Source organism: Denticeps clupeoides, chromosome 7 (assembly GCF_900700375.1).
Source record: "Denticeps clupeoides chromosome 7, fDenClu1.1, whole genome shotgun sequence".
NCBI classification, from domain to species: domain Eukaryota; kingdom Metazoa; phylum Chordata; class Actinopteri; order Clupeiformes; family Denticipitidae; genus Denticeps; species Denticeps clupeoides.
In genome coordinates, this window is record NC_041713.1 from 14415055 (window position 1) to 14554714 (window position 139660).

At 42.4% G+C, this 139660-nt stretch overlaps 12 protein-coding genes across 19 annotated transcripts in view; 5 read left to right on the forward strand and 7 right to left on the reverse strand.

The window, feature by feature from the left end:
* Window positions 1-1598: 1598 nt before the first annotated feature.
* Window positions 1599-9605, reverse strand: LOC114794928 (E3 ubiquitin-protein ligase RBBP6-like). Its single transcript, XM_028987802.1, has 13 exons — window positions 9293-9605; window positions 8013-8101; window positions 7834-7930; window positions 7616-7755; window positions 7351-7523; window positions 7156-7259; window positions 6732-7069; window positions 6552-6630; window positions 6329-6459; window positions 5863-6237; window positions 5671-5766; window positions 3770-5581; window positions 1599-3676 (listed from the first exon to the last, which is right to left on the reverse strand). Exons 1-13 carry the CDS (start codon window positions 9362-9364, stop codon window positions 2116-2118), a joined length of 5067 nt encoding a protein of 1688 aa, XP_028843635.1. The 5' UTR covers window positions 9365-9605; the 3' UTR covers window positions 1599-2115.
* Window positions 9606-10444: 839 nt separating this feature from the next.
* LOC114794929 (E3 ubiquitin-protein ligase RBBP6-like) lies at window positions 10445-12420 on the reverse strand. The gene is made up of 3 exons (XM_028987803.1): window positions 11568-12420; window positions 10941-11040; window positions 10445-10846 (listed from the first exon to the last, which is right to left on the reverse strand). Exons 1-3 carry the CDS (start codon window positions 11731-11733, stop codon window positions 10750-10752), a joined length of 363 nt encoding a protein of 120 aa, XP_028843636.1. The 5' UTR covers window positions 11734-12420; the 3' UTR covers window positions 10445-10749.
* A 2459-nt stretch (window positions 12421-14879) lies between these two features.
* Window positions 14880-24831, reverse strand: flii (FLII actin remodeling protein). Its single transcript, XM_028986949.1, has 30 exons — window positions 24769-24831; window positions 23988-24098; window positions 23837-23908; window positions 23633-23713; window positions 22089-22174; window positions 21837-21998; window positions 21638-21741; window positions 21386-21561; window positions 21066-21223; window positions 20903-20987; window positions 20531-20678; window positions 20295-20428; window positions 20005-20217; window positions 19733-19912; window positions 19342-19424; window positions 19185-19259; window positions 19017-19100; window positions 18764-18935; window positions 18580-18684; window positions 18303-18494; window positions 18000-18185; window positions 17778-17917; window positions 17460-17667; window positions 17218-17372; window positions 17052-17112; window positions 16828-16956; window positions 16641-16747; window positions 16459-16564; window positions 16170-16235; window positions 14880-15985 (listed from the first exon to the last, which is right to left on the reverse strand). The coding sequence occupies exons 1-30, from the start codon at window positions 24829-24831 to the stop codon at window positions 15851-15853; spliced, it is 3777 nt and encodes a 1258-aa protein (XP_028842782.1). The 3' UTR covers window positions 14880-15850.
* A 382-nt stretch (window positions 24832-25213) lies between these two features.
* Window positions 25214-31795, reverse strand: top3a (DNA topoisomerase III alpha). The gene is made up of 19 exons (XM_028986950.1): window positions 31304-31795; window positions 31141-31200; window positions 30984-31057; window positions 30822-30897; window positions 30626-30734; window positions 30367-30510; window positions 29919-30089; window positions 29705-29808; window positions 29556-29630; window positions 29394-29476; window positions 29111-29318; window positions 28830-29015; window positions 28594-28723; window positions 28388-28501; window positions 27517-27682; window positions 26923-27069; window positions 26711-26833; window positions 25922-26613; window positions 25214-25454 (listed from the first exon to the last, which is right to left on the reverse strand). The coding sequence occupies exons 1-19, from the start codon at window positions 31493-31495 to the stop codon at window positions 25303-25305; spliced, it is 3006 nt and encodes a 1001-aa protein (XP_028842783.1). The 5' UTR covers window positions 31496-31795; the 3' UTR covers window positions 25214-25302.
* A 775-nt stretch (window positions 31796-32570) lies between these two features.
* On the forward strand, window positions 32571-37572 carry smcr8a (Smith-Magenis syndrome chromosome region, candidate 8a). Its single transcript, XM_028986539.1, has 2 exons — window positions 32571-35305; window positions 35391-37572. Exons 1-2 carry the CDS (start codon window positions 33099-33101, stop codon window positions 35839-35841), a joined length of 2658 nt encoding a protein of 885 aa, XP_028842372.1. The 5' UTR covers window positions 32571-33098; the 3' UTR covers window positions 35842-37572.
* A 134-nt stretch (window positions 37573-37706) lies between these two features.
* On the reverse strand, window positions 37707-41448 carry shmt1 (serine hydroxymethyltransferase 1 (soluble)). 2 transcript variants are annotated; one of them, XM_028986761.1, is made up of 12 exons: window positions 41359-41448; window positions 40760-40865; window positions 40530-40675; window positions 40288-40403; window positions 40030-40190; window positions 39840-39921; window positions 39467-39679; window positions 39262-39378; window positions 39035-39157; window positions 38462-38578; window positions 38269-38379; window positions 37707-38154 (listed from the first exon to the last, which is right to left on the reverse strand). In XM_028986761.1, the coding sequence occupies exons 2-12, from the start codon at window positions 40850-40852 to the stop codon at window positions 37982-37984; spliced, it is 1452 nt and encodes a 483-aa protein (XP_028842594.1). In that variant the 5' UTR covers window positions 40853-40865; window positions 41359-41448; the 3' UTR covers window positions 37707-37981. The 2 variants fall into 2 exon arrangements, with proteins under 2 accessions (XP_028842594.1, XP_028842593.1); XM_028986760.1 differs by lacking the exon at window positions 41359-41448 and adding an exon at window positions 41035-41186.
* Window positions 41449-43573: 2125 nt separating this feature from the next.
* On the reverse strand, window positions 43574-45977 carry pdap1b (pdgfa associated protein 1b). The gene is made up of 6 exons (XM_028986512.1): window positions 45415-45977; window positions 45082-45173; window positions 44864-44977; window positions 44646-44764; window positions 44417-44568; window positions 43574-44053 (listed from the first exon to the last, which is right to left on the reverse strand). The coding sequence occupies exons 1-6, from the start codon at window positions 45425-45427 to the stop codon at window positions 43989-43991; spliced, it is 555 nt and encodes a 184-aa protein (XP_028842345.1). The 5' UTR covers window positions 45428-45977; the 3' UTR covers window positions 43574-43988.
* On the forward strand, window positions 45975-48247 carry bud31 (BUD31 homolog). The gene is made up of 4 exons (XM_028986513.1): window positions 45975-46173; window positions 46314-46436; window positions 46611-46774; window positions 47979-48247. The coding sequence occupies exons 1-4, from the start codon at window positions 46080-46082 to the stop codon at window positions 48027-48029; spliced, it is 432 nt and encodes a 143-aa protein (XP_028842346.1). The 5' UTR covers window positions 45975-46079; the 3' UTR covers window positions 48030-48247.
* Window positions 48248-49820: 1573 nt separating this feature from the next.
* cpsf4 (cleavage and polyadenylation specific factor 4) lies at window positions 49821-52647 on the forward strand. The gene is made up of 8 exons (XM_028987156.1): window positions 49821-50122; window positions 50600-50650; window positions 50753-50905; window positions 50997-51092; window positions 51388-51481; window positions 51574-51646; window positions 51999-52166; window positions 52260-52647. The coding sequence occupies exons 1-8, from the start codon at window positions 50020-50022 to the stop codon at window positions 52326-52328; spliced, it is 807 nt and encodes a 268-aa protein (XP_028842989.1). The 5' UTR covers window positions 49821-50019; the 3' UTR covers window positions 52329-52647.
* A 319-nt stretch (window positions 52648-52966) lies between these two features.
* atp5mf (ATP synthase membrane subunit f) lies at window positions 52967-54127 on the reverse strand. Its single transcript, XM_028987599.1, has 4 exons — window positions 54066-54127; window positions 53415-53522; window positions 53205-53321; window positions 52967-53123 (listed from the first exon to the last, which is right to left on the reverse strand). The coding sequence occupies exons 1-4, from the start codon at window positions 54079-54081 to the stop codon at window positions 53095-53097; spliced, it is 270 nt and encodes an 89-aa protein (XP_028843432.1). The 5' UTR covers window positions 54082-54127; the 3' UTR covers window positions 52967-53094.
* An 11440-nt stretch (window positions 54128-65567) lies between these two features.
* On the forward strand, window positions 65568-76643 carry slc29a4a (solute carrier family 29 member 4a). Of its 2 annotated transcripts, none has more exons than XM_028987597.1 (11): window positions 65568-65736; window positions 67230-67451; window positions 68561-68692; window positions 68843-68956; window positions 69669-69797; window positions 69892-69966; window positions 70120-70385; window positions 73002-73128; window positions 74193-74380; window positions 75047-75287; window positions 75405-76643. In XM_028987597.1, the coding sequence occupies exons 2-11, from the start codon at window positions 67289-67291 to the stop codon at window positions 75536-75538; spliced, it is 1569 nt and encodes a 522-aa protein (XP_028843430.1). In that variant the 5' UTR covers window positions 65568-65736; window positions 67230-67288; the 3' UTR covers window positions 75539-76643. The 2 variants fall into 2 exon arrangements, with proteins under 2 accessions (XP_028843430.1, XP_028843431.1); XM_028987598.1 differs by having other exon boundaries at window positions 70120-70376.
* A 25732-nt stretch (window positions 76644-102375) lies between these two features.
* tnrc18 (trinucleotide repeat containing 18) overlaps window positions 102376-139660 on the forward strand; it is a 53483-nt gene continuing 16198 nt past the window's right edge. For 2 of the 6 annotated variants that reach the window (XM_028986178.1, XM_028986180.1), the window contains exons 1-17: window positions 102376-102553; window positions 103825-104156; window positions 116516-116674; window positions 123561-123665; window positions 124037-125797; window positions 127760-127856; window positions 129563-129768; window positions 130356-130502; window positions 130649-130830; window positions 130999-131419; window positions 132412-133383; window positions 133918-134063; window positions 134527-134660; window positions 134763-134909; window positions 135009-135180; window positions 135316-135682; window positions 136544-136807. In XM_028986178.1, coding sequence (XP_028842011.1) covers window positions 103964-104156; window positions 116516-116674; window positions 123561-123665; window positions 124037-125797; window positions 127760-127856; window positions 129563-129768; window positions 130356-130502; window positions 130649-130830; window positions 130999-131419; window positions 132412-133383; window positions 133918-134063; window positions 134527-134660; window positions 134763-134909; window positions 135009-135180; window positions 135316-135682; window positions 136544-136807 — 5473 coding nt within the window. In that variant the 5' untranslated portion in view covers window positions 102376-102553; window positions 103825-103963. Of the gene's footprint in view, window positions 102554-102715; window positions 102928-103824; window positions 104157-116515; window positions 116675-123560; window positions 123666-124036; window positions 125798-127759; window positions 127857-129562; window positions 129769-130355; window positions 130503-130648; window positions 130831-130998; window positions 131420-132411; window positions 133384-133917; window positions 134064-134526; window positions 134661-134762; window positions 134910-135008; window positions 135181-135315; window positions 135683-136543; window positions 136808-139660 lie in introns of those variants that run through there. The other 4 variants (XM_028986181.1, XM_028986177.1, XM_028986183.1 and 1 more) reach the window with 4 other exon arrangements.

Genomic DNA, 139660 nt, shown 5'->3' on the forward strand with positions numbered 1-139660 from the left:
AGGGCAGCAGGCTCTTCATATGTTTGTGAAATGTACAATACAGACCAAAAGTTTGGACACACCTTATCATTCAATGTGTTTTCTTTATTTTCATGACCATTTACGTTGGTAGATTCTCACTGAAGGCATTAACACTATGAATGAACACATGTGGAGTTATGTACTTCCTCCACGGTCACCGGACCTGAACCCAACCGAGATGGTTTGGGGTGAGCTGGACCACAGAGTGAAGGCAAAGGGGCCAACAAGTGCTAAACACCTCTGGGAACTCCTTCAAGGAAGCTCATCGAGAGAATGCCAAGAGTGTGCAAAGCAGTAATCAGAGTAAAGGGTGATATAAAATATGAAATGGCCTGTCAAATGAAAGGACAGCAAAATAATTTAAAAATGTTTAAAATTATACAAAAATGTGTACTTTTCAATCATTTTTCACGTCTATATGGTTTTGGTGCGATATTAAAATGGCTAATGACTTTTAATAGACACATTTCAAATATATGTTTAATATGTATCATCTAAACCCTTCTCTATTGGACATGGTTAATATCGAGATTGCTGAAGATATAACTCATCTTTTGTTGTTACAAGTTCCTTCCTCGTGTTTATTCACTAATTTCATTATTTTGTATTAGGAGATACAGAACGTAATTGTAATTGCACATTTGTATCAACATCGTTTCCTCCACGAGATGAAAGTATTTTTCCTGGCCATCCCTGGATGTCGGTATTAACCATACCAGGATGGGCTCCCCTGGTACATTTTTGCTGAAATTAATTGACCGACTGATTGATATGCTCAATAAAAAGGAAAAGGAAAAAACGCAGAATGGTAAAAAAAGGCTGGGATTCCCTTCCCTTCAACCTGAAATTGTGCTTGTTTACTTACGTGCTTGTTGCTGAAATTGTGCTGAAGTAGATTTTGTTTTGGACGTTCAGTCGAGATACAAGTTCAGCGGGTATTTAAAGGTTAGAATGCAGCAGCTCGACGCTGCTGGTCGAAGTCTAGACTTACTTTGGTGCGCTTAGAGGAAAAGTTGGACGTCCTGTTCCGTCCGCGCACTGGCGTTTAATCGCGACGCGTTTTCTCAGGTAACCGCAGTTCTGGCTTCGGAAGATCTAGAAAGCAAGACGTCGCCCCCCAGTGGCTGAAGGTAGTTTCACACGGTCCATACAACCGGTGTCCCAGGTTTTATCAAGCACCCGTGATATAATGAAGAAATGCAGTACATTTAAAGGTTATCAGTAGTGCACTTTAATAAGCAGGTTGGATTACTGTACATAGAAATTTAATTATGAAAAATATGAAATAGAAGGTTGCATATTGCTATGTGGCCTGAGATGGGGTGAGGGGTGATGCTCTTTTTGAATTTACCAGACCATTCCTCTTCCCGGACAATATCCCTATATGACAATTTATGACGATTACTGAAAATACATTTTCCTAAATCTGTTAATCACATGTGAAAACTGTTAAAACACAATACCTGTGATTAAGGAAGGAAAAGAAAAAAAAAAAAAAAAAAAAAAAAATCAATCCCTCATTTCTGATATTGCCTCTGGATGGATTAAAGGTAAATTGCATTCAGGACACAGCAGGAGAGAATTGTTCATATATTTTATAGTGTTATGGTGTACATTTCCTCTTGATTGAAAATGTGTTTAAGATGTGCATGTTAACGTCCACAAAACTTTCACAGTAAAGGACAAACAAAAACACTCAAGATATCGGATATCATATTTTACTAAAAAAAAAGTTTTATTAAATTATTTCCGATGCTAAATGATATGAGGTATAGTAGGGCAATTCTCTGCACCATGTGGTCACATCCATCTTTAAAGTGCTTCCCCTATACTCATTGCCTCCAATTAACTGGACTAGATTATGCCGATTCTTGATTTAGAAAATCAAATTTATTTTAAACAAAAGGAGCGCAAAGCACCCCGGAGAAGAAAAAAACAAGTAGCTGTTCTCACAAACATAAATCAGCGTCAATCAACAGAGGTACCGGTCAGCAACAACTCAACTTAATCAGATCACTAGTAGTCATTTAATGAAGTGCAAAGTCATTTATTATTTACATAACTTAAAGGTCAAAGGTTGAAAGCAATAATGCTCTATTGATCTTCCCGCTCCTTCTCCTCTTTCTCCTTCTCCTCCTTGGTTTTTTTAGACTTCTTCTTCTTATGCTTGTGTTTATGTTCCTTCTGCTCAGAGTCAGACTCATTACTGGTATGCTTCTTGTGTTTCTTGTGCTTCTTATGTTTCTTGTGCTTCTTTTTCTCCTTCTTCTCCTTCTTGTCCCTCTTCTTCTTGTCCAGGCTGCCGGTGGAGCTGGCGCTGCTGCTGCGAGCATGGCTGCCTGATGGGCTCTGGCTGCGACTGCTGTCATTTTCCCGCTCCTTGACCCTCAGCTCGGACTTGTCTCCACTTTCTGAGGCCTCACTGTCACTCTCACTGTAGTCGGGGATGAACGCCGCCTCGTCCGTCTCCCTGGCCAAGTCAGAAGACAGGCGCACGGAGCGAACCGAAGGAGGCCTGATCTTAGGATGGTCCCGCTCACCTCGGGGGACACCACTCCGGTCACCGTCGGCCCGAGTCTCAGGTGAGGCTGGCCTGTGACCACTGTGTTCTCGGTCTCTGGCAGGACGGCTGTCTAGATGCCTGGAGGCCTGGCTCTCCTTGTGAGCAGAGCGCTCAGCTCTGTGCTCATCAGGCGCTGCTCTCCTTGGCTCTGGCGCGCTTTGCGAGTGACGTTTGTCGGCTTGATCGGTCCTGTGTGATTCAGAAGTCATTTTTCTCGTCGAGTCAACATGGGCCTCTCGATCTCGTCCCCGTGAGGCTGGGGGAGGGGAGTCCCTCCGTCTCAAAGGCTCTCTGGGTTTGCCATCTTTGTATTTGGAATCAACGTAATCCCTGCCGCTGGTCCTACTCTCCGGCTTGCGTTCGGTGGAGCCAGCGCTTTGGTCGCGGCTGCTGGGTTTACGGGAGGTGGAGTCGGTCCTTTCGGAGGTTCGGTCTCTAGTAGACGACTGAGAGGAGGAGCTTTTCTCGCTGCCATGGTCACTGCTGCGCTCCTGGGGCCGATCGCGGTCCATATTCACGGTCAAATGTTTTCTCTTGTCTGATGAATCACGGTCCAAACCACTTCGCTCTCTGTCCTTGCCCCTCTCTCTATCCCAGTCTTTTTCTCGTTCTTTTTCTCTGTCCCGTTCTCGCTCATTCTCCTGTTCCCGGTCACGTTCCTTTTCACGCTCTCGGTCTTTGTCCTTCTCCTTCTCTTGGTCACAATCTCTTTTATCCTCCCTTTCTTTGTCGCTGGGTGTTGAGTCTTGGACTGGCTTGGCCTCTACGTGCGACTCTTTAGTTACAACGGCATTTTTGTCGGTACGGACAGAATCTCTTTCTTCTGACTTGACCACATCAGTCTCTGATGGAACAGGAACAGGGGACGCATGGTTGTTGCTTGCAAAAACTGCGGCCGCCTTGGTCTCATCGTCCTCTGATTCATAGTCTTCCTTTTCCCACTTTGAGCGTGGTACTTGGATCATAACAATCTCGTCCTCTGCAGGAGTGGAGCTGTCGTTGGTGTACTCTTCCAGGGTCTTTACCACAGTCTTCTTGAGGTCTATCTTCTCCTCCAGTCTTTTGATTGGACTTCCACCAGTGGAGCTAGTACTGGGGGGGAAGAAAAGAGAAAACAAGCAAGTTATTACACCAAGAATTCTAGACAGATTTAGAGTTTTAAGAGTTTAGTGGTTTTGAAATTACCTTGTGTAGTCAACCAGTAAGGAGCCAGAAGCATCTGTGGTCTGCACCTTCCGGCGGATCTTGCCCCTTGTCTTGTCCAGCCTGCTCTTCCTTGAATCCACAGTGGAATCATTGGAAAGCCTCTTTCCAATCTCACGGTTTATTTTAATCTTCTTCAGAGGCATTGCACAAGCATCTTCTTTCTCTACCTGACTTTCAGGATCTGGCTTGGTCTTGGATGAACCCTTCGCCATTTCAGAAACATCACCTCTCGGAGACGTAACTGAAGAGACATCAGGGTCCACAACTGTCCTTTCATCCTCAGTCTTCCTTTTCTCTGGCTTAGAGTCAGGTGCCTTGCTTGAGGGCTTAAGCTCAGTTTTAATAGGCTTGTCCACTTCTCTCTTGGGCTTGACTTCTTTACTAACTGTCTTCTCTTGTTTAATTGTCTCTTTTGGCAGCTCTTTCCTCCCCTTCAATTCGTCTTTCGTCGTTTTGGTCTCCTGGTGGTGCTTGGCTGGTTTCTGTACCACCTTGCGGATCAGTTGGGATTTGTCATCTTTTTGTGGTGTCTGGAGCTTGCTTGACTCTCCTTTGAAAGCTAGGTCTTCCTTGGCTCGCTTTATAGATGGTTCTCCTAAAGCAGCCTTTTCAGAATCAGACTCTTTTTCTTTAGGCAATTTTGATGATTTACCAGCCGCTTCCTTCTTCTGAGTGCTGTTGTCAAGTTTGCGTTTTACTTTTTCAACTTTGCCCTTGGCCTTATCCTTCTTCTCTTTGTCCGAGGAACTCTTGTAGGGTGGTGCAGTGTTGTCCATGGGCTCATCCCTAACCGGAGTGGCATCACGGCTGGAGGCCATCATCATACCCCTTCCATCATCTCCCTTGCGCTCATCCTTCCTTGTATCTTCCATAGAATCAGAATGGCTAAACATATCGGTTTCATCCCCTTTTCGTTTCTTTCTATGTTTTTTATGCTTCAAGCCTTTGGGGTCTACAGCAGCAATGCTGCTTGGCTCTCTCTCCTTGGTGGTTTTCAAGGGTTCCTTGTTGCCTCCTCGGACTGCCTCTGCATTGACACTGAGATGACCAAATTTCTCAGCATACTTCTCCTGATAAGTTAAGGTAGCATTGCGACCTCTAGGAAGTGGTCCATGACCTTGAATTGGCGGTGGATATTCTTCTCGTCTCCCCCTTCCATAGGGAGAGTTCTCTCTGGGACGTGGTGGAGGGTATCCTTCTGGGGAGTATGGATCTCTGCCCAGAAGAGGAGGACGACCTCGTATTTGGTTGCCAGGAGGGTTATTGTAACTCTTGAAGTATTTCTCATACCATTCTCTGTACTCTCGTTCCCATTCCTTATATCTCTCCCTCTCGTAAGGATCACCCATATCAACATTTCGACCATAATAGGCCTTTGCATCATAGGGAACAGGTTCCCTCATTCGTCCAAAGTACTTCCGCTCTCCTTCTATCTGTGGGCCAGGTGCTGGTTTCTTACCAGGGCTACGGTTCCTGTAAACAGGTGAACGGGTGCGGGAACGGTAAGGTGCCACACCTGCATCTCGACCTCTGTAAGATGGGGAACGAGTCCGAGAGCGATGGTAGCCGTGAGAACGGGATCTGGAGCGATAACTGCGGCTCCGTCCACGAGCACGACGAGAACATGGAGAACGGGAATAAGAACGAGAACGTGACCTTGAGCGTGAACGAGACCTTGAGCGTGAACGAGACCTTGAGTGAGAGTAAGAACGGGATCTTGAGCGTGAGCGAGACTTGGAGTAGCTGTAAGATGATGCACTATAAGATGAACCTCTGTATGGGGACCTTGACCTACAAAAGGCAACCAAATTTAAAATCAAAAGTTAATAGTACTTTTAAATACTACCTTAAATAGTTTGTTGATAGACAGCAGTACACACCTGCTATAAGACCGTCTTCTCTCCTTCTGTATTTTTCTGTACTCCAACAGTTCCTTGGCAAAATCATTAGTGAACTCCTCCAGCTTGGACTTCTCCCTGATAATTAATCCATATGTTGCAATAAAAAGCTAAGCATTGATTTCTTAAACAATCAATACGTGTGTATGTAAATGGAAATAAAAATCCACTCACTCTTCTTTAAGTCTTTTTTGCTGCCTGTAGAACTCTTCCTTTGACAGAAAAGGTTGTGTTGGCAGTGGTGGGATTGGGTTGGGAATTGGAGGCTGTGTTCCAGGTGGTACCCATGAACCAGGAACATTTGCTGGAGCTGGTGGATATCCTGGAGGTGGTATGTTAAAGCTAGGAGCAGGCTGCTGTCCTGTTGGGTACTGCATTGGAAACTGGAGAGGTACCACACCCGGTGGCTGAGGAATGGGGTGCTGTGGGGGACCAAAAATGCTGGGCGGAACATACAAAGGGGGGGCAACTGGAGGAGGTGGCTGCTGAACTGGTGGTGCCTGTGATCTGGGTGGTCGATCACTATGGGGTCTTCCTCTTCCAGAGGATCTGCAGGAATAGGTACATATTTATTGAATGAAATTGTGATTTGATGGAAATGTTATAAGGTACCAAAAAGAAAGAGAATTGAATGACTTACGGATCCCACCCAGGTCGCCCTACACTTGGTCTGGGTGCTGAACCTCTGACTGGCTGACTTGCTCTGTGCATAGAATGGCCAGCAGAGTGAGGTTGGGAGTGAGGTTGTCTGAGTACTGGAAGATGGTAGCCCTGTGAATGTGGACACATTAAAATTAATTAAGCACTTTGTGAGATCTCAAAGAACATGATGGCAAACAATACATTAAGGTAAAATAACAGACCTTCGAAACAACCGGAGATGATGAAGGTAGATCTGCAGAAGGAGCTGCAGATGAGGCTGGTGCAATGTTCTCGGGCTCTCTGCAAGCCACCCAAAAACATTAAATACACAATTTCCAACTACAATATTAAAATAGCTAATTGAAGTAGACCTCGGTGCAGACTAAAGAACCAAAACTCACTTAGATATGACTGTCTCCTCTTGCTTTACAGCTGGCTGTGCCGAGGACACAGATGCACTGCTGCTTTCTGTAGGTGATGAGGGGCTGGAAGCTTTTTGGGGGGGTGCAGGAGGCAAAGAGGTGGACTGCGTGGTCTGCGGTGGAGTGTTAGCTGCCGTGGGTTGGGGAGCATTAGCCAACAAAGGGTCCCGCTGGCGGGATCCAGGAAGCTTAATCGGTAGGACTGGTCGCTGCAAACGTGGTTGAGGTTGCTGAGCTGCAGCCTGGGCCTGATTTGCGGCAGCAGCCTTTCTGATGTGTTTAGTGTAGCCAGTCTCATTTCTAAAATTATTAACAGCCTGAGGAAAAAAAACAACCAAATATCTTTAAGAACTTTCCTAATCAAAAAAGTTACAATGATAAGCGGTATAAATATCTGCCTTACTTGGCGAAGAAATTTGTTGGCAATTAGAGCATCTGGAGACACATCAGTCTGGTTGCAAGTGGGGCACATATGCTCCTCAGACTCTAACAATGATGTACGAATACCTAAAAAAAAAAAAAGAAATCAATTTAACCATTAAGGACAGTGTGAACAATTTAGAGAAATAGTAACTAAAAATTTATTTTTAAAGCTCACACTCATCACAGTAGCTGTTTCCACAGCAGGGAATAACCACTGCATCATTCATGAGGTCCTTGCAGATAAGACACAGTAGCTCATCAGGAACCGGATCCTCTTCTTCGGAGGAAGACGACTGCTGCTGGGGGAGGAAAGGAGGTTTCTCCTTCTTCCCAATAGCATAGGCCTCCCTATAGGGGGGAAAAAAAAACAACATTGGATTAAAGAATCCATCTTTAACTCACTTCAATTACATATTAAACAAAATACAATTTTCCCTTACGCATCTATGGTGGGGATGGCATAACGTCCGGTGTTTGTCAGCATGGCTCCTTTCATGCTTGGATCGTCAACTTCCATCATGAAGCTGCGTGGTATCCCAGTGCTCTTTTTAATCCTCTGAGGAGCCTCAAAGCTTTTGTCCTGCGAGACATAAGTAAGATTAGTTCTGAAACCAGACTAGCATAACGTATGAAGGAAGGAAAAATACAGCCCACACACTCCATTTGTAGGACAGTTGCGTATGTAGTGGCCAGTTTTCCCACAACGAAAGCAAGTGTAGTTTGGTGGAGGTGGTCCAACAAGCTTCTTCATGTAGCTGTTAAAATAGGAAATAAATTATGTTAAACCTAGTAATCCTATGAAAGCAGGATACCAAGCTACCAAGAGGGAACACTTACTGAGCTGGATCATAGTCATGATTAGACTGAGACATCATAGCTTTAATTTTGTCTTCTTCAGATGCGTTTGCTTCTGCGAGATTGGCAGTCTGTATGGCAAGAATGTTTTCATACACAGTTGTCAAGAAAACAGAAAACAAATAAACTCCGATCCTGTAAAGAGCAGCTGGATGCCTTCGATATACTGGGTTTATCCAGGTGAAGGACTGGAGACATTGAGTGGGAGTACCCCCTTTTCAAGAGAATTCAATACTAGCTCATTTTAACCCTGGGTAAACAGACAAGTATATTTACTGATCTACAACTCTTACTGAAAACTAAGCCCTCTATGAATGCCTATGCAAAAGACTGACATTTCCTAACATTTTAACAAACATTTCCTATTACATATATCTGTGCATTAACAGCAGTGTTGTTGAGGATGTTCTTTTTGTGTGTGTGTGTGTGGGTTTAAAGCCTAGCAAGATCAGCATTCCATTACAGCTATTAACCCCCGAAATGTTTAAATGTTTATTTACTATGCCCACTGAAAAATGGATATTGTTCTGGGGAACAATATACAAAGCAGTAACACCTACACTATTACACTGGTTAGAAGTTAGAAAGGTGTCTCCAGGGCATTCAGAAGCAAAAATACCAGCAAGCACAGAAACTAGATAATTATAAAATAAAATATATTTAAATAAATATAAGGAAAGCATGCCAATTGGTGTGGAGTCCACTGAATGGGAAATGTTTCTTCACTAAATAAATTCCAGAAAAGGAAAGGAAAAAAAAATACAAAATAAAAAAAACGTTTCAAGAAACTCAAATTACATAAAAAAAAATAAATCATACAAGGCTTTGAGGATACTCCCATCCAATGACAAGTGAGGCATATAGCTTACTTTTTACAGGACCAGGCATAGTTTTAAAATAATAATAATAATAATCTGTTCAGAAGATACCGATACACATAAAATAGACATTAATATCTGGACAGTTGAAACAGATTCAGATATAAATTAATCTGATGAGCTATGAAATTACTCTGTGGGGCACTCACAAGAAATTTGATGCATATACTATGTATTTTACATGTTTCCATGGAGAAATGGAGTCAGATAACCTCTAAGTTCACAAGGAAACACTTCTGGTAAAACAATTACATTAATTAAGCAATACAATCAGAGAGAAACTGAAGATTAATCAGAAATGAATAAACCTGAGTCATAAAAAAAATGTACATTAAAAATAAATAAATAAAAAGAATTTGGTGACATGGCACAACATTATAATACCTTAGACAGCTGGGCCAGTGTTATGGTAGCAGGTGAATCATCCATCTGTTCATAAAACAAAAAGTCAGACATTTAATACCGCAAAAGGCCACAAGGCCATGACATCGCCCCATTTTTTATACACAATGCTCTGCCAAGGCATCACCTGAAACAATCATTTGAACATGCTCCACTCATCCATCTCTGTTATATGAATTTAACTGCTGTTGTAAAAATGTTAAACTAATAAAAAAATAAAAACAAACTAACTAGAATTGCATGCTGCTACATTTGTTGGTGAAATCTGCCTATGGACACTGATCCTTGCTATTTGAAATAAATCTTAAAATTTAATAACCATTTGCAGTGGGGCCGCTTCAAAAATAGAAAATGAGTGCTTGATTCAGAGCTTCAGAATGTAATTTCTCACCAGTCTCTCGCAAGTGAACACACAGGGCCTTGCAAGAGGTGTCCAATAATCTTTACATAGGTATTTTATTGACAAAGGTTGTGTTCATCATTGTACACAGCACCAAAACTGGTCAGCTTGTGTGAACTGTACACTTGTCAAATACCCAATGAAGAAAAAAACAAAATTATCCACAGGAACGTAACTGACTGAGATGTATTAGTTGTGGACTGGTCATATGTAGAAAAAGCACATAAAATAGTAATAAAAATGGTTCTACTGTGAAAAGCATACCACACAGCAGTCACAACAACACTGCTACAGTAGCACATGTACCACTAGGATATAGTGAATAGGAAAACAAATTTTATAATTGGTCACAAAACAAGGCAAATTCGAGTAAACTACCAGAAAAAAAAAAAAAAAAAACATCCCCCATAAAAACAAGTTCGTTTTAACATTTTCCATATGTTTCATATGGTTCTCAGACATACAACATTCAGGAAATTAACAAAAGATATTGCAAACTGACAGATCATCCCCTTCTGTTAACGTGTGAAGGTGAAACTATTGAAATTTTACTGAAACCACTGAACATTATTAAAACAGTCTTAGCAATTATGCCAAGGGGTCAAGATGTGTGGTCCTTCCTCATCCATTTAGCACAAACAACTGAGTACAGAAACAAACATTTGACTCAGGACTGTGGCACCTCATTATAGCTTCTAAAACATGGACAGACATCGAAGCTGTATGATACAAGGTGAAATCAAAAGGTATAACACATTTTTATTAAAATAGATAGATATATAAAAAAGAAATTACAGATGCAGCACTCTGAAGACAGACAAGTTGAACATGCCATCATGTTCAGCAACCGTCAAAGAGTCACAGTAATCACACATTATGTACAGCAAGATTAAATGTGGGACTAGTGTTCCAATATGAAATACAGTGCAGTTACATGCACATTTTAACCACTTTACACTATGTGCAAAATGTTAGTTTCTTTAACACATTTAAAACAATGTTACATCAAAGACTACCATCATGGTTGAGAAAAATACAATCAGAAACATGTGTATGGTGACGTTTTGGAATTAAGGAAAAATGGTTTGTTTTTACATACTGCTTTTGACGATCCACTTGAAGGTTCAGAACGATCACTAGAAAACAAAAACAAGAGGTTTGATTTGCATGCCATAATGCAACTACTAGAATAAGGGTTTGTATTTACAAAAAGGGGAAAATGATACTTACATGACAAATGTTTTGTTTGTAGACTTGACTCCTCCAATAGGAATACGTCTAATGATGACTGAGGAGTTTTTGGGTATGAGGGCGCCATCATCTGTGTATTCTAAAAGAGAAAAGCAGAAAAAAACAAAAATCCAAGGATTACAATAACTGAAACAAGAAGCACCATATAATCTATTAATCTGAAATTGTAATACAGGCTAATGACAGAATTAAACATTCATTATGACCGCTACAATGGTCTACTGTACATTTCCATTCCAGGAAAAAAAATAAACAAAAACCAATCCTTTGCTCATATTCCTATTCGAACCTTCCCACATGTTAACCTCTCATATATAGGATTTCGTGAAATTACCAAAAAAAAAAAAAAAAAACGTGGCGAGATTTGTGCCTTTAAATCCACTCGCAATAGGATAAGCGCAGATAAACATGTTTATGGAGGGGTATGAAAATTAACTACGTTGCTCACCGCAGCAAGCATGCAGCTCAACAGGCTAAAGCCACATTTCATGCTAGCCAATGCTAACACGATGGGGGTCCGTATTGGTGAAAGTTGCTGGCAGGATTTAATACATTATAATAAAATACAACCACTGTGCACTTCGTATGAAAGACTGTATAACGAACCTTCTTTGGTCTGGGCGTTGGTGATCTGTAAATCGCAGTCGGCCGCCTTTAGCTTTTCCCGGCTCATGATCTGTCGCTTCAGATCACTCAACGTGATATGCAGGCCATCAAACGTGACCGTATCATAGTTGAGTTTGGAGGAGAACTTATAGTGAACACAGGACATGTTTCAAACGGTGCTGCTTTCCAGCAACCCCACCACTACCCTTCCCAAAAAAAAAATATATAAAAAAAAAAAAAAAAAAAAAAAAAACACGTTTAAGACCGATAGCCGACTACAGTGCAAATCTGGGAACAAACCAAGCGATTAGCAGAAGTGAGAGAAAAAAAAAGAAAAAAAACACAACAGCAAGCGGGCGGCTCTCCCCCACACACAACCTGGGCCTCAGGCCCAACCAAACGGCGGGTTCCGAATTCTTAAAGTCCAGTGAGATCCTCTGTTGTGGCGCTCCGTACAGTCCGTAAACTCGAAGCGTCCTTTACAGTTCAGGGGTGTTAATGCGCAACAAAGACGCGGCTCAGGTCCTTGTTAGCGTCCGACTGAGAGCAGGATAATGGGAGCATTAATCCAGTCCGGCGACTCGACACATTACGGGGAAGGGGGTCCTCTTGGCCTTGTCTTTATGTCGTGTGATTGCAAACGACTTCAAAAACCACGCAAAAGCCTTCGTCGACTTGCCGCGGCCTAAAATGGCCTCCTCGGACTCTTCACGTAAACGCAGCAAGAAATCCAACGGTAAGCGTCTGATGCAGCTGGCTATCAAGACAAAGTTCAATTAAACAGAAGATTACAGAGAAACACACACATCACTACCTGAGATTATTAGAAAAGGGAAGAAAAAAAAAACATATACAAATTTACACAAAGCACGTATGTTCTTAGTTAATCTGTCTCACAGCTGCTCTCCTCGCTTCCACGATACGAAAATAACCAGGATGGCGCCGGGGTTTCCGCTCTACTCGCAGGGGCTAATGCAAGCCGTGTTGCCAGATCTGGAGAAAATATACGTCTCTGCAGAACGGGCGTTTGCAGCCTCCCTTTAACATCGTTGAACTGGCTACAAATATTATTTTTATGGTTGAAATTAATATAATTTCTTGTCTCAGCACGCACGACGATCTCAACTAGACTTTACGCATATAGAGCACTTTTCATCCTGAAAGAAAGGTGCATAACAATGTGGAAACTGAAAACAAGTAAAATTGAATAGATCTAAGACTAAATCCTATGTGTAGTGTTATGTCAATCAGGAAACTACAAATTTATTAGGTGTTTTCTTTTACTATTTTTAAGATTGTACATTACACATGAGTGAAAGTGAAGTGATTGTCATTGTGAAACACTGCAACACAGCACACGGTGACACAACGAAATGTGTCCTCTGCTTGGTGAGCAGCGGGCAGCCATGACAGACACCCGGGGAGCAGTGTGTGGGGACGGTACCTTGCTCAGTGGCACCCACCGAACCGGCAACCTTCTGATTACGGGTCCGCTCCCTTACCCACTAGGCCACATTGATAAATTTACAGAATTTTTTAGATGCCTTTATCCACAGTGACTAGTAGTGGTAGTAAATGTGGTTAGAGCCTGAGACTTCATGGTCTTCTTATTGTTCATTTTCGGGTACTTTACCCACTAGGCTACTACCATCTCGCCCTCATAACATTTCTGATGCTACCACTCCCATTAACTTGGGCTTGGGACCAGTGCAGTGGAATTCCTTCCTAGAGTAATAAAGGCAAATGTATTTATGGTTTGTTAGTAGAAGTAAAAAAACAAAAGCAAATCATCCAAAATCCTGAGAGTGCCCTGAACTCCACATACACAAATACATAGACATTGTTTAATCTGAGTTCTGCCTAGACCACACTGTCCTGTCTGTTGTCCTTCTGCTGAGGCGACCCTGCATGACCTTTCTGCATGGAACATTCAAGCGTTTTACACAAGCATTTCACACTACACAAACGTTAAACATTATCAATTTTCCCTTTACACCAGCACAAAGAAATACACTGGCATGTGAATCCCTAGAAGCGGGGTTATATGCTATATCTATACTATTTCTTAACACCAAATTAAAGGCTTTACCTATACCAAAAACATGACATCAGCAGCAAGGTTGCTATGGTCTTTCCATCCTGGGTACCAGGTCACTGAATGTGTTATGTGTGAATCTGTTTTAGATGTTTACACATTGTTGTGGACTGAGATATTTAAAAGTAAGGTTTAACTCAAATCATCTTGACCTCAAACTCACCCATAACAATTAATCTATGGAGATCATGAAAGTGGGCAACCATAAAAGGCACCTGGGGAGCAGTGGGTGGTGATGGTGCTTTGCTCAAAAGCACCTCAGATCAGGATTCGAACATGCAACCTTCTGATTATGGGGCCGCTTCCTTAACCGCTAGGCCACCACTGCATTAATAGAGAGACAGTTCAGAAAGCTGTTTCTTTCTCAGTTCTTTGAGCGGAAAAAGGTTTGATAACACTTACTCTGCTATACAGGTTCTGCCAAGAATTAAGATTTAAAAAGTTCAGTTCACTTTTCTCTTACTCTGTTTTTATTTCATTTCTGATCTGTCAAGGCATGTAATCCAACAGATTGTGCTGTAGCATATAAATCAATTATCATTCTTTTTTCTCTGAGGGCAGAAGCATGCATCTGACATTTATTTCATGTAAATAAATCCTGTAAGATGATATCATATCACTATGTTAATATCACAGTACATTTACATATAAATGCACTGTTTTAACCACTCTCTGATCACACCCTCTACAACTTTCTAATATGGTCTTACTCCTAACATATGTCTAAAATGACCTCATGTAGTCATTTCTTTTCCTTAAAGTTTGGCAAGCGCTATTTGTACACTTTTTATACTGTATGTTTTCCAACCTACTCACACAATGAGAATGATTTTACTTTTGTAAACCAGCAATGTCGGCTACATCAACAATGTTTGGAACATGGGTGTTCTGTTCTGCATAGAATACCCTCTCACTTCTGGGATCCACTATCTGAAACTGAACTTCTGATTTGATTAGAATGCTCCATTATTTGTAAAAGGCTAATGGTAAAGCACTAATAGTTTTAAATTGTCAGCATTTGATTTAATGTGGGAAAATATGTTTGATCACATAGACCAAAAAATTCTTCAGAGCAGTGATTGTCATTGTTAGTCCTAAGCATGGTATGAAAACAGTGAACCTGGCAACACAAAAGTTTGCTTGTATTACAAAAGAAGGCAGGTTGTGCAACATTCAGCAGAATTTGTTTCAAGCACTTTTCAGTGAAAAAAAAAAAATCACTTGGTGTGTAAACTTTATTTTCATACAAAATACATAAATAGAGAATCTACAAGTGTTGCAAGTATTTGTACACATTCGCAGTGAACGTTTAGATAAATTATGTATTTTCTCCCCATAGAAACCATATGACTGTCTTAACATTTACCACTTATTCCTGGTTTAGAATTCTCCATCGATTCGTATCCCTGTACACCAGTACACTTCCAAGTTTTTCTTGTGTATTTAATAATAATGTATTTGTTATAGACTCTGAGAGATGTGCAAATAAAATGGAGTTATATATTTTACAAAAGGGGACATTTTTTTTGTTAACAATTACAACATACAAAACAGCCTACACAGCTACGTTGGCACAGTTCTTTTTCCCCAGCAGTTGAGCAGCAGAAACAGCTAGAACAAAACACCCTCCCAATTCCCCCTCCCCTACCACTGTGTCTGTTACAAATGGCACCAACTGAAGAATGCAATACCACAAACAATAGAATAACAAGAGATAATTTGTGCTTTAAAATGTAAAATATTCTGCCCAAGCATAGCATAATTGATATGTCCTTGCAGTATATAGATAAAATAAAATCTAAACTCAAATAACACAGAATACCTTAATACAAAAAGGCTGTAGCAGTATCAAGTAGACATTTAACAACAGACACATAAACAAACAAACATTCTTAATCTTCCCAAAAAGTCATTATGAAATGAGTTTTGTAAAACCATATATATATTGCTGAGGGGCAAAATAATAAAATAATGAGATGGACTTTTATGGACTGCTTTTGAATACAATGATTATGCATTTTTTTCTTTCCGATACATATTTCACATAAATATTGCCATGTTAATTGTCACCTACTGTGTGGTACATTGGCATATTTAATGAGCAGTGATAAAGCAGTGGGCTTCATACGGGGAAGAGTGCCTTGGGCTAGGGAATAAACGCTGAAAATTGGTTCACCAACCCCGTTGTTTATGCAGGAGCAGTCTTGAAAGTGCTCCAAGCATGGAAGACGCGAGTGAAGCAGTGAGGTTCATTGCCTTTGCGTACCAGGCGAAGTTTTCTTGGGTGCTCTGTATCCTTTGACCTCATGTGTTGAATGTAGACCTGGGAGAGGGTAAATTTGTTTTTATATTTTATCCATGGGTTTTTAACCTATGACAATGATAACTAAAACCACAGTGGATGGGTTTGGATGAGTTATGGATGCAATCACCCTCAAAAACATTTCTCATGCCATGCTGTTCAGTTCACAAATATCATTTTGACACGACCATTGTGCACTGCTCACCTGACAAGCCTTCAAACTCAGTTTGATCTCCACCTGACTGGTCTGAGTGCCCACCCACATGTACACCTGTAATTCATACATACAAGGTTAATAGTAGCACTCATAACTGCTGTACTAGCCCAAATCTAATATATAATATGTATAAAGTGCACATTCATTTATCTATTTAAATGGGAAACATTTTTAAATTGTAATACTATTGAAATAAATGAAACTGATTAATTGATGTTAAAATCAACTCTACTTTATCATCTTCATTTTTAAAATAAGATTTTGAAAAGCACTTGACCTCTTTTCCATTGTCCAGAAGCATTATGTCGTCATCAGCCAAGTCGTCCTGACAAAAATCTGAGCATTTCTCAGAAACAGAAAAGTATCCCTTCTCATTGGAGCATCTAAAGGTTATAAATAAAAATAAATAGATAGAAATAAAAACTGTCACCAAAATAAAAGATCAGAAAAAATGCTAACCTGAAAAGTCTGGCATATTTCATATAATCAGCATCTTCATCATAGGGCTTTTGAGAGCCAATGCCCACCCAGAAGAAGTTCTCGGGCTCCTCCCCTTCATTTATGACCTAAAGGAAAAGTTTGCAAAGTTCTAAGTTCTTGAAAGTCACAAACGAATCTTCAGCTAACTTATCTGATCCTCATTAACCTGTTTGCTGTAAGTGTCATCAAACATGGAATTCATGATGTCCTCCGCAAGTTTGGCTTCATCTGGATCCGCAGCTCGGCCAACCCATGTGTACACGATTCCTTGATTGTCAGTGCTCTCAAATGGCACCTGAAGAATGCAAGTTGTTGTCATATCCAACAAAGTTCACACATGTATTAGACTTAAAGCATGCAAGCTATGAGCGCAATTACAAACTTGATCACCTTCAAAATGAAGCAGAACTCAGAGTTGAGGTTAGCCGAATCTGTGGGAATCTGGATTGTCCTGAAATGAAAACAAATATATACTGATCACACTGATCCTCTATGTTGTATACCTGGCCAATTGTAATTTAGAGCCAGATTAATTATATAACAATAACAATTTTACCTTGTACACAGAGCACTACCATTGGTCCTAATGTGGTACAGGCTTGGCTGAGCATTATCCACCTTTAACTTCCTTTTCCCTTTGTGGATGATGAATTTCCTCTTGAAGTGTGAGAGAAATTTCAGGTTCTCCTGTTGCTGGGTCATCCTGACAACCTAGACAATGGGTTGTTTTATTAAATAATAATATGTAATTCAATAGATCAGTGAATCACAGGGGGGTTGGGGCAAAGAGAGACATACCTCTAATTTGCCTGGGAATAAGCTTTCAAACTTTTTCTGCAGACTAAAGGTGAAGGTGAGCCAGCCCATGTTGGAGGCCTCCCTGCCCTGCCAAAAATACACCACACACTGGAAGTCTTCTTCTGGCTGCTTGTCATCATCTGCATCTTCTTGACCTTTCTCTTTGTCCTTTTCTTTATCGTCCTCATATTCAACTGGTATCCAGTACCTTCAACCACATACAAAATTGTTATTAGGTTTGCTTGCAATATGCAAGCTTTTATGATTTGTATAAAATCAAAACAGTACAACAGCAAAGCATCTTATGCTCTCGCCAACCTGCATAAGAACACATAACAATCCTGAGTGTGGAAGTGTCCAAACTCCTCCTCGGGCAAACGGGCAAATTTTTTTCCTTCCAGTACAAATCCCTCCATCCCATCCAAATCCTCGTTCCATTCCTCCATCATCTGTTCTGCCTGTGCAGGAGACAGGTACTATATTTAAACACAAAGTATATGAAAAGCAGACTAGCTGACATGAAGAAGGTGGGGCTGTTACCTCCGTGAGGGGCATTGGTGGCTGTCTGGGAAGAAACAGGGCCGTCAGGTCAGCCTTCATTTGATCTTTCTGTTCAGCATCTTTCTTCACCTTTCCTGACAAGCCAGTCTGCTGCACACTTTCAGCATTCCTGGTGTAGTCCACCTTCAGCACATCATCCCAGTTCTTAAACTTTGATTTAAAGACCTTTTAGAAAAAAAAAAACAAAAGGAGTAAAAAAAAAAGAAAAAAGTATCAAACTCCCCTGGTATTTCTCTATTTGTCAATTAAATATAGTTTTACAAACAGTGCAGCAGGGCCCACCTGGCACTCTGTTCCCTCTAGGTTACGGATGACGATGGCATGTTTGGGCCGATGAAGCATGCTGCACAACTCTTGGCCCAGTTTCAAAGCAGCAGCTCTGACCAACCGTGGTGACTTGCGTCCAATCCAAATGAAGACATCAGACCAACAGTCCAAAATGTAGACTCCTTTAGTGTCCAAAAGACTCTGAAGCTTAAGTGGGCAGCCAAGGGAAATCAGGATCATTTTCTAAAATAAAAACAAATCTACAAAATGATCCATATTAAGAGTTATTTACCAGTCTGAGTTCAGGAAGCACGTCCAGCTTCATCTTATCCTTGTGTTCCACTGAAAGCTTGTAGTTAATTTGAGGTAGCTCCAAGTAACCCAAGCCCAATCCAACCTTGAAAATAGACAATAACAGACAAAAGCCATATTTAACTAGTAATGAGCTTGTTACAACCTATATTTTATCACCCTACCTTGTAAAGCTTGGGCCTAACTGGAGAGAAATCATCAGGAACATGCTTTTTGATTTCTTCAGGTCGTCCTCCAAGAGTATCCCAAAACTCGGGAGGTTCAGCATTCTGGACCAGTGACGTGATCTCAGACTTGCCTTTTCGCTCATTTTTGTTGATCTTCTCAGCAAACAACCTGTATCATGAAGACACTTATGTCACACAAGCGTGTCAACACAATCATTCCATGTTGCTATAAACTCTTCTCATTACACACCTGGCTTTTGTGGTTCCACTAAGCGTAGCATTTGCTCCTCTCCATATGTAGATTTCCAAACCAGAGTCAAGCAAAAAAACATAACTGGAAAACAAACAGGTAGAATTATGGTGAATAAAGAATGTGTAAATGACACATGAGCCTTTTGCATGATATATATCAACGCACCGTGGGTCAAGTGAAGGTGCTTTAATAGGCACAGATTCCAGCTTGATGTTTTTCTTCCCATATACACGGTAAAGCCTGTTACAAGTAAAGAAGAAATGGATGATGCTCTAGCAAGAATGCGTTTCTAACTGAAGGTTTCCACATCTCCACTCATTACCTTGTGGGATATTGCGTGTCCTCTACAGTGTAGAACCCGCTTGCGGTCCCTCCTTCAATATAGGAGATCTCATTGTCAAACACCTGCAGAGCAAATGTCTAGGTCAAATTTTACTCACACTAGAAACAATAAAAGTTAAAGATTTAGGCCTAGTGAAAAGCACATAACCTATTAATCTCAATACAATATTTAGTTTTTTTACAAGACATCAACAGACCAAAGCTACACAGGAAAGTTATCCAATTGGCAAAAATAAAAAGCAGATGAAAATAGACAAAGTTATTCTAATTTGCAGTGGTGTACCCTCAAAAGTATATAAGCAGCAAATATTTGAATATGCATAACGTATTGTGCATATCATCCTGATCAGTGTTAAGGCAGAGGTACTCACTGCAGTGAACTCCTCGCTCTCATCTCCCATCTCTTCCCTGATGGTTCTACACTCAGCACCTAGGCAATTCCGCAAGTTTACAGCATGAATAGCAGATCCCGCCTTCTTATCCAATGTGGCTTCCTGCCCAATCCAATAGAAGATTTGCCAATTCAACGCCCCGTTGTCATCCAGGGATGTCTGGGTGGGGGAAGAATGGCATTCTTATATTCATTGATCAACCCATGGAATGAACAACCAGGTCATGGACATAAGGTAACTGTTTTACAAACCTTTAGGACAATGTAGCAGTCAGCCTCATAGAACTTTCCATGAAAGGTCTCGTCCACCTGCACAGGTACAAAGTTTTCTATCTGCCACACAGTAACACCCGGGATCTGTCCAGCATCATCCATGAAGAACTCAGAGTAGTCCAGTTGCGGTTTCTCTAAGTTCTTGTCCCAGCGTTTCGACTTGAGGTCTGAGTATTTCATATCACCATTCTCCTAAAGGAAGAACACATTATTGGATCCAAGCCATTAAGACATAAATGCTGAGTGTCATTTGGTAAACCTTTCCATACCTCAATAGATTTATTCTTTTCCTGGGCAACGTCACTCATACCCTTCAGCACTTGTTTTGCTTGATCATCCTGAGCAGAGTCCTTGCGTCGCCTCAATCTCATTTTTCTAGCTAGGGTATCTTTATGACTGGTTCCTGTGAGGAGTGCACAACAATTAAATCACTATCACCTCGAGCATTGCGACAGATACTTCTATAAGGCATCTTAAACTAAAACAATTACTATACTAAGATTACCTCCACTAGCAGCAGCCACTGCAGCAGGTGAAGCACCAGCCAGACGTAGCTGATTTTGCAGAGAGAAGTCAATGTTGTACCATTCAGCTGTCCTATCTACTGGCTTCGGAGGCATGACAAGATTAGGGTTTTCCCTAACGTCAAGGACCTGAAAATGTAGTTAGAGGTTAGGTCAAGGACAAAGCAATTTTGAAATAGGTAGGCTAATTTTAATGCAATATATGACTAAGCAAGGGCCAGAAGGTCACTGATGTTTACATAGACAGTAACCATTTCCAGGATAAAAAGAGTTTAAAGGTAATAAATACAGATTAATCTCATTAATCTGGTGACAGTAAGTGCATCTTAAATGGCCATCTGTACAAGACTTACCTCCAGTTCAGTGAGGAAGTGAATGGCCTCCGGCAGTGTCACAAGACGATTCTTGTTCAACACAAGCTTCTTCAGTTTACCACATCTTTAACAAAATTGAATGTAAATGATCAATGTTGCAATGTTTATAAAGATCTTTGGATATCACCTGATGGGTTCTGACCTGCACAATCCTTCAGGTATAAGTTCCAAATTATTATTGGCTGCCATGAACTCCACTAGGCTGGACAATTTCCCAACTCCAGCAGGAACACCATCAAAATCCAGCTTGTTTGAGTTCAGATACAGCTTCTTCAGTTTGGATAATTTACAGATAGCAGACTGAAAGCCACAGAATCGGTGTTAATTTACGTATAGTGTAAAAAACCTTTTCTGCTATAATTAAAAAAAAATAATAATAATAATAATTTATGGGTATAATACTGAATTTAGTGATACTTAAGTTGTAATGGTTAATGTGTTAACAGTAGACTAGTATCTTACAGGCAAGGATGTGAGCTGGTTCCGTGAAAGGTTCAGTGTCTCTAGATGAGTCCACTGATCAATGCACAAGGAGAGTTCAGATATCTGATTGCTGCTCAGATTAAGGCGCTTCAGATTAGGCAATGAATAAAGGCATTCAGGAACTCTGGTAAGATCATTACAGGACAGATCCACATCTAAGGAGAGACAGACATCACTGATCAGTCAACAGTATGAACAGTTTAGGTACTTTGCCAACAGGAGGACCTGTACCTGCTAAATTAGTGAGACCTTCTAGAGTGGTCGGCATATTGCTCTGGGTGCGCTGTGTATTTCTCAAGTGGAGAGTTTGCAGAGCAACCATGGCGGGCAATTGTCTATGAGAATAAACAAAAAGTATAAAAGCATGTTATTACGATAATTGTTAACCCAGTGGGATACAGAATATCCCAATTGTTTTTTTTCTTCTTACCTTAACTGAGCATGCATGAGAGGATTATTGTTGAGTATTAATGTGTGCAGGTGAACCAGGCGTCTCATCTGAGGGGGAAGGCTATCCAATTTATTGTCGCTTAGGTCCAAGTAGAGCAGATCAGTCAGGTTAATGAACAATTGATTGGGTATGTTATCAATGCTGCAGGAAAGGAGAAACAAATTTCAAACTGAAACCACCTTAAGGTCAAACAAAAATCTAGAACAAAAGCCATGTGGAGACAGGACAAACCTATTGTGACTAAGGTTAAGAACAAGCATGTTCCTTGAATTCTCCAGGTCCCTTGGAATCTCTGTCAGTTGGTTGTAGCTCAGGTCCTAAAGAGAACATGGAGCAGTTATACTATATTGCCAAGAGGCAGTGGACTCATGCCTTTAAACACACATGAACTTTAATGGCTCATTCATCTATGTTGAAATAGGAAGAGGCAGCCACTACAAAGTTTGTGAAACTGTCCAAAATATCATTGCTGAATGCATGCTGAAGTGTTCAGAGTAACTCTGGAACCAAAGAGTCCAAGCCAAGCCCCTAAAAGAAAGAAAGAAAGAAAAAAGGAACAACCCAATCTTGAAATCTCCCCTCTGCAAAACTTTACATTGGGCACAATGCAGTCAGGCAGGTAATGTTCTCCTGGCATCCGTCAAACCTAAACTGCCCCGTCGTATTGCAGAAGTGATTTGCAGTGTGCTTCACACCACAGCATATGACTCATTGGGTGGTTGTAGCCTAGTGGATAACACTCTCACCTATGAACCAGACCCAGATTCAAACCCCACCTACTACCATTGTGTCCCTGAACAAGACACTTAAGCCCGAGTGTCTCCAGGGGGACTGTCCCAGTAACTACTGATTGTAAGTCGCTCTGGATAAGAGTGTCTGACAAATGGCATAAATGCATTGTATTTGCTGATGTAAGGCTTGGCCATAAAAACCCATTCCATGAAGCTCTTTACACACTGTTCTTGAGCTCATCTGAAGCTTCCAACAGCTTCTGCTTCATTAAAATACCACAACAATGTCACAGTGGAATATAAACTATCAAGTAGGGCTCGCTGATTATACAATCTCGATCAATGATCATGATAAAATTCAGTTCGATCTTGGTGATCAGCTTTGGGCATTCTTCTTGATCAAAATGAGCCTCTTTTGCGTGTGTAATTGTAAATGGAGACACATGGCCGATGGCACACGGGAATATAGGAGCAATGTACACAGAACCACAGCAAAACCACAGCAAAAAGCAAAATGGCTGACCATTTATCCAAAAAGCAAAATGTTAAATAATTTATAATCTTCAGTCTGGCAATATTAAAAAAAAAGAATTGTGATAAAATAAATTGAAAAATCTAATTGTTTGATAAGGGAAAGTATATGATGATTATTTTTTTTACCATATCGCCCAGATGTGGTGGTGGATATTATGCAACTCCATCTTGTTGAATTTGACCTACACAGCATACACCAAATACCTTTTAAAACTGGAATCATTGCCATGGTGGAATTCACTGAGATTCTGAGGGCAACCCATTTTTTCCACAAGTGTTTGTAGATGCAGTCTGCATGGTACTTTATACAATATCTAGATCAATGAGTTGGCAGGGTGTCACAATACTTTTGGCAATACAGTGAATTTATAGCTCATGCAGTAAACTTTTAATGTTTCAGTACTCAGGGAACCACTGAAATATGAGACATTACCCACTTTAAATCGTATTGTACCAGTTGTGTAAGCCAAAGGCTCAACGCACTAAGCGTCAGGATGAATGTTTACATACCAACACAGAGAGGTCATCCAGTTGAAAAATGTCATCTGGAACTCCTGAGTTCTTTAGGTTGTTCGCTCTGGCCACAACTGCCTTTAAGAGCATAAAACACAAATCATAGTTTTCGTTTTGGCAACAGGGGGGAAAACTACGCATAGAAACTGCATTACGATTAAGATTTCCCCCCCCCACACACACACAAAGAACTTAAATTACCCTTAAATTGGGAAGACTGGACAGCTCTCCGTGTAAGGTAGTGAGGCTGTTGTGACTCACTGATAAATGCTCCTGTAAATGGCAGAAAGCTGTAAGACCACAACAATCTAGGTCATAAATGTAAATGGGTGTTTTCAGACAAAACAGTCACCAATTTTTGCAGGGAGGCCAGCTCCTCTGGAAGATAACAGAGCCCGGTTCTGTTGAGCTTCAGCCATCGGAGGCTTGTCATAGACTTGACATGATCGGGAAAGTAACCACCCTGCAAATGAGAAGTCATGGTCACACATGAAACAACTGAGATAAAATAAATGAGACGACGCCGGGAAATAACATTTTACTGACCTGCATAATCTAACATGATGTATAACGCAAATTGCACTGAAACACTCTTTTAACTTATGTGTATGGAAATGCAGGCATACAGCCAGGGGGTTAAGCTGACCAGACCTAAACTGGCAGGTCGCACAGGGGGGAGGGCTGCCCTGTATTTTTCACGTCGCGCCATCACCTGATGAAAAATGGGCTGCCAGACACGCTTCCCTTTAGTTAAACGAATGACACGTACAGTGACGTGAATTTGTTCGTCACTCTAAGGGCTACGGCGAGTTCATGTCTGCCCAAAGACCAACTATGAACCAGTCGGGCCACTCGTAAATAAGAATTAATTACATTCGGTTTATGCTCTCAGTGTTAAACAGTGGAAAACAGAAAGTTCCGCTAAAAGCGGCGTCACCTCTGAACCACACCGCGATTCATGACAACTCGCTAACGCCCAGTTTCGTTGCAGGCTAACTGTTAGCTACTAGTGACCAGCCAACTACAGTATTTCCCTTGCTGTTAGCCTAGCATGCTAGCACGGCCAAGCAGAAAACAAGAGCACATTTACATTCAGAATGTATTACTATTCGCGGTCTGCGCGTTCTACTTACTTTAAAGTCATTCCCACTCAGGTCCACTCCCCTGATAAAAGGGAGAACTCCGGTGGCAGCCATTATAGAGCCAGGATGTCAAGAGTCTATTTCTGGCTGGGCTGAAGAATTTGGCCAGACTAACAGCGCAGATGCCGGAAATCACCCCCCTTTCTCCATGCGGAATGGTACGTCCCGCTGAATCTAATCTTAATTCCGAGGCACGATATTTACTAGTGAATATGGGACAAGCTGTTCAGTATTTCAACAATGCGATACCAAACTACAGACGTATTTACACATTCTACATTAGTAAGATCCTGGCTGAACAGAACAGGGCAGTTTCATTATTTTCTATCATACATGCCTTTTGAGATTTAAGAGACACATCTTTAAGAGAAACTCTTGTACAACCTTTGGGTAAAATCTTGTATGCATCTGAATCTGTGTTGAAGATCACAGACAGTTTAAACAAATTATAAAATTATTTTATTGAATTACATTGTGACTTTTTATAGAGAGGAATCAAATTATAAATGTTACAAAAAATCCAGATTATTGAGCCTGTGGACAGGTGGTACGGGTATGTCCGGGCTGATGACATATCCCACAACTCCTTGGTTTCTTGGCTGCGGGCGCCTTGTTTGAAGTAGGTCCAGGTTTTTTTCCTCTCTTTCCCCCCTCTCCGTTGCTCAAACCGGCGAGAACTGTAAGACAACAAGGAAAATAAACGGACTGTCTAATGGCATTACTTAAAATCATATTCTCTGCTACACCATCATCTAGAGAAGAGAAGTGTAGGTCAATGCTTGGACTGCCATTAAAAACATCAACATGATTCAGTTGTGCCTCAGAATTACAGCCATTATTTCATTAGTTAGTTATATATTATGTCATTTATATAACTAAGTCATTAGTTATATAAATGAAAAATGAAATGCAATTGAATCCAAAACTGTTCTCTATTAGTAAGAAGTAATGTTGTTACTACTAACAATGCAACATTGTGATAACAGTGTTAGTAGCTAAAATAAAGTTATCTGTAATGATAGTAGTTAAAATTAAAGTAGCTAAAATTAATGCATATTATACACTATATGAACAAGAAGTTCATTATTATTGAGGCGTGAATAATTACAGAAAGCAAATATCAGTGTGGACAAAGCAGATTCACCTGGGGGCACATTTTCATCTACCCACTGGAAGAATCCACACTGCTGCTCTCGTGGTTTCCCACATGTGTAAAACATTCGCCCTTTGTTAGGTCCATCTTTATTAACAGTCCTCGATATTGCAGGCTCATTGCAGTTACACTGCACGTCCCCGCCATCTCCACCAGACCCCCTGTTGGTGCCTTGATTGTTTGAGTTTCCAGAACCGAATGAGGGCCTGGGAAGTTGAGTTGGTTGGGGGGCATGACTCCTTCCTGTCTGCCCTCCTAGGTCATTTTGTTGGTCAGCCCAGAGGAAGAATTTACAGTTGCCAGTGTTGCACTTGTAAAACTGTCTCCCCTGATTGGGACCTTCTTTCCGCACTGTGAGGAGTATGGCTTCTTGGCCACAGTTGCACACTGTGGTGTCATTGTGGATAGCAGCATGAGGTTGGTTTGTCCAGGCAGGTGGTGGGCACTGGGCTGGCATTCTGCCATGGTCAGCTGGTGGCCTGGGCCCTGGGTTGACTCTAGGTTGGGTATTTTGATGGGAAGCCCCACTGTTGTTGCTCTCACCACCAGATTCCCCTCCTGCTGCTCTCAAATATTTCAAATTCAGGACCTCTCTCAATGTCTCATCACATCCGCCAATGCATCCTACAAATTCAAGGGGCATCATAGGAGGAAGACTTCCCCTTTTGAATTTGAACTTCAACCTGCATAAGAACAGGCGATACTGGGTTTAATTTGACTAAACTGATGCAAATTCAGTCACCTAATGTGGCAAGTAGAAAGCAATCATATAATACATACATGTGAACAGGCTCTGGCTGACAGGTTGGACAAATGCTCTCATCCCTGCAAACGTCCAGCACTGTGTCGGGGAACCACACAGCAACTTTACAGGCAGGATAGCCCATACATGACAGAAATTTGCTGTAGAAAGAGAAAAGACACAGTGAGAGGACGATAGGCACAGAAAAGATCAAAATGCTGATTAAATCATTGTTCTGGGTGGTTCTTACCCTGAGCCATCTTTTTTCGTTTTAAGGACCATGTCCCTTTTACACTGTGGACATTTGCGGACAGGCATGGGCATCTCCAGTTCCTGCTCTACCTGCTCAGTATACTCTTGAGCCTGGCCAAGGTAATTTGATAAAGCCTCATCTAGCCTGAAAAAACACACACACACACACACACACACACACACACACACACACACACACACACACAAAATAATGAACACTCACTCAGTCTCTATCCATCCATAACCACTGAATCCAGAACTGGGTTGTGGCTTCCGCAGCCCATCCTGGGATACTGAGAGCAGGGCGGGGCACATTCACCATTCACTCTGCTATCCAGCTGGTATGTATGCTTTAGGGAGGTGGGCGCAAACCATAGAACCCAGTGCACGGAAGTTGCACGGAAACTCACATAAAGGAGCTGTTATTTGACCCATGACCTTGGAGGTGTGAGGCTACAATGCTAATGTTTCATTCACTTTTTTACAACAGCAAAATAATGCTGACACATTAGACACAATAATGTCTAAAAAACAGCATCCCAAGGAGGGTTCACTAATGCCGGTAGTGTGGTTGGCAGTTTGCTTTACTCACTTCTTTGCCTTTCTCACAGACTCTATAAAAACAGCCTTGTATTTGGCCACATGATGTCTGAGTACTAAGGACTTGTCCTTCTTCCCCTCAGAGACAAGTTTAAGGTCTGCCTCCAGCTCTGCTCTCAGGTTAGGCTTGGACATTTCATAACCCATTGAATTATAACCTGCAAAATTAGAAAATAGTAACTTACAAATTCTACCACAACATATGAACAACATTAAATTACTGGAAAAAATTAAGAACAGAATGTGATCAGCTATTAAAGGTAATAGATATATAGAATATACAGTACAGGCCAAAAGTTTGGACACACCTTCTCATTCAATGTGTTTTCTTTATTTTCATGACCATTTACATTGTTAGATTCTCATCAAAACTATGAATGAACACATGTGGAGTTATGTACTTAACAAAAAGTGGAGACATGGCCTCCACAGTCACCGGACCTGAACCCAATCGAGATGTTTTGGGGTGAGCTGGACCACAGAGTGAAGGCAAAGGGGCCAACAAGTGCTAAACACCTCTGGGAACTCCTTCAAGAAACCATTTCAGGTGACGACCTCTTGAAGCTCATTGAGAGAATGCCAAGAGTGTGCAAAGCAGTAATTAGAGCAAAGGGCGACTATTTTGAAAAATAAAAATAGAATATAAAACATGTTTTCAGTTATTTCACCTACATGACTGAGAAGGTGTGTCCAAACTTTTGGCCTGTATTGTATTTACACAGCATGCCATATACTTCAGTACATTCTGTACATACTGTAGATTCCACTTAAACTAAAGCTATTATAAGATCTCTTTAATGCAATTTCCTCACATTGAATAAAGCTAATCATTGTACTAAACATCGTAGGTTGAAAGTTCATACCTTCCACTAGACCCATGCCAAGCTCTCCTGGAAGGAACCTCTGGTCAGCAGTCAACCCAACATACATTCGGCTCTTGATTGTCTCAATATGTTCAGCATGGGTTGCATCAGTGCCTGTTAGGCCATGTCAGTCAGACAGAGTAAATGCTTACTGTGCAGTCTGTAATGTCTATATTGAACAATTTCCCCTGACAGAATGGTCATACCAATGCCATGTTTCTCCATGAGGGAGATGAGGTCAGCCTCCGTAAGCAGCTGTGGTGGGCTTGTCTGACCATCCACCATCTCTATTGCTGTTGGTTGGAACTGTGAGCCTTGCTCATACACTGGAATTAACTGTTAAGCATAAAAAGACACATGTACATACACACATCCCTATACAAACCAAGTCTTAAAACAAGCTCATGCTCAGTGGTACAGCTGGGGTATAAATCCATTTTACCTTTGTGTACCACTTATCATAGGGGTAAACATCCAGATAGTTCCTTTCAAGGATCATGAGACCACTTGCAGAGAACCTTTCTTGAGCAATGTCAATATCAACAGTGGTTTCTTGCCCCTTAGCATCCTGCGAACAACAGGCCAGGAAGTGGCGGACTATGAACTCGTATACTCGCTTTTCATTTCCCTGTTGAGAAATTATAACAAATATAAGCTTAACACTACATGCATCAAGATCAAATGAAATGTTTTTTTGTAATGATGTCAAGTGCTGATAGTCACCTGAAGGTTATTTGTGTATTTAGTTGGGTGAATGGGGGGATGGGCCTGATCCGATTTGTTTCCATTTCGCGGTGTAGGCCCACCCCTGTCCAATATACCCTGAGCAAACGAGCCCCAATCATTATCCTGGGTTTGCTGCTCCACAAGAATGGTCAGGTTCAGATCTTTTGGGAACATGTTGGTCTCAGTACGGGGATAGCTGATAAACCTGGAGGAAAATGAATAGATTAAGTCGAGGACAGATCGGTATTTACTCAGTACTATTACAATTCAGTGCCCTTACCCTTGCGTATACAGTTTTTCTGCAATTTTCATTGTTTCCTTCGCACTGATTTTCAGTTTTCTTGAGGCCAACTTTTCAAGTTCCTGAACATTGTTAGATTAAAACATTAGTCAAGCAATAATTAATTATGCTGGTTTTGTTGAGTAATGTAAGTTAACTTACAATGGTATCTAGAGGTAATGGCCGCCATTTGTTTTTAGGTTTGCATGTAACTGCAACCACTGTGGCTGTGGTGTTCTGTCGTAAAAAAACAAAAAATATTAAAGTTTTGCTTTTTCTTGTTGAATGCAAAATATTTAAAACCAACCAACCTCCATGCAAATCTGGTACAGCACGAGGCATGCTGTGTGGCTGAAGAGACGATGTCTTTGCCAACCGAACTCCACAGAGTCTTCATCATTTGGTTCGTGTACCACTAAAGACAAAATTTTGTTCACAAAACAAATGAGAACCAAAGTGTAAAGCTGCAGCTTATTTATGAACCTATATCTGCAATGGTAATGCTCCCTTTAGTAAATAACCTACCTTTAATTTTAAAGAAGGTTTCAGGTATGAAGGCTTGAATTGCCTTGAAACGCTCCACCACAAACCCCAGAGTGGGAAACTGGCAACTTCCATAGCTAATCAGCTGATTGGCCAGAGAATCTGGGAAAATTTTCTGCAAACGTAGGGTCTGAAACCTGGTAAAAGATGCACCTTTAAAAAAAGAGAGAGTCTGTTAATATTTTCTATACCTGCAAGATTAGTCATGTTCTGGATGTTCTACTGGGTCCGTGGTGGCCTAGCGGTTAAGAAAGCAGCCCCGTGATCAGAAGGTTCGAATCCCGATCTGCCAAGGTGTCGTCCCAAGACACTGTTTCCTGGGTGCTCACCAAGGGTGATGGTTGAAATCAGAGGACACATTTCGTTGAGTGCACAGTGTGCTGTGATGACAATCACTTCACTTTAAGAAAACAGTAAATTCATTACTTACCAATACGCAAATCCAACTCCTGTCTGACATCCACTGCATCACTGACATGGATATCTGGCTCAGTCAGGGTTTCACATGCTCTCCTGATAGAGTTTGGTGTGATCTCAGAGAAGCGAGCTCGGAACACTTGGACATTTGGCTTTACTAAAAAATGTAAATATACTATTTTGTAAAAAGCATACTATTCATTCTACAATGACAGATGTTCAGTAAAATAATGATGAAATCCTACTGGCCATAAAATCTGAAATGCACTCACCTGCTTTACAAACATCAATGATCTCAAACCCAATATTTTCTCCCTCCCTGTCACAATCTGTCCAAATGACAAGAGCCTGGCACTGCCTGACCTCTCTTTCCAGGGTCCTCTGTGGACATAAACCAAGGAAATCATATCACATATTATTGTGCTTTTTGAAATATATAAAGACATACGTAACAAAAACCGAAAGGACCTTAATCTGTATGAAGTTCTCAGGACAGTACTTTTCAACCTCTGCATCAAACAGCAAGACTGGATTACAGCTGTGCCTGCAAGATCAACATTCCACATAGAAACCATGAGCAAGATCAAAACCATTACCAACGTTCTACTAATTCAGTGCGAGATTCTGTACCATTTTTGAAAAGGAGCTTTAAATTCCACACCCAAGAGGTGTCCAGAAACCGACGTCATTACCACTGTTACATTCTGCAATGAGGCACATTTAAAAACATGTTAAAGTGTTGTATTGGCATTTGCTTATTTGTGTGTGTTATTAAAATGGCCCTTACCTGTCCAAACAGGTTATATTCAAACTCATATAATTTATTGTAGACAGAATGGCCTTCTCTCTGTAGAGAGAAAAACAAAATAAAATACATGATGTTTTACTTACACCAAGTACTGTTCATCGACTTAAACAGCTCACAATGAGTACTGCACGAACACTCTCACCCGTCTCGATCTTCCGCTGGACATGATCTCGGCTATTCCCTTGGCAGCATCGTTTTTCTCCGCAACACAAAGGACTTTCTTGATCTGAGTTCTTCTCATCATTTTCTCGGATTCTCGGCTGCAAGCTCGACTCTGTCCTGACAACGTTCGTGTCACCGAAAAGAGCGATCTCTGAACAAGGCGGAGTGTCATGCTCAACTCACTCGCAGAGCAAGCAGTGGCATTTTAAAATCCGATCGGTCAAATTTCGTTGCTGAACTTCAAAACTACGCCTCTCAACTTGAACTTCTAAGCCGTGGTACTCCAGTACTTCAGCTAGCTATCCTCCCAGTGAAGGAAGCAATCAAAAGATGTTTTATGATCCCCTTTCACAGGACAGGCTGAAGTTATAACCGTAAAGTCGAAGCTTTATTTTGTTCTAACACAAGAAAAAAAACAATACAAATGGCTAGCTGGTGAGCTAACGGGACTTACAAATTCGGCGCCTGTCAAGAGCAGTCGTAAACAACTGTCGTAAATATCTACCGTAAAACGATTCCCGTGTCGTAAAGTGTGTTATAAGCTAAAGGTGCGTATGTTCGAAAATATTAAATAATAAGAACACTTCTGTTTGAATAAAAGTTAGTCTCTGTCTTTTCTTCATATTTTTCATAATATTTGTATTTATATATAATCTATCTCTTAGATTACATATAATCTAATCTCATAATCTATCTCTTATTATTAAAAATTATACAAATTATTAAATTCTAACAATGAACTGATGTAATTTATATGGATGGATGATTTTTTTGTTAGCCGTATTTATTAGTTTAATACTGAATCAGCCAATGCTCGTGTGTTATGTGCATCTCTCCTGGATGAATACTTTTTTATACATTAGATAGATTTCACATCAGATCACCTTGACGTTTGATCTGAAAATCTATCTGGAATTGCTCATAGACTTAAAAAGAAGATAACAGTATAATAGAAAATGCAACTTCATAACAATTAAGGGTGACTTGTTGTCTTTTATGGTTGTAAGAAAATAGATGAAGAAAGATATGGGGTGGGGGGGTGGCTTACAAATGCAATTGTTTAGCTCGATTCTACCGTGCAATTGTCATTTCTATAATTTCTGTCATTGCTTCAATACTAAAATCGTTTCAGACTGTAGAATTATGTGGAATTATTATCATCGATGTGGAGTCACGCACCGCGAATGTCACGTATATACGTAGGGAAACTGTTAAATAACCGACTCCCAAACAGTCGTAGCGTACACGGTAACAAGCGTAGGCCTATAATTTCTTGGAATGACCAATTGTAGGCAAATGTCTGTTTCTCAAGCTGCCAGTTTTCCGATTCCGTGGCCAAACCTGGCAACACGGCTTCCGCCGACATGGTCACGTGGGACACGCCCGCTCGCTGCCTTTAAACATGGCTACTGAGTCTATGTGTGCGGACCTTTCGTGGTTTTAATTGCGGCGTTGGCTGAGAAGGTACTTTTCTTTCTGCCGTTTCGCAGCGACAATGGCTTGATTTACACAGGACGAGCAGAGGTGCTGGCATTTCCCCAGCACGCTGAGTGTAGTGTCTTGAGCTGGGTTGTTGCTCTGCTGACAGATGGCTTGTTATCTGGACATGCCGTGAATTACGATCGCGTTCCGTCATTGGCGTCCGCCAGAGTCGCTCCATTCAACAAACTATGTTTTCTGGTCAGACGCATATACGTCGTGACAGTGCACGTAGAGAGGAAGTGGCTGCAGTGGTGCTGGATTTCTCCTGATGTCCTGTCACATTCTGAGATAATATGATTGGCTCACCAGACGTGGTGGCTTTAACCAAAGAAGATGATTTTGGAGAGGTGTACCCGGATCCGTCTGTGCTCCCTGAGGACTTTTCTGTGCCTTTGTTCGCTCATGCCGCAAACGCAAATCCCTGGACGAAGACGTCCTATGCAAAATTTTCAAAAGACTTCATTCTCATATCCGAGTTTTCGGAACAAGTTGGCCCACAGCCATTACTTACTATTCCAGAGGATCCAAAGGTATGTGGAACATTCGATCTCAACTATTTCTCACTGCGCATCATGTCTGTGGATTACCAAGCCTCATTTGTCGGCCATCCTCCGGGTTCCAGCTACCCGAAGCTCAATTTTGTAGAAGACTCCAAAGTTGTTCTTGGTGACTCAAAGGAAGGTGCTTTTGCTTATGTCCATCATCTGACCTTATATGATCTAGAAGCACGTGGCTTTGTCAGGCCCTTTTGCATGGCATACATTTCAGCTGATGAGAGAAAGATCATGCAGCAGTTTCAGGAACTTTCCTCCAAGTTTTCCAGAGCCTCTGAATGTTTGAAGAGCGGGAATCGAAAAGCTTTCGCGAATGAGCTGCAGAAGAAGCTGAAGGACCTGGAGTACACCAGGTCAGTGGTGCACAAAGAGACAGAGCTGCAGAAGATGAACAATGGGTGTTACTCCACGCAGGCGATTGAGAAAGCTAATGAGTTGGCAAATGTTGAAAAGTCCATATACGAACACAAAGACCTGCTGAGGCAGATTACGTCCTACCCCAACAGGAAAAGGCAAGACGTTGAATGTCTCCAGCCCGAGTCAGAGGCGCCTGCCAAGGCAACTGGCTCAGATGTTGCATTTCCCTTCAACCATTCGGATGCCGAGCATAACCCTGCTGATGGAGATGTTAGCGATCCGCGTCCTTCTTACACACCCCAGCTTATAAAGGCCAAGTCTGCCAAATGCTTTGATAAGCGGCTAAAGACTCTTGAGGAACTCTGCGAACTGGCCTCCTTCCACCAAACCATGGACCAGCTGAAATCCATTGAGAAGTCCTTCAGGGGAGACCTTTGCTACATCTACACCAGCCAGATTGACCAGATTCTCTTGGGCAAACAGAAAATAACAAATTTCCTCTTTGAGAGCGACTGGGGCAATGGGGAGCCTGCAAAGCATTTCGAAGTAGCCGGTCTCATCCCGCATTTGGATCTGCCCCAGGCCCCTGATGGCTCTGGTGAACCCACGTCTCTGGAGACGTGCACCTCTTTTGGAGACTCGGTTCACATTAAATTGGAACTGGAATCTGTTGATGGACCAGCAGAGTCCAGCCCGTCCGATCTTACTCAGGAAACCTCGGAAGATGCTGCTGACATAGAAACGAAAGGGAGTTTCAGCAGCGACAAGAGCATCGAGACACTTGGAGCTGTAAGCCCGTCAAATCTACACTCTCACCTTGACGTGATGGGAAGGCGTGGAACAAGTGACGAATGTTCTGGCACAGAAAACGGCATATTTTTTGACCGGAGTACAGTCAGTTCTGCGAATGCTCCATATGAGAAGTCATCCGCCCAGCCAGGAGCTTTTTCTTTGTTAGATAATGACTCCACTGTTGATGTGTACCACACCGAGACCCTTGTTAAAGTTGATACAGCCTGCTGTATGGGACAGGAGGGCTTCATCTTTGAAGAACCTGAGCCAGTGCACCAACGTTGCGGTGAAACCGTGGTGAAACAGGAGCCTCTGTCTTTACTTTATGGGGATCTTGCGCTGCAGGTCGACTTTGCTGGGGGTGAGGCAGCCCATGAGCACAGCCCCTCAGCAGTGTTATCTTTTCCCAACACTCTTTCAGAGGACGTGGCTCGAATGAACGTGGAAGAGTCCTCAGACACCACCAGTTACATGAGCATCTCCACCAGCTCCGATCGGGCCCCTTCGCCTCTCGGCCATGGCAACCCTGTCACGGTGAAGCAGAAGAAGAAGGCTGGCCAGAGTGCGCTTAAGTTCATTAGGCAATACCCTTTTGCTCAGCAAGCCATCTTCTGCCTCCTGAGTGGAAGAACGCTCGTGGTGCTCGGGGTCGACGAAGGCACCGTAAGAAAGCTGGTGAATGCCCTATCCATATTTGTACCAAATCTTGGGAGGTACGCAGAACAAGTTCAGCCATGGCTCTGTTGCCCATTCCAGCTGACTGACCTGCAGAGATGGAAGCTCATTGGCCTTCAGAGGTGAGCATTTCTGTATTCAGGTAGTATTTACTGTAATAATGGGTGTAGGTCTAATGTGTAAGTCACCCTTTTTGTGGATTTTTAGGATTGCTTCACCTACTGGATCCAGCATGCTTTATTCATTGAGCCGCTACAGTCGATACATAGGTATTCTGGATGCTGACAACAAGACTCTACGCTGCCCAACATATAAAGGGACTCTGATTGGCCACATTGCCGACCACAGGACTCAGATCAAGCGTGGCAGCACGTACTACCATCACGTGCAGAACATGCTGACCCAGCTGACGGCAAAGGCGTTCCTCTACACCTTCTGCCACCATCTGCACCTCCCCCTCGGCCTGGAAGATGAAGACGCGGTGGTGCAGCGCAGGACTACATTTTTGTACCACCTGGGCTTCAGCGAAGAGGAGAGTAAAATAGTGCACTACTTAAGTGGCCTCATCAAGCAACGTTACGTTCAGGGGCCGTGCCAGAGAGGAATCCAGCCAGTCTTCGCTTTTAACTACACCACCAGCTGCTTATATAAAATCTGAGTTCTGAATGTGTCCTTTACCGGATTTCGGTGCCCTCAGTGCTGTTACATCATGCCCAACCCCCCTTGTGAAATCAGGAGACCAAAAAAAAAAAAAAAAGTGAATGTAATGTGACAGTTTTTGACGTTTTATTTTACAACAGTGTTCCTTAAGCATTCCAGTAAGAGATGGTAGTATTTAATGATATGGTCGTAAGTGTCTGATTTTTTCCAGTATGTCATGAGTAAGCATTTTCTTAAAAGTTCCATGGTGTTTTAGGTCAATTAATGTAGTTGGAAATGTATGTTCCTGGAAGCACAAGAGCTTATTGAATGTCTTTTACTTTTCACGTCTAAATGATGAACTTTGTGCCAGTGGAACAAAACAACCTTGTTGGACACATGGTCTTGGCCTGCAGCGTCCTACGGTTTATGTTTTAGGATTCCAGCCATTTTATAAAGGCTTTCCCGTCTGCTGTATGGATGTGTTGTGATGATTTTTTTTTTTATTGCCTTTTTCAGTGACCATTAAGTGAATTTATGCAGATTAATGCTTTATGAATTAGTGTCAATAGAATAGGGGGTAAAACTGTTCTATTGCAGTTGGCCTTAAGTATATTTTTCCATTCAGATGTATTATTGAATTGTCATCGGGATGGAATGTACATGATCTGTACATGTACACCATCTCAGATTTAAGGAATGGTTTTGCTGCTTAAATACCTCAGATTTTGATCATTCTGGGTCATAGTCATTTAAAGCCTTGTTTCAATGTCAGCTCTGTAAGGACCGCTACATTGATTTGGCTTAATTGCATTATTTTGGGAAGTATGCTGTTTGTCTGAAAACGCTGGATCTTAATTACTGGATTTCAACATTGTTTGCATTCACTTGACTAATGGCCCCGGAGTAAAATTGAATTATTGATTAACTGCAGAGGCACACATCGCCTTTTGGCCCGTGTCTTTCCTCTTAACAGAATTAGACGTCCGTGGAAGTCACGGGGAGTTCAGAGAAATCGGTTTTCATTCTAACACAGTTATAAACACAGGGGGAAATGTACTGCATGAACAAATGTTACAGTGTGACTTGTGTGGAGTTGAGTCACACAATTTGCATGTTTCAGAATTAGCCTCATGTGTGTAAAATGCCAGGATCTGTTCACACCGGTCTGTCATACCCCACTGCTGTGGATGTTTGTGGAAGTCTAGCACTTGTTTCGATTCGATATACTCTTGTCTAAGCGTTGTCTGCAAGTCATGGCAGCATGAGTTCTGACTGAGTGACACACTGGATGCTGGATGTGTTGTGCTGATACTTGTTTGTCAGGTAAACTATGGCCATAAACGTCTATGTATTTACATGCCTTGATATTTAGTTTTCTGCTGCAGAGTGACTGTCCCACCAGTTCATGAAGGACCACAGTCAGTTGGATCTAAAACTGTATCATGCCTTTTTCTTTCACAATATTCCTGGAAACCTTGTAAATTATTGCCTGGTTAATTTAACTGAAGTCAGTCAGTGAAGCTTAAGCCATAGAACAGCATGAAGCCCCCAATCCCCTCCTCCTGTTTCCCAATAACATTTCAAGTCACATTGCAGCTTCTTATACATACATATTTAATATTACATTTAGTATGAGTCTTGTATTTGTCCAGTGACAGTAATCAAGTTTGTCAGAGTTTAATGATGTGTACTCCACTGTGATGATAATCTGTACAACATGCCATTAAACACAAACCCTTCTATACAATTCCCACGACTGGAGTACTTTTTGAACTATATGTGTGTATATACTGCGTATCAGGATAATATCACTTTAATTACCTGGACCCACTTCAGTAAATTTGCCCCATGCCCCCCCCCAAATAACTCACAGACGATGGCTGATGTTTATGAGATTTGCTTTTATTAATGTACTTGTATTTCCTCAAAGATGCAGTGGATTTACGTGCAAATTGGAAGCTTGTTAGCAAGTTGTCCATAAACATGAAGTAATTTGCAGAAGGATATGAATTGTTTCACATTTAAAAGGACCAGGCAGCAACAGAATTGTGTTTCTTGAAATTTCTTGACACTATTTTGACATCAAGTGTTTTTGTAACTCATATTAGTCATATTTGTTCCACAAAATATGCAACCGTGAAATAATAATTTTGGTATTACAGTTCAGGAAGCCCAGGCATTGGAAACTTCCCAGCAAAAGCTTCCACCTCCCCTCGGATCTCCTTGATTTTCATTTGGTATTTCTCACTTTGCTCCAGTGTCTCCTTAAACTCTTTCAGGGTGGCCTTAGGGTTCATGCTTGCCTGGATTTCCAGTGTCATCTCAATGCCTGAAACAGAAGCTTAATAAAATCAATATGTCGACCTGGCTTTCCACATAAAGCCACAGGGGTTCTGTCGGCTCTGCTGCTGTTAATATTTTATGTACTCTGTAATTAACCTACCTCTGTGGATGAACTCAGCAACCTGGCGGAAATCCTCCTCCGCTAATCCTCGGGACGTCAACGCAGGGGAGCCAAACCGAAGGCCGCTGGGCCGGAGAGCACTTTTGTCTCCTTCATTTAAAAAAATATATTATTTTCTAGCAGATCTGCTGTAGTATCTCATGATTACGAGAGTATCTACGCATCTTCTCACCTGGGCAGGTGTTCTTGTTGCAGGCAATGGCACAGGCCTCTAGCACCTTTTCAGCTCTTCCTCCGTCTGTGCCATTTGGTCGCAGATCCAGCAATATAAGATGATTGTCGGAGCCACCTAAGCAATATAAGGCATTCCCTCCTTTTACTGTTTCCAATAACGCAACTCATAAGAAAAAACAACTTTTTTGGGGTTCTGAAGATCCTCTTTGGTAGGCTTAATTTGAGTCATGAATAAAATAGTGGCATTCATGGAGTGAGAATCCCTGTTTGAGATGCGGCACATAAACACAGTCACACCCCCCATCATGTGGAGAGTGTGGACGTGCTAATACTGAGTGTGCGGGGGTTTTAAATTTAAAAAATATCAACCTGATGTTTTTAGAAGACATTCTTACAGTGCAGAAAAAATATAGACTATAATAATATGCCACTGTGCATCTATATAAACAGATACCATAATATACTAATTATAATAATATGTGTACTGGTTTAAGAATAATCAAATATTTCTACATACGAAATTAAACAAAGAATTGGTTGTTTTGTGTGGTTTTGGGGAAGAACACCTCACCAGTCACAATTTTGTAGCCCTTATCAATCAGGGTGGACGCCAGAGCTCTGCAGTTTGCCAGCACTTGTTTCTGGTAGACCTTGAACTCAGGAGTAAGAGCCTGCTTCAGAGCTACAGCAACTCCTGAAATTTCCATGTACAACACATCAAACATGAGTTCATTGTGCTTGTCTGTAACTGGTTGCAATGACATCACAAAGCAGAAGAAGAGGATCTACATCACAAACCTGCGATTGCATGGTTATGAGGGCCACCTTGTAGTCCTGGGAACACTGCCTGGTTGATCAGGCTCTCAAGGTTGTACATGGTCTCCTTGCCAGATTTTTGGTCCACACTGCGCACCCCTGAACAGCATATTTTATACAGATCTATGCATCTATTGTATAACCACTACAGGTTTGTGTGGGACTGACTAATCTGAGGGACACTAACCCCTTCTGAAAAAGATGAGACCTGCCCGACAGCCTCTCAGGGTCTTGTGGGTGGTGGTGGAAACGACATCACAGTGCTCAAAAGGAGAGGGAACCACTGAAGCTGCGACTAGGCCACTGATGTGAGCCATGTCTGCCAGGAGGTACGCTCCATTCTCATCTGCAATCTTTCGCAGCCGACCATAATCCAGGTTGCGTGAATAGCAGCTTGTGCCTAGGAGGTAGAACAGTGTTCAGTACAAAACTTGAAATACTCAAGTTTTGCAGGTGCATAATGGCTGACCTGTTGAGTCATCGTTTTTTAGGCTATAGATTGATCAAGTATAGTGCAAGGTCTACAAAATGTGCTTTATTTGTCTTGTAGCATTATGTACCAGCAATGATCATTTTTGGGTGAAAGAGGCGAGCATTCTCTTCCAGACGATCGTAGTCAATGTAGCCAGTCTCTGGACTGACCTGTAAATATGAAACAGATAGGAAAACATAGGAAAAAAGATAAGAACTAACATACCTTGATCCTGGGCTTTTATTGTTAATCAATTGCTTGTGTGGAAAAGTATTCACCTTGTATGGCATAGACTCAAAGAAGATTGATGTTGCAGAGATTTTCTTTTTATCGGTCATAAAACCATGTGTCAAATGACCCCCATCAGGAAGGTCAAGGCCCATAATCCTCCCGTGAGGCTCCACTATGGCTGTGTACACAGCAAAGTTGGCAGGTGACCCTAAAAAAACCAAAACAAAACAAAAAAAACGGGACAATTATGTCACAGTTCTCCCTTCATCGACCAGCACTAGACCGAAACCAGCAGACAGACGTACCAGAGTATGGCTGCACATTTACACCCCATTTAACGGGATCAAGTCCATAGACCTCCAAAGCCCTTTTCTGGCACAACCTCTCCAGCTCATCCACAAACTCTGTTCCTCCATAATATCTACAAAGTTATATACATGTATATATTTATATAGCTATATATATATATATTCACACACACATACACTTTTATTTAATGGCAATCATAATATTTTGCAGTACATGTCCACACTGGTTGTATTGTTACCTCTGACCAGGGTATCCTTCAGAGTATTTGTTATTCATGCAGGAGCCCAGAGCCTCCAAAACAGCACGACTGGCAAAGTTCTCAGAGGCTATGAGCTCCAGGCCATAGATCTGCCGGTTCTTCTCCTTCTTGATAATTTCAAAAACCTTTATGAAAACAAACACAAAAGGCAGTATTATCGCTTTTTTTAATGTCCAAGTTCTGATCACTTATTTTTTTAAAAGTCTCACCTCTGTGTCATTGGTGCCGAGTGGTTCAAGCATCATTTTATTATGGGAGCCCCAAATATCATTGTCATCCTTCGGACCACAGTTATGAGCCATGACTGCTCTGTTCCTGTAATACAAATAAATATGTGGCGATGCATTCACATGTACCCAACTTTCTTTCAATTTACATTTCAAACTTTCGCTTTGGATAAAAGCGTCTGACGTGATTTCAGCACGTAAAAAATAAGGCGACACACAAAAACGTTAGTTTTACAAATAACCCAAAACACGCAAACCTGCCACCAGCCTGTCCCTGGAGTGGAGGAGCCGCGTTAAACATTGACGAGGCAGGAGTTCTATCTGATAATTCACGAAAAGACAAACACGCGCGTTGGCTCTGAGTGGGGAGCAGACTTTCACCCGTGACGCGGTCACGCCGTGCGCGTTAACGCCACGTTCGGAGCCTGGAGGGAGCGCGCACATGGCTGACATGGGACGTGGTGAAATATGGCGCCACACCAGGCCGCCCGGCAGGACTTATGAATAATAATGTATGGATATGACGTGTCTTTTGCCCGCGAACAAGGACAAAACGGAGCAACGAGCAGCGTGTGGCTTACCCTCAAAAACGTGGAGCTCCTGCAGAGGAAAATCGTCGGAAGTTTTAACCAGCGAACGAGGCTCCTCGGAGAAATTCCGCCAAATGCAACCGACCAATCAGGCGAGAAGGTCCCCACACCTCTCCAGAAACCCGCCCGGTCAGGCGCAGCTCCACCCCGAAGCCGCAGAGCAAAGAGAAATAAAGTCGTTTCGACTGGACGTTCCCGACTCGAATTGGTCTTGGTATGTGATAGTGTTTTAATTCCATGGTCTTTGCCATTTTTTTTGGCAAACTATAATAAGTGAAAGTGAAGTGATCGTCATTGTGGAACGCTGCAGCACAGCACACGGTGACGTAACGAAATGTGTCCTCTGCTTTTAACCCATCTTCTTTGGTGAACATTGGGCAACCATGACAGGCGCGGGGACGGTGCTTTTGCTCAGTGGCACCTTGGCGGGTCGAGATTTGAACCGGCAACCTTCTGATTACAGGGCCGCTTCCTTCACCGCTATTTGTTTTTTTTTTTTTTGCCATAACGAGGATTACTGTTACCGATCCTACACGTGAAATGTAAATTGTACACGTATGTCGGATAATTGTCGTAATTGAAAATGTGCGGTCCGGCAAACGCCTTCGGGTACGACGACCAATGAGCAATCACAGCGAAGGACCGCCTCCTCCGGCGAGTCAGCCAATAGCGGTCCAGGATATGCGAAATACGGAAGTAAACGGGTCGCGAAACCGACCAGGAGCGTTTCCCCCCCGGTGTCTCATTTTATGTTCCCGGTTGTGTGAAATGCTAATAATAAATATGATTTGTATTCAGTGTTGGTCAAACTCTCACAGTGGAGACCCTCCGCCAACACAGTCCTTTATATTAAAAAGCCAACCTCACCACAAAACATCAGGTCCCAATTAATAAAAAAAAGTTAGTCAAGGTGATTTACTTAAATAAAACAACGTTCCAGTAATTAGAAATGGAGAATAGACTAAATAGATTAGATAGAATGGCAATGTGGGGGCACATATTATAGTAATCCAGTAATCTAAAATACAGTGCAGTTTAATGTATATTTCCCTGCTTCTTGGGTGCTAGTAGCCTAGTGGGTAACACACTCGCCTATGAACCAGAAGATCCAGGTTCAAATCCCACTTACTACCATCCCTGACTTTTTTTTATTTTTTTTTGCTGCCGTTTCTTCCATCCCCAGAAAAATCAGGCCCGATTTACACTTTCACCAGGTTGGCCACATTTAACGACCCACTTAATGGGGGTAGGAGGAGCTGCTAGGGCGGGGCTGTCACATCTATCCAACCCCTCCACCTGCCTTTGTTCCACTTAACGAACCTATTCAAGGCAGGATTGAGGTGAACCCAACCAGGAGGATAAATTTGTGGGCACAAGCCACCTTACCTCCAATTGACAAAGTTCTGTGGATGCAGAATGAAACGTCTCTACCTTAAAGAAAGAAAGTCCAGTTGCCATGACTCAACTTTCAGACAAATTCACTGAGAATCTTCTCAGACATTGTGTCCCTGAGCAAGACACTTAACCCTGAGTGTCTCCAGGGGGGACTGTCCCTGTAACTACTGATTGTAAGTCGCTCTGGATAAGGGCGTCTGATAAATGTTGTACATGTGAAATTGAAAGCTTACATACGCTGTTAACCTGCTTATAACCTGTTGATATGATTTTTAGGGATAAAATATACCTGAGAGAAAATGAAAAATTAAGTAGGTACAGTCTGTCCAAAGTAAACCGTACTTCAAGCGAATATCCTTTTCCTTTTAGGAAACATGACCACAGGGTTGCTTCCACTGTGGTTATTTACCAGCTTTTTTCTTCACAGTGCTATTAATCAATTTCCACTGATAAATACATTTAAATAAATACCACACATATTTTTCTCTTTGCTACCAAACTGTAGAAACTACTTAATAATTGTTCTTTGGCCCCAGCACTGGGAAAGCAACCCCCCTCCCCCCTCTGGCCAAGACAGACCAATTTATTTCAACTTTTTTCTATTACACATTTGGCTTTATTCTGGCAACAGTGCCACTTTGTTTCTCACATTACAAAAATAAATACCTTTCCTTTCCCCTCAATAATCATTAAAAAAAACACCACAATTTGTCTTGCAAGGTTTAAAAAATGTGAGTTCTTAAAATATTAGCTGCTGTTCAATAAGCAATATACAAAAGGAAACTTATAAATAAAAAAATAAGTATAAAGATCTAGCTCAGTATGTTTATTTCACAGCATTGGATAACACTTTGAAGTGAAGTATTCATATATTTTATACCATTATGGGTAACATTAATCCAATTAAATAATATTAAATAAATAATTACATTACTATAAGACAGGAGTGAAAATGCACTTAGTTTATTGCAACAGTTTAAATTACGGGTGTCTATGACCTAAAAACTGGGCTTGATAGCAGCATTAACTGAGTAGGAAGTGCCATAACTAAATGGCTTCCGGGTTTCTGTTACCATTAGAGAAACCTTCATATATTTATCTTACATAGAATTTTTATATATTACAATGGATGTAACTTCATCCTTGTAGCTCGTCTTTAAAAACTTGCATCCGAACTTGTCAGCACCAGTCCATAATGCATGAAAATACTTGAGATTCATCTGTCATCATTTGAGTGATAAGGTATGGAGTCCTTTAGCTGCTGCTGCCGCTGCTGCCACTGCATCTTTTGCTACACAGAGAGAGCAAGAAAAGCAGAAAACATTATGCAGCTGCAGGAAAAACAGAGGACTGTTGTGTTTGAAGGGGTAACATTTGTGATGTGCCTTAATTTAAGCATAAAAACCAACACATGGTAAGACTAATGAGAAAAACATGGGCAAAACACAATGTTGGGCACAATCTTACACAACATGATCTGCCCTGTAAAGTTTTACATTTTGAAGAAAAGTTACAAGTTGAATAAAATTGGATATTTAAATTTTTCAATCATATTTAAAAAAAAATGTTTTCACCATGGTGCCCAAGCCAACTCTCCATGTGTATTTTTTCAGTGGCTAAGGTGTTATAATATAACATCAGATCATTAACTCACATTTCCTCTCTTCATCCTTTTTTCGTGCAGCTTCCTCTCTCTGTTTACGAACAATAGCAAGCCGGGCAAGGTCTGCTTTAGCTTGATCAGTCTTCCCAGCTAAATGCATTTTCATGTACCTTTCCTTTGCTTTTTGTTTCTCTATTTCTTCTCTGGAGAGGAACAGGAAAGAGCCCAAATGAAAGAGGCAGCAATCAGACGTACTGTGAGACATTGGACCGTGCCTTACCGTTCTCTTCTAGAAAGCTGCCGAGGTTCCTCCAGCTCTATGTCAGCAACTTTCTTGGTTTTCTGTGCTGCTCGGTTTGGATTTTCGATATCTATCAAACCCTCCACTCCTTTTCTCTTCTGAGAAAAAAGAAAATCTGATTCTGGATCACCTTATCAAGCTGCACCACATATTTCCTGAAAGAGGGGGCATTGTATTATTAATATTGATAAGCCCACCTGACTTGAATCTTCATCGCTGTCTTCAGATGCTGAGCCTTGGAGTTTATCTTCGGTCACCTGAGCATTTGTAGATGTTCCATCCTCACCTACACCACCTTGTTCTTCTTCAATCTGTAGTACAAAGACAATGTCACCAGGTGTTTAAAAAATGCATCATAACCATTTACACACAAAAATAGTTACTGTGTTAAACACAAAATAATCTCATAACTTACTTTCTTACGTTCTTTTTCAGCTTTCATCTGAGCATCTATTTCCTCAGGACTTGTGTATGTTCTCATTCGACCCTTATGACCGCCTTTCCTGCCTGAATTAATACATGTTTAGACACACTGAAGCGGTAATGCCAATTAAAATGATTTTACAGAAATGTTCTAACTTTTCCCCAGACAAAAGCTGTTTTAATGCTCTTAATCTGACAGCTAACAGAACACTCTATACGGTCTTGCCTGATAAGGCTGCACTGCTACTCAGACAGACCCATATGTGGGACTGAATAAATCAAACGATTTTTAAACGACTCTCTAACTTCAATTAAACCTCCTTACCTCCCTTTGGCATTTTGCTCGAGTTAAAGTTCAATAAAGACACGTGACGTTGCCCGCATATGTGTATATATAATGCTTGTCAAAAGGACCGGATCCCACAGAAAGGCAACGCGCTCCTTGTTAATCAGAGCTCTTCGGTGAACATGACAAATGCTCGGGGCTGCCCACCGATTTCCCTGTGCGTAAAATAATTTTCTATGCGCAGATGCCAGTCCACGCAACATTATATGCAGGGTGCAATCATTTCACATATTTTGACTATTAAAAGTGTCGACAGAAAACGACGCGTCGAACGTGCTCCGAATGCTTTAATATTATTCATGTTCAGGCAATAACGAGGCTATCTAACCTGATGCAATCGAACGAGGCCGAGAGCAACGCAGCGATTTCAAATAAAATCGAAAAGCATAATCACAAAGGCGACAGTAGCAAAGTTGGTCAAATAATTATATGTCTAACGCGTCTTAATTTTTCCGCGGTTCATGTTGTTATAGTGAATGCATGCGTTCCGTAGTATTGCGTAAATTCCACGAGGCGCTGCACGAGAGTAGAAGGTCCCCACGGCATATGACGCAGAGTCCAAGCGACGCGCTGTGTAGGCGGTAGGAAAATACGCGAGTCGCTTTCTTGTTGTTCGACGTTGGATCTGCGAAGCAGCAACAATAATGCCCAAAGTGAAGAGGAGTAGGAAACCGCCTCCAGATGGATGGGAGCTCATCGAGCCAACGTTGGACGAGCTGGATCAGAAAATGAGGGAAGGTGCGGTGTTCGTGCGTTTGGATGATAGCGGGCGGCGAGGCTAACAAGTTAGCATGTTGTCATGCCATTAACAAATTGCCATGGACATCGGTTATACTGTAGTGCTCGGGATATGTTCTAATATATGATATTGTTCGCAGCCGAAACTGAGCCACACGAGGGAAAACGGAAGGTGGAATCGCTGTGGCCAATATTTAGACTACACCACCAGCGGAGCCGTTACATTTTCGACTTGTTCTACAAAAGAAAGGCCATCAGTAGAGGTGTGTACCGTCATCGCGTTTCTTTTTCTGGTCCGGAATATTTAAACACGAACCCTTGAATCATTCTAGTGTTTGAACGTCCTTCGTGGCGACGTAATGTGAGCTGATTTAGTCTTTCGGTTTTCGGGGCGTTCTTCTAACGTTGTTGGTTTGTTTTAATAACGTTTTTTTCAGAGCTGTATGACTACTGCATCAAGGAGGGCTATGCCGACAAGAATCTCATCGCGAAATGGAAGAAACAGGGCTACGAAAATCTGTGCTGCCTTCGCTGCATTCAGACCCGTGACACTAACTTCGGGACCAACTGCATATGCCGAGTGCCAAAAGGCAAACTTGAGGTGCTAAGTTTTAATATATATGATTAGCTAGATGTTAACTAGTGCTGCACGATTAATCTAATCGCAATCGTAATCGCGATGTCAGTCTGTGCGATTACATGATCGCAAAAAGCTGCGATTTAAATGATTAGTACATGGATTGAATTGGCAACATGTCACTCATTCTCTCAAAGTTTGCGAGCTGACTGAAGTCTCACTTCAGTCGAATGTGACGTGTTTGGTCACATGATTTTTGATTCAGAGACATATGGGTAGACGCCGCATGACGAGCTGCATCGTACATCAACGTCGCCGCCATATTGCGATAGGCTCTGCTGTGGCGTGAAGCATATACATGTCTATGGAGAGAAGTGCATAAAAATGCCTCACTCTTGTGCTGCTTGGGGCTGTACAAACCGCTGTACGCTACAAACCAGATCCCGGGGGATTACATTTCATAGGTAAGGCTGGACAATTGTTTTGAATATATTTGGCCATTATAAAATCCCGCTAAGTCTTAACCTTAGCTAAGATAGGCTAAGCTAGCGAAGCTATTCATTCCTGTGTTCAAGTGAGCCTCCAAACAACGTTTTGGTTAAACATAGGCATTAAATATTTAGACTGTTTTTAGCTGTTTAATGAACTTTTCTCAAACTTTGAAGGTTTCCTAAAGAAACTCACCTCAGTTTACAAATCTTAACCTTAGCTAAGCTAGCAAAGCTATGCATCCCTGTGTTCAAGTCAGCCTCCAAACAACGTTTTGGTTAAACGTAAGACCTATAATACGGGATTTTATAATGGCCAAATATAATCAAAACAGTTGTTTAGCCTTACCAGGGTTTGTCGTTTGGGCATTTCAAGTTGTTATAAATAGTTTGTACATTTCACTTTGAAATTAAACATTTCACTATTAGTAATTTGTCTGCGACTTTTCATTGATATACAAGCAAGTTCTCTTTATCATATCGCAATCGCAATATTGATCTCAATAATTGCAATATGTCTCTTTTTTTTTTTTTTTTCCCCAAATCGTGCAGCCCTAATGTTAACCTTAGTTTTTTTTTTTTTTTTTTTAACTATTTCACCCTCAATTTCACTGTTTAATTATGTGGGGGTTGAATGTTAAATTGGCAGCCTGTTAGTTATTTTAGAATAGATTAATTCCTGATACAGTGTAAAGCGGGAAGGGCTTTTTGTTTCTAACGTGGGGTTTCGTTTTTAACAGGGGCGAATCATCGAGTGCACTCATTGTGGATGTAGAGGCTGCTCTGGATGAATTTCTGACCGCCGTTAATGGGACGTCAAGCCTTACGTATATTGAAAAACTGTTTTACTGGGTCATGCTGTTCATCATTCCTGACCGATTGTCTGCAGTGCACATTGTGAATGGCCACTGCTGTTTTGTTTTTTGTTTTTTTTCTCTCCTCCTTTTGTTGAATTTTTTTTCTTCCATTGCTCAACTGTCTAATTTTAAATAAAACTGTATGTGAAATATTTTGTTTTTACTTTTTTTTTTTTTTTTGTGGTGCATGTTTTTACTTTCACACACAATTAGGTACATACAAGTAGGCCATAGATTTTTGTCTCATAGATTTAGCCTCAAAATGTGTCTGGCTGTCTGGCCGTTTTACATATTTTGATATTTAAATTTAAAACCGTATAATTTTCCAACAGGGTATTTTGGTACTGTGAATTTTTTATTTATTTACAGCTTGACACATAAATTTTTTTTGTTTTTGTAATTTCAAGAAAAAGACAAACCCTGAAAGCATGCATTTAAATGCTGTGGTGGCCTAGTGGGAAAGAAAATGGCCTTGTAATTGAAAGGTTATGGGTTCACATCCCAAAGTGCCACTGAGGTGCCACTGAGCAAGGTACAGTCCCCACACACTGCTCCCCGGGTGCCTGCCGTGGCTACACTGCTCATCAAGGGTGATGGTTAAAAGCAGAGGACACATTTCGTTGTGTGCTCTGTTTCACAATGACAATCACTTCAGTTTTACTTTCAATAGCAACACACAATAAATAACATGAATGAGAATCTGCTTTAATATCAAAAAAACCATCAAAAGGCATAGATATATACACTAGACGACGTGTCGCTTTGAATACAGGCGTCAACAGAGCCGCCATCTTGGGAAGGGCTGGAATACAGAATTAAACAAACAACAACGGAAAAAAGCGGTTCGTTCCAAATGTCAGACATACATTTACGACCGAGCAGCAAAAACATTGATAGAAAAGCGTAGCATAATTTAATGTTCAAAATGTAATCTGCACATAGGTATTTTTTTCATTCAAAATAAACTTACTACACTCCTACTACAAGCAGAACAATGCAAATACAAACGCCACAAAAATGGCCAGCAATGTTAGCCGAAATATTTTTATATTTCCATACAAAGACATCTTGTATAGATTTGTCAAGAACTACAATATATAGGGGCGACAGAGCCGAAGTCGTCTCTTTCCTATCGGGTGGGAAGAAAGGTGCTCTGGTCTGTTACATAAATAATGTTATTTGTCAACACACAAAATTTCGTAATATACAAGATGATAAAATAAAATCTTACTTATGAAATGTTATGCCCCGATCCAGCCGTACGGGGCGCAAACGTCCCGCATCTTCGCTCTTACCGCCAGCCGCCTTGGAAATCCGAAAAAAAGTGCGGTGCTTGATAGAATTACAGAAAATGAACAAGGTGGTTCTGCAACATAAAGACTGTTTATTATGAACCCATAACGTGGAAATGCCCCCCTATTAATTTATGTTCATTTGGAACTGGAAGTACATAACGAATACATTTTGTGAAACCCTCCACGAGGCCTTTTGATTCGAATCCTCAGCGTCAGCACCAGGCTTATAAATAGATTTATCGATGACGGACAGACGTAACACTTATGTACCTCGGATTCGAGAAATCGATAGTTACACACACATTTTACGTCCTGAATTATCTCTTGTTTTGAACCAGCCGTTGTGCCTTTTCTAAGCCCGACCGCTCATTTGAACGATCCGGGATCGATTACACGTGCCTGAACTTCAGAGTTCAGAGTTCAGATTTCTATCGCAAGAAGGGGGAAGTCGTTATAAGCGTTACGGTTTGCTGGCCTACGTACGAAATAAAAGAACGGGAACAAGGAGCAAGTTAGCCGAAAGCTGTGTCGTTTTATTCCCGGACATAGGCAGTTAATCCGTGGGCGCGTTGAGTATCATACCCGTATTGTTCTGCGCTGCGAGCTAACCAGCTAACGTAGCAGACAAGATGCAGGACTTGATAGCAAGTGTTGATCACGTCAAATTTGACCTGGAAATTGCTGTGGAGCAGCAGCTGGGGGCTCAGCCCCTGCCGTTTCCCGGGATGGACAGTAAGTGTCTAGATACGTGATAATGCACAAGATTTTCGTCCTTGTGCAACTTCCAACTAAACGCATTATCACTGATCTCATATTATTATTACGCGTTATAATCATGTGGGAAACTCCGCTTACGCGTTTTACTGATCTCATATCAGAAACTCCGCTTAGTCCCGAGCAAAGCTGACAGCTGTGGAACTCAGGAAAGGTGGATCTGTTTGTCTGGATCCTCCAACATACCTGAACGAGCTGTCAGGATGAGCATCTTTCAGTCGGATTCAGCATCTTCCTGTCTGTCAGTAATCTGGATCGTTTATAAATTTTCTTAGGAAGAAATTAGCAGACAAATCTGGAAAAACCGTATTGCCTTATGTTTACAGTTTATTTTTGTTCGGTTTGGTCGTTTTGTAATGTTTCTGATGATTTTACTGATCACATTTTGTGCTTGTTTAAAATCTTCTTATCTGTAAATTCTTACATCCTCTTCAGAATCAGGTGCAGCAGTCTGTGAGTTTTTCATGAAAGCAGCATGCTTGAAAGGTGAGTTAGTTACTTTAACGATTTCATTGTATTGTATAAATGGTGCACTCTCTTTTAAATAAATAAAAAAAACATATATGTGTAATATATATTAATTTACAGGAGGTATGTGTCCTTTCCGACACATAAGTGGAGAGAAAACTGTGGTCTGTAAACACTGGCTTCGAGGCTTGTGCAAGAAAGGGGATCAGTGCGAGTTCTTGCACGAATATGACATGACCAAGATGCCAGAGTGCTACTTCTACTCTAAATTTGGTCAGTAATTTTGAACCTGTAACACTCCAGTTCACATTTCTGTTTCCTTTTGATGTGCTAAACCGGTTCCCATCTGTTCCTTTATTAACAGGAGAATGCAGTAACAAAGAATGTCCATTCCTGCACATTGATCCAGAATCTAAGATCAAAGACTGTCCTTGGTATGATAGAGGATTCTGCAAACATGGTAAGATAACTTTCATGCACACAAATCTAATTAAAGTTCAGGTTAAAGTGTACCCATCACATAGTCAGATTAGAGACTAAATGTATTCATGGTCATTATGTCAAACCTAAGGACATCATTATAGCCTTTCTTCTGCAGTAAATGGAAAAGTGTGTAGTTTTTTTTATATACAATTTGTGACTGTGACTGCTCCACTTAAGGCATTTTACAGTCCATTGGGTTCAGAAAGACAGTTTCCCAAATGCTTTTAGTATTGTAGTATTTTCAGTACGTTTATTGTGATTGTTTAATGCAGGCCCAGACTGCAGGCATAGACATACACGAAGGGTCATCTGTGTCAACTACCTTGTTGGTTTTTGCCCTGAGGGTCGATCTTGCAAATTCATGCAGTGAGTTCAAATTTGTTTATTTTTATTGATTTATGGATGAAAGTAATAGCTTGGTTGTTAACAAACAAACAAACAATTGTTTTAATTCTCAGCCCACGATTTGAGTTGCCAATGGGTGCAACTGAGCAGCCCCCTCTGCCCCAGCAAGCCCAGTTACAGCAAAAGGTAAGGCAGCAGTAAATACAGGACACCTATACTTTCAGGTTTGCAATTGCACTGTAGTCCAATGAAGGAATGAACATATACACTTGAATGCAGAAGTGTATATAAAAAATGAATATCCTGAAGTGGTCTTATTTTAATCATTTTATTTAAAAAATGACAATTTCTCTAAGCTGTATTAAATACAATTAAATTTAAATGTGTGTCTAATTGTTAACATTCTACCCAATTGAAAGACTAAAAATAAAGTGCATAAATTATTGATTATTGTAGCGATCAGTGCTCTGGACTCTTCAGTGCAGGGAATTCTATTGTGTACTTGATGTCTGTTTTTTTTTTTTTTTTTTTTTGTAAGCAAAACACACCATCATCTAATAGGTCATCGCTGTCACTGATCCAGCTGACGAACACAAATTCCAATCCAAATCAGCGAACACCTAATCTTAGTGGGCCACCACAAATGCAGAATAACATGGGTGGTAATAGAGGACCCCGCCCTCTGGACCAAGTAACTTGCTACAAGGTATTATTATCCCCTTTACATTTTTATATCTGTATTTATTTATGGGTTTATATTATTGTTTTTAATGCTTATGTATTTTGTTTCCCTTTAAAGTGTGGAGAGAAGGGCCACTATGCCAACAAGTGCACAAAAGGACACCTGGCCTTCCTGAGTGGACAGTAGCCTTATTAAACTTTTTTTGGCCAAATGATGGAACCTGCAATCTCAGGGCACGAAATGAGCCAGCAATGGTGCACTTCACCTTTTTAAAACAAAGGTTTCCGTGGACATTTCTACCTGCCCCAAGGAAAATGGACAGTTGTGCCTGTCCCATTTGCTACGGTGTAAATCACAATCCAGTCACAAGTACAACTGGAGGAACCGGTGTATTGCCTCTGGTATACATTTTTTTTATCCATTACTTTCTCCAGGCCTAATGCTATCCATTAACACAAACTGCAGCTACACGGGATTCAAATAAACACTTACCTATCTGCCTTAAGATTTTTAGTTATTACAAACCAGCATAAACTCATTCAGCATTACTGGTGCTGGAAAGTGTTTCATTTAAAACTTCCTCTTTAGAATGTAATGGTAAAAGTGGTGGAAACCATAACCGTTCTCCAGTAGTAAATTCTGTAACAGACATGGATGCTGCAGATTTTTAGTACTACTATGCTCTGTGTATGGTGGAAAAGAAAGCCTACATTTTACTGGAATAAAAATCTGCATTAAAAAGAACTGCACTTTATCTTAGTGACTTATAATAGCACAGTACACAATCCATTATCTGAATTCTGTGGAGAAAAAGACCACAAGTATTAAATAAGTTTAGTTTTATTCTTTTCACTTTAAACAGAGAACAGAAACAGATGAGGATTATGGTGCTGTGACACTGCGGCAGGTTCTTCCATGTCATAACCTGGCGGTCCTGGAAGCAGCAGCACCTTCAGTGGTACTTCCTCCAGCGGTCATGTTCTAAAAATTAAAAAGTGCTCAGGGGGAGACAATACCATAGCAGGAAACACACAGTGACATCCAGATTTCAAACCCACTTACTGATATGATCATACTCCCAGGTGTAGCTCAGCACCACATAGCCCACCAGGAGCATCGCGACGCCTCCGATGCCCCCCTTCTTCACGTTGATGTACTTGTTGTAGTACCTGTCGTGACCTGCAACGAGAAAAAAAAAAAAGTGCGAATGGAACCACGGCTGCGGCACAGAGCGACGCCGAAAGCCGCCCAGGAGCGAGTCACGCCGCTCACCTCTGCGGACAGCCGACAGGAGGCCGTTGGGGGTGAAGTCCCGCGTCCCGAGCCACGATGGCAGCTGGCCCAGCTTCACATCCATGAGCCTCTTCTCGGCCAAAGCAACTACAACATGCGCGTTCGCATCTCGTTAGTTTTTTTTCCCCATTTAGTGAATGTAAAAACATATATATTAAAAATAAAGTATCATGTCCTGGTGTCAGTCAATTAAATTATTTTTTTGTTTCGCAAATTACATTTCAAAGACGGTCCTGCAACCTAAAAACTAGTATTACTACGTTAGCTTGTGACTGACGTTCATGACAAATATACGCAAGCAAACCACGTTCAGAATTCAGAAGTTTATGGCGCCGCAACACGTTATAACCCGAATAAACGTCGTTTGTTTGAAAGCTTGAAAAGCTGAGTTGAAAGCGGAGTCCAATAAAGTAGCGCTGGCAGACGTGCCGCTGAGCCGAATGACAGAAGGACCTTGACGCCAAAATGTCCCGCTGAGGGCCGGCGACAGTGGCCGGAGCAGGGAGGCCACTTCCTTGGTTTTAGAAACGCTTCAAACACCAAACGCTGAGGACGAACGAGGGCCACAAATCGGACAAAACCCCTTCAAGCACCGAAAAACGCATTTTAGAAGGTGACAAGGGAACCGACCTGGTCTGTCCGCCATCTTGTTCCGAGTGCAACCAGCTTCGAGCGCGGTGCATGTTGGGAAGCAAATGGAGTGAAGCATCATGGGACTGCGAGCGCAGAGGAGGAGCTAAGCTAAAGTGTTCAACATTAACGAAATACATACGAGAATTATATACAATAGCGACATAAAATTGTGTAATTAAAGTAATTTAGTAAAGTAATTAAAGCATGTTTGATATACAGCTAATTATTGTGATATATATTACACTATATAACTGCTATATAAATGTACTTATTTTTGTGAAATATTATTTCATTATTTTCACCCAACAACGCAGATTATTTCAGAAGTCTTTTATTTCCTTTCAGCAGTTTTTATTCTAAAAAGTTCTTTAATTACTTTATTTACTTATTACTGAGATGGTGTTTTGCCCAATGGACCATTTATTTCATAATGCAGCTTTTGTCTGTCAGTCAAAAAAAAAGGTCTGTCAGTCAAGAGAGACGGGGTTGTGTGATTGGCTGCTCCTTTGATCAGACATTGCCTCCTTAATAGCAGGTTGGCAGCACCCAGTAGGTGCTGCAACATGAATGTGGGTGTCAGTGAGACTTACCTTATGTTTTAGTTACCAGTTCCTGTCAGTCGACACACACCTGCGGGGTACTTTTTGTTTGTTCCGTTCTGTTTCTGTCTTTTGTTTGCCCTTGTGCAACATCCCTTCTGCACTTCCTTCCCCCGTCAGCCCTCAGTCATGGCATATGCAGAGAGAACTCTTAGGACAGAACACATGCATAACACTTGCTATAATATTTCTTTTAGAATATTCCACAAAGAATTGCACTTGTGTGAATGGATAGTTGTGAGTTTGAATCACAAAGTTTCCATGTGAATGGTGTGTATGTGCCTTGTGTGCAGGGTGAGTCCCTGCCGTGCCCCCAGTGTCACGGGATGGACTCCAGCAGCCGCAACCCCGAGTAACAGGACAAAGCAATTACAGATAGTGAGTGAGTGAGTGAGTGAGCGAGAGGCATGCAGTGAATATGTACCTGTACTGCACATACTGTGCAGAACTAGGTAGGTAAGATGACATTTTGTGCGAGTGTAACAATGTTTTCAGGCTGTAAAAAGGGTTTATACATGACTGGAAAACACAATTTGAGGACTTTTACAATAACTGGACATATGGTTCAGTCTAAACAGGGGTTTGAGTTGTGCTCATAGAGCGTTGTTAGATTTCAGTGCTTAATTTAAAATGAGATTAGGTGAGATAAGATTGCTTTGTCATTTTATCATGCACTTTCATATAATCAAGCAGCAGCATGCATTTTAAATGGTCATCAAGAATAATGTAGAAGCTTATACGGTTAATAAATTAGGTTTTTATCTGAACAGAATGTTCAGTTGCAAATGAATTGCAACCTTCACAGTGTTTCCAAGTATTCATCTGGACCTAAACTAAATCCAGCCAGCTGACGTAAAGAAGACAGGCAGTGGTAAATATATTAAACTCATACCTTGCAGGGGTTACAGACTTATTTTGGCCATGATATTGACCCCTACATTTCCACTTCTCACCAGATGGTGGGGCTGTTTAAATCAAACAATCTTGTGCTGAAAACAGGTAGGCAGGTAACACTGGGTGAACCTGAGTTAATGAGAATGCATGGCAAATGCATGCCAAAAAAACAGACGTCATCATGGAGGGGGTGTCACTAATGTTTTTATTTGGTTTGATCATTTCCTTGTTAATATGAAGCTTTGTTTTTGCTAATGCTATTTGCATTTTCTTACGCATCCTCCTCCTCAGGATTTGGTGGAATCTGATCCACTTGGAGAAAAATAGACTGCAGTTTTTCCATGTAGTATTCTGCTCCATCCCATCAAGAGATCAATATAACATATGCCGTCTGAGCAATTGCCAAGGCCGAGCAATTTGGTCATCAGCCAAGTGAAGGCTTTTGAAATTTATGGTGCATTTCTCTACCTTAATGAACGCTTGGTAAATGCATTGTGTAGAAAGAGCTCATTTCTTTACCCAAAGAACTGTTCCCTGAATTTGAACATAAATGTGTTTAATCTTGTGTGCACAAAAAATGTCTTTGGTTTAAAAATGACATTTGAAGCATCCATTGAGATTTTCTGACATTTTAGCCTTTGATGATGAATCAGCTACCTTGAGGTCCACATCCTTTTGATACTTCGGCAACCTTAGTCTTTCTCTCACGCTTTTCAAGGTCATTGACATGCCAAGATAACAAGAGCGACTGAAGTGTTTGCCTAGGTTCTTGTCTTAATTGAGGAAGGCAGAAACTAATCCAATCAAACCGTTTCGCTCAGATGCACACAAACATTTTCACATTTTCTGAAGCAGCCCCTCTTCATGCAGAACCTCTGAAAAAAGACTAAAAATATCAGATTCAAGCATGTGCCTCTGCACATTTTGTCGGAGAGATTTGCAAGAAAGTTGTTGATTAAGATTAAAATGATAAATATAATACAAAGCAAGAAAATATACTACACCAAGAGAGACTTTTGAGAGACTGTCTTAACAGTTTTATGAAATCTCCATTTGGGTTCATATTACATGTGCAAATCGTACATGCATTTTCTTCCACTGCTATACTATAACACTACTAGTGCTGGCCAAACTAAAAGGGAGCAGAGGTTCCACATGTGAATATATGTCTCTCATTAGAATGTATGAGGGACAGAAAGGTGAAGTATTCGCAGCATGGGGACGTAAGACAAATATTTAAGTACTGTTCATTACTTTGCAGTTAGCGCCATAGAAGGGATTACAAAATGAAGACTTTTTATTAAGATGCAGATGAGACTTCATGAAAGATGGATTTCTGCATTTCTCACATTCATATTTGTTGCTTCAGTGGAATGGATGTACATTTAAAACTTATTTATGATTCATTTATTCCTGTTTGGTGGTATTATAAACAGAATATTCTGAGACTGACATGCTGTGACATTATATTTTATGACTCTGACATGCCTGGGGACAAACACAGCTCAGTGTTAATATATGGTTTTATTAGAATTTTGAAATACATAAAAGAAGAAATGTCTTCATAAATCCTCATAGGACATGCAAGGGACACCGTCAGATATTCTTTATATTTAGAGTATATTCAGACCGGTATTCAGAGTGCCTGAAATGTTTGCTGCAAGAAACCGGGTTCTAGGGTGAAGGCTTTGGATTGAATACAGTACTCAAAGAGCAGCTGTCCATAGTAACATGGTACTTTGAAGCAGATGAAGATGGCACAACAGAGGAGTACATGAGAGCCAGTCGAGAGCGGATATGAGAGATGAAAGAGCAGATTCTTTGTTCTGCTGTCAAACGTTGGCTGTTTCCCTGGTGAATTAAGCTCACATCATATGTATGACCTTTCGGTTTCAGAATGTCCTCTGTGCTCACGTGTCTTTGATATAGTTTCTGCCCTCTGAATTTACTGGTTTGGATGGTGAAACACATTATATGCTGTGCAGCTCTGAGGTTCAGGCGCTCTAAAGATGTTTCACATTAAGTCATTTTTTTTCTGCAGCATATTTTGTTTCAGAAAAATTAATCTTACATTTACTAATTGACTATACATTCATGGTATATATTCATGGCCAACATAATATTAAAGTAGAAAAATTATTCACTTTAAATTACCGGTACTCCTTATGCTCTCAGACCTTCTAACTCCTGCATCATAATAAAAGCAGCGTTGCCAGGCGACTGAAATTGAAAGGTGAAAAAAATGGGAAAGAAAAGAAATGATTAGAATGATAACCATGGGGGTGGAACGAGTAAAATAACATTATATATGGCTTTAGATGCCCTGGAATCATAGGAAATTAAGTTTTCCCACTGATGCCTGGGCACGATGCTGGTGTGCCGTGCCAGAGATGGAGATTGAGGCGGTAGACACAATTAGTGCTGAGGACAGCTCTCGTGTCCTGGCTCATTATTCTACAGTGGGTCTGCTTTTCACCCCCAGTGTGGTCCAGCCCAGCTCGTCCATTCCCTGCAGAAAGAGACTGTAATGCTTCTTTCCCTGGTGCTTCAGCTGAATGGCTGAATAGGGAGGCAATGTGCTGTGGTGCCATAACCAATCTGCACTGCACTGAGGATTAACCTGGGGTGTGCTGAAGCGCTGTCTGTCTCTGTTGTCTTCTCACACACTAGCTTTGCGAAACATTTTTTAAAATCATGTTTAACATTTCATAAATCAATACTTGTGAGCAAGAAAAGCTTGGCTTGCTGGTTAGCAGGCACAGAAGGAGGAATTACAAGCATATCCACCTGTTTTTTGATTTCCACTAACACAGAAGTGTTGTTTGTTTTTTATATTACTATTTTGTTTTTACTGTATACTAAAATGTTATATAATTAATTGTTATATATAACATGTATTACATATATATTATTAATATCAACTATATCAACTGTCTTATTGTATTAATCATTTTTCCCATTGTCATATATATCCAATATATATACAATCATACAACTGTCACAATGTTAAATTTTATGAAATTATATTCTGTTCCACTTTCTTCACTATTCCAACATTAAATGCAATATATTTATGGCACCTACACACAATATGTGTGTATCGTTAAATGTTTGTTAGACATATTGTGTATCTTAGTTTCACAATTCCACATTAATTTGTGCTGCAAATGTGAATCGATAATGTAACTAATAAAGTTGATCTTATCTACATACCCTCATACAGTAGTGAAGTATACTGTAGCGTATGGCGTATGTGATGCTGTGGTTCCAATCCCCATTTGATTAGGACACTGGAACACTGTAAATATGCATCTCGGCCTCTGCATATTTCAGATTCAATATGCTAAAAGGTTTATGGGTTGCGCTTCACCTCACATAAACATAAAAAAGACACCCCCATTGCCTTCCTGCTTTAAAATGATCCTTTAGGCCACTCTAAAACATGCCTCTGTTTTAAGCTGTAGGCACCACTGGTTAGCCATTGCTGTTGCATGCAGAACAGTAAACCTAGAAGGGCTATTGTGTCTGTCATCTTTACAAGCTAACAAGGCTCTGTGCAGTAGAAATTAAATGAGGAGCTTGCCTCTTTGATGGAGCAGTGCGGTGAGTGTGACATAGACGGCACCTTGTGCACTCAAAAACAGAGCAACCCTCGAGAGAGAATAAGTAATGAAAAGGCCCTCTGCACGTTCAGGTGCGCTGGCAGTCTTAGGAGAGAGTGTTTTGGAAAGCAGATTAGATTTGTCTTTGGTAAAAAGTCCAATGCAACTAAGAATAGAATAGTGGATAATGTTTTTTTTTTTTTTAACTCACCGGTGGTTCCATTGAACAAGCCACAAACTGTGAAACACAGGGAAACTTTTAAATTCAAATTCAAATTCAAATTTTATTTGTCACATACAGTCATACACGGTATGATGTGCAGTGAAATGCTTTCTGCAACTGCTACAGACCACAGTATTGCAAATGTTGCAAGTAAACAATGAACCAATATGCAAATATTGCAAACATAACCAAGTATTACACTTTTACGTCTTTAACATAAAATATGTGTAACTGGTAGGGTGAAGGTGTGCAAATGAGCTACAGTTTTTTTTACAATGTTTAAAGAAAGAGAGAAAGCGCCATAAAAGGAAGAGCAGTAAGGACCTAAAAAGCGCAGAGTCATTTTGTGCAAAGCGATTTTGTGCAAAGTGGTTTTGTGCAAAGTGATTTTGTGCAAAGTGAGAAGTGGTTTTGTGCAAAAGAGTCCGGAGTGATTGGAGGTGAAAGTGCATGAGTTCTATGTACTGTTGTTGAGAGCTTGGACAGCCTGCGGGAAGAAGCTCCTCCTCATTCTCTCTGTGTTGGACTTCAGGGAGCGAAAGCGCTTCCCTGATCGCAGCAGAGAGAAGAGTCCATTGTTGGGGTGGGTGAGGTCCTTCACTATCTTCCTGGTCCTGGTGCAGCACCGTTTGCTGTAGATAGATTGAAGGTCAGGGAGCTTGGTACAGATGATTCGTTCGGCTGATCGAACCACCCTCTGTATGGTGCTGTTCCCGAACCAGGTTGAGATATTTCCTGTCAGGATGCTCTCTATGGTGCAGGAGTAGAAGTTCCTGAGCACCTTGGAGGGCAGTCTGAAGTCTCTCAGGCGTCTGAGGTGGTAGAGACGCTGCCGGGCCTTTTTCACCACGGTGTTGATGTGACAGGACCATGACAGGTCCTGCGTGATGTTAACACCGAGGTAACGGAAGCTGTCCACTCTCTCCACTGAGCTCCTGTTGATGACAGGGGTCTGGTAGGTCCTCTCCTGCTTTGTACTGAAGTCCACTATTAACTCCTTTGTCTTGCTGACGTTCAGGTGGAGATTGTTCCTCTGGCACCAGTTCGCCAGATTTCCAACCTCCTCCAGGTAGGCCGTCTCGTCGTTGTCAGAGATCAGGCCCACCACAACAGTGTCTTTAGCAAACTTGATGATGGTGGTGGAGTTAGTAGTGGCGCTACAGTCATGGGTGTACAGGGAGTACAGCAGGGGGCTCAAAACACAGCCCTGGGGGGCTCCAGTGCTGAGGGTGATGGAGGTTGAGACATGTCCACCCATCCTTACTGCCTGTGGTCTCCCGGTTAGGAAGTTGGAGATCCACTGACAGAGAGATGAGCTGAGTCCCAGGTGCTCCAGCTTGGTGGTGAGTGTGGAAGGGATTATTGTGTTAAATGCTGAACTGTAGTCAATGAAGAGCATTTTAACATAATTTCCCTTCCGAGTGTCCAGGTGGGTGCAGTATGGAGGAGATGTGATATGGCATCATCTGTGGACCGGTTGGGACGATACGCAAACTGTAGTGGGTCGAGTGTATCTGGTAGTGAAGAAATGATGAAGTCTCTGACCAGCCGTTCAAAGATCTTCATCACTACTGAGGTGAGGGCTACAGGGCGGTAGTTGTTGAGGGAGGCAGGATGGGTTTTCTTTACTGATTCAGAAGCTTTTTTGAGATATTGTTGAAGCGCATGTTGTTGATGTATGTGTTGCAGTCAGTAAGGTAGAAACCTTTGATAAAGTAGTTGTAAACAAAAAATAGCCTATTAATACAGACAAATATGAATCATGAATAATTAATTGTTTTATTGGAGGACAAAGCCACACTCACACCACAGTACATTTACATTTAAGGCATTTGGCAGACGCCCTTATCCAGAGCGACTTACAATGTGCTTTCAAGTTACAGTATGTTTAAGAACTGAGACAGACCACAATTCATACTAGATGAGCATTTGTCTCTCTACTGATAAACGATCTTCGTTGATGGATTGCTCAGTTTACCCTGCAGCGCTGAAGTAAACCCTGGTACCAATCATGCAATGTCACAGTCTGACGCCACTCGTCCTGTGTCAAAGTCCTCTGGATAAATATAGACCACAGCGCGCCTCTGCAATTTCGAGGCTTGCTGAACAGAAGGGTGCATTCCACTCCTGTGGTGAACTATATGAGCCAGATGTCTGAATGTCTCCAGCCAGACACATGAGAAAAGACGTCTGGGGTCTGAAGGTGTCTGTGAGTTTACTATGAAAAGACACATTTATTGAAGGCTGGTTAGTAACCTAGTGGGTAACACACTCACCTATGAACCAGAAGACCATAAAGCCTCAGGTTCACACTTACTACCATTGTGTCCCTGAGCAAGACACTTAACCCAGAGGGGACTCTCCAGGGGGACTGTCCCTGTAACTACTGATTGTAAGTCACTCTGTATAAATGCTCAGCTAAATGCTGAATTCACATAAAGCCCTAGTTCAAGAGTGAAGGATGTGGATGCAGAAGCAGAAGATTGTCGATTCGAATCCCGAGCCGCCAAGGTGCCACTGAGCAAAGTACCGTCCCCACACACTGCCTACTGCTCACTAAGGACACATTTTGTTGTGTCATCGTGTGCTGTGCTGCAGTGTTTTGCATAGGAAAGGTTAACATGCACCACAATAACAATAATAATGAAATATTCTATTTTTTATGTCAAATTCCATTCACTAATCACATCGACACTATTGTTCACACAAGATTTTAAATGGATTTTTTTCTATTCCAATTCGCATTAGTATGACCATATGTTTACATTTTACATTTATGGCAGAGGGACTTACAATCAGTATTTACAGGGACAGTCCCCCTGGAGCAACTCAGGGTTAAGTGTCTTGCTTAGGGACACAATGGTAGTAAGTGGGATTTGAACCTGGGTCTTCTGGTTCATAGGCGAATGTGTTACCCACTAGGCTACTACCACCCCGGGTATTGTATTGTCTAGATGATGGAGACAATATGGAGATTATATCCAATATTAAGATTAGTCAATGTAAAAAAAAAACTATTGTCTGAAACACTTACCAAAGCTACAGTTATACCGTTTTTTTTTGCAATATAATGTTAGCAATTCTAAATATTTTATCTTTGAAAATGTGCTAGGATCTCATAATATTACTTTCTATTTCTCTTATTTTAGATATTGGTATGAATTTTATTTGTAAAGAACCTGATCTTCTGTTGTTAACCCTAAAACATATGTCTTTGGGACCTTAGAAGAGCAAGGTTGAATGACTGGTAAATTGAAATGCTTCAATTGATTTGCACAAGATTCCAAAGACACATTTATAAGATGAGATTCAATTGGTGAAGATGACTCCACTGACCAATGTGACAATTCCAGTGGTGCTTTTTTAGATATACAGAAACGTGGCAGAATACCGGGGTATTTCATGGCACACTTTGAAGTGGATTTCTCACCAAGGATGAACCCTTGTCTGGCGTTACAGTAGAAGAATAAGAGCTCACTCTATTCCGCAGCTCTTTTAAAAAATGTGTCCTTGCCTGTATTAATTTTTTTCATTATATATTTAAAAAAAAGTGAAGTGTGTGTGTGACACACACGTTATATATATATACGTTCACACACGCACACATATACACACACACACAGATATATACACAAACACACACACACACACACACATATATATATATATATCAATATTCCAAAGTAAATCATATATATACATTTTTTTTTTAATTACTTTGAAATCTTCATTTTTTTGTACACTTTTTAGGTTCTATTCCGAAGCTGCCACATTGGCAGGCTCTGTATATTCCCATGTGGATTCTTATGTTAATGCTTGCACACCAGATTGTATGTCTGGTGCCCAAATCTCTGTGGCAGCTCAGGCTGTGCAGGCACACAAACCATCCCAGCTCCAGTTATTCAACTCTCCATTGGTCTCGGAATCCAGAGAAGCAGAGAAGCGGAGAAAAATACTGCATGTGACTATAAATGACATCTCTCTGATCTCTCTTTCCCACCACGTACTTGAAATGAAGTCAAATCACATATTGGCCAAAGTGATTGTATTTGAGTGAGAAAGGGTAAGCGATAAGGTGCTATGACCTTTTTACACATTCATATACTGGAAAGGCATAGCGAGTAAATATATACGGTTCATGTGCTACTGGACTGGCAAACACACACTGCTGTGAAATGCAGGTAACCCCAACCGAATGCTGCATACAGACCTGCTGAATGGCAAAAACAGCAAAAAAAAAAAAACCTAACAAACATGCTGACAGGTATTAAGGAGCCACTGAATACATTATGCCATATGCTGTGAGGTCAGGCAGGTGATTCCATTCATTTATTGTAGGCTTTCGTTGGTGTGCAATAATGAAAAAGCTGTTTGTTTTTAGATTGTTTCTTGGAAGTAATGTTTGATTTCCCATATCTGGTTGCGCAGCACGCTGCAATAGCCTTATGCACAGCAAATATTTGTAAAGCCATGCATATTTCTTTTTTTCTTAAGGTGTCAGTCAAAATTTTGGACTTTTTAAAGATCTGACTTCTGTTTGTGGATGTTATATTTTTCCAGCCTCATAAAATAAACCAGTGCCACAAGTTATAGGAAATACAGTCGAGAGCATCTCCCTACAACACTGCACAGACTAAAGCTGTCAAGGCCAGTTCACACTCTTCTGCCAGTGGAGGAAAAGTAATTGTGCTCCTTGTCTGAGGTGCTGGAGCTGACAGGCGCACACAGGGAATACACTCCTGACGAGTTTTTGCACATATTCATGTCATTTCCACTCGTTTATGGCTCCACAATCTTCTTCTGAACGGATGGCCAGCCAAGCTTGGAATAATGAGCATAGATCACAGGCACCGACTGGGGAAATTGTTCCCATTCACACCTTGCTCAGGTGATGTCACTCATTTGCAAGTAAACCACCATTATCAAAAATGGGCACAACCGGCAATCGTTTGTCATATAAGATCAAAATTTTTTTTTACATTTACGTCCCATCCCCAAAAGATCCCCATCTTTACTGAGTCTAAAATTCTCCATGAAAATGCATCAAAACTTCACATCAAAGAGAAACTGGGAGTCAGTGAGCTATAACCGGCAGAGACTCATTTTTCTCTGATGCGTGCGAAACCATTTGCTCCACGAGCTTGGCATGCAGGATAAGAGAACTCTGAAGTTTGAATACAAATTGCTACTTTGTGGCGGTATCTAAGGAATTCTATTGCCTCAAGTCCTAGGATAACCTGTGAATAGCTAATGAACTACCATTGTCACCTCTCTGCTCAGTGTCATCCTCTCCTGACGCGCCAGCCCAATGAAGTGAAACTGAAGGTTCCCACTGGAGTCCCTCTTTCTCTGCTTATTTACTGAAATCTCATTATTATTTAAAGAAAGGTGAGAAAAAAATGACAGCAAATTAAAAAAAATAAAGAGACTCCTAGACCAAGCAGTGCACTGCTTGATACATTAACACCATGTTCTGTTGTAGAAATAAAGATGCTGAGAAAGATGGCAGGGGGAAAACAAATGAAAGCACGGTCATGATTCGTGCAAGATTATCAGGTTGGCTGGAATTCAACAACTAAAGTGACAAGAGTGATAACATGACTAACATCATCATAATAACGGAATATTGGAAATAATGGAGTCCATCGGTCTGGTTACATGACAACGATGGGAGAAAACTCTAAAATGGAGCCCTGAATCTGTTCCACAAGGTTATGCTGCCATAAAGCTGCTTTTCTCTTTCATTCCAATCTGGAATCTCAGTGAGTGAAGTATTTGAACAAAAAAGCGCAACATAATCTAAATGCTTACCACATTGTCATGGGATTGCTTTGGACATCCATATAGTTTTAATACAAAAATCATAATACATAACTACAGTACAATATGCACGCGATGCGTTCCATTACGCAGCATGCATGCACATGTAGGATGTATGAATCCCATAAATAATTTACAGCCATTCTGCATACGACAACGCAACGCGTGCATAATATAAAGTGGCCCCAAAACAGCCCCATTCAAACAGGAGATGCTCGCTCAGGGTGAATACAGACCGAGGCTCCCCTTTAAATCGCTGATGGGATACAAAACAGCAGGCAGGGTCTACTGGCAGCGGCGGCCGGGAGCAGCGATGGTTGGTAGGAGGGAGGGAGGGAGGAGGAGGAGGAGGAAGAGGAGGAGGAGGAGGACGATGCTCCGGCACTGGTTGTGCACCTCGTGTGAAAAAAAGGGACAAAGCTGGTCCTGGTAAATGGATTCAGCCCCGGAGCCGCACAACAGATGGTTCCAAATCCGTCGGATTCTCCCGCGCGGGTTTTAATAAAGGATTTGCTAGTTCGCGTCGAGCGGTAAGCAGATATAACCTGTTGTGTTTGCTTCCTGTGTGGGCTGAACGGCTTTTGAGTGAACCCAGTTTGAGTGGATAAATTATGCATGCACGACAAGGCTCGCCTGTCCTTATCTTACACTTTGATGAATGCATTCCGCGTCAAAAATGTATATTACTGCAAATTCACGGCAACACACCACATGCAAAAATATTATAACGACACACTGTATCCATATTTTGCATTTTGTAAAATAGCGTAGTGTGTCTGTAGGCTACGTAAACAATGGCTTTTACATGGAAGTGAAAAAAAAATCATATCGACCCAATATTAAAATTGATTCAACTGGTTTTGCGCTCATATATTTTACAAACGAAATGACACTTTTAATTCACGGGCTGCTGTAATTATGTAGAAGAGCGTTTATAAGAGACCACTTGACAAAAACACACACAAAAAAACAGCAGAAAACCAGACTGGCTAGGTTCAGCGTTAGTGACAAAGAAGTAGACATTACAGAATTAGGTACATGTATAGATGTAGATTAAAAAAAGGACCTCTGCCCTACCATTGTCAGTGTGTGCTGCCGATGTCCATGTTAAATAGATTAAATAGATTGTGGGGCTTCACAATGAAGATACGCTGACATTTGCCCAGCCGTGTTCCACGTCAGTCCGCTGTAAATTCTAGCCAACTGTAAAAGGTTAGACAAATGACATGAGACAACTCGATGACTGAACACCATAGTTTGGATGAACTGTAGTGACTCGCTTTATCACTAGTATGTAACCAGCATACTAGCTAGTTCAGCTCTGTTTAGCTATGCATGTGCATATGTAGTAACAACGCTTCAAGGGGAAGAGAATGAGACTTGAGTGCATATGATAAAGGTTGACAGCGGAATTTGTACAGGAGAGCTGGTGAGCAAGCAAACGAAAAGGAGACAAGTGCAACATCAAGCAACATTTCCAGTTAAGCAGAAATTTGCTTGAGGCAACACTTCACATACTTCGTGGGGTAGACTTCAGACAGAGCGGCACGGCATGACGTAACACGCATGTGAGGCCTATTCCATTTCCAGGCTGTGACAGGCCTGCTGATGGGCTGTAGGTAGTCAAACTGAAACACGGAAAGCATTTTAACAGATTTCCCTGGGCCACAGTTCAGTTAGCAAATTTATAATCCTGCCCGGGAGACTGTCACATATATTCATAATCCCTGTGGTAACAGGCTGCAGGTTCTTAACGCTAAAAAATAAATTCATGTTGGATGAAAGCCACACAAAATTATATTTAGAGTTTGTATTAAATGGATGATAATACTCAACACCAGGTGGTTGTCCAGGCATTGTACCTGGTTTGTACATGGACCTCTAGGCCCATGACCCTGACCTTGTAGAGTGGGCACACACAGGATGAGTCCGAAGCCAGATGTTGTCAGCATGAACACGATGTACAATTAAAAAACATTTAAACGCCTGTCAGAATATTGATAATAAAACTATATATCAACAGATTGAACCGGGCATTTGGAGTTTCAAACACCTCTCTAGTGTGTGGACCTTGGTCCAAATATGGGCACAAGAGAAGGAGAGAGGCGCAAGTACGCCACCCCAGCGCAGACCCCCGAAGGCAACGTGGTCATGAGCTTCAGCTTTGAGAGTTACCAGCTAGAGGAGGAAGACCTTCAGACCAAAGACATCTCTGACCAAGGTGTCCTGGCACTTTCAGAGCCTGGTGAGAGTCTTCATTTTACCAATCTTTACCAGTGTTTATGGTGTTAAAATTTTAATTCAGCCACTCAAGGCTGCATAAATACACAAATCTCCAAAACCCTACACAGAATATGCATGTGTGGTGATGGATGGCAGGACAATGATATTAGTTGTTGCACTGTGCAGAATAGGATGGGAGTCCGGAGTGTTATTATTTCATGCAAGGCCATCTGTGCATGTAATAATTTTAGCATCAAAGACCCTCTACCAACCACTGAGTCTGACTATTTAAACATCTGTGTGTGTATATTAGCATTTCTTTTGATGAAACATATTTAAATGTAGATCATATGGAATGAACATCATTAAACTTACTTTGAATATAAAAAAGACATTTAGCCTTTTATGTAAACGCTCACTGGTTGCTATGTACAGTTTTCCCTGTGCCAACGCAACACAAACATCCCACTACCATGACAGTGTTGTTGCATTGACAGTGATGTCACAACTAGGCAACATCTCTTCAGCAGGAATTTCCTTCGTCAGACTGAAGAGTGATGTAGTGGGTGGCTGTCCGACTGTCCTCAACATGAGTCCTCAACAGTCTGTGTCTTGTACTGTGTGTCAGAATAATGGCCAAAGAGTGTCGGCGCAGGTCCTGTGTGGATATTTTTATTCGGTGAATTACAAGTGAACTTCCAGCTCCAGCATTTGCGGTCGTTCTGACCCAAAGGCCACGTTTATTGACATGTTACACCGACAGCTCACACCACAGGCTAATCATATCAGCGCAGACGGGACAGCGTCTTTCTGCGCGTTGCCTGGACACGCTAATCACATCAGCAGCCAGTGACTGTTACACCACAGCACCGGCCTTCCATTCACACGCCGTAATAACTTACCATAATACACCGTTTCTACGTGGTACCCGTGTGGCGTAGTAGTGCCGCTAAGCATGATTGTGTGTGAGCTTACAAAACTGATGTCACTGCAAGTGGGTTCCCGTAACGATGACTCAATCGCCGTTCGTGAAAAGACTGCCAGTGCTCAAATGCTGAAAACATTCGGGGTTTTTTTTATGTGAAACCTGAGAGAGGAGACGCTCATTTCGTGATATTTCACTGTGAAAAGCCTTTGAACAGCCGCTGCCGGACGACCGTTACCATGGAATATACTTTGCTATGCTGCTGGCTGGCGTCGGGTTCCTGCTGCCGTACAACAGCTTCATCACAGAGGTGGACTACCTTCATCAGAAGTTTAAAGGTGCAGCAATGCTACTCTTGCAGATTCGTCTAAGAATACGTGAAATAATGCTTTGTTACTGTATGTAGTGTAGTATTATTCTGAGACGTTCATTTCTACGAATGATTGAGAATGCGTTTTTATATTCGGCTACTGATTTTTTTATTTTAGGAACTTCCATTGTTTTTGACATGAATCTGACATACATCCTTGTGGCCTTGGTGGCCGTGATACTCAACAACGTCCTGGTGGAGCGACTGAGTCTGCACACTAGGATCACTGTGGGTGAGCTTGTTTACATACACACAGGGACAAACACACACACACACACAGATACAGATACACACTCCAACAGTAATGGACAGAACAAACACGCAGACGGCAGTGGAGGGTGGGGGCGGCTGATTGACCCGAGAGCGCCGCAGCCTCGGGGGAAGGGGGGCGGGAGCGGCACACTGTGTACCGCGCCGGCAGACCACATCGCTCATCTCTTCCTCCCTGACTGACGCCCGCCCGGCGGAGCTTGCTCCATAATTAATGAACGCTGGGGGAAAATTGATGAAAGGCGTAGTTAGCATATAAAAGAAGCGATTTGCTGGGGCCACCGCACGGATGCATTTCCATGCAGTTTCCGGGGAACAAAACGAACAGAGCTGAATGTCACAAATGCCCAGTCCCCCTTTTCCACATGTGCTCTTTGTAAGGAAGCCTCATTTGGGTGATGGCCTGTCCTGTTCTGATAAAACAAGCCCAGTCTTATTCTTATTCTTACACGGTTCGTGTGCTAGCTCATCCAAATCATTCTGGCAGGATGGGAATTTCAACCCCATAAATAAGTTTGACACCTCTGCCTTAAAACAAAATGAAGGTAACGGGTAAAAAAAAGACGACATTGCAGGCAGTGAAAAATACAGACGTAGTCACCCTTTAATAGCGATGGGGTGACTGTTCTTTTCTCTCTCTGTCTGACTGAGAAAATTCAATCTCTTCCTCCCAGGTTACATCTTTGCTCTGGGGCCGCTGCTGTTTGTCAGCGTTTTTGATGTTTGGCTGGAGCAGTTCACCACTAGGCAGGCCTACGTCATCAACCTGGTGTCTGTGGGCATCGTGGCATTTGGATGCACAGGTATTCTGTTTTCTCTGCTACGTTTGAATAAAATAACAAGTGTTTCCGTTCCCCTTTGTGATGCTGACTCTGCGTCATTTCCCCCTTTCATCAGTGCAGCAATCCAGTTTCTACGGTTACATGGGAATGCTTCCGAAAAGATATACGCAAGGGGTGATGACCGGCGAGAGTAAGATGATTCTAGTTAATCCAGTCTCGTGTAATTAACTGTCAAGAACGATTGTGCAGAGTATTGCGAATTATGTCTTTATATACAAAATGATGTTCTCTGGTTATACTCTATACTGCCAAATGTCAGGAGGGTCTTTCTCTCCCGGCGCAGGTACAGCAGGGGTGATCATTTCCCTCAGTCGCATCTTCACCAAGCTGCTGATCAAGAACGAGAAGAAGAACACCATTATCTTCTTCCTCATCTCCATAAGCATAGAGCTCATGTGCTTCATCCTTCACATGCTGGTGCGCCGCACGCGCTTTGTCAAGTACTACACCAGCCTGTCCCGACAGGGCATAGCCGCGAGCAAAGGCCACCCCAACTCCAGCTCAGAATACCAGGTCCACCATGATGTCATTACAGAGGAAGTAAGATTTGTAAGTTTTTCCTGTAACTGACAAAGACAGAGAGAGTGGGCGGTGGTTTCACCAGTCAGAATTCATATAGGACTGATAATCTATCTGCATATATGGGTTGGTAGCAGCCGTGGTCTTGAGGTGACTGTAACAGAGACTTATGGCGATGTGAAGAAGTTGTATTACGAACAAAGAAACCTTAGAGACGCAGAGGACAAAGGGAGGAGACTAGACCCTGTGCTAAAGCTGTGGGGTTTACATCGTCCAGAATGGTGAAGTGAGAGGTATCAGTCATCGCTGCAGAACTACACTTCAACTAAAAGGCTGGGCGGGTTGTTAGTTCCTATCCAGTAAGCAGTTGTAACTAGTAAGCAGTTCTTTCATTTTTGTATCTGTTTATTTCTGTAAATCCCAAAGACATGGTGCCACTGAGGTTCCCTTGAGCAAGGTGCTGTCCCCACACATTGCTCCCATGGCTGCCCACTGCTCACTAAGGGGTTAAATGCAGAAGACATATTTTGAAGTATGCTTACACTCTTAAACTTAATGAAAATAACATTATATTTATTTTTTATTTTGCAATTAACAGTTCGGTTAAATCAATTTTTAATCAGGGGGGATTGAAAACCTTTTGCTTTCAGTGGTACTGGTGCCTTTGTACAGTACTGCCTGTGTGCCTTGTCTGTAGGAATAACATTTATAACATTCGTAAGGCTCAGCGTTATTTCCAAACTAGCTATTTTTCCCAGTGGGAAAACAGTGTGGACAGCTAGATTTGCATGCAGCCAGATATGAGTGGGCAGCACATCAGCAGACAGCCAGGATTTTTACATCTTGTGGTTTTTATAGTAGCAAACTCAACAGGCAAGGCAGACAAGGCTAAAAGGGCAATCCAAGCAACAACACAAGGTCAAATATACACAGGGCAGGTTATGCAGAGCAGAACTGATAGTAGCATAAAGGGATGAGCTTTATGAACGAGGCGTGAAGCAGCTTTAACACTGGTATTTAAAGTTCCGATTTCCTGCTAGGATGGCCACGTGCACCTCCTGCTGGCACCACAAAATCATTCATATTCTAGTTTGGGCCATTTTCAGTGCCTGATGGTTGCCAGCTGTCATGCACACTACCTTCATCATTCTGGGTGATTTAAACCTATGGCTGTCAATTGTCAAACTGACGCCTTTGACTTTACACTAGCAAATAAGCCCCACGCTTAATGTAAGTTCAAAAATAGTGTACATAAGAGTAGTACAGTTCTGCAGTGATGGATACTGATGGGTAGTGATAAGCTGCACTCGGTGGGTTGATCAGGGAATGGTTTGAACTTAAATAGATGCATATAAGTTCAAAATTACACTTGAAGAGTGTGATTGAAGTAATAAATCAGAGCTGGTCCACTCAGCTGGTATTGAGAACAAGTTTCAGTTGAGATTATAGCAGGCTCAGATACGCTTGTTACATCAGTGGAATCATACATGCTTATTATCTCCACTGATTCACAGCATTTTTGCCAAACATCCAAAGTGATGCAACCCATCCTCAACCACAGTTATGAAACTATATTGACTGACGGGCCACATAGCCCTTTCATCCTGAATACATGGGGAAATTATTTCAGCATTATTTAAATTTCAAACTATCCTGATCTTTACGTATGCCAGCCTTTGCAGTGTGTTTTTTGAGAGCAAGCCGGTCACTTCGGAGTGCAACAGAATTTATCTGGCACTATCTGTCTGTGGCTTTGAAACTGGTGAGTTTATATGTGACACATTTGATGGACCACTTTAATAATGCTTACAAATGTGTCCAATTTGCTTGGCAGAGGGACCTGAATCGTGGACTAGGTGAAGATTTATCAAGCATGTCTGAGTGAGGGAAAGGTCCTTCTCAGTGTGAAGCACTGAACACAATGGGCCATTTCCACAAATGAAAATGAGTTCCTGGTAGTAATAATGGTGGCCTTGACAACATTTGAAACACTGTAAACTATTCATCGAGTTCAGTGGGTGAAAAAGTGAATCGACCTGTGACAGGAAGAGGTTCATATCTTCCATCATGCAGCAGATATATTTATGTTTTGAGGGTTCTGTATTTGTTGCTGTGAGATCACCTTACATATACTAGAAATGCATCACCTTCTCCATTTTATTACTCTGTACACTCAGAAGGCTGTGTGTGTGTGTGTGTTTAGTCTTTTTGGTTGCTGTAGGACACTGCTTTTTTTATCCTCAGCCAATTAAAGAGAGTGGCTCTACTGGCTCGGGCAGCCACCTAATCAAGTAATGGCTCGCTTCATGCTGCCCCCCTTCCCTCATAGTGTATGCGCGCACACACACACACACACACACACACACACACACACACACAGTGAAAGTGCTGACTCATCAGGCATCGTAGTTGAATGCTTGACATGCTGTAACAAGGTTAGAGTGACCTGCTCTTTTTTGTCATTGGTTTTGACATGTTTCTCTCTGGCATTGTCACTCTAGGACCATTGGGCCTTATCGGGGTAAAACATGTTAATCATGTGTGGCGCACTAACGGAATTTTAATAGCCCCCACACCACACCCCCCATGTGGCCCTCATAACTACATTCTGCAGGGTGTAACACACTTTTTCTGTATCCTTTCAAGGGCAATGGTGCAGTGGGTGCATGCCCCATAGAGGATGGTGCTGAAGCTGAATATGCTGGAGGCAACACGTATGTAAGGTTTGATATCCCCAAAGTGAAGATGCAGAGAAACTGGCCTGGCAAGAGGGGTGAGTATGTTAACATACACAATGCATATATTTACTGCACTGTACAAAAATCTTAAGCACCAATAATTACCATTCAAAACAAAACTACTGTTTATGTAAAATGCAAGAAATTTAGTGACAAAAAAATAATGTCAACCACTGATCAAATATTGATTTACCTAAACCAGTTATTGCAGAATGTGCAATGAAAGAGACAACACAGCTCTGTTATTCTAATAATTAGGGCCTAGCAGGTAAGGAAGCGGATCCGTAATATGAAGGTCGCCAGTTTGAATCACGAACTGCCGAGGTGCTCACTGCTCACTAAAGGTGATGAGTTAAAAGCAGAGGACACATTTTGTTGTGTGCACTGTGTGCTGTGCTTGCTGTGTACCACAATGACAATCAGTTCACTTTATTTTCTTTATAATGTTCCAGCCCCAAGTTCTTGAAGAAGTCCTGTCCTAAACAGTTGTCAATCATGTCAAATATTTGCCAATGCAAATTCATTCTTCAAACTAATGTTACTAAAATGTTTTATAGTAAGAGTGATGGGGAGTAACAGTAACTAAAATGGAAATTTAAAAAAGTTTTTTTACATTTCTGCCTTCAGATGATGCACCATGCCTCCAATTGCAAAGAATGTTAATGCAAACACAAAAATATGTGCAATCGAATTGGCCCTAAAATCATCTTATAGAGATCGTCTCTGTAAACAAAGTAAACAAAATGCAGTAACAATATGTTAATTCATCAATAAACAGCATTTTGGCAGCCATAATAATGATACCATAAAAACAATACAATATAAAATGAAGACATTTTGTACAGAAAATATACACTATATACTATAAACTAGACAACATAATATACATAAAGTGCATCCCACATTAATGTGTGTAGAGTATGAAATGAATGAGAGCAGTAATAATGCAGTAGTAAGTGGTCTGTCATGACTAAAAGACCCAAATAATGAGTAGAACTGTAGTAATGCTGATGTGGAGAAGGTCAGCTGTTAATACATGAGTGTAGAAAACGTTCCTGTTTTAATGCTAATTTACCATTTCTCCCTCCCCTTTCCCTAGATATGATCCTCCACAGATATGTGGTCGCCCGTGTCATCTGGACCTACATGTTGTCCATTGCGGTCACCTACTTCATCACCTTATGCCTGTTCCCAGGCCTGACCTCTGAGATTCGCAATTTCACGCTGGGAGAGTGGCTGCCTATCCTCATCATGGCCATTTTTAACATGTCTGACTTTGTTGGCAAAGTGAGTAGCAAGGGGCAGACTGAGCTTGTTGCAGAATGTTCCATTTGCAGCATCAGAGACAAGCTCCATCCATTTAGCAGATAAACAACAGTCTGGGGGACAAGGTGATGGCTATCAAGTTGCAATTCACTAATTGCTGGCAATTATTGATATCTGATGAATCTGCTCATCATATGCAATTATGGTCTAATGAGAATGAATTAAAGCTCAGTCGACAGTTACGCCTCTGCTACTGTTTTTGTTGAATGAGAGTGAAATGTGATCAGAGAACCTGATATCAGGGGTACCATGCACATACCATGGTACAAAGAACATGACTGCAAGCAGAACCTATCGCAGATCCACCATACATGGCTGCTCGCTTGTGCTCTCATCATCACTTGTCTGGATTTGATATCTGTTTAGGGAATTGTGATCCGCTGCATGCGCTGGATTACTTGGTTTCCACAGAAACAGTCACTTTGCATGATTGTACTCCTAAATAAATAATTAATATGACATTACCTAGGAATATAATTATATTAATTAGTACTTAAACAATACTTATATGCTGTATTCAATAATATATTTCATATGCCATAGTTATCTTAATTGGATTAATTTAGCTAAAATGTAATTTTTTTTTTAATTTCAATGCTTTAAATTTAATCCTCTTTTTGTCTTAAGATTCTCGCAGCCCTCCCATATGACTGGAACGGGAGCCGCCTCCTGTTCTTCTCCTGTATTCGGGTGGTCTTCATTCCCCTCTTCATCATGTGTGTGTATCCCAGCCAGAAGCCAATCCTGAGCCACCCGGCATGGCCCTGCATCTTCTCCCTGCTCTTAGGGATCAGTAATGGCTACTTTGGCAGCGTGCCCATGATCCAGGCCGCAGGGAAGGTGGCTCCTGAGCAAAGGGAGCTGGCAGGTAAAGGTTTTCATGGACGTGTGGTCCTAAAAATAGACATTGCGCATACATGAGAGAGTGCAAAGCGCTACCAGTGTTGCAACTAATCCGTCCCCTTCCTCATTCCCCCTACCACAGGTAACACAATGACAGTGTCTTACATGACTGGATTGATGCTGGGATCCGTAGTCGCCTACGCTGCCTACAGTTTCACCGCTCTGCGCACGGGCACGCACACAGAGTTGGGTTATAACTACACCCAGGGGTACTAAACCCCATTAGCACTACTGGACCTTGCAACCAAACAAATCAATGTCTGTTCATGGCAGAATTTCACTTGATGGCAGTATTCATGCTTTGATGTAGCAACCACAGATCATATCTGCCTTTTGGGGCCTAACTGCCACAGTGTTTCTCTGAATGTAGTCAAGCCAAACAAAATCTAAACCATGTTAAAAAATAACTAAATGAATGCTCTACTGTGTCACCCCTTTCTGTGTATATTTGATCTGGTTAAACGTGTACATGGTGTACGTGTGCTGCTTGGTAAGGAGGCAGGTGGCCAGTTTTTGTTTGCTGTTCTGTATCTGTTGACCTCTGGAAATCTGAGATCACTGTTGAGAAACTGTGTTTTTTTTTTTTCTCAGAGGAAAACGGTGTTAATTGTACTGCAGCACTGTTCTGTGTTAACTGTAGCATTTCGGTTCTGTTTCTGATTTTGGGGAAACATTTTAAGGCTATACTTTATTTGGAGCAGGTCAAAACCAAGATCTGACAAAGCCTCGTGAATGCACTTTTTTCTTTGTTTAAATTGCTGAATGTTAATGTGAATAAAAGTTGTTTTTTTTCTACATTTCTGTGCATCAGCTATTGTTCTTTAGTGAGTACAAACAGTATTTGGTTTCATGATTGTGAACATTTAAAAATTGACACAGCAAAGTGTATTGCCATAAACCCAATTGTAGGCAGTAAACCCTGCAGTCGGCACCTTCCTCTTTTTTTCTGAACAGTATTAGCAAACAATACTACTGCTCAGACTCACTCAAAGAGTTGGATAAAAGTGTGAAATGAAGTTTTGTATTTGTATGGCAGAACTGGCCTCAGACAGGTAACTTGACATTGTACATAAACCCTCCGTTTCCTGGGCTCACACAGCAAGTGTGGATGCACTTCATTAAGGACAATTAAACACGAATGATCAGGACCCCTTAAAAGAGGGCATGCAGCACCCAAAAGGTGCTGCCACATTCACGCTACCCCTTTAGGATTTATGTTCCTGACTTTTTTTGTCACATGCCTTTGGGTCCATTTAAATTTATCTTGTGTTATCTCGATGCTTGATTATGTTCAGTTTTCAATAAAGGATCCTTTTCATCATGTTCTGCCTCTGCGCCTCCTTCCTCTTCCAACCCCGAACCGTGTCACTATTAAAAAGGTGGTGGAGTGGGAATTAGTTCATTATAAAAATAACATGGAAATTCACAATCCTTGCTTTTTAAGCGAAGCAAAAATAATTGGGACTAAAGCCAGTGAAATTCATTTAAAATAATGATGAAAACATTTTGGAACATCAGATACAACAGATAGTGTATTGACACTATACGTTGCTCTCAGACATCTTGTTTTTTATAGATGTCCCTATATACTGGTGCACAGACCTCACTTACCTAATTCACGCATTCATCAAGGTGATTTGAGGTTAAAACGGTTGACACGAACACCTACAGGCAATTGATTAACCCTTTTGTATTGATGATTGTACATAAATCCAGGTTAAGGGTCCAGTAAAGGTAAGAATTATGCTTCGGTTAGGCTGTTAATTAAGAAAGTGGTTTATTCCTGACCATGTTTTAGGAAACCAATGTCTAATGTTCATGTTATTTGAAGTTAAAAAGAGCCATATCTATTGTGTCATTACAGCCATATCTATTGTATCTGTTCAAACTTGCATCGCATCCCTACTATCATAACAGTAGATGGAGCCATTACACAGTGGAAATAAAGACCAGGCATACTGAGCACCAAGGAACCAAACCACAGTATTCAGCTGCCAGAAGCTTTTAAAAACAAGCCAGCCATTTCTTGCAAATCTGAACTAGTCTTAGATTTTAAGTTACATAATACAATTAACTTAATGCATGCAAGTCAGTGTCTTAACTGTATGATTAAAACATATTTAATATAATTTGAACACAAACTAATGTCATTCAATACCATTTTAATGCAATCAACATGATTAGGCATAACATATTTAATATAATACATTGGTCACAATTATGGAGTTATTAGTGCGATAGTCTACAGCCACCAATCGTTCAGGCAAAATGTCACCACTTGACTGAAAATGTCACACTACACAGTTGAGACGGTTGTGAAAATATCTTCATTGACTGGAAGCCTTCACTGCATGCAACCACAGATCCACTGTAATGTGCTGTTTTGATAATGGCAGCTTCAGTAATCACCATTATTTTATTTTACAGGAGCCTGTGCATCCCTGATGAGAAATTAGGACATTGTAGAGTATAAATGTAATGTCAGTGTTTCTTCTCTCCAGTGTTGTTGGAGAAAATAAGCAGTAAGGAAATTCTCTTTATGGGTTCTAATTATGATGCCACAGCTGCTTGCTATGATTTATGCAAAGTTTATTGACATTTTAGATATTGAATTTGGTCTAATGTCCATTTGAATATCAACATTTATGAAGAAAACCAAATTTGTTGAATGGGAGCCTGCAATGTGTAGCCTGAATCTTATACATTTCACAGAGAGATATGACTGCTGGTAAAATGCCATCCCTGCCAAAAAAAAAGAAAAGCAGGCCACCAGGGTACGAAACACAACAGATTACACTGCTCACCTGCAAATCCAGTAATGCTTGGGTATGAATGTCTAGTTTTTTCAGGATCATCTTTTTGATGTCATTCTATCTTCAGGGTTCAGGGTTGAAAAGGCCCAAAAGACTACATCTATAAAAATTCACATTCAGAAGAATCACATATACCTCGGTGGACATCATTAAGTGTCTGAACGCATCATGCACACACATAAATCTCACTTGAAGGAAGAACCTAAGAACACCTAAGAGCAGAGTGTTGGTCCTGCCTGGTTCGAGTTAGCAAAAGGAACAAATCACAGCCCTCGGAGGGCTGTCGACAACAGATGCCGGTGACAGCCAGCAGCCCTGACACAGCCTTCTGCCGGTTCCCCAGGGATGCGCACAACTGCATAAACGTGCTGTTGACACAAAGTTGCATTTCAGCCAGGCTCTCGCTTTTGAAAGTCCATAGATTAGTAGTTTAGAAGACGTTAATGGGCGTCCTTTCATGAAACTACATGAAGAAATGGCAGATTGTCTCATTACAGCTAAGTCAATTTTGCCGTAACCCGAAACTTAAGAATCAATCTTGAGGTCTTTGGAGGCTTGGGGAAAATTTGTTCATAATTTACCCAATTTATTCTCAGATAATATATTCATACAAAATCTGGCCATGGCGGCACTGCTGTTTAGTTATTCTGTGGTTACCGAGATCAATTAATTCGGAGCAACTGTTGGGCCAAAGCAACTTTTTAGTGTTATGAAGGGTTGTATACTTAATATCACATCATAGCTTATTTGTGCTGTGCTATAGTTTGTAAAGTATAGCGATCAATCTATCTATCTGCATACATGTATGTGTGTGCATGTAACATACCTACTTAGCTACGGGGCAGTGGTGGCCTAGCGGTTAAGGAAGTGATGGTTAAAAGCAGGACACATTTCATTGCGTCACTGTGTGCTGTGCTGTGTATCACAGTGACAAATCACTTCACTTTTACTTGCATATAGGTTTCACTAGCAATCACCAGTAATTTGATGCCATAAACATGGACCACCTAATTTATGTTATTTATACAGCCAACTGCCAATGTGAAATTTTGTAATTTGGTTCGTAAACCATTTAATATACAAATTAATCGAATCATTCACATCACACAATGTGTTCAGAGAGCGTTTGGAGAATATGCGGCTGTCCACAGGCAATTTTGCTCCAGCTGAGACTTAATTAAGCAGCTTGATTGATAGCTTTCATATGGCACAATTACTCATGCATGCAGCACCGAGCCAGACACACCTGAAACGGGCCAGATCCGTGGCCTGTTTTGTCATTAGGAAGCGCATTATAGATTGCGGCGTGCTGACAGACGTGGATTCCCCGGCTCCCTTTTCATCTTTCGGAGGGACTCATATGGAAATGCTGTGCACAAAACTGTTCAAGAGATACGGCGGTGACCTAATTAATAATGCAGAGGGCTACACTGGAGTTTTTTTTTTTATTATTTAACGCACGCTTGGTGGAGGCAATCCTGCTAATTTCAGCCTCTGCCGCGGGAGGGTCTCTTGTGTCTAATGGGTTCCGCAGCCGATCATTTTTCACTGTGTTCCAGTTCCGAAGCAGATGAGCTGCAGAGCTCCGCAGTGCCTTGGAAGAGACAGATCAGCCTAGTGAGAGTGAAGCAGGCCGGCAAGTGTCAGCGAGCTCCTAATTCATCACCCGAGTCCACATTGCATCCACAAGCTGTAATCCCACAATGCCGTCTTCCCTCTTAACCCAGCACCACTTCAACGCCTGTCAACGGCCTCTCATAGCGTCGCAGCGCGTGACCTTGATTCAGAAGAGCTGGCAGAGAACTAGTTTTCCAGTACTTTCAAAAGTAGGACATTTTGCTTTGCATTTGTATTTTGTTCCGGCAACCCGAGAGTCAGTGTGGGGAGTGTGTGTTTTTTTTTAACACATGTGACTTTCAGCCCTCATCTTTGTTTACCTGTTTACCGCCGACACACCCCTGGGGGTGAAGGCGAGGCTGTGAGAGCTGGTGAGTGCGCTGGCGCTGAAGGCGGTCCCCTGGGAGGAATGCTTCCATGCAGTTGCTAGCCGTGGCGAGAACTGTCGCCCATGGGCCCGAGAGTAGCAGCTCTCACATCCGTATGAAAACTCCAGAGTCTCTGAGTTACTGTGCCGTAGACAGCGCCGTAGACAGGAGATGAGGCTATTATTCACAAGTAGTGTAGTGTTCCCACACTACTCGCCCTCATTAATGCCGGAAGCCCCGAGACCTTCACCTGTTCACTGCAATAATCTGCAGGGAGCCATACCTACCGCACGAGCTTCGCGTGTGAAGATGTCGTGTGAAGCGCGGGCCCGGATCTGAGGAAAGGTGACTCTCCAGAAGAGCTGGAGTGAGTTGTATAATCGCTACGTAAATATTTCTGTTTTGCACGGCCTTCTCGATGCCCCTCGCTCCAGGAGCGTGGAACTAATTCAACCCGAAAGTGCCATAAGTAGGCCTGACTTGTTTTTATACCACACCAACTGTGAAAAGGCTTATTCAGACTCTCGGCAGAAGAGAGCCATTTAAGAGGCGGTTAGAATGAAAAGTTAAACAAACACTTTCTGAGTTCCTCCCTCCTGATGAATGGGTCGTCTGAGTCTACTTTTTCATATTTGTATATGTTTTTATATAAGACCTCCGAAACAGATTTTTTTAGTCATCCTAATCAGTCATCTTAATTAGTTAAAATCCATAAAACCCATTCAAATATTTATACTCACTGGCCACTTTATTAGGTACAGCAGTAAATTGCTTGTGAACACAAATAGCCAATTATTCAATCACATGGCAGCAACTCAGTGCATTTATGCATCTAGACATGGTGAAACAAACTTGCTGAAATTTTAATCGAGCACCAGAAGGAGGAAGAAGGAGATTTAAGAACCTTTGAACGTTGCCTGATTGTTGGTTGTAATTCAGAAATAGCTGATCCACTGGGATTTTTACAAAACCATCTGTGGGGTTTAGAGAGAATGGTCTGAAAAAGAGAAAATATTCAGTGAATGACAGTTGTGTAGTTGTAAATGCCAAGCTGATGTTAAGGTCAGAAAAGAATAGGTGGACTGTTTAGAGATGGCAACAGTAGTTAAAAAAGAACTCTTGTTATAACCAAGGTATGCAGAATTCCGTTACCAAAACCAGACAACAGAAGACTGGAAAAATGTTGCCTGATCTATAGAGTCTTGATTTAAGATGCAACATTGAGAAGAAAGGGTCAGAATTTGGCATGAAGAATATGAAATCACGGATTAATTCCTGCTTTTTATCAAAATAGTGGTGTAATCTTGGCTCACCTTGGGGCCATTATCACCAATTGAGCATTGTTTAAACCAAATTAAGATTAATGCTATATTTTTTGTCTTTATGGACCTGGTCATGGAATTTTCTCACCTGAGGGAATATTTTCACAGCGCCAAATGAGACAGCAGTTGAGCTTTGTTGTAAATTACATTTACGTTTACAGCATTTATCAGACGCCCTTATCCAGAGCGACTTACAATCAGCAGTTACAGTGACGGTCCCCCCCTGGAGCAACTTAGGGTTAAGTGTCTTGCTCAGGGACACAATGGTAGTAAGTGGAATTTGAACCGGGGCCTTCTGGTTCATAGGCGAGTGTGTTACCCACTAGGGTACTACCACCCTACATTAAATTACATCAGTACAGCTATATACATATTAGAAAGTACATAGTGAAACAAAATAACGTTTCTCCGGAACCTGGTGCTGTGTGTAAAATTTGAGCAATTTAATAAAGGTATATACTGACATAAAGTGCAATCAGGGGACACAGGCAGTGCAGAATAACGATTAACAAAAGACATGTAGACAACAATGAGACAGACAGCGCTAAACAGGTGAAATGAATAATAAATGCATAGTGCAAATATTACTGTGCACAATGGAACGGTGCATAAATAGATGGTATTACAGATAGAAAATTACAACATAACAAAGGTAGTGTGTGTGTCACTCCAGAGTGTGAGTCCCTTAGTGTTCAGGTGTCTGATGGCTTGTGGGATGAAGTATATAAGAATTATATAAGAATTATGATGAGCTAAGAAAATGGAGAGCAGCCCCATACGCAACAAAGTATGATGTACTATGTGTTCTGGCACTCAACTTTTCAGCTACAATAACTTTTGGGCTACAATAACTCTTCTAATCGAGCAGACAACACAAGCCAGTTTGATCTCAGTGAGTCTAGGACACCCATGATCCTGTCGCTGGTTCAGTGGTTTTCCTCCCATGGGTCACTTTTGGTAGATCCTGACCACTGCAGGCCAGGAACATCCCACAAGGGCTGCAGTTTTGGAGCTATGACCCAGCTGTTATTTGCTAGAAAGATAAAACACTTTTTGTATCACATGGGCTGCATGACCTTTATGGTCCAGACACAAGATACATCAATGCAATCTATGCACTGTTGTCTTATTATTACTATATATTTTTACAATCTTAATTTCTGTTCATTAACAAGTGTGGCTATATTCATGGCAACCCACCAAGGTAGTCTATAATAATGTCAAAGAGAAGGCCGATAGTATTAGCATCGGACTCATTATTTAATTCCAGACATCTAATCCAGACAGTGTTAAAAGTTTAATGAGGCACGTGGCACAGGGGCACCAATATTATGACTTATGACTTTTCAACCATTAAGTGTCCAGCCATTTTAACCACTTTGATACGTCATTCATGGACCAACAGTGACAGCCAATCCTCTGCTATAAAAGTTAAACTATGAACTGCAATAAAACTAAAACTATATTCCAATATATGAAATCTAGTACAATGAAGTTATGATGCAGTAAAAATATGTAATTTATTTATAATATTAAATTACTAGACATCTTAATTTTCATTTAGGTTTTGATCCTACAGGGACTATTACACAAAGGGACATGCAAAAGCAGAACTATGGAGGGCAAGATGATGACAAAAGAACATTTTCTAATTAGAATCTAGTGCTGTCAAACAGCTGTATTTTCAAATGCAGCCAGCAGATGGGGTCTGTAAGCTGATTGAAAAGTCAAATGACCCTTCAGTTTTTTAACCTTCATAAAACATTGATTGACCTTCAGTGTAGGCACTTAATTTGAACTAATGAGTTTTGGAATATGGACACGGATCTGAGGTGCCTGTTTTTAGGCATTATGAAAACATTGAGACATTAGGAACTGCCTAAGGTTTGGGCTTTTGTTCCCTTGGTGTCAAAGGGAGTCTCATTTCAAAAATCAGACTGACAAGCAGGTGCTCACAGATGGCTCAGTCAGCATTAAGTGGAGGTAATGAGTGCAAGAGTGTCAAACAGGCCTAAAGGACCCTGAAAGACCAGAGGGATGGAGGATCTAGAGCCCCCTCGGGCATTTGGTTCTGGGTCTCTAACAAATTCAACCCAGTATCAAAAATTCAAACATATGAAATAAATAATAAATATGATTTATAAAAGAGTCCAATCTGTGTTAAGAATATATGCACTATTTGCACTACATATATAAATAAAAGCTGAAATATATACCTCCAATGCAGTACGGTAAGTGGATGGACTGTTTTCAGTTAACATGATCCTCATTTAATAGGAAGAATTTGATGTACCAAGGAGTATTTGTTTCTCATTCCTCTGCTGACATATGTAAATTTATACAACATTATACCGCCAACAAGCATTTTAAGTTGCTGCAACAGAAAATGTGACAGCCTGCAACAGCCTGTCAAATCCTGTTTTTTATTTTTCATTGTAATTCATGAATGTGTGCGAGGAGAAAAGTTCCACTTCTATCTGAGAACATAATAAGGATTATGTTTTAGCTGTTTGGATATGAATACAAATTAAACCCATGGATGATAATTTTGTAGCTGAGCATTTTCTGCCCTTTTATGGAAAATGTGGCTCTACATTGTCTTTGGATATAGTTTTCCAGAAAAGCCTCAATTTTTCACCCGCAGCATTAACTGTAGTTTATAGGCTATGGTGAAGAATTAATCTTAAAAAAACCCAGGTTGTGGACTGGATTATCATTTGATGGAAGGATACAGGGCTACAGTTTAATATGACCTCAATTTTACCTAAACATGCTCTCAATTTGGGATCGAATTTCTGTTCTGCAGTCAGAAAAAAGTGAACCTTGGCTTCTTGTCTGTAAACTGGGCCAAAGGGAAGTAAGGAGCAGTTGAATTTACGTGCAGGTGACCAGACCTCCTTACACATCCCTCCAGTTCCTTCTATTGTTTTAAAACAGAGGTTTCCCAAAAGTACTTGTCAGACTATGTTGCTGCGTGAGGATCAACCGTCCAGTGGTTTTATGTTCCCATCGTGTCACTTGTTTGCCATGTGCACCATTGTTAGCTAATAAGTATAAGTGAAGGGATTGTCATTGTGAAACACTGCAGCGCAGCACACGGTGCACACATTGAAATGTGTCATCTGCTTTTAACCCATCACCCTTGGTGAGCAGTGGGCAGCCATGACAGGCGCCTGGGGAGCTGCATGTGGGGACGGTGCTTTGCTCAGTGGCACCTCAGTGGCACCTTGGCGGATCGGGATTTGAACCGGCAACCTTCTGATTACGGTGCCACTTTCTCAACGCTAGGCCACCACTGCCCCTTAGCTAGTACAGCTCCTGCTTTTGAGTTGGTGGCCTGGCAGATAAGGAAACAGACTTGTAATCTGAAGGTTGCCCGTTCGAATTTGAGTGTGTGAACAATCCATTAACTCCTCTCAATAAAAACAAAGTTCATTTGTACTTCATTCATTCATTTGACCATAATAAATCCTGCTGCTAATCTTCCTAAACAAAGTTTGTGGTTTTATTCGGGAAGCCTTGTCATTCTTGTCATTATTGAGTAAAATTGCTGGTTATTATTTTCAAAATGCTTTGTGGTGTTGCGAAATATTGTTCCAGAATTATGTAATTCTGTATAGGCTAAAAAAACAGCTCTGGGTTAAGACAACATGTGTATATTTACAGTGCGTTATCATGTCAATTAGCCCAATGGAGATAAACGCCTCAAGATGTCTCTTTACTTTGATCACTTGAATTGTCCTCCCACACATAGGGATAAGGAGTCATGTGGTTCCTGTTAAAGGCTGTAACCTAGATATACCGTGGAACAATAACCATGTCTCTGGGGTGGCTTGTTAAGATGATAAAGCAAGTGCTGCAGCTATGTGGATAGTTTTGCAACTTGTGACCTTCCCATACCAAAGCCTCCCAGCAAAACTCGAACCCGTTTCTCATCAGCCTACGGTTCTCCAAAGTGCTTTTTTAAAGAAAAAAAAGCAAACAGTCAAATACTAAGCATGCCGCTGCTGAAATGGCTGCTAGGAAGACAAGGGCATTGTGCAGAGAAGGGAGAGCCAGGTTTTATTGAAACCATAAACCTCTTGACGTCACTTTTGGTAAGTCAGCCTTCAGTGGAAGCCTTTTTATGAATCAAAGAGGGGCTGTAACTCTCCCTGGGTCAGGCTTCACAGTTGAGCTAATGTGTGTTTTATTATTCCATAAACCTGTTTTGTCCTCCCCATTACCTGTAGTTCCCCTGTCAATAGCATCCCTGAGGCATGTACGCTTTCGTATTTTTCACACTAGTAACGTCTTTAAACGGACACCTCGTCAGAATACAAACCACATGTACATACTGGAGACATGAGGCTATTGTGTATAGGCGGGATTGCTCAAGGTGTTTATGGAAGAGACTAAGTGTCCTCTAAACATTTTTTCCTGTTTTTTTTCCTGGAAATGTCTTTCTCATAACATCCAAAGAGAGAGCGATTCCACTCCAACCACTTTGTCTGGCATTTAAAAACTAGAAACAGAAATTCATATGGACACCGGAGGAGCCCTTTTTTTTCATGGGACGGACAGGTCCTTTCCTCATATGCCATCAAAACCAAACATACAGATATATTATCGACACTTATATAATAGAATTCTGAACCTAACATTCCCAGAGCCAACCAAATAACACCTCCAAAACAGCCCCCTAAAAGAATCAAACTAGCCCGGTTGTACACCATTCCTCCTGCTTCTCCGTGCCTCTTTTACAGGAATCATTCACTGAGTGTGGAACTGTTTCAAGCAGCAATTCGGGGAGAATGCAATTCAGGAAGGCTCAGGCTTGCATTTACTGTCACCATAAAATAGCCTCGATGATGTCTGGGTTTCCCATAAAAATAACACACGGCGATGCACCAAACAACCACAAATCTGGAAAATGGCTTGACAAACAAGGACACTAGTGCCGGTTTTCACGCTAGAAACAAGAGCAGATTTAATCTGGAGGAAGAATGTCTGTCAGCCAGATGGATCCTGCCTGCCATTCTCTTTCTCTGTCTATCCATCCATCTCCCATTTGCCTTTTTTTTGTGTAGCCTAGTTAAAGGCAGAACAGGCCAAGGCAATGTGACCCAGATTTCAGGCAGCTGTGTCGCTGCTCAGGATAAAGAACACACCCAGCGGAGGAAAACCAGGGGAAAGGTGGACTCCAGAGAATAGAGAACAAAAGGGGAAGCCTATAATAAGTTTCAAATGACAAAAACATTGTCAGGCACTAACAAAACATTGTTTTTTTGTGGCTTATTAACCAGGCATCTGGTAAGGAAAGTCGCGAACCTGAGGATGAACCAGGCGCCTGGTGAGGAAAGTCGCAAACCTCAGGATGAAGCCAACCTTTTTCTTCTCTCTCTCTCTCTCTCTCTAAGCAGAACTGTCATCTGTGACTGTGATTTTCATCCTCCATACGGCACTCACAAATAGGCCAGAGAGGCGGGGTCACAAGGTCACACCCAGGGCGGCATAACAGAAAGGAAAAGAGTCATGTTTCAGTAGCAGTAATGAAGGCGTTATGACGCCTTTTTTTTTTTTATTTGGGAGACTTGGAAAAATGTTCGCGGCTTCCAGCCCCTGCAGATGCATGAGCCACAATTAGGTAATGTGTTGCTTTCATTAACAGATACGTTAAAAGAGAGGGAACTTCTTTCTTCCTTTTTTTTGGCTTGATGCTAATTATCACCCTCACATTCTGACCAGGGACTGGAATAAGAAAAGGGGTGGAGTGCTGAGATCAGTACGGGCCTTGAACGTGTGCAAGAGGGCACTGGAAAAAGGGACTAATGAGGTTGCAGAAGAGCGACCGTGGTGGTAATTACGTGGACGGATGGCACTTTGGGCTCTTTTAAAAAACACCCCCCCCCCCCCCCCCCCCCCCTCCCCCAGTGTCCAGAAATATGCTACAAATCAGTGGAGCTTGTCAAGGTGACTGCACCATATGGAGTTTTATGAGACAGATGAGTAAACAGTTATCTTTCCACAAATGTTCCTCCTTGTGATGCCTGGACATTTTTGTGGCAGGGAGAGCAAATGTTTCCTCATTCGTCTCGGCGCACTTGTTTGCTTTTTTTTTTTTTTTTTTTTTTTGCAGACTGACAATGGCAGCTGAAGCCCAGCGCCTCTGTGAGGGAAAGCTGATACCCGTGACGTAAGGACTCAAAGAATGCCGAGAAGAAGGCTATTGTTTGCCCCCGGTTGGTTCAAACTCCCATGGTGTGCTGCGGTTTTCCTGCCCGCAATCGCATGAGTGTGTCACGGATGAAAGGGGCCGACGCAGACGCCCTCGTGAGGCCTGGAGGTCTTGGACTGAGGGTACAGCAAAAACCACACACATAAAGGCATGTGGTGTGCGAGTGCTGTGAGAATAGCTCAGATCAGCGTCCGCCCTGTCATCGTTCCCTTTGTCTTGCCTTAAGAACTCCTGCGGTTTTCGGTTTTGTGACATTGTTGGAGTTGGAGTGTATTAATCATGCAAGTCCTTGCCGGCGCATAATTCGATATGACAGTAATACGATTCCGACCATTATTAATTCAGAGAGCAAAACAAAGGGCAAATCACAAATGAGCAGGGATGAAATTCCACTGCATATCCCCAGTCACCTCCTTTTAAATTGGATTTTAAAGACATTCAATTTAACTACATTTCCATTTCAATCACATTATGAATCTACACCGCATGTAGGTGGCTGCACATATTATGTATACATCAATGTCAGGAGTGATGCTCAAAATGAATGTACAAATAGCAGCGTATATCTTATTATGTTATGTTGAAAATGATTCATGGATGCTTTGAGATGCATATGCATTAGGATATTGACAGTTTGACAAGAGGATGAGTAATGCCAGTTGTTAGTTATCAGATCTGCGTGGAGAAAAGCGCTCTGAGATGTAAGCAGAAATGCAATATTGCAACTAAATTATGATTTATTTTATGCATGCTGAAATTTCTCAAACCCATAAGTGTTTGTGGGATTCCAGGCGCCCCTTTTCTTCGTCCCAGCTATGTACAGATCAATATCGCAAAATGACACTTTTTATATTCAGGCTTAAACCTAAAGCTTTCCATTTTCTGTTTGATTTATTTCTGCAGTATGAGCTGTCATCTTCCATCAGCACTGTTTTTATCACTAAATATAAAGGTGCCCAGTAAAACCTGCTGCATCGTGGCCCACTGTTTCAGTACAGGGATGCATTTTTTCCCCTGCCCATGCGATGCTACTCTTTATCTGTCCCATTTATTCCAAGCCTCGGCCCATTATTTAACACACGTGGGGTCAGATGACCTTTGCTGATCAGGTGTCTGGGAGTTAATGGCAAACAGTTGAGACACATCATCTTTCGGCAAATTCAATGGCAGCTCTTCACTGTAGAAAAAAAAACAGAACGATTCTATTTCCATTCAGAAATGTGCTCCATTCCCGAACGCTCTGTCGCTCCATCTACAGCGGGAATTTCCATTGAAGCGCTTCCACATAAGGATTCATGAAGAAAATACAAACACCTGGCCCTGGATGGGGAGGTTGTGGGGATGTAAAACGCAGGAATTGATTGTTTTTTTGAAAAGGCTGCCAGAGAGTCATCTTGCTATTTCATTTGCAATAATGCCAACCATTCCAACTGGCCAGTGCTTAAGGAAATGGCTTACTCCTTGCCACTGTTGATCACAAACAGCTTTGAATGTGTTAGTGTCTGTGGAGCCAGAAAGACATGCTGAGGGTTCAGATGTTCCTCATTTCACATGGTTTCTGTGTGGGTTTTTTTTTAAGACAGCCACACAATGGCAATTTATTTCACTAGAGGAAGATCAAAGTGACAACAAAGCAGTCTGGTGTGTGAAAGTGATGAGTTCAGCTATCTGGGATCTGGTGGCCGGTGGTCCACAAATTTTAGTCATGTGACAAATACGGGGTGCTATTAAATGACAGATTGAATTGCACTGAGAAACACACATGCAGTCATAAATGCTGATGAAGCCGGAATGCCCACGCTCTGCAGCAACCAGCTGAAGTTGCACATCGAGAACCAGGGGCTCAAATGGAAATTTCTCAAATACCCTTGATTCACACCACCAAAAACATCTGCAGTCCTATAGGAACATTGAGAAGGTACTGTTAAATTCCTTCATCTGCTGAATCAAGATGTGCGAAATTCACCATGAATAAAAGGATTTTGGACGAAAATAGTTTAAGGAACTCTTATTATAAGCATGTAATGATCATGGTTATTTCATAGATTTCTGATTAATATAGTGTTATATATGTTACAATGATCTAAAGGTAAATATAAAAAATTGTGATGGTACATGCTAGTGTACAACATGGTACCAAGAAGTGAAAAATAGATCAAACTGCAAAAATAGAGATGTTATGTGCATTTTAGAACTCTTGTATAGTCAGCGAGCACAGGAGCACACATTGAATACTGGGTTAAGGTTGGTAGGTGATCAACTCATTGCACCAAAATGCATCATATTTCATGGAAGTAAGGTCATAGTTCACTAATGTCCGTGGATGTCATGCTTTCACGACAGGTATGATTTATTTTATGAACATGCATTAGAAAAAAAACATATTTTCGTTCATACCATAAGAATATGTGCCATGGCCAGTCTGCAGTGAATCTTGATTTATGGCTGGAACCGCACAGGGCACAGAGGAAACCAAATTCTGCTGGGCACTTCAAATTCGGCAGTGCACAATTGGCTCATTGTTTGCAACCTCTGAGAAACTAGAAAATATTTGACAGCAGGGAGATGAACAGAAAACCAGCCAGTCTGGCATAATTACATGGACACCAGAGAGCACAGAAACCTTTCAATTAATCACTGACTAATCCCAACGAAGCGTGCGGCATGTGCTCCCTTCCTCAGTTAAGGGGAAGCCGGCGACTTTATTCTGAAGACTGCATGGAGCCGTGGTATCAGCACACCAAATGTCAGCACACCGAAGAGCAATATATCCAGTTACCTGGGTGAGGAGGGTTGTTTGATAGGTGTCAGCAGTGCCCCCTCACTTGTGATTACTGCTCAGCAGTTGTCAGTGAAGTGATGTGCTGGATAAATGACAAAAGATCAGAAGGTCACCGCGGCATCAGATTTGTTGTTATTCCTCAGCGGTACCTGCTCAGGCCCACAGCGTGTGCTGCACCTTTATTGGCATGACACACAAGCACATACATTACACATGTTGTCTTATGTTTCGATGTTAAATAAAACATTAATCATCATCAGATATATAGGAGCAGACTCTCAGATAATACATGAAACATGTTAATACCTAAAGCACACAAGAAACCATACAATAAAGATAGGTTTTTCTTGTTATAAAAAGAATAAAAGGTCAGTAACAATAAGTGACTTTTAAAATAGATAAAAAAAGAATAAACTAGAAATAAAAGCACTATATTGTCTTTGGTTGGCCTGATGCTGCATTGTTTAAATGAATGAAAATGAATGAAAGGAACACGTGAACATCAGATTTCCCATGGCATGGTTTATCTGTGTTATTTTAAGGTTGAAAAAAATCCCTTGCAATTCGTGTGACCTCATTCACAATGAATGAAGACTGGTGCAGTCTAATGTCAAGAAAGAGGCTGTCATTTGTCCCTCTTGAAAGCAGCATGCATTAGACTGTTGCAAATGACATTGTGTTTTCTTTGGGGAATGTCCCAGAACACTTATGCGGGAAAAAAATGAATCTATTCTGACCTTCAGCGTGAAAAAAAAATTACTGTTGGCAGTGAATAAATCTGCTAGGGGAAAAAAGAAAGGTCCTCATTTCTGGAAACACTGTATAAACACATCAGGAGCCGTGATGAAAATGGCCAATGTAATTTTTAGGCTATGACATTTTATTTAGTGCTTGAGTTTGTTGGTTCTCCAGTTTGATGGGTGGGATGGGGCGGGGGGCTGGGTGGGTTGTTACTCATTTAATGTACCATATTTGCAAATGTATCTCAGTACAAAAAAAGGCTGTATTATAATGCTGTATCTAGTGATGGCTTGGGTCTCTGTTTGTTGATTACACTACATATTCACTAAACTTCTATGCTATTGTACTCTACAATTCGTTTATGAATTTCAGCACTTTTTACGCATGCCAGGCCCAGCCAGTCCACATTTAAATTCTGCTTTGTAGCAGACCAAAATAGAAGGTGTTGGAGAAAACCCTGAATCACACTGAAAGAAAAAAAAGAACAGGAACAGTGGGAGGGCATGCTGATGGTGGGATGTGTCCCAGAGGGTAATAGGCCCTGTTCAGAAGGGAACTGATGGGGTTGGTGCCACATAGTCTTGCTGAGCTCCTCCAGGTGCTATCCTAAGCCATGTATGAAATTTTATTTTATTTTTATTTATTTATTTTGCACACACTTCTGGAAATCCCAGGGTTGCTGATGCTGCCCTTTCCACCCTTTAACTTGCTTCATGCTAGTGACACGGTTGAAGCAAATCTGGGATTTTCTAGGCTGAGGCCGCAAATCGAACTTTTGGACTGTCCTCATTGAATTATGAGCTACAAAGTCCTAAAGTTTTTCTCAAGGTGTAATATAGTTTGCAGAATCGTATGCAGAAAAGTGTATTTTAATGATGCCACACTAAACAAGAATATTTCTTGAATCACACAGCGTCTTTTGATTTTCATGTGGTCCATTAATCTTATCCATTACTTATGCATTTAACAGTTTAATCGGGAAGAGGCCTGGAAACCCCCTGTTAGGGGGGTTAGACAGAGTGTATAATTAACTTTCCCAATGGATAAAATGTTTGGTTTGGAAAACCCAGTGGCATTTAGGGCTTTGGCTATGTACTATACAAATGCCATTAAAGGAGTTCGCATTTAATGGCTCCTCTAAAGCACTGCCAGCTACACAAGGAGAACCGAGTTGAGATCAGTTCTCACCACACATTTATTAACAAAAAAATCTCTTCAGATTTAAGTTGAGCACATCAGAGGGCAATGGTACATTATAATTTCTCTAGGTCACAACTTCCCTCAACACACCATCAGAGGTGGCCTAATTATCAAATCTCTTTGTGCGGCGTGCTCACAAAGTGACGCCTGTCCTCGCTTCCCGCTGAAAAGGGGTGGTGGTTCCTTTGAAAAAAGTACAAGATTTGGCAGAAGACTGGTAGATTAGATATGGAGTTTCCTTGTCTCTGAGTACTGCATCGTGCATGTTCGAAACAAGGTTTTGTGGTTTTTAATCTAAAATTCCAGGTTGATATCATGGCCACATCTGACCACAAGTCCTTCTGCTTGTGTAAGTAAAATAAACGTGGTCAAATACATGCCAAAGGGTAAAATATAGTGGCATCATTATGATTTTAGACAGTGTTAGATAGACATTTTTGAAATCTAGATACAACTGCAGAGTCTTTGGAGAAAATGTCCAGGCAAGAGCAAACCTTCTGGGCCCTGGTCTGGAAATGGTGGAGGACTGAGCTTATTCACACCTCCAGCATGCGGAGCAGAGGCATATGGAGGCTTCAGGCAGCTCTGGTTCAGGGCAAAGGGCTTGAATTCTGCAGCGGAACCAGAAAAGCCCCCCCACTGTCAGGAGTCAGGGGTGCGTCTGGCACCCTGCCGGAGGTCAGCCTTCCAGACCTGCTTCACGGGAGGCGCCGCTTAAATGGCTGTTTGCGTTTCAGCCAGCTCCGGTCTATGTTGTGACACTTGCAGCGGTTGCAATACAACCATGGCCTGTGCAAAACCGGCCTACGTTGTGTGCTTTGCTTTGGAAGGGCCGACACATGGGATCTGAAGCATGGCAGCTGAAAAATCAGAGATACAAGGTCTTGAGGCAGCCATCAGTTCTTCAGTGTTACCAACATAAAACAGTCCATTAAAATAGATTCAACTGTGTGTTTTTTTCTTTATTTGTGGAGCCTTGCAAGGGCTGGCAAGGTCAATATTTGAGTGTGAAATGAGTGTGCTTGAGTGTGTAAATATCATCATAGTTGTCTTTAACATATTTCACCCTGGTGGGGGTTTCTAGTCACACATTGGTTTGAATATAGAGCAAAACGGAATCGAATGTATAGTACACACACACTATTACAAAACAGATGAATACATATTGCTTAAAATATACATGAAATCATATGCAGCGTCTATCTACTCTGTCAACAGTGAGACGTTACAATCTGCATGAACATTTAAAACCCTCGCCAGTCCCTCAGTTTGTTTTCAGGTGATTTAAAATGACAGTAAATGAAGTGAACATCATTTGATTGCCTGTTTTAGAGTTGGCACAAGATCAGCAGGAAATCTGTCATCTGTTCCTCCTGTGATGGGCTGTTGGTGAAGGTGGCTTATGTCTCCCTTGGTGTTCGCCATTCAATGAGAATGCAAATACTGGAGCTAATTAAGTAAACAGAGGTTGGTTCTGAACACCGCATTTTCATTTTGTTGCCACGCATGGCTGGCGAGTTCACACAGACAGTTTTATCAGAGTCACAACGACTATAGTAAAAAATTTCCTCACACTGTAATCAATGTTTACAAAAGGAATAATGCATTGTTCTTCTAATCCGCTTCACGTTCTCACAGAGAACTGTTACCTTGGTTTGGTTTTTGAATTGTCCACAAGAACAAATGGAAATGTTTTTATTCGTTAGTGTCATCCATATTCACAATATGAATAAATAAAGTGTTTAACCTCACAGGGAGAAATTCAACTGGGACATTTTTAATATAAAAATATTATAGCATATAATTGAGTTTTTGCCTAGCCTACAATGCCACATTAGATTATGCAAGAAAAAAAAACACAAACAGAAAAAATATACATAGATATGTGGGAGGCAGATAAAGAGTCTGGCTTTACACTTCTGAGCACAAGGTAAAGAGACTCCCTGACTCCCTGACTCCCGTCTCAATGTGCACATGAATCCCAACTGAAACTACAGCTCAAAATAATAAAAAAAAAACTATTCTATTTGCAATGGAAAAATAACCTGTTTTGATGACATGATTCAAATTCTTCTTAATATTGTATTACAATTATTGCAATACAGTTCATGACAATCCATCATATTAAAGCACAAAGTCTTGAAAACATAAGCAATCCCCTGCGTTTGTGTATTTAAGCCAAGCAGACTATATGCACAGACTGTATCCAGGAAAAGTGTGAGACAGCCTTCAAGAGGGCAGCCACCTTGAGGGTTTGGTTTTCCCAGTCCCCCCCCAAGTCTGATATGAGCCTAAAGGTTACAGCAAAGCTTAAGTTAATTAAATACATCCACCTGCCCCAACCAGTGACACACACCCCAATATTTGGCAGCAGCCTTATCCTGAAAACGTCTCTCCCCTCTCCTTCGCTGTTGGGAGCGTTGTGTCTTTCTCGAGCGGCTGAGCACCACTGCAACTGTTTAAGCCCCAAAAACAACGTTTTTGGTCTTGCAATTCTGCCTCAGAGATGATTAAATGATTTTACTGGGGGGATTCACGGTTGTGCTTCTATTTGAAATCAAAGAGTTGTGCAAGGGGCGCTTTTATTATATTTTGGACTACATTGTGCTGCCGCTTGATGAATATTTCATGGTGCACCATCAGTGCGTGGAGAGGCCTTTTGACAGATCCACCCTGAACCATACATTCTGTAAAATTTCATATTAAATTTGTGCTTTTTCCCTTACATGCATGTATTTGCGAGTATTTTTACAGTTCTGCTTTTTTTAATCATAGAACATGCTGGTGCCTTGATACTTAGGGCAGATAATTCTGGGTAAAGCGCTTTTCCTGTTCCCAGCAGTGGGCTTTGCAAAGTGGGACAGCTGTTTAAAAGCCTCCCTCATGTCATTTTACTGTACAGAGGTGGTGAAAATGCAGGATAGAACAACATTACAAAAGGCAAACCGAATTCATGAATATAAAAAAAAAATGCACACCCCCTTGGAAAATAATGTAATGGCGTACAGTGGGCCGGGACCATTTGGACAAGACGTGAATGTCCCGCGGTACGTTTGATTAAAAGCCCTTGACAGACAGCGCTTGATGAATTGCGTCCAGAGAGAATTAGAGTCTGTCATGAGAGCCCAGGCTCCACTCCGAGATTAAACCCCAGCAGGCTGTGTCTTCCTGGGAGGGTCTCTGGGCTGTATGGCAGCTCGTCTGGGCCGGCTGTCAAGGGCTGGGCCTGTCATTCGCCATAAGACTGAAGGCGGGGGTGGGGGGGGGGGGGGGGGGGGGGGGGGGGGGGGGGGGGTGTGTGCACTGTGTCAGGCTCCCACGGGATCTCCTCCAAGGACCCTTTGGAGGCGGAGGGGGAAGTGAAAAGTTCAATAAATTTTGTATCCCGGCCCCTGCTACTTCACTTAAGTGACTCACATAAAAGGTGGACAGCATTTTGGGGGGGTGATTTGTTCCCTGTTTGGAAAAGGAGAAAAGGATTGGCCGCTGCTTCAAAAGAGATCTTAAAACATGCTGTTTGGCTTCGAACCTGCTGGGGTATTTCTTGACAAAAATTGCTGTTGTATCTCCATAAACCAAGGCTGAGGGCAATAAACTCGATTATATCTGGCCCAGGGGATTGGCGCAAAGCATTCGTGTGATTGAAAAAAGAAGCTGGGGAGGAGAGGTTTTAAATCAAAAATGTTTTCTACCAAATTAAAAGTCCAAGCATACAGAAATGTGTAAAATATTGCAGTCACAAAACAGCATTAAATTTAATAGAAAAGGTTGTTTTTCACCATCTCTCAACGGTGAAAATGGAAGCTTGGGGTGCAGGGGATGTGTACGGTACCTTTCCCTGTCTTTCAAACGGTGACTAATAAAATGCACCCTGCTTTAGGCCTGATGTTAAACACAGAAGTGTAACAGTGCTTTGCTGTGCAAATGGCCACATTGCCAAAATAATGAACTTTTACAAAACTTAGAGGAGAAGATCAGACCGTATGTGGTAAATTATTGCTAGCAACGCTTTGATGATTTATGCCGGTTTGGCTCTGTTTTTACTGACATTGTGCCTACTGGATGATTGTTATCTGAGATCATGTGTGGTCTGGCATAAGTACTGTCGTCCCAGTCTATTCTTCTGATTTTATCAGAGGCTTCATATTCTTTACCATTTACTTATACATTTTTATGTACGGTATTTAGCAGACACTCCCCTTCAGTGACGTAGATCAATACCACAACCGCCAATAAGATTTTTTTTTAAGAAAAAATGGGCAACTAATGGAACATCCTGTGAGTGTGAAAGCTTTTCTTTCCTGCACAGAAGATGTAAAGCAAAGAGCATCATATTTTAACAGAAAGAGCAAAGAAGAAAGAGAAAACAGAAAGAACACAATATCAAACAGAAGATGGCTATAGATATGTGAGAGTCAGATAAAGACTCTTGCTTTAGACTTCTAAGCGCAAGGTAAGGGGTACGTTTCGGAAAACAACATCAGATCACCTGACTTACATCTCCCTGTGCACACAAATCCCAACACTTGCACCTCGCACCTGCAGCCGTCTGAGTCATTGTGGCTTCCTTTTTACCCGCTAACACCTTGAAGATGCATTTGCATGTGTCTCAGCACGTGCAAAAAAAAAAGGTGTGATGCAAGTGTGAGTGGGCTGTAGAAGAGAAAAAAAACTGGTAAAAATGCTTACCACAAGCACAGGGCATGGCTTTGGGTTTCTGACATGTTTGGAAAGTAAACATTTTGTAGAATGCAAAATGCATGTTTTTGATGGCGGGATATTAACCTGGGTGTGTCTATTGTAAGTAAATATAATTGACCTGCACTCACTCTGGTTATCTTTGAGTGTAATTAATCATTTCAAACGGTGTTCACCTCTAATTGCTGTCTGACAGCCTGGCTCTTGGGGTGCAGAGTTCCCTAGTTAATGTATAAATGCTGGCCTCCTACCAGTAGAGTGCGCTGTGTTCTCCAGGTACAATGTACTAAAACTTGCTGGAACATCTACTCTTGCATGTTTTCACACACCGGGATGTGCGGCATTAATAACCCAGCCACTGGGGATGCACGTTTGCATGGTAATTAAAAAAAATTGTGTCACAAAGGTCATCCGGCAAAAAACTTTTGCCAAGTCAATTGTGCGAACAGCCAAACCAGATGATCTGCTGTGGCAACCAAAGGATGCAGAAGAAGAAGAAGTTGTGTGGGGTTTATGGAACTTGCCACACAGTTGCTAAAGCCTTTGGCTCACGTTTTTTGCCCTGTGTGAGACCATGTCAATCACTGCCGTGTTACCATTAATTCTCCTGTAACAGGTCGTACCCGTGGCTCTTTAGAGAACTGATAGCAGAGGGACTGTTTTTTTTGCTGCAAAAACGAAGTGATTGTTATTGTGAAACACTGCAGCACAGCACACGGTGACACAACAAAATGTCCTCTGCTTTTAACCATCACCCTTGGTGAGCAGTGGGCAGCCATGAAAGGTGCTTTCCTCAGTTCTGATTACGGGTCCACTTCCTTACCTGCTGGGCCACCCCTGCCCTGTCAGGCTTTATGAATAAGGCTCAACAATCAGGCTGTACTCAGAGAAATCCACTTAAGACACACCAAAGAAAAAGCTTGTCATTGCAGTAATTGTTTTTTGTTGTCATGTTTTTTTTTTTTAATTCTTGTCGGATCCAAAGTCATTTGAACATTGCTGCCAATAATTAAAAGCAGCGTTCTGACATACATTTTGTTTTTGCGGTGGAAATATGAATGGCCTGTGCATATAACAAATGCACAATGCATGTCATCATGGTTAGCAAGCAGCATACATGCGGTAATTTTACCCACTCACTGCCACTGCCTGCCACTTTACTGTTTCAGGCCTTCGTTTGCTGTGTTTTTCTCTCTAGATCCTGCACCACAAGAACATCTAGGACCGTATTTTGTCAGAAACCCATTGCATTGCATTTCTTCCTTCCTCTCTTTTGTTTAGGGTGAAACCACTAAATGCCATTCCCTAAAATATGGCTTGGCTTCCTTCAGATAACGTTCCAGCCAAAGGCTTGGTCAGGGCCCAGGGAGGCTGAAGCTCATTGGCTGGCTCTGGGCGTACTGGGCATACGTTCGTAGTGGTGAACGTAATCACACTCCAGATAAAAAGGTACAATTATTTCTGTCAGCCTTTTTGCCAAGACCACACTTAAAGTGCTTATTTCATTTTCATTGAATTTTACATTACATATTGTCTATATCATATGAAGTACAGTTATACTGTATTTAACATATTTAACGTATATGGAAAATTTTTTTTGAAAAGAATTGTATTTTAGCTAATCAGAACATCGCATGCTATACTTTCATTGAAAGCCCACATTTGTAAAATGAATTTGATGTTTGATATTAATATTTGTGTTGATTTCTCCATCCAGGCCTTCAAGCTCTGGTCAGATGTGAGGGCCGGACTTGTGTGTTAACACAAATGTTTATCTTCTGTTCTTGCCAGGCGTCAGAAGAGTGAAAGTGACAAATGGAAGTTTATATAGTCTTTTCCAGTGTGACTCAAAATACTGGGCACATTAAAAATATTATATAAAATATAATATGTTAAATTTGTCTTTTTTTCTTTATTTGGTGTTTATTACTGCAGTTTTCAATTTTCATTAAAGATTTTTTATAAACTTGTGACTTGTGGTGGAACATTATTGTCAGTAAAGCGCTAATGTAGCATGTCTATTAAATATGTGACTTTGTTGTAGGTTTTGTCCAAGGGGAGTCAGTCAATTACACTAAATATATCACATTCAAATATTTTGCAAAGATGACACTTTAAAAGGCACATATAAATGGCAATGACAATTTGAATTTGAATTGAAAACTATTATGGAAATGTAAATTCCATTTCCGTCTATATAATTACCTGGTTATACATTATCATTGTGTAAGAAATTATTAGAACGATGACATGAAGGGTAATAAATATATGGACCCATATACACTGTCCCCTGCTACCACTAGAGTGAAAGCACTGCCAGCATTCAACAGACACCAAATCATCAGCTAGAAAGCACAGGAAGTGAGACGTGGTCTTAGGTCACAACCTGCAGGACCACGCCTTTATTGGGGATGTCTTGTTAATTGCCTATAATTTCCACCTGCTGTCTGTTCCATTTGCACAACAGCATGTGAAAGTATTTTCATTCAAAAACTAGAAGAGCAGTGTTAATATCTTACTTTAATTGTGTCACTCATGCTTTCACTTCACATGCGACATTCATACTGTTATTATTGCTGCACTGGTGACTAACAATAGATCCATAGGTCATTTTCATGATTCATTTTAACAACTGAAGGGATTTAGAAGCTGCTATTTTATATTATTTTTAAATATGTTTTCAAGATTTAACAGGCTGGCACTGGTTTCACTAAAGATCAAGCAACAGCATGGCACGTTAGATTTAAAACAGTTCTGTGACGTCTTATAGTGACAGTAGTCCTGACGCTTGGCAACTCCCTGTATTCAAACATGGATTAACTGCTCTAGCAGACAACTGCGTAGAGAGAAAAATATAATTAAACTGCATACTTTTTGTTAAGACTTTTTGGGGAAAGACTTCTGATTTCTAGAAAGGTTGGACAGAGGTTTGCTTGGTGAGATTTGGTTTTTTTTTTTGCCATCACAAGCACTGAACATGCAGGTATTGGCATGAAAGCAGAATTGAGCCGATAATAGACCAAAGTAGCTGCTGTGTGTGTGTGCGCGTGCAGACCATGTTACAGATAAGTGCACACAGTCCTCACAACCGCCCTGCGATGCGCATCAGTTAGGCCCGAGCTTATATAAAAACGTGTCAAACGCGGGCATCTCCAGTCGGCAAGCTCATTTATATTTGCAACAATACGAACTCATGCAAGTTATAATAATAAATGTGCTGGTGAAAACCGCTGTGTAAGATAGTGTTTTTCAGTAGTCCTTTATGCCTTGACCAAAAATTTTTTTTTTATAAAATTAAAAAATACTGATCACTATTTTTTGTCAAGCCACGAAAATGCAATTTGACTGGAAAATAGTAAAATTTACACAATGTTCAATAAGTTTTTTTTTCTTTATTGATTTTTTCGTTACAGAACATTTCAAGGAAGACATCTCCCCTTGTAAGGAGTTTATAATATTAATGCCATTGGCAGTGTTTCCAACCTTAACGCACGAATGTTACGCTTTGAAAGAGCAGGTAAGTTGGGAATTATCGCAGGATTCTGTTCTGACGGCCCACATGTAAACAGACACGACGACGCGAACCACATGAATACAAGAAAATGAGAATCTGCACGTTTGCGATTATTTATTCATTTATTCGGCGAGAGTGTGCAATATACAGACCCACCTGAAAAAGAAAACATGAAGGCAGCGTTTCCTGAAAGGGAATGAAAAATGAAGTCCGTGGCGGATCAGGTCTCTTGACAGGAGGAAAAAAAAAAAAAAAAAACGCCGCTTGAAAAAGGACAGACGGCGCTCTCACCTAATGTTAAACGTATCCGAAGGTTAGAGTAAGTAACGTAGTCCACGAAAAATAGCATATATATAAAAAAAAAAAACAAAAAAAAAAAAACACACATTGACATTTGCTACTTGCATCGCTGCTCTTTAGCCTTTAAAATCTCACCACGTCCCCGCTGAGCAAGAATAAGCGTCGCCATTGCAACAAACAAATCCACTAATCTTTCCCCGTGGCTTGTCCTTAAAAACACGAGGAGAGAAAAAAAAAAAAAAAAAAAAAAAAAAAAAAAAAAGGAAGCGATCCAGAACCGGCACGTATGTCGCCCTGCTGAGGTCAGTCGCGCATAGGTTAAAAACTCAAATAGGTCGCGGCGAAGCAGAACAATGATCCGGAGCGTTTCTCCCCGCGTCTCATTGCTATTTCGGTCCAGCGAAGGGGGCGCCTCGAAACCGGGGGCAGTTTGAAACCGGCTGCGCCCCCCCCCCCCCCCAGTAATCACCGCTGCTGTAAAACGCACAAACGTGGCGGGAAGTACGTACTTTCCAACACCTAATTATTATTAATATTATTATTATTATTATTATGGCTGATTAATTACGTCTGTCACCCAACCCCACATTCTGACCAACACCCGAACGAAGGTACAGTCGAATCTCTCATTTAGACAGGTCGCTAAAAACACGAGCTCACGTCGTGCCGCTAAAACTGAGGTAAACGTGCCGACCGCGTCGCGTTTAATTCGTCCGTCAACACGCCGCTTGATCTCCGGAGCATTTTTCTAACCTGTCTTTCGTTTTTTTTTTTTTTAAGTTGAATTCTTACCCCATCTGTTCGTCTCGGGGTTACGACGCGTCCCTCCCCCACCACAGAGCCGCGTTACGGTCGTTGTGATTCTGACCGACACGGACACGGGCCCCGTCCAGCGGCCGTGGTCGGTTTATCGCGAGCCGCCGAATGGCTGGACCGCGGTCCCACGAAAGCAACTCGAGGCGTGTTCGTGCTCGGTTCCCGGACAACGGGTGACCTTTCGCGCACTTCCCCGCCCCGGTAATAAGGAGCAGAGCTCGCTCGGCAGAGCAGAAGCCGAGAACATTTCGCGTCAGCGCCGAGACGAACAGTTGTCCGAAGGCACACCAACAGTAACCACCATTACTACTACTATTACTACTACTACTACCACCACTACTACTACTATTACTACTAATACCACCACTACTACTGGTGGTAATAAAACAGCAGGGCTGCAAACATCGGGTTTAACGCGAGCGCAGCCGTGAAACTGGCGCCCAGAACATTCTCGCTGCGTGTTTTGATCGTTCTGCGGGGAGAGAGGGGGGGGAACTCGAATCGGTCCACCCTCCCGGGCCCGTAATTGGTTTTTATAGCGCCGGCGTGACGGACGCGGCGCGCGGCCTATCGGCGGCTCCGCCCCGGCGGAACGTGTCGGGCGGGGGCCGCCGCCGGGGGGGGCGGGGCTTGTGCGAAAGATCGCTGGTTTCGTCGCGGCGGAGCCGAGCAGCGACGGAGGTTCTTGCGCGGGGCCCTTCCTCCGCAGACGGTGTGCCGCGGCGGAGCGCCTTTCCGCATGGAGTTCGCCGAGCTTCCCTTCGGGCGCCCGGACCTCGACGCGGAACTGGATTTTTAACTTTGGGAGTCGTCGTTTCGTGTGAGAAGTCGCCGCGAAAACTGGTACACGCCGCGCGTGTCTTTGAAACAAACTCTCTTATTTGTGCTAGTTTGTGTATTTAACGTAACAGGGTATTGCTGCGAAAAGGCGGGGAAATGGCCGGGTGCGATTCGGGGACACCCCTGCACCGTAAGAGCGCCGCTCGCCCCCTCCGTATCGTGGCAGGACCTCACTGGAGAAAGTTAGAAACTGAAGAACTTGGAAACGTGGCCGACGACTCCACTCGATAATAATGACGTCCGACTCGCGCACAACCGCAAAACTTGGACTTACATGTTAACTTCCCCTCCCCTTCCAACAAACAGAGCCGATTTTCGAGAAAATAGAGACCCATCGATCGACCTCGAACAGCGAGGAGTCGAATACCACATCGCAGGTAAAAAAAAGAGAAAGATTTACTTTATAAACCCTCGGGAGATTTTTATTGGACGTATATGTTCGCGAGTGCGACTTGGTCGCACCGCCCGGACGCCGATTTGTCGTCTCGCGGTGTTTTAATGGCCCCGTTCGCACCAAAAGGCACACATTTTCGACACAACTTGGCGGCCGGGCTGCATCGCGTTCGCGAAAAGGGCAGAATTTGTCGCCCTCGTGTTAACGTTGTGGATGCAGGGTGGCCGTTCGTCGTGGCCGCGTCTGTTCCCCGGCTGCAGCATTCGCAGCGAGTTTCGCTGCCCGGTGGACGACCTAAATATACCCGTATATACCAAAATAATCTTCATCTTTCACTCGCGCGAGCGCAAATATAATTTATTTCCCACCATATTGTACTTGTTTATCATGCAATATGTGGGGTCCACGGTAAGTTTTTTTTTTTTTTTGCAGAGTGTAAGAAGTAAAATGTTTTCTGTCGGTCCGTGATCCGCTTCGCAGATCCGCAGCCCGACCGTGCGTGGTTGTTTTCCTGCCGTTTTCGCCCACGGCCCGCGTCTGTGCTGCGTGTGAAGCCGCTCGGGGTCGAAGTTGGAGCGGCGCCGTGGAGGCAGGATGGCGGCGCGGCGTGTCGGAGCACCTCGAGGTCTCCGCGGTACCGGAGACGGACTTTTAAACGCGACGAATCGCACTTTCAAAGTGCGCACGCATGTCGCGCATTTTTCCCGTGTTTTTCCGCCCCACCATCTCCACCTAAACTGCGCCATTTCAGAGACGGCGCGTCTCTCGAGGTCGAATGCGGATATCTTTTGCAAAGATAAATGCAGCGATCTGCCCTAGCAAATGCCTTTTGGATTAAAATGTGACCTTATATTTTCTTTCTTTTTTCTTTTTTTTTTAGGTCGGCACAATGCCTGATAAGGACGCTGATATGCCTGGAATTCTAGGGACTGTATAGCCAGCGACTGGCTTATTCGGATTTTCCGACCGGACACTTTTTTTTTTTTTTTTTTTTCTTTAATCAAGTTTATCCGTCGTGGATGATGGATGGCCGAGATTTCGGGCCCCCCAGATCTGTGCAAGTCCCCCCTCCTTTGCTCTCGGGATTGGCAATGGAGCCGCACCGACTCGGAGCAGCCGCTGCAGCCGGCAGGATCCCCCCGTCGCCCGGCCACTTGGGCGCGGGGCACTCGGGGAAATTCTTACCAGCCATGAACCTGCATTCTCACCACAGTAAGTCTGCGTGTTTTTCTACAACATTATCAGCATTGTTACGACGTCGTCGTTTTTAACCGCGGCCTCCGTGGCTTTTCTGACGTTTAAAAACGTTTTACGCATCGTGTGAATGCCGCAGGCTTTTCCGTGCGGTGCGCATGGAGTCGTGCCTTAAAAAGGCGGTGAGGAAAACAAACTTTAGCCACAGAATTAATTCTATTTAATATTTATCGCCGAGCAGCAAGCAATAATAGCTTCTTTTTTTTTTGCTTTATTGTAATAGTTTCCCCCGCTTATGAATGTTCTTTGTAAACGCATGGTTGTAGACAACGTTCACGCCGACGTCACGCAGCTATTGGGGTTGACGGACTAGTCCGCAAGTAGTCAGCATGGCTTCATTTTTTTTGGCTAATGTGTGTGAGTGTGTGTTTTCTTATAAACGTGCATCGTACGAGTGTGCTGTTTTGTGTGTGTGTGTGTGTGTGTGTGTGTTTTTAACTAACTGCAACGCGAGACTCGAGTGGTCCGGAGTCCATTCACTGTTTCAGTAGTCTGGTCATAACCACATTTAAATAATAATAGGAACCCCCCTTAACCATTCGTTAGACTTCAATGCTTTATTGTTGTGGTGTGTGTGTGTATGTTTTGTACTTGACATGCAGAAACCCCAACTTGGAAGACTGTAACTTGCACCGTATCACCCCTCCACAGCCTCCGTTCCTGTTTAGCCCGAACCCATTTCCAGCAGTAAAATTCCTGAAATTATTACCCCCCCCCCCCTCCTGCATGAAGACTTTTATCTGGACGCTGTGCGGCTTTAATTTGGTGCCTGGTTTGTGTTATTTAGTAAATGGAAGGCAAATGCCAGGAGCTATTCCATTGTTTAGCTGCGATTTGCTGAGGCATTACGCCGGGAAATACATTCAAAAGCAGATTAAAATATTCTGACTGGGTTAAAGAAGATAATCCCATTTCGGGAGGAATCCACCCAGTCAGAGAATAGGTTTCTGTGTGTCATGGTTGAAAGTGGCTGAAGTTATGATGGTTAGCTGTGCTTGTATGCTGGAAACACACAAATGCACGTCTTTTGTCCAGTCAGTTTTGTGTGTAAGTTTGTAGTTTTTGGTTTTGTTGAAGCTACAGTAGAACACTTATGACGCATTAGAACACAAATACAGAAGAAATGCTGCCTATGCGAATCAGTGCCACACACTTCATGGTAATTGCTTGTCCTATTAAATTATGACTGCCAAATGTATTTGTCAGATAGCAGAGGCTTAGTCGAATTGCGGGTGAAATATGAAGGATGTGGAAAAATTTTTGGCCATTATGTTAATGTGTGCTAACAAAATTATCAGTTAGATTGCAGGAAGTAAAGACTCAACTTTGAAATTACTATTTATAGTGGAACCTCTAGTGTGTGTGCGCCTTTTTTCTTAAGCCATAAAACGCACCAGTTAGATGATTTTTGTGCTGATTTTGCATCCTCGCGTGTCCAATCTGGGTTTATCCTGCCCCATGCATTGTGGACTGATCAGTGCAGGTGAGCTGTCCTTACTGTAATTGTGTCCACCAATGTCTTTTGGTTCTTGCTTGTTGCATAAATACATCAGATTTGGCAACCAGGGGCTCTTGTAGCATCTCCTCCTTTTGAAAGCTACTGCCTATTGTCCACAGCCTTTTTTCCCTTTTTTGTAGTAATGTGGCTTCGGTGCGTTATTATATGTACTATATTATATGAAATCGTGTGTGTGTATATATTCTGTGTGTGGCACACACTCTATGCCCATACTTTTGAATTTTGAAAATGTTCCATAATTTACTTTTTTTTTTTTTATGTTTTTATTTTAATTTTTTTATAAATAGTCATAGATAGTCAAAACTGTTGAAAGTGATACTGCATCACTACTCTGAAATCACTCAGTGATGGTCAAATTGTGGACGAAAACCATGGGGTGTAATTTGTTTACTCAGAGGTGCATTTAGTTTGCGCAGCAGTCCTCTTTCTGCACAGGACTGTCTTTTTCTGATGTTGACAGAAGTGAGTGGCATGTAGCATGTAATTTTGTGTGTGTGTGGGGGGGGTTGGGTTGGGGGTAATTTATGGGCGGATGAGAAGTGGAAGCAACAACAAAATTGAAATGCGAAAGGAGTCACGTAAACACGACCACCCCAGTATTCTGAAGATGAAAACTACACGCTACCCCGTCTGGCCGTGTAGTGACAACTCCAGGTTCTGCTCTCCGACACGTTCCAGACTTGCTTGCGAGTGCTATATAGGCCTGTGAAGTTTAGTACAAGCAAAGTTTGACTAAGTAGAAAGTGAATTTTTTACATTTTTTTATTTAAAAAAAATAAAAATGTTTTCTTTAAAATAATAACTTACAAGAAGGAAGTGGCGTTAAACCAGTTTGAATATACAGTGATTCAAGTTTTTTTAGTCAATGTGCTTCAGGAAACACCTGAAATGTTGTCCTTGCTTATGTTGATCTTGTGAATAGTTTTGAAGAATATCTGCTTTTTTATTTTACTTAACTAGACTTCAATATTCAGTGAGCCAACAAATCAATCAGTCCTTGATTTGTCTCATAACGTGGGGTGTATATTACATTGCATTTCGGCCCTGCTTTGGTGGGTCTTGTGTGACAGCAGCAGGTGTTGAAATGACAAAAACAACCACCCTACCGAAATATGCGACCTTCACAAAGTGCCAGGGAGATCTGGATGGAAAGTCGCTGTTTGTGCAAGAACAGAGGTTTGATACCCATGACGTTTTAGTTACAGGGATAAATAGACGTGGAATATTTTAACAAGCCGTGACATGCATACTTATCTGGGAGCCCCACTCCCAGTGTCTCTTTCGCCTGGCAGCTGTGTCTGAGGATTTCAATGGGAACAGTTTGTTTTTATGACACCTTTTTTTTTTGGTACCCTGTATGCTGTAAGACCGGTGAAAGATGTCTGTAGCTCGCGCGGTTGTGACATTTTTATTTCTGGAGCCCTATCCTCTCTGAAGCTCCCACTTGTGTTCTGTAGTTTTTTTTTGTTCCCCTGCCCCAGAAGAGAATTTACGTCCGTCATATTCATTTTGCGTGAAATGGCCACTGTGCTCTGGTGTTTACAGCCTCGCGAGTAAGCAGAGACCACAGCTGCTGTCCTAAGTGATACGCAGCTTGTCCTTCATGCTCCACTTTGTTGCAAATTAACGCAAATGTAAAAAAAAAAAAAAGCTTTTCTACAAGGGATCAGTTGGCCGAAAAAAAGGGGGGAAGCGGCATCATATGTTTATGGAATGACTCAGTTTCTGGAGAACGGCACAAATGTTCCAGGCTTTCCAGTAATAACTGTTCAATAGCCCTCCCGGCGGTGAAAGCAACCCAGACTCTGTTCATCATTGTGTCCCATTTCGGGAAAACACAATGAATAATGATTGTGTACTTTGGTAAACAGCTTTTGTTATTGCCTAAAATGTTTTATTTATGTTTCATAAATGTATTTTTCATTGAAGTACATGTCTGTTTCTGCGAGTGAGGAGTAGAATTATTATTTTTTCTTTGTGTCGTGACCAAAGTCACTCGGTCACTTGGCTGGAGGGCCTAGAGTGCGTGAGAGCTGGAGCCCTCCTTCAGTTCAGAAAGGATTCAGAAAATACAGACAAGTTCTTTTCTTTCGATGTTCTACTTAACTTGGTGTGAAATGATGTGTAATGTGCAGACTGAGATTAAATGAATGTGTGTGCGCGCGTGCTGTGTTGGTCTCTGCTGTATTCTGCTTCCATTTGTTTATTAGACGGGATTATTACTATTCTGTTCATTCCCCCCCTTCTCTTTTTTTTATTTAGAAATTACTGTGTTGTGGGGGCTGGGGGAGTCTGAGTGATTGGAAAGACACAAACGGCGTAGAGCATGAAATACGCCGCAATTAGTTTGTTTGGCAATAATTTTAATTGGATATTCGCGCAAAACCAGCAGCACAAAATCGTAATGGTTTACTTTAATATTACCCCTCTTAGTAACACACATTTTTCTAATAAGGAGTGCATTGTAGTCTGTTTGAAGCTTCGGCCAATTAACGTGTTAAGTGTGTGTTCGTAGAAGTGAAGAAATTCTCCTTCCCCGTCATTTCTTTCTTCAGACTCGCTTAACAAACAAAGCATTAATGGGCAAATGGATGTTGTTATTCTGGGGTTTTCTAAGGGGGAACATTCCTTCGCCCCACTCCTACCGGGCTTTTGCGTACCCTCATTACTCAGACCTAGCTGCGTCTCGTACCTCAGACAACCTTGTTGACGACGTCTAGGGCAGGAACCCGTTCAAAATATTTAGGCTCTGGAAATCTCGTAAAAAAGAAAACTGATTGCTGTGACGATTGTTTTGTTCCTGCTGCAGAAAGGCGAGTGCATAACACGTGAATTCTGTGTGCCAGAACCTCCTCCAGCTGCCAGTTTTCCACGGGCTCCCATGAACATGATGTGTTGAAACTGGGTTTTGGGATTTTTTATTTTTTTTACTTTGTTGTGTTAAAATATCTACCTAGTTAAAGAACTTTTTGTGTTTGTGTGCTGGCCCTGACCACAGGGCTTACATGTTCAAATTCTGTCGAACTACATTAATCTACTGGCAGATTATATGGCTCGCTGATCCTTTGGAAATTATTCACCAAATTCGCTTGGCTTCGAACCGCCACTTTCCTGGCCATTGTTGCCAAGCTTGAGTAGGTGGCGCAATCTGTCATTATTATTTTTTTTCCAAACCTCTTAATGAGACCATCTTCTAATTGTGAAACGATGTTATAAATTGAGACATAATGTTAATATTGAATATATTGATAATGGTCTATTGAAGTGCTTGTTTGTTGTTTTTTTTCATTCTATTTCATTTTTTTTTTAAACGTGAATTGTATGAATAATTCCAAAACCCCCCCCCTGTTAGTGGGTCCATGCTGTGTCTTCATACGAGAACCCTGGTGTTTGGCCCGGAGACACTGCTGACTGTTGACACGTCTCCTATCGATTCGGAAGATCTCTCTGATCCAGCCCTTCCCCCCAACACAGAAAATCCCCTCACCCACCCTGTTTTCCATGTTTTTTTGGTGGTGGTTTATTTCATATTCACCAGATAAAGAGGAGGCACTCGAGCGGGTTGTGTTGCCCGGACTGTCTTCACCCGACTCAAGTCAGGCCGCAGTTGGAACGGTGACTGCCTGAAAGAAACACAGTCCAGGTGTTTCACTGTCTGCTCTTTCAAGGTTAAAGGAGGGTTCCTGTGGGTTCCTGCTGCTGCTGTAGGTGGAGTCCGGCTCCCCTGATTACCGCTCGGTGTTAATTTAGCAGTCGGGGTTCTGAGGACCGAGCGTAATTGTTGGGTATTTGTCCTCCGTCTATGAGGCCCTGCTGGCTGAGTGATGAGCCAGGACCCCTCATAACGATCGGTGGTGACTGGTGGGATGGACGTGTCCTGAGCGCCGTGAAACTGGGGAGGGAGTGTCACTGTGTGTGTGTGTGTGTGTGTGTGTGTGTGTGTGTGTCTGTCTACACGCGGGGGAGGAGAGGGCAATGTACACATCCCACGGCCTTGACTTCCCTCTGAATAAAACATGGAGTGTTTAGTGTCCTGGTGCACAGACCCCCCCCCCCCCCCCCCCCCCCCCCCCCCCCCTCCTCCTTTTAATGGCTTGCGCGCCATGGGTCTGAAATAAAACGCTCTGGCCATTCGGCATGCCCATGCCAGCATATTTCATCTCTCTCAAAGGCATTTTTCTCCCCCTTTCAGCGCAGCACTTTTTATTTTTCCTGTCAGTAAATAATTTAAGATTGCTTCTCTGTGTTGGTCATTTTGATATGCCTGTTGGCTGATGTGAAATTCGTTTTTTTGTGCCGTGTGGTAAGCGCGTGGTCAGAGCCGCAGGCCGGGCCACACAACAGGACAGCAGTGACCGGCAGTGGTGGCCTGACCTGGATTAAGGCAGCCCACTGGAAAAGCCAACAAAGAGGCGGCAAATGGAAAAGCCTGCTCCCATCCCGGGCTCTCGGATCACAATCCCTGCAGGAGACACGCAGACTGTTTTTTACCGCCTTGGTTGTGGCGGAGAGGCGCTGGCCTGTGTCTTGTTAGACGTTCCTTGTGCTGCACTCGCTTCACCAGAGGGCAAAAGGCGCTTGCACAGTAGCATAACGCACCACACGTATTCAGCACCGCAGAGTCAAAAGTGCCTTTAATGTATTAGTGGTCGATTTTTATTTATTTATTTATTTTTTTTAAATAAATTTTTTTATGGAATATGTTATGTCAGGAGAACCCTGGCAACATTTGTGTTGCGAACTCCGTGTCGAAGGAGGAAATACAGAAAATGCCCCAGAGTGTTAATCAGTGCTTTTAATAGATTTTCTTATGCTGGTGAAAAAAGGGGGTTTTCTGTTCCTCAGACTTTAGGGACTACAATAAGCATCACAAACCATGTAATTAGATCCCAAATAATCTGTCTTAAAAAGACATGCATACATTTATACACAAAAAAGATTATTATTAGTCCATTATTATTAGTGTTGAGGTAAAATGTATATCTTCTTTATTTTGGTTCTGAACAAAAATAGTTTCTCTTCCTGTGTTCAACATCCTCTTCCCCACTTGGCAACCAGTTATCAATAGAAGATGTTGCGATGTCTCATTTTAATAATTCTGCCGATTCATGTTCATTCAAGTGCAACAGGTTTAAATGATAAACCTTTTTTCTTGGATATCAGATTTTAATGGCAAATATTGTTTTTATTATGGATCTGGTGCGTCTGTCACCGTTTCTTTCTCCCCCCCCCCCCCCCCCCCCCATGTTAACTAAAATTGCTTTGTGTTTCATTTGCCTGAAATCCTGGAGGAGGAGCTTGCTGTTTATTATTGATCCGGTTCTTTTTATGATGTTTAAGTAACTTTTTTTTTTACACTTCTGCTCTTTGCTGCTGGGTGCAGTTGTGCACATTGTCTGTTCTTTTATGAGCACAGCAGTGTGATGAGATTTGAGTTAATTTTGGACGGTGACTCGTTCAGTATCTGGCAGGGAGGCCAGCAAAGTGCCTTAAGAGTCTATTTCATTTCCCTGCCACGGTCTTTCATTTGACTTCACTTGACTACTGTTTCATTAAATAAGCCTTTCTCTATGCCGACGTGCTTTAATAGTCTGGAGGCAATCGCTGATCCAGGACCAAGTCCCAGGGCCTCGCTGTCATCGCTTCATATTATTAGCCCTTTGATTCATGTGGAAAAGCGCCGGGCGCATTCTGTGGACGCTCCTGCGCTGTTTTTAAAACGATCATGTGAATAGCTGCACGCTCTGCAGGCCACAGCAAAGGGAGAGTTTGGGTGGGACGTCTCGATCAAGGTGTTAATGCCAAGGGTACAAAGCCACGGTCCCAAAATCCCCCCACCCACCGTTTACAGCATCTCATGCAGCGGGCGCTGGTCTGTGTTTCTGGTGAAATCACTGCGGTACTGTCAGCCTGTGTATGAATGTCAGGATGTCACAGCTTTGTGGAAAAACCCTTGTTCTGTAATAAAAACCTGTGTGTGTGTGTGTGTGTGTGTGTGTGTGTGTGTGTGGGGAAGTAAGTAAGAGTGTTTGTCATTCTGTTCTGTACTGCACGTCATTAAGCTCCTCCACCAGCAGTCTGCGGGTCACTGGCAATATTTAAGCAGCGCCTGGCGGCCAATGAAATGCAGGCGTGGCGTAAGTACACCAGCCGGCCCTTTGAAAAGAGGCGAAAGGCAGCTAACAAATGTTACTTGTTTTAATGTCTGCCGCGGCATGCCGGTGCTTAAAAGGGACGCCATATGCTGTCGACTGCAGATGCGTTTGACCTTTCCAGCGCCCTCCTCTGTGTTTAGCTCAGCCCAGTTGCTCTAGGCAGACATAGGCAAGCCACGGCTTATAGGGAATACATAGGTTACGTTTTACTTATTTACCCTAATGCCCTCCCGCCCAATTTTTGTATGCGATCGCGGAACGATCGTGTGGTTCTACCCACCATCATTCTTCTACCCACCATCATGGGGTGGTAGTAGCCTAGTGGGTAACACACTCGCCTAATGAACCAGAAGACCCAGGTTCAAATCCCACTTACTACCATTGTGTCCCTGAGCAAGACACTTAACCCTAAGTTGCTCCAGGGGGGACTGTCCCCTGAAACTACTGATTGTAAGTCGCTCTGGATAAGGGCGTCTGATAAATGCCGTAAATGTAAATGTAATCATTCTGTTACAGCAACATGTGATTTTCTGCACTGTGCTGAAGCATCCAGTCAAATCTGCAGTGGTACAAAAGTGGCATTTTTAATGTAATTAAAGTAAGTCCCCGATATTTGGCCGGGGAGAGCCGTTTCATGTATGACTCCCATCCGTTGCTGGGGACGAGAGAGGCAGCGTGCGGGTGCACTGTGGAGTGCTGCTGCGGGCCTGCCGCCTGAATGAAAACGGCCACGTTCTGAGGTCTGATGCACAGCTATTAGGTAAGGATTGCCTTGGCATGCAGGGCTGGCTGGTTTAAAGGCTGTAATTATTTTGTCATTCCCTTCTGTCAAAAGCACTAAAACCGAGAAAGGTAGAGGAATCCGAAGCTATGGTTTAGAGCAGGCAGATCTGGACATGTACAGCAAATACAGCCATATTTATACAGGGGGAAAGAATCCTAAATGACGACTTGTTTTCACGAGAACCATAGAGCTGATGGTAGCTGGGGTGATATTCGTAAAAACGGTTTGTGCAAACTGCTGCAGTGGTCTGTAGATGTGTGCATGTGTCTCGGAATGATTGTTTTAAGAGCAGAACTCTGAAAGAAGGTCATTTTGCAGCGTAACCTTGATTCATTGCTGGGGCCTCAATCATTTCCTGCCTTTGTCATGTGGTCAGCTGTGGTCGCGTCACGGGGATATCATGCCCCGGCTGGGCTGCGACCTGAGTCACAGCAAACGCTCTTCCCCCCCTTCAGCTTGGCAGATCAGTGGCGATTACAGCCTACACATGAACTGTGACTTTTAAAGACAAGGCTCTCGCTCCTCTGGTGCATGGATACCCTCTCCTCAGTGCCGTGATGGTAGTCCGGTCATGTGGAGGCACTTGTGCGTGTTACAATCAGTGCTATCCAAGAGCTTTAGCAGACTTACGCTGTAGGGCAGTATGAATGAAAGAGCCCGTGCAACTTACCCCATTAATGGGTTTTACCTAGAGGCCCTTTGTGCAAATGTTGGTGCCTATGTCAGTATCACTGGTATAAAAGATTGAAAACATTGACACTTTGTCTTCCAATAGTTAATGTTTTCCACATCTGCTCTGTTCTTCAACCCTTAAAGCCAGAATCGTCCAGAAGACAAGATCCATGTCTGTATAATTAAAACTATTTTCTATCAAAAGAATCCATTACAGAATTGAAAGCACAAATGTAGCACGAGTTGTAGGCAACAAGTGCAAGGTTTAGGTGTCTTTTAAAAATCCAACTGTGAGTCACACAAGCAGCATAGTTTAAAAATGTTTTAGGAGGACTAAGTCACAGTGTTAAACCAGCAGGTCTACCTGGTTTAATAGTAACCTATTAACCTGGTACTGTTATTGTTAACCTGGTACAATTTTATTTTATATTCCCATTAAGTCCATATTGTTAACATTTTAAAATGCATATTACAAGTACGATTATCCAAATTGAAAATAAACTTGCAATGGAACAAATTAGCATTTCCAAAAATGCATTTTGTGCTCCTTTAGAGCTAACCAAAATTGTGAAATGCAGTCACTTTTAAGGGTCTGAATCATACAATATTTTATTAGATTTTTTTGTTAAGTTTAGTACATGTTGATTCTGTAATACTGAAATATTGCAATGCGGCATGAGTCTGACTTGTGTATAGAAACTTCAACAGAGTGAAAAAAGATTGTATTCTTTTTGTATTGTATTCATAGGGCGTCCTAGTAAACCAGAACTGATCACCTCATCGATGGTAACATGGAAGCACGTTGTAAGTCGCTCTGGATAAGGGCGTTTGCCAAATGCCTTAAATGTAAATTCTCTCAGACGGTAACTGTAATCGCAGCTTTGCAGCCGTTGTTATGTCTAGGCTGCTGTTGGGAACAGGTGTTTTTCAATTTGCGTAACCATTGAAGAAACCCCGCCACCCCCGAGCTTTCTTTTAAACCTGAAATTGTAATTAGTGTCTCCTTTTCTTTAATTTACAGCTCTTCTCTCTTGGTTGTCTTGAAGGGTCTGTGTTTAATTGCCGGGGGTTGCCGGTTGGGGCATTGTGGACGGCCTCGTGGACGGGCCGGAGGCTCGCTGTTCAACTCAGCAGTGCAAAGCAATTAGGAAATTCCTCCGTGCTGCTGGGGGCTTCGGTGGCCGTGGCCTTTGGCGAGGGGTAGGAAAGAATCGGGCCTCGGCTGTCGGAAGGCTCTGAACTGCTTCTGACCTGCTGAACTCTGGCTCAGGCTCGGGCTTCCTGGATAAGTCGGCGAGGAAAAAAAAAAAAACTCCCCCCGCAGTTTTCCTGCGTTTGCAAGGATCGTCAGGTCAGATGGCAGTGAGAAATGTTAGAAGGCAAATGCATGAATATTTCACAGGTAACATGGAACGGTTCCCATTGTAAAATTTTTGGCAGTATTTTTTTTTTTTTTTTGTACTTTTTTTGTACTTTTTTTTCCCCCTTCTTTTTGGTAAGTGATCTCGCCCTGTCGACCGGAGCAGCAGCTGCAGCTTGAAGTTTAAGCTGTAAGGCAGAGCGCTGCGGCGCAGCGTGTGGGTGCGGGCGAGCGGCTTCGCAGCCACAGAGAGTGTTGCCTTTGAGGTTTTGTTTTATTTATTTGACAGGAGCTACCATTTACATTCTAGGCAGTGGAGCGGCCGGCGCTGTGGGGGCCTCGGAGCGTGTCGCTCACCCCAAAAGCCCTTCACAAAAGGATCCCGTCGTCAAAATAGCTCTGTAAACAGCAGCCCGCCGGCGCAGCCGTGTCCGACCCAACGACGTTCTGCTGAAAAGAGGGAAACTGAGTCAAATTTGATCCGGGGGACTTTCCCTTGTGCTTCATGCTTTTCATGGCCGCTTTTATGATTAGCAAGCGAGTGGGTTCCCTGGTTGGAAAGAACATTCCCTGGCTGGGTGTGGGATGGTACTTAGACCACCACCGTTGTTTGTTCTGCCCGAGCGCTGGGTTGCAGGTTTTTGTGGGTCTTAGCAGCAGCAGGTCTCTACTGAGCTGGAATTGGCCTGATTTAACACTGGTGCTATTGAAAACACAAATCCCAACATTTATCATAAACACTAGATATAAACAGAATGAATCTGTTAGACAAACATGACTGGTGGCATCAACCTGGTTTCAGAAAATGATGGAAAATATATATATATTTTTTTCCATACACTCAAAAGTGAAAGCGTTTTTGGAACAAGTCCCATCTGCTGGGTCTTTAATTCGAGGTAGAACAGTTGAAAATGGCTGTTAATTATATAAAAAGTCCTGGATTTATTTTTCCCAGGTTCACATTATTCATGTTGGTGACTATGCATGCCCACTTCATCTGGCTCTACACAAGTCCTAATTGAGACAGCTCGGCTGTTGGTGCACAGGTCGTGTTTTATGGGGACGTAGTAGCCTAATGGTCAGTGCCTCAGCCTCAGTGGCTGCCAGGGTTAATTGTATGCGATCCTTTAATACGAAGGGTTCATGTTGCTGTGTAGTCCTGGTTGTTCCTCCTCCTGTTGTCATGCTAATGCACTGTTTACACATGCAAAGAAAGCCCATTGTGCTGCAGCCGAGGAAGTGTGTGTGTCTGTGCTTACGCAAATGCATCTCAATCCATCCATCGTTTGTTTAATGGGTGCGAAGGGCTCCGCCCTCTAGTTGCAGCGTTGGGTGCTTATTAATGTTTCCTCAGTCCGCACTGCGCAGACCTGGGGGCTTTTGCACATGCAAAGAACACCCCCCTCCTTAACAATGCAGAGCATGGTCTTCGATAGTGTTCCATCTCACGTTCTGCCGGGTTACATGCTCCTTAAATATTCAAGCAAGGCCGTTATTTTCCCTTCCCTCTCTGCACAAGAGGCACATCTGCTGGCCATTGTAATGACAGTTATCATAACATTTAGGGTGACTAACGTTCGGTGGTGACGCCATTTGTTTACAAGTTGCTCTTTTCATTTGTGCGCTCGCTCTCTCTCTCTCTCCCTGCCTCCGTCTGTAAACAGCCCCCTTTTAAAGGGAAAGCAGCAGCCGGGCTGCGGTGGCGGCTGCCGTTCAAAAGAAACCACAAAGCTGCTGAGTAATTCTACCGTCTGACCTGCTGTGACTGGGAGAGATGCCGTTTTAATGACGCGCCCCCTGTCTTTTGTTGCCTTTTTTCCCTCCAAGGCGATGCCTTCCCATGTGCCGCCGGCACATTTGTGAGCTACGTGGGTTCCTCCAACCCCCATGGCGGTCCCACCCCTCTGTCCTCGGACCCCTCCTTCAGAGCGCCGAACCCCTCCAGCCTACCCATGGCCCAGTTGTGGGCGTCCCATCCCCATGAAGGTAAGACCCCCGACCCCTTTTGTTTTACGACAGTGCCCCAGCAGAAGTTTAAAACAAAGCAGCCGCCCTGCTGATTGAAGCACTCTTGAAACATATTGAATTTAACAATCAGGTTTGATGGCAGTTCACTGGGCCGAGACGAAGGCCAGGCACGGCGGCGAGCTAAAAGCTGCAGCGCGGACGTGCTAATGGGGGGGAAAGGCGCCGACGCCCTCGGTGTCAGGGCTGACAGGGGATTTTGGGCTCCTTTTGTATGTGAAGTTAATGGGAATTGACTCGCAGTTTGAGGATGCGAGAATGCAATGTGGGCCTCGCATGAGCAGATAAAGGCATGGGGGTGGGCATTCGCGGGGATTTGGTTCGGATTTTTGTTTTGAGCGAATGCGTTGCTAGATGTGGCCTGGGACGGCCTGTGCATAATGTCTGATGGGCAGAGGGTGGATAGTTATGTTCAGTCTTCCTCTTCCTCTTGTTCGCTCTTTGCATTGAAGTCAATAGGCCAGTGCTTCTGTTTGCCCAAAACATAAAAAATGCACAGGTTCAGCCCTGCTGTTTCAGTGACTATTTCAGGTTAAAATAAATAAATTCGAATTTCTTTGCGATATTCTGAAGCAGTCCATGGCCTCTGTTGACACTAATCCGCACATATTCTTCTCATTGTATTTCAACATTTTTTTTTTTAGGTCCAGTGCACTTTCAGATGTGAACCCTCCCTTAAAAATAAAATACAGAAAAATGATCAGTTGGACTGGGCGTGCCCTTAACTCCCAACGAGGCCCACAGGGAGAGCGCACACACTTTGCCTTGCTGGTGTTTGAATGCTCTTATTCGAGTGTGCGGACTGGTTTTGCACCGATCGCGGGGTAAAAGTAGAGGCGGGAGCTCCGGCGTGGGTGTGGGTGGATTATTAACTAGGCTTTCTGAAGGCCCTTGTACCCATAGGCCTTTTGTTTCATGTCCCCGCAGAGAAAGTGCAGATGAATTGTGCGTAAAGCCTTGGCTCAGATCGTTGTGGGCGCTGCAGTGCCTACATAGAAATGTGATGAATAGTTGACAGTGAAGAGTCTCTCTCTCCCTCCCTCCCTCCCTCCCTCCCTCCCTCTCTCTCTCCCTCTCTCTCTCTCTCTCTCTCTCTCTCTGGCCTGTGAAAATATTTGAACGTGCATGTTTATTCTAAAGGCTGCACCTGGCTCTTATTAAGAGAGGGAGGTGGAAGTGGCAGCTGAAGAATTTGGACTTATAAGAGAACCAATCCCATGTCCTCTGCAGTTAACTGTTGTTAAGATGGTATTTGTTGATACATGTATTTTTTTTCCAAGGAGGTTATATTGATTGCAAGTGGTTGGTGCAATAATAATAATAATATTTTTTTTATGGAGACCGTGTCTGGTAATGAGATTTTCTTTTTTCTTTCACTTGCTGCTGAAACATGTCCTGTGTCTAGGCATCACCATGAAAGCTGGAATTTCAGTTTCCATGTAAAAAAAACCCCAAACATTGCCTATCGTTGTGCAAATTTGTGATCTTTCCACTCATTTCAGGGTTTGCTCACTCAGTATTTTAAATATGGGAGATCTGATTAATACGTGAAATTTTGCTAGCCAATTTGTTTTAAAACCAACATATTAGAAATTCCAATCCCGTTTAACAGCATCATTTACCATAAGCTTAAAACAGAGCTGAGACCTGTTGACCTTATGACCCCATGACCCCTAACAAACTGATACACAGGTCTACAGATGGAAGACTGCTCTGGGTCAGCAGGGTGAGATGAGAACCAGAACATTTCTGTTCTGTGGAGCTTTTTTGGGTGTCAGAAGAAAATAGAACTGTCTACAATCACCAATGGCATATAATTCCCTCAACTTGTTTATAATGTTTAAAAGTTTCTTTCATTGAATTAAACTCTCCAAATTGAGATTAGAATCCTTAATAAATGTAGACTTTCCCCACCTGACACCTGCATGTTTTAAAAACCTGTAATCAGTCAATGTGGTTGAATGTCCCTGTAAGCCTGTCAGTAAAAACTCTCCACCGAATTCTTCTACAGGCCATGCTTATCATTGCTGGTCTGGGGCCAGAGGGCTTTGGCCCCTTGGCTGTGATTGATGGCTGTTTCTGTGCCTGCTGCTCCTGTCACACACACTGGACCCCAGTCAAAAGGCCAGTGGGGCCGCTCTGAACCATGCCGATGGATGCGCTGGTTCAGATAGCCATGCCGACACTGATATGCGTGCGGCAGCCAGTCTTCTGGTTTCGCAGACTGGCCGTAGAGAAGACATTTTGCCAGATTAAAAAAATTTTTACAAATGTGCTATACTTGACCATTTATTAAAATTTGTATTTTGTTGTATTGCCTTTCAATAGTTTCTTAATCAATTGTGTGTTTTTTGCGCAAATGCTGAGGCCACTTGGAATTTGCCTTTAACTCCATGTTGCTAAGGGGAAAGGTGAGGAGGCCTAAGTAATGAAGAGTTCAGGCCTGAGCAACGTCAGGGTTCAGCACCGACCCACCCTCCCATGACCTTTTTCATGTCTTGAACGCCAGCCTCTGAAACCCCTCCACCCACAGATCAGTCAAAGTGGTATCTCTTATCTCGTCTTCCAATTTTCCCCCTTCCTCCTCATCCATATCCAACGAGTGAAGTTTCAGAGCAGTTTTTTGTGCTTGTGTGAAGCCCCTAGTGAATGTTAATGGCCCCTCTTTTATGATAGTCCCACTTTGAACAAAATTCTACACTATGCGCCCCACTTACGGTAATCGTAACCTTCGTCTGTTCTCAGAAACAGATCCCCGGGGGTCTGGGGAGGTTAAATCATTCTCATGCCTGAAGAAACGTGCTCTATCTCCCCATTTGGCAATCGCACCAGTTTAAACCCTTAATCTGTTTGGTGGATTATATTCTTTATTTCCCCCCACACTCCCTCCTTGCTCCGTCTTGAGAGTTTTCACTACCACCCATCTGGCTGTGCTCCAGTTTCCAGTTCTACGTGTTTACTTTTGGGCGCATTGTGGAGCAGAGAGGAGGTTCCAGATGAATCAAGGGCCATTTATAATCTGAAATTGCTCTTAAGGTGGTCCTTGTATGTATGTATATAACTACTGTCCTGTATGAGATTCCTGAGAAGAGAAATATTAGTTTTTTTATCTCAAGAGCTGTCTGCATTTGGTGTTTACTCAAAATTTGAATGCAAGTATAACTTTTTTATTTCAGAATTTGTGGGAATAAATGTGAATGTTTGCTTTGGGACTTGCAGTCTGTCTTTACAATGAATTGCCATTGTTAAATATACATTTACAGCATTTAACAGTATTTATACATGTATAAAACATATATGTTAGTGTTTTGTGACTGTGCATTCATTTATTTATCTTACAAAAAATGTAAGAAATCTTCTTTCTGCTTTTTCATTTTCTGTCTCCATTTAGGGTAACCAGTAGACATTTGGATGTGAAACTTCACTTGAGTATGTCTTAGACATTGAGTCATTTTGACCCCGCCACCACCCTTTATGTGGTAGATTAAAATGAAAGTCTGAGGGTAGGGGGGTGTTTTTAGAAGGGCTTGGGTTGGGTGCGCACAACCGGACCCGGCCTCTCGTGTATTTCAAAGGAGCAGAAATAAATGGCTCCTTTGGCCGGCAGGATGTCTTCAATCCTCTCTTGGAATGGTGTCAGAATGCCATCAACAGTGTAGCACTTTCATGTCACCTCGCATGTGCTATATTAAGCTTCTGCTGGCCACTGTAAGAGATTCGCCTAAAGCACGCATAGCAACTGCGGCGCTTTTCCCAAAAGCACTATCCGTCTGTGAAATACGAAACAAAAAACATCTCCAATTTTTTTTTCTTTTTTGCTCCGTGTTTATTTATTTGCTTCTTCAACAGATCTTGCTTCATTGGGAGTGCTACAGAGTTATTCTCTGGAAAATGAAACCAAAATCCTAAAATAATTTCTGCAATATTTGCACTTTTACTTGTCCTAATATTTAAGATGAGTACTTGTACTTAAGCTTAATGTGGAACATCATTTTATTGCAATGTATTTAAAAAAAAAAAATAAACTGAAGGTTTTGCAGACATTTGAAACACTTACTTCTTGCAATGTAAAAATATTTACAAATTTCAATGAAATTCAAAGCAAATGATGAGAACCCAGACGTTCAAAGTTCAGTTTATATGTTAGATTCAATGGTGCTGTGAGAATTGGGCGAAACCACACCCATGTGACCACTCAGCCCACAAACAGCCCACAAAAAGGCATGTATTTTATTTATGTATGTATGTATGTATGTATTTATTTATATTTAACATTTCCCCACTCATCCCTTGTCCTCTACTCCTCTTTTCATCCCTCCATCCTCTCATTCTCCGCCATGTATTTTACAGAGCAACAGTGGTCTTACTTTCATCCTTCCAACCACCAGACATTTCACCTATTCAACAAACTTAATATATTAAACCTCCTTCCACTCATCCCTTACCTCCTCTTCTCTTTTTCATTCCTCCATCCTCCCATTGAAGCCTATTCATTTTACAGAGGTACAATGGTAACATTTTCAGTCTTCCAACTAACATAGTTGACATGCCCCAAATGTCACAAAATTTAACGTGACTCATTGTGGCCACGGCCCCTTAACATTTTTTATTATATTAACATGTTAACATTGGCATGCTAACATGCAAATTTTTCAACACCTGCTTGCATTAGCATGCTAATAATTTTTCAATATTATAACAGTAAATGAGTGTATGTGCAAAAAATCTAAACCAAACTGTGCATGTTACAAACATGGGGGAGTACAGCTTTTCCAAGCCAACATAAAGTTAGTCAACGAACTTCCCTTTTTAGTTAAAACAATGGGCCACATTGTAACTGGCTATCGCATGTTAAACTCTACAGCACTTAGCTTTTAGTCCAGTGACATTGTCCTGTGCATAAAATCTTGGTCATTTTAGTTGCAAATATTGGTATTGCATAAGCATTATTTTTTAAATAGTGTTGTACAGTTTTGACACCCATTATACATTTAAATATTTGGTGCAATAGTTTTGTCTATTGTGGGCCCAAGTTGAAGTTCCTGTTGTTGCAACTCCGACAAGCACTGCATATTTATCTGTCTGAGGTCATCCGTTCACTGATGCAAATAGAGGGCATAACTGATTGCTTTGTGGAAATCGCATGACTAAGTAATATGACCACACTTGGGGTTGGGTGGGCTGAGTGGCTGGGAGGGGAGTGGTCTCAGGATGACACAATCCTTCATGTTGGCTTTCATCACACAAGGTGCACTTTGCGTGCTTTTAGCCAGCTGCCTTTGGCAGAGCCTCTTAGAAGAATGCACCCTCTGAGATGCAGCCGCCATTGGAGAAAAGGGTCATGAGATTCAGCAGACTCCCGGCACAGCGTTCATATGATCTCATCCCCTCACCTTGGGGTTTCTCCTTAAGTGCCCTTAGCGTGCACGCACACACACCCGCTTCACACTGTGCTCATTAAGGTGGTGTGACCTTTGGCCTTTCTTCTCCACAATGGCTTTCCTGCATTATCTTTCTCAACACTGTTGAGAGGTCATTTATTGATTTCTCCTGACTCATGCACTAATCTATATAGGCTGATGTGACTTGTTTTTTCATTGCTGTATAGACCTGAAATGGATTTATTCCCTTCATCCAGTGGGACCAGGTCCACATTCTTATAATTTAAAGTTTTTGTTTTGTTATTTTGTCTCTTGAATTTGCATTTTTTTTTTTGCGCGCTAAGGCCTTGGTTTTAAATCAAACTATTGTCTGGTCTGAATTGTTCACATCAGCTCCTAGCAATGATGCAGAGCTCTCCGCTTGCTAATGTTGACTAGCAGAAAATGACTACTGCGTGACCTTTTGCCATCCATTACGCCTTTAACTCCGGGGGCTAAATTGTCACCCTGGCTGAAGATTGTGCAGAATGACGGACTGACTGACTTGCTCCTCTATTACACCAAACAAAGGCAAAGAGTCCTTCTCTTTCAGCAGCAGTCATTAATCTGGATCTGATAAATATGCATGGAGGAGAGGGTGTAGTTGTTTCTGATTGGGTAAGAGCTTGGTCATTTCTCCGAGGGAATTTCTCACCATGAGTCATCAGCAGCATCTTTAGCCTTAAACGTGTGTGTGATGCACTCTGTGAACGTTCTGAATAATTGCCAGGCTTGGAAGTCGTTGCTCTACAACACAAAACATCACATTTGACTGCATTGCCCTCAGAATGAAGTGCTGTAGGCCCAGGGCTTCTTTCTTCTAAAAATTTAATGTTTTTAGTATTTCCAAAAATTTGTGTGGTCACTTGCAAAGGTCCTACATCAGTCTTCCCTTTTCGTAACCGTTTTTTCCTTTCAGGTCAAATATGTGGCGATGTGTCCTACAGGAAAATGGTTGCCCTTTTTTATGAGGTCATTCCTGTCTTCAGGAGGCTGTTCATTCTCAGTTTTCCAACAGACCGTCTTTGGTTTTCATTAAAACTGTATTAAATGGTGAATGTTTTGCGTGCATGTGACTCGAGTGTTGCTGCCGTTCCTGCACATCTCAGTTTGAACTCCCTCGTGACCAGCTGTCAGATGAGAGAAATATTCTTTTCCCCCTCCGCCCTGGGTGTCCATAATTCAGCTTTATGATTCTACCAGCGTGGACTGCAGCTTGAGGCTGGAGCAGATTCATAAACTGATGAGAGATTAAATCTTAGAGGCTGTTGTTCAGATTTGAAAAGGAGAGTGAGCGCTATTGAAATGGTGACCAGAATTGATCTATAAAAATGGTAATGGTTTAAATAAAAGGCCAAAACAGAATATTTTACTTATGCAGCAGTATGTGTTTGACTTAAATTGTCCTACTTGCTGTTTTTTTTCAGGTTTCCCCCATCTGCCTGGCAGTTTGTACCCCTCTCCATACCTTTCTCTGGGCCACATGGATCACCCACAGCTGGGCCAACATGCACTCTTTGAATCCCAAAAAGGTTTGTGGTACCTTATGTACCTGAACTACATATTAAATGAACAATAATAGAGAATCACCCAGAGTCTCAACACGAGTCACTTTCAACAAATGGTGGTTTCCCTTTTTGGCCACAACGACTTAGTCATGACCATTTTTTTTGCTGCACAAATGTGTAGTGGGAAGACTGTGCGTCAAGAAGACTAAAATTATTTAAATTAAATGTCTTTTTTTCTAATAATGTAATTTGACTGTGTAAATGTAATAATACAACAAACGTACATCTGGGCTGGGCAGCATTTGTAAAAATTGCAGATGTCTTCTTGCGACTTCTAAATGCACTGAACTGCACCTCGTTTTGCAATGCTTCACTGTGCCCTTTGTATTTTGCAGAGGGGTTTTACCTACCTGGTTCAGTTGGGCAGCCATCCATACACTCGCAATCTGCCCATCCCCAAAGCCCCGTGACACACATGCCCAGCTCTCTGGCCAGGGAGAAGGAGCCTCTGTCATCACACACGAGCTCCAAAGATTCTGGCAGAGAAATGAGCAAAGAGAAGGCCTTCAGGGGTGAGCATGGCCACTCCCTGGTCAGGAAGGAGCGGGAGAGGCTCAGGGAGGAGTTTCGACCCCATAGTGTGGTGGATCTTACCCAGGACGTGAAGGCTGAAGACGAGCGAAGGACCAGTGGCTCGGAGCGTCTGGCTGCTAAGAGCGCAGAACATGCATGGCCTTTCTTTCACCAGCACTCCCCTGTGTCTGGCGCAGCTGATGCGAAGCCCAAGAACCCTCTGCAGACCTTGTCGCTCAATAGCTGCCGGGGCGCTTCCTTGGCCCGGTTCGGGAGCAGTGAGGTTGACCGTAGTGTCCAGGATGAAGAGCACATGCGGCCCGGCAGCCACATGGAGAAACGCAGAAGCGACTCGGTTTCTACTTCAGCTGCTTCTTTGCAGTTGTCTTATGCCACCCCCTCCTCCCTGCAGAGTACCCCATCCCATCTCCCTCCCCGACTGGTATCTTCTGGCACCTACCCTCCCCCTCACCACATGCCACCCAGCCTGTACCCCCTTTACCCAGCCTCTAAAGAAGCAGGCAAGGAACACAGAGTGATCGCCCCCACTTATGTGCCTTCTGTCGAGGTTTTCGAGGAGAGGAAAGGACCTATCCAGATTGCATCGCAAGCTCGAGACAATAAATCTGACAAAAGTAAGGACCGCGAGAAGGACAGGGACTCTCACAGGTTAGCCCCTCAGGGTGAGAAGACTCACATGGAACATGGACGTTCCTCTGCAAGGAGCGAGTCCCCCATTCACATCGATGTTAAAAGAGATTTTTTAAGGGAGGAGGGCTCAGTCATTAAGTCAAGTGGTTTGGCCATAAAAAGACCCCCAACATCTGAGACATGTATGAGCAAATTGTGCCACACCCCGGACACCAAGGACTTAACCAGCTCTCTGTCCAGACATGTGATCAAGATTGGGCCAGAGGCAGATTCCCGCAGTCAGGATCGCGAGCGGTCCGTGAGGGCCAGCCTTCCCTTCGCAGGGATGGACCGAGCTGCACTGCATGCAGATCCGCACCCCCTGAAGGGATTTTCCTCAGCCGAACCCAAATGGAAGCCTTTCGACATCGGGAACTACGCCACCAGCCATATGGCGGCTCTGGCCGCCCAGCATGGGCACACGGGCCGGGGAGGGGAAGAAGAGGGCAAGCGGAGGTACCTGGAGACCTCCAGCCTTCATGGGCCATCAGCGAGCAGGGGCAGCCCTGACTGTCTCCATCCTGAGCCCCACGGTGAGGTCTCGGCCATGCAGAGCCTGATCAAATACAGTGGCACCTTCCCCAGTGAACCGGGTTCCAGGCACAGCTCCGACAGCCGGAGCCCCTTCGGTGGGCTGGGGAGCATGAAACTGGAAGGAGGACATAACAGCAAAGTCCAGCACCTTCCTGGGAAGCAGCTGAAGAGGGACCCAGAGAGGCCGGAGAGCGCAAAGTCCTTCGGCCGGGATGGAGTAACCTCCCAGGGTGAGGTAGAGGTCCGCCACCCACCAGTAGGGATTGCAGTTGCTGTGGCTCGTCAGCGGGACAACAGCAGTAAGCCCAGCACTGGGCCGAGCGAGAGGGAGCGGCCAATCCTCGGCAGTGGAATTAAAGGTGCCGTATACCTGACTATACTTTCATTAGTATTTTGCAGTTGTCTTGTTGACAGGATTTAAATGATTCATCGGATTCTGTATCTGATCCTTTTATTTTAATGGCCTCTTGATGTCCTTCTCTATTTAATTTCAGACCAATGGAAGGGCTTGATGAATGAGGACTGAATTAAACGTTATAAGCCTTTAGTTAAATAAAATTTACTTGTGCAGGGGTATTGTGTTTTTGACTTTTGACATTTGTTTGACATTGACATTTGTTCTGGACCTGATTCTCATGCTCTGTGGACAAATTTCCTCTTGTATGTAAATTCAAAAACACACTATCCATGTCGAGAGAAGAGTGTCTGTGTTTACTTCCAAAGCTTCTCTGGGGACATGTAAATTAGTCTGCTCAGGTCACAACTGCAAGCATAGTCGTCCCCACTAGTCCAGAGGAGAGCATGCTAAGCCTTTACCAAACTAAGACACTGCCCGCCTGCTTTTATAAATGTAATTTACAGAGCAGAACTAAAAGCTGCAAACAAGCTTGGAATTCTAATAGGACTTTAGGATTGTTGCTAAGCAATAGAATCAGTGGCGGGAGAGTGTGAGGAGAGAAAAAGGCATTAATTTATTTCCTCCTGTGTGCAAAGGGATTGTACTAATAACACCAGCCCTTTCTGTTCTCTGGCTTTTGAATTTTACAGAAGTATTTGCAGAAAGGGGCAATCGTGTGGCTTTGAGTCTGCTAATCTTCCATTTTGAGCACCCCCCCCTTTCTTTTCTCTCTTTTTTTTTTTTGTTTTTTTTTTTCCCCCTTCCACCTCCATCCTTATGCTAAAAGATAGCACATTGGACTGGCTTTCAGTAACCTTGGAAACAGTTTTGAAACCTTTCCTCCAGAGTGTGCCAAAGATCAGTGTGCTCTTTGGTTTTGCCCCTCTGAGGTTTTTACAAGAGCTTTGCTCCCCTCCCCGTCACTGGCTGTCAATAGTGAAAGGTTCAATACACTTGTAAAAATGACTGAGGGCCCCTTGGTGCATCTATGCAGTAAACGGGGTCCTGCTCTGTGACATTTATTCTGGGCTATTTGAATTGCAAGCTTTGCTTTGAGTGGCTGTGAATGTCTGCTGGTTTGCATAGTTATTTCTTTCTGAAAACACCCCCACAACAGCTGCAACAAAATTTTCAGTGTTGGTCTTCCAGTCTTTACTCATATTCAGTACATTTTCGTTTTAATTAGTCAGATTTTGATCCGTAAAGGCGAACAAAACCAACATTTTTTTTTGTCTGTGATACAGGACTTTTTGTCTGCTATGTTTTGCTTGTTGTTGGTGTGTTTTGGGTAGTGGTGTGTAATCTCATGCCTCTTGTGCGGTGAATGCTGTAAGTTCTGTCCAGTAGAGGTCTTAATACTTCAGGGCCCAGTGAGGTATTCAGATGCTACAGTCCTTTTTGTTGAATCTGTTGTATATGCTGCATTTATTCCCAGTCACTGAATTTTAGATTGTAATGTGAGCTTGAAATTTGAATTACTAAAAATATAAAAGAAACCAAAGCAACCCCTGCGAAGTGTGTCTCAACACTTTGTAATGCTCATAATGCTGTTCTAGGCATTCATAGAATGCATCTTACTCTGGTCATATGTTTTGGTTTGACCCAAAAATGGAAGCCAGCAAGGATAGAATAACGCTTACCGAAAAGAGTTGCATATAAGGTAATGATCAAGTGTGAATTTTGTCATTGTAACACATGCTGAAATATGTTGTTATGGGGCTTGAGTGCAATTTGAGTAAGCAGAGAGCACATTTCCGTGAATGGCTTTTCCAATGCATCTGATTTCATTTTGCAAAAAAAAAATAAAAAAGAAAGACCGAACAAAATATGCAACCAAAGCTTTATGTAAAACAGCTGCACATACCACACAATCATAGACTGAAAGCTGACCTTTTGACCCTGTCTTTGCAACTCTCGGGCACAGGTCACATGGAGGACGATCGAGGGGAAGACCGAGCACGTCACAGAGACGAACGGCTTCTGACTGGCCGACTTGAGCGGGATCAGGAAAAGGTTCTGAGGTGAGAAGTCGGTGGTGCAGTGATAGTTAAATAAGAGTTGCAGTGCTGGTTTACACATCTTCTCTTTGTCCCCCCCCAACTCCTGTTAATAAATTTGATTATTCCCTTCCCTTGTGATCTCTATGGGCCATCCATGAGAATCCTGAATTTTGTTGCCTATGAATTCTGGGATGTCTTGTCACATTTAAGTGGCTGTGAGTTTAAAAACACAGCAGCCTTGGACGCATAATTGTATGACGTTTTATGTGGGCTGACAAGAATGGAATTTTTATTAAAAAAAAAGAAAAAAAAAAAAAAAAAAGACGAAAACGTCCCAAAAGACATTCAGCTTTGTGGTTAACAGTCTTGCTGACTGCTTCTGTCTGTCAAATTTTGTGCAGCGCAGTCTCTTTAATCTGCTGTATTGCATCCACTGCATTGTGAGCAGAGTGGTGGGGGTGCAGAACAAAGCATTTGCTAAGTTGCCCCTGAAGTCTCTTGTCTGAGCTGTTGTATTTTGGTTTTTCATTCACTGGGAGAAAATTGGGGGAATGGAACAGAAAGTCTATACCCAATCTTCTCCAGAAGGCGTGGGGTGGAGCCGGACTGTGGAGCGTCGTGGATGTGATTGATTTTACTCCCCCTGCAGTTATGTGGGAACTGGTGATAAGGGCTGTTTAAAGATAGGATGTTTGTCCTTTTGAAGGTTACTCATTAAAGTAACTCTCAGTTCTCACAAGCTACTGGTGAAGGCGCTCTTGATTTAAGGTGCCAGACTGTGTCAGAAAAAGAATGCTGGTGCATGCCAGTAAAGGAGTTTTATGCTGTTCCTCCAGTTGCCAAATGGATATTCTTAATCCAAACTTTTTTAGCCCTTAATTTTACTATTCAATACTTTTGCCTCATGCCATTTGTAGTGTAGCTCCTGCTAGTGTTCAGAGGTCAAACTTTTTTGTGTTTGTCTGATTCGCAGCATGGGTTTCTTTAAGGGGCAGATGGATTTATGGGTACTTTACCACATCACGGGAGTCCATTTTCAAAGTGTGGCGCTCATTTAGAGCAGCAGAAAAAACATGCCTTCACCACTGTGGAAATTGGTGCTTATAAAAGACTGGCTCTCCCAGCAGGGGCTTGCCCCTTCGGTCCTGCTCCTCCCCAGGCTTAGTGCTGAATGAATGGCCCAGGTTTCAGAATTGTGTTTTAATATACTGCACATTTACATGTGGAATCAATTCTTGTCATTGGTGGTAATGCAATCACAAAACCTGGTCCTTTGGATTTCACAATATGTTTACCCTGATATATAATACAAATCATTTAGCAAGTTCATGATTGTCACATGATTGGAAAAATCACTGATGCACTGAACTGTGCTCTGCTGTTTTAATGTGGCAATTGAGAATGATTTCTACAATTCGTTTTTATATTGTTTAATAGTGAAACATAGGCACAGAAGGTCAGTTCTATTGTACTTTGTATAGTGCCTTCTTGGTGGTAGTAGCCTGGTGGGTAACACACTCGCCAATGAACCAAAAGACCCAGGTTCAAATCCCACTTACTACCATTGTGTCCCTGAGCAAGACACTTAACCCTGAGTGTCTCCAGGGGGGACTGTCCCTGTAACTACTGATTGTAAGGCGCTCTGATAAATACTGTAAATGTAAATAATATGGTTAAGAGGCTATGAATGGACTACGTCAAATTCTTTATATTTAATATCGTCACAGAGAAAGTAAAGAACTGGCGGAGTACACTCAGATGCACCATCCTATTGTGTCGACCAGTGGACTCAACCCCAACCTTATGGTCACTGGGGGTCCTTCCCTGGGAGGTTCAGCACGCTGGCCCAGCGATCCAGCCTCCCACTTGGCCTCACACCCCTGGTTGCCTCGTTCCAGTGCTCCCTCCATGTGGCTTCCCGGGTCTCCTTATGGTATGTCTCCCTTTTACTAGCACCTTTTATGGCCACAGCTGCCTGTATTCTAGAATTTCCTATGTTTGTGTTTTTATCTCCTGTTTTTACTCTGCCTTGGTTTATCTGTCTACACAATTGGATCTGTGTCGGTCTTGTTTTTCAGTGGATTCATTTCCTTCTAGTCTCTGTGGGCCTGTGTTCTGTTGGTCTGCCAGTTTCACCCCAGCTCTTTCTGCTGTCTGGGGTGGACATTTTTTTTTTCTTCCGAATTCTTAGAAACAGTTTTGGTCTGTACATGTTCCTGATCCAAAAATAACAGTAAACATGCTTCCCATCACAATTCCCTGTTGTCAGGAGTTTTGTCTAGACAGAGATCCAGAACAGAGCACCCATACCACACCAAATTCAAAAGGGCTGTGGTTCCTGGAAGGGCTGACCAAAAATGGTTCATTTTTAACATGGAAGTGGTGATGATTGGGCAATGCTGGTTCTCTGGGCCTCTTTAAGTCTCTTCTGGAATGCTGCAAATTAACAATAAACTTCATATCTATCTGTCTGTCTTTTTTTTTTTTTTTTTTTTTTTTTGTTACCTGTTATGCACACAGGGCTGCCTCCACCTTCCCTGCACCAGGGACTGCCCCCCGGGTATCCACCCTCCATCCCTGGCTCTATCCATCCACCGTACCAGTTTGCTCGTGACCCACAGACTGGGCAGTTGATTGTCATTCCCACCGAGCATCTACCGCACTATGGTATGGTCCCTGCAAGCAATTTCCAATTAAATGTTTTTTGCCAATGTTGTCTTTGTGTGACTTTGTTCTAATTTACACATGTCTTTGTGGGGATTTGAAGCATAGTTGTAACTGGCGTGTGTGTGTGTACTCACTGTCCGCTGCAGCTGAACTGATTGATCGCGGCCCCCCACTGTGGCCAGCCGTGTACCCGCCGGGCAGCTCTCTGCAGCACGCCCACCAGCTGCAGCTCCTGTCTCACCAGCAGCTCGTCCGGCAGCAGGAGCTCTACATGATCCAGCAGCAAGCCGCTCAGGTCATGGAGCTGCAGAGGAATGCTCAGTTTGTGGTGAGTCTTGACACATCACCCAATCACATTCGTAGTATCTCACCTACAACATTTCAGTTATAGGTTTCCAATTATTGTTTTATGCTTCATACAGATATTAATATAGGGTTAATAATTGACCACCATGAGCATGCTCATATTACATGAATTTTTCTCCCCTGAACACAGGAGAGACTAAAGGCCAGTGAACAAAGGGCAGAACTAGAGGACAAAGCTGACAAAAGAACCAGCGATGGGCACAAGGCCGTCCTGTCAGGGGTCTTGGCTCCCGAGCTTCACCCACGAAAGCAGCCACCTCGCTCCCCCACACCTTCCACATCATACACGAAGGCCATGACTCCTCTGCCCATCCCTCCCCAGCTCTCTCCAGTCACTGCGCTCAAGTCTGAGCAGCGGTCAAAGGGGGAGAAGACCTTCCCGCAGCAGTCCTACTCCCACCCATCAACCCCGGCCCCACATCCGCCCAGTCCGGCCTCTGCATCACCCCCACCTCCATCCCCAATCAGGCCCAAAGAGGAGTCTGTGTTGGTGCCTGAGAAAGAAGGGTTGCAGAAACAAGCATCTGCCTCTTTCCGTTCCCTGTATTCCGGTAAGAGCATATTTAAAAAAATTATTTTTTTTTTTCTAATTCACTTTGATGCTATGAACTTAGTGTCAACATTAAACCGCAAGATAGTCTCTGGGGGTTTGACCATGTTGAGATGCTAACTAAGTTGCCTGACAAGACCTTCATTAAATCACCAAAGTTCATGTATGCAACCAGTTCTCTGATACTGTTATCAAATGACCTCTTCCTGAGTGACTTGTCTGCAGGACAAGTATTTGAGGATAGTGGAAGGGGGCAGATTAGATTAGATCTGTATTCATTTTTGCATTGTGTGTGTTGTGTGTGTGTGTTTAATTATCAGTTCCAAAAAAATCCCAGTTTAGCTTATAATTAATCGAGAGAGGTAGCTGATCATGCCCTCCCATTAATCTCTCTGTAGTAAATTTTTGAAGAACGTGGTGGGAGGGGACAGGCAGATTTGGCCCTGGACCCCAGCTGGGTGCCATTTCTCACATCAGAATGCCCTCTGCAGAGAAGTCTTAATGAGTAGTCTGCAAATATCTCCACATCTGGGATTACTAGTTGTCACTTCGCTGCAATTGAAATTTCAGCCAAAGCAGGATTTTTTTGGCTGATGGTCTCTTGGTAGCATCTTTTTCTCCTGTCGTAAAAAAAAAAAATGTTAGATGCTCAGAGTAAACAGACCTTTTGTTATCTGTGAATAAAGATAAATATGTTGCTTGTGTGGGCTTTTTTAATCTCCTGTCTGTGTGTGTGTGTGTGTGTGTGTGTGTGTGTGTGTGGTTTTGTATAAGAGTTTTTGGGATGCTTACTCCGAGGCCATTTGGCTCATGAAATTTTCATAAAGCCGCAGTTCTGAAGTGTACGTGGGAGATGAATCACTTTGTCACTCTGTCACTGGGAACTAAGCCCTCTGCTTTCTTGCATAAGCATTCCAAACCTCTCAACACACACTTTCTCTCTGTCTGTCTCTCTTGCTCCTTTCATCCTTTTTTTTTTTTTTTTATTGGCAGAAATTCCTCCAGGCTACCCATACCAATCAATAACCGCACCGTTTGGCAGCCATTACCCCTATCTCCTACAGCCAGCGGCGGCTGCCGATGCTGACGGCCTGGCACCAGATGTGCCACTGCCGGCCGAGACCTCAGAGCACTTGGCTCCCTCAGCTGACGTGAAGCCTCAACACTTGTGCTCCCCTGTGGTGCTGGAGCCCCTACAGGCATCTAGGGAGGCCGAGACCCTGGAGCAGAAGACCTCTCCCAAACTAGAACCTAACCTAGAGGATAGCAAGCATGGTTTGAATCAGGAGGACCTGGAGGCTCTGCGCTCTGGGTCAGCGACTGTGATTATCAACAGTACAGACACCAAGAGTTCCGCCTCCCCTGGACCAGATGACCGTATGAAGGAGGCTAAAGGTGCGGGGGCTGTCAAAATGGAAGTGGCCCCTTATAGTTGTCCCAAGCCATATCCTATTCCAGACCCAGTCCTGGATGGAAGTCCCACAGCGGAGGTTGCAGAGGGTTGCATCAGCCTAGCTGACCCTACCTACGAACACTCGCCTGCCTCTGCTGACTCCCGGCCTGTAGCGTGCGAGACCCAGGCATCTGCTCGGCCCCCACTAGCGGCAGAGTGCTCCAGCCCACCCTGCGCACTGACTGAGCCAATGTCGGCATCTCCAGACATCGACCCCTCCTGTGACAGTCCCTTCCTCATGCTGAACTCATCCCCACTGCGTCTACCCTCCTCCAGCTCCACCGCCCCCCTCACCATCATGCCCGAGGACCCTATGGCGGGCATGATCGCCCTGGTGGCTGCCAGTGAGTTGCCTCAGGCCAGCACGCTGCCTGTCACCACCCAGGCACTGAGCTCTGTGCTGGGGAGCTGTGCCACCGTGTCCCCCATGGAGTCCTCTGCCCTGGAGGGCATGGCGCTGCTCAGCCAGATGGCAGAGCTGGAAATGGATAAGTGTTATAACAACGCACAGAGTAAGTCTGCATAATCATTTGGGATGTGTAGCTGCAATCATTACATCTTGCTACAAAACAAAAACAGCAGAATTTTGTCAAAGAGCCCAGTAGAGCATACTTGGTTAATTTGGTAATTTATTGGGACTATATTTCATCTTTTTCAAATTGACCCTCAACCCTTTTAAAGCTTTTAAAACATCAATGTTTGAATGTGATTTATTTGTGATTGGAGCTGAAACATTGACTTTAATGCCACCTTTTTTGTAATAGTAAACTACTGTGCTCTCAGAGCAATAGAGTGGAAAAAAAAAAATTCTCCATGCTGTGCAAATGTTAAATGTGAGGAGCGCAGCGGGCTGGTTTCAGCTCGAGTGAGCCTCTGCAGCTTATTGTGCTTCATGAATCTTTTTCACAAATAAGTCAGTAAAGAGCATTTGAAGGTCACCTTGTCCGGTCAGTTGCTAAGCACATGTTTTTTAAAGAAAAGCTTGTGGGTTGAAGTGTGTCTGTAATTACAGCAAATATTGATTTTGTGTGTTTTTCTCTCTGCAGCCATGATCCACTTCGGCCTGGAGAGTCTTCTAGAAGCAGGCAGGCAGATCCTCCTAGAGGCCATTGAGGCTCCCATCATCATCCAGCTGCCTAGGGAGCTTGACCCAAACAAAAAATACAGTTGGAGGCAGAAGAAGGATGAGCCTGTAATGCATTTCTTGCTTTCGTTTTCTTTGTTTGCCCTTCTTTGTATACATGTTTTGTACTGACTGGCAAAGTTGGGTTCTTGATTAGAGACTGTTTTGGTTAATGGTGTGGAATTACCTGTAATAGCAGGGGTGAAAAAATTCAGAAAATGATTTGGCTGTTTGGGTTGGCTGTATCTGGAATTTAAAAGGACATTCACTGGAAGGACAATGACCCTCCCTGGGTGGTTCAGCCATCATATTAACACTCCGTTTGTGAAAATTGCTTTAATGGTCAATTGAGACTCTTTATGCACAAATACTGGCTGCTCTTACCTGCCGGCGCTGCTGCTGCTAAAGGACGTTTCAGATCCAATTCAGTCCACCTCAGCCTCAGCAGCCAGATTCTAACAGAGCCTGGTCACTTACTGGTCATTATTAAACACCGCAACATGTTCTGAAACAGTCCCTTTCTGCCCTGTAGATGTTCTCCAAGTCGTCTATGGAGGGAATGGATGCCATGGAGGTGGACTACCGTGTCAGGCTGGCGGAACTTCAGCGGAAATATAAAGAGAAGCAGCGGGAGCTGGTTAAATTGCAGAGGAGAAGGGAGAGCCAGTGAGTGTACCCCCCTTCAAACCCTTAAAAAACATTCCCTTTTTCACATGAAGTTGTTTAACTACCAAATACAATAATGGGGCTATGTGTGCTGCTTTGCAGGGAGCGGCGGCAGCAACAGCTGCAGCAGCAGCAAGAGGAGCGAAACAGGAACCTGGGCAAACGGGGTCCTGGAAGGCCGAGAAAGAGGAAACATGGCCTCTGTGCTCTTTCGCCACCCCCTGGCAAAGTGGATGCAAAATGCGGGAAGTAAGTTTGCCAGCCAGGCCCATAAAGCTTCCCCCAGCTGTGGCACCGCGCCATTGAAAACGCTCTAACCTTGAGTGGATTCTGTTTTTCTTCCTTCAGGGTTGGCCGGGGCCTGCTATATTCCGAAGACTCTGAGAGCGGAGAGGGCCTGAGGAAGCGCTTTCGAGCCTCCAGCCGGGAGGATGAGGATGACATGGATGGCGGAGCCATGAGAGCGAAGAGGAAACACAAGAACTGGAACGACCAAGATGCCTCTAGCTTTTCCCAGGAGGTCAGCAGCATGTAACTGGAGAGAGAGGCTGTGGTGAACAGCAGTACAAATTTTACAAATGCGCTTTATATTTCCCTCTTCTGGGGCTGCCACTGATTCTGCATTCGGTTTACTGGTTTCTGTCCCTGCCCACAGGTGCCTAAAAAGAGCTATAAAAAGTGCAGAGAGAGTGAACAAGAGCAGCTGGCAACCAAGCTGGACAAGGCCTTATCTCTCACAAAACTGGGTAAACTTAACAAGACCTCCTGTAAATTTGTAGATGGTTCTTCTGGGCAATCTAGGGCAAGTTCTGGGGGCATTAGCAAGCTTCCTGCATTCCCAGATTCCAACACAAGAGCCAAGATGGGCAAGCTGAGCCTGTCCCGAGATTTGCCATTCTTTCACAAGGCTTCCAAAATGAGTAAAATTAAAGTAAAAGCCTCACAGACCTGCCTTAAGGGGAAAGCACCACGGAAAGAATCCTACTCTCCTGCAAGGTCGGAAATCAGCAGCTACTCAAACAGTAAGTGAATTCAGTTTGTATTTTGTGAAATGTGGTGTTTGCATTGAGTGTCAGAGGTCATTTTTGTATTTGTTGCATACTTGAACATCTGGTTTTCTAAGAAGTAAATAGGAATTCGGTTTGTGACCTTAAACCATTCAGTAATGATTGTTAGTATTTTTTTATAGTTCATGTGCTGGTCTTAAGGGTCACTTTTGGAGATACTAAATTCTTTGATGGCACAGTGTGTATTTCGTGTTGTAGTTCTTCATTTTAGTGTAACATGTAGCATGCTACTGTGAGATTAATGTGGAAGATATTTTAATTAGATTTTAATTTTAGTCTGTATCGCTGCAAGTTCAGCAAGTCCACATTGAGAATAAAGTGTTTATTGGTTTGCTCAAACCTGTTAACCCATATAAAGCAAACTGCACGTAGTGCAAAAATAAAGTGCAGGGTGTAAAGCACATGCAAAATCAGAAAAGAGTTTTTGAAAAAAATGCTCTGGAAAAATGAAGGTCCCGAGCACCAAGTGCATCAACTCCAGTTATTGTAAGTGACATCTAGACAGAATTTAGTTCCACAACAATATATTTAATATACAGGTTATCTGCATTATTCACACTGTAAATAAACACTTATCAATTAATATCGATTGATGTTTCTTTTACCATAAACTAAATGATTCTACCCTAATTTTCTTTTATATGGACATGAAATTTTTTATGGCCCTTTTAAAGGCCAGATTAGAACATGCATAAATCCTGTAAACTTTTTGTCACAATATGAAAGCTACTATTTGGGAAATATAAGGCAAAAGGTACAGGGGGAACCAGATTGCATCAAGTTTTTAAACAATTTTTCTTCTGATTGTCAACACAGATACCGACTCTGAAGAGGAAGACTCCATGAAGGAGGGCTGGCCAGCATGCTCTACGCTGGGTAGATCAGGGCCACGCCAGCCTATGCCCGGGCTCTCTAGCACTCCGGCCAAAAAGAAGCGCCCGACGTCGAGCAGGGCCTCCACGTCATCAGCAGCGGCGGCGCTCAAAGCCAAACAGGCGGCCAAAGACCGTAAACACAAGCACTTTGCCTTACTGCTGCAGGAGGCGGGCGTCAGCTCCTCCGAGGACTCGTTCGATCAAGGTTACTGAACCTAGCTCTACACTATGCACAGAATATCTGGGAGATGGTAGATGTCTGCCAGCTTCCTCTTTCTATTAAACGTGGCCACCGCTGGTAGCCACGGTGATGTGTCTAGGGAATCTTTAGATTCAGGCAGCATTGTCTGGCACCTTCCCTCTACATATTGTACATATTATTGACTCTTGTTAGAGTCTGTGTGTCGTTTTATTTTTTATTTTTTAAATTGCTTTATATAATTGTCTGGCTTTTCTGAGACATTTTAGTAGCATTGTGAAATTTGAATGTGTGGCTTTTGTGGAAACTTGTTTATTGTATTGCAGTTTGGTACCCAAGCTTTATTAAACTTGTTGATTTTCATTTTTATTGAAAGATGAAAAAAGACCCAGCGTTCTTTGTCTCTCTTGCTTCATCTCTTTTTAGATGATTAGATTGCAGCACTTTACACATTCCTATAATGGCGCTACTCTTCAAATATCCCTTTTGAAAACTGAAGATAGGGTTGCTAATTTAAAGGGCTACGGTAAGGAATGCATAAACAGAGTTTCATAGAAAATTCATGGAAATACTGTAGTGTGAACATTTTGTATTTACAGCTAGACCCATGTGGAATGCCCAAGAATGTCACAATCTGTAAATGTACTTTCCCCACATGCAGACATGCTCTTATTAATTCACACACTTTTAGGGCCTTTTCCTGGCCATTAAAAATGGGATATTTGGAAAATAGGGCCCTTCCTGTTTACTAAAATAATGAATAACCTAGCCTCTCTAGACAGCTCGCTTTCTCCCTGCAGCTGCTTGGCCACACCCTTCCACCTCTGACCCCTTCTCCTACCCATGATACTGCTATTTTTTATTTATTTTGTTTTGAATGTCTATCGGTCTGTGCTTTGCTTGTCCTGCTGCAACCCAAAAAATGGAGCAAAGCGCTCGGCTGGGAGTAGGGCAGCCATCCGCGCAGCGTGAGCTCACTATCCATGTCACCTGAGCCATGGGCATTGTTCTGTAAGTAGGACATCACCCTCTTCTTGATGTGACTTCTTAATTAACCTTTCTTTTTCATTTTTGCATTTCACTAATATGTGCTGACATTTTGTTGTAGAACAACAACAACAAAAAAGAAAGGCATCTGGAATACATTTCGTAGTATCGGAGTAATTTTAACCCCCTTTTCTTGAAACTGGGTGCCCGAAAAGCCATGGTTATGTCTTCGTTCAGCAGAATACTGTTCAGGACTGATGACTGGTCTTGTGTCCAATTTAGATGGTTTATCTAATACCCGGCTTTACAGATATATGATGGTAAAATTCTGCTTCTTCACTTCACCTTTTGTTTTTCATAGTATAATTCATAGAAATGCAAATTACATTTATCATCCTCTGCAGTTTTTTTAATGTCCTTTTTAAAGGCCCTGAAAGACTGGAGAATGTCAGCACTGATTGGGCACAGTTTGCAGGGGAAAAAAATGTCTTGTGCAAATGTGTGCATTTTGCTCATGAATCATTGGCCTGCAAATTGTTCACTATTGTTCAAAACATTCAGCATGTTCTGTATGGCCTTGGGGACATTGTTTCTAAAGAATAAAAGCACAATCTTTAGTGAAGTGCAGGAATTTTCTGTAGACTGCAAAAAGTATACATTACTCAGCATGCAAAAAAGTATACATTTTCATGCAAAAAGTATACATTACTTTTATTATTAAAAGGTTTACATTCTTATTCTTATAAAATGTCTAGATGCTGTTCATCCAAATAGTAATTTCAGTATTACTTTGTGGTATTGGATATAGTACCAGGGTTCCCATGGGTCAAGGAATTCGTGGAATATCAGGGAATTTCAGTAAAGGCATTACCAGAGAGGGAAGATCAGGGAATTTAATAAGTGAGGTGCCAAGTCAGGGAATTATCAGTCAAAACCTGATTTGTATTTATGCATATTTTTTCCCCTGTGAGTGTTTTTGTTTCTCTTAAAACCTCTTGCACTCTAAAAATGTGCAACATTGTAGAAAGCAAAATCTTTTCTATGTACACTTGCTAACTTTCCAAACATGTCAGGCAAGTGTAATTTTCAAGATATTTGGCTTGAACCCAAAGTGATCAATATATGCATGTAGAAGATGTCAGAGATGGAGTTGTGGTTCAGGTGTGTTCCATTCAACACCTTAAGCATCCTATATTCAACCCCTTTAAATGCTCTTTTCTGCCCAGTAGCCAGACATTATATTGGACATTTCTTTATACAAGAGGTCAGGGAAAGTCATGGAAAAGTCTGACTTAACAGTGGGAACCCTGTAGTATGGAAGAGTCTGCCCTCCTCTCTAGTGCACGCAGAATCAGAACTCTACTGTATTAAGGCAATTGATGTCCAATTCATAGGCCAAATAATGTCCTTGTTTTGTATCTATGTATGCTCTTAAATCAGTGCGTCAGTAGCCTAGTGCCATTAGTAGTGGCATTATAAGGTCACATTACTTCCAAATGCTGACTCAGGTGCTGGATTTTAGAGGACATAACCATGGCTGAGGTGGCCACATTTGTCCAGAGCATGGCTGACATTGAAGCCACCAAGACCCAGGAGCCATGGAAGTTGCCCTCACAGAGCGCGCTTTGTGTGCTTACCGCTTGCTTCCACCTGGTCTCATCCTCTGCTTGTGGTTGGTTGTTTTTTTTTTTTTTTTTTTTTTTGTGTTTGTTTGTGTGCGCGCTGTTTTTTGTTTTGTTTTATACACTATGACATGAATGGCTGCTAAAACCTAACTGCACTGTAACATCCTTTGTCCTCTGTCTCTGTCTGTTAACAGTCCCTCAACCCGAGAGATAAAAAGGAGTGTGAGGAAGAGGTGTTTTTACTGGG

Bases quoted from the DNA above. Each gene is read 5' to 3' on its own strand.
- LOC114794928 (XM_028987802.1), bottom strand. From the start codon at position 9,364: ATGTCTGACTTTTTGTTTTATGAACAGATGGATGATTCACCTGCTACC. The intron at 7,070-7,155 runs GTAAGGCAGATA...TTTTTTCCTCAG, and splicing joins CCAACAAATTTCTTCGCCAA to GCTGTTAATAATTTTAGAAA. The intron at 3,677-3,769 runs GTAATTTCAAAA...CTTCCCCCCCAG, and splicing joins TTACTGGTTGACTACACAAG to TACTAGCTCCACTGGTGGAA.
- LOC114794929 (XM_028987803.1), bottom strand. From the start codon at position 11,733: ATGTCCTGTGTTCACTATAAGTTCTCCTCCAAACTCAACTATGATACG. The intron at 11,041-11,567 runs GTTCGTTATACA...TTTCTCTTTTAG, and splicing joins CAACGCCCAGACCAAAGAAG to AATACACAGATGATGGCGCC. The intron at 10,847-10,940 runs GTAAGTATCATT...TTTGTTTTCTAG, and splicing joins ACAAACAAAACATTTGTCAT to TGATCGTTCTGAACCTTCAA.
- flii (XM_028986949.1), bottom strand. From the start codon at position 24,831: ATGGCTGCCACCGGAGTTCTCCCTTTTATCAGGGGAGTGGACCTGAGT. The intron at 24,099-24,768 runs GTAAGTAGAACG...TCTCATTTGCAG, and splicing joins TGAGTGGGAATGACTTTAAA to GGTGGTTACTTTCCCGATCA. The intron at 20,988-21,065 runs GTCAGAACCCAT...ATTTTGTTAAAG, and splicing joins ATACCTGAAGGATTGTGCAG to ATGTGGTAAACTGAAGAAGC.
- top3a (XM_028986950.1), bottom strand. From the start codon at position 31,495: ATGACACTCCGCCTTGTTCAGAGATCGCTCTTTTCGGTGACACGAACG. The intron at 27,683-28,387 runs GTATGAACTTTC...CTAATTTTGCAG, and splicing joins TGGCATGGGTCTAGTGGAAG to GTTATAATTCAATGGGTTAT. The intron at 25,455-25,921 runs GTGAATCTGCTT...GTTGTCTTACAG, and splicing joins AGATGAAAATGTGCCCCCAG to TTCTCGCCGGTTTGAGCAAC.
- smcr8a (XM_028986539.1), top strand. From the start codon at position 33,099: ATGATTGGCTCACCAGACGTGGTGGCTTTAACCAAAGAAGATGATTTT. The intron at 35,306-35,390 runs GTGAGCATTTCT...GTGGATTTTTAG, and splicing joins AAGCTCATTGGCCTTCAGAG to GATTGCTTCACCTACTGGAT.
- shmt1 (XM_028986760.1), bottom strand. From the start codon at position 41,078: ATGTTTAACGCGGCTCCTCCACTCCAGGGACAGGCTGGTGGCAG. The intron at 40,191-40,287 runs GTACGTCTGTCT...TGGTTTTTTTAG, and splicing joins AAATGTGCAGCCATACTCTG to GGTCACCTGCCAACTTTGCT. The intron at 39,680-39,839 runs GTACATAATGCT...TCTACCTCCTAG, and splicing joins CCCAAAAATGATCATTGCTG to GCACAAGCTGCTATTCACGC.
- pdap1b (XM_028986512.1), bottom strand. The intron at 44,569-44,645 runs GTAAGGCACGGT...GTTCCTCTCCAG, and splicing joins CAGCTTTCTAGAAGAGAACG to AGAAGAAATAGAGAAACAAA. The intron at 44,054-44,416 runs GTGAGTTAATGA...CTCTCTGTGTAG, and splicing joins AAAGGATGAAGAGAGGAAAT to CAAAAGATGCAGTGGCAGCA.
- bud31 (XM_028986513.1), top strand. From the start codon at position 46,080: ATGCCCAAAGTGAAGAGGAGTAGGAAACCGCCTCCAGATGGATGGGAG. The intron at 46,437-46,610 runs GTGTGTACCGTC...CGTTTTTTTCAG, and splicing joins AAGAAAGGCCATCAGTAGAG to AGCTGTATGACTACTGCATC. The intron at 46,775-47,978 runs GTGCTAAGTTTT...CGTTTTTAACAG, and splicing joins TGCCAAAAGGCAAACTTGAG to GGGCGAATCATCGAGTGCAC.
- cpsf4 (XM_028987156.1), top strand. From the start codon at position 50,020: ATGCAGGACTTGATAGCAAGTGTTGATCACGTCAAATTTGACCTGGAA. The intron at 50,651-50,752 runs GTGAGTTAGTTA...ATTAATTTACAG, and splicing joins GAAAGCAGCATGCTTGAAAG to GAGGTATGTGTCCTTTCCGA. The intron at 51,093-51,387 runs GTAAGATAACTT...TGTTTAATGCAG, and splicing joins TAGAGGATTCTGCAAACATG to GCCCAGACTGCAGGCATAGA.
- atp5mf (XM_028987599.1), bottom strand. The intron at 53,322-53,414 runs GTGAGCGGCGTG...TTCTCGTTGCAG, and splicing joins CCTGTCGGCTGTCCGCAGAG to GTCACGACAGGTACTACAAC. The intron at 53,124-53,204 runs GTAAGTGGGTTT...TTTAATTTTTAG, and splicing joins CTGGGAGTATGATCATATCA to AACATGACCGCTGGAGGAAG.
- slc29a4a (XM_028987597.1), top strand. From the start codon at position 67,289: ATGGGCACAAGAGAAGGAGAGAGGCGCAAGTACGCCACCCCAGCGCAG. The intron at 70,386-73,001 runs GTAAGTTTTTCC...TATCCTTTCAAG, and splicing joins TTACAGAGGAAGTAAGATTT to GGCAATGGTGCAGTGGGTGC. The intron at 73,129-74,192 runs GTGAGTATGTTA...CCCTTTCCCTAG, and splicing joins AAACTGGCCTGGCAAGAGGG to ATATGATCCTCCACAGATAT.